This window comes from Pempheris klunzingeri, chromosome 15, assembly GCF_042242105.1.
Source record: "Pempheris klunzingeri isolate RE-2024b chromosome 15, fPemKlu1.hap1, whole genome shotgun sequence".
In the NCBI taxonomy this organism is placed as follows: domain Eukaryota; kingdom Metazoa; phylum Chordata; class Actinopteri; order Acropomatiformes; family Pempheridae; genus Pempheris; species Pempheris klunzingeri.
This window is the reverse complement of record NC_092026.1, coordinates 6,062,710-6,206,888: the sequence shown is the minus strand read 5'-3', so window position 1 is coordinate 6,206,888 and position 144,179 is coordinate 6,062,710. Positions and strand designations below refer to the sequence as shown.

General features: G+C 42.0%; 3 protein-coding genes across 4 annotated transcripts; 2 read left to right on the top strand and 1 right to left on the bottom strand.

Annotated features, from left to right (window-relative positions):
• Window positions 1–4,013: 4,013 nt before the first annotated feature.
• On the top strand, window positions 4,014–5,720 carry LOC139214608 (C-C motif chemokine 20-like). Its single transcript, XM_070845500.1, has 4 exons — window positions 4,014–4,121; window positions 4,248–4,365; window positions 5,069–5,146; window positions 5,289–5,720. Exons 1-4 carry the CDS (start codon window positions 4,040–4,042, stop codon window positions 5,434–5,436), a joined length of 426 nt encoding a protein of 141 aa, XP_070701601.1. The 5' UTR covers window positions 4,014–4,039; the 3' UTR covers window positions 5,437–5,720.
• Window positions 5,721–19,474: 13,754 nt separating this feature from the next.
• Window positions 19,475–21,136, bottom strand: LOC139214762 (eotaxin-like). The gene is made up of 3 exons (XM_070845685.1): window positions 20,871–21,136; window positions 20,649–20,763; window positions 19,475–19,963 (listed from the first exon to the last, which is right to left on the bottom strand). Exons 1-3 carry the CDS (start codon window positions 20,935–20,937, stop codon window positions 19,717–19,719), a joined length of 429 nt encoding a protein of 142 aa, XP_070701786.1. The 5' UTR covers window positions 20,938–21,136; the 3' UTR covers window positions 19,475–19,716.
• A 16,603-nt stretch (window positions 21,137–37,739) lies between these two features.
• On the top strand, window positions 37,740–116,563 carry epha4b (eph receptor A4b). Of its 2 annotated transcripts, XM_070845683.1 has the most exons (19): window positions 37,740–37,868; window positions 52,312–52,376; window positions 57,897–58,097; window positions 59,419–59,526; window positions 60,187–60,538; window positions 78,891–79,046; window positions 82,360–82,695; window positions 83,748–83,860; window positions 85,184–85,346; window positions 87,405–87,513; window positions 99,489–99,556; window positions 100,388–100,513; window positions 100,848–101,033; window positions 107,958–108,019; window positions 111,047–111,256; window positions 113,199–113,348; window positions 113,522–113,715; window positions 114,850–114,990; window positions 115,216–116,563. In XM_070845683.1, the coding sequence occupies exons 1-19, from the start codon at window positions 37,754–37,756 to the stop codon at window positions 115,313–115,315; spliced, it is 2,955 nt and encodes a 984-aa protein (XP_070701784.1). In that variant the 5' UTR covers window positions 37,740–37,753; the 3' UTR covers window positions 115,316–116,563. The 2 variants fall into 2 exon arrangements, with proteins under 2 accessions (XP_070701784.1, XP_070701785.1); XM_070845684.1 differs by lacking the exon at window positions 114,850–114,990.
• Window positions 116,564–144,179: the final 27,616 nt, after the last annotated feature.

The following is a 144,179-nucleotide window of genomic DNA, read 5'->3' as shown; positions in this document are numbered from 1 at the left end:
GTCTTCCTGTGGATGTGGTTACGAGTGTTTATGCGTGTCTTTGTGGACGCGTACGAGTGTGTGTTAGAGAGACGGAGAGAGATCTCATTGTTCTGTTCCTCCTTATCTGCTGTCTCGGTGGAGAGCCCGTGCTGTTTCTCCCCTCAGCGATGTGACCCGGCTGTGATACCACACGCCCTCGTCTTCGCAGATAACAGACCACCCTAAAAATACCCGTCTTTCTACCACTCTACCCTCTTCTCCTCTGTTCTCCTCACCTCTTCTGGCTCACTGTATCCTCCGGAGTCTCCCCGGCCAGGAGGAAGCTCTGCCAGACTAAAATACCTCTGGGCGCTTCCTAATGTCACAGAGGTCCTTTAATTCTATATTTTCCCCTCTTTCCGTCCTCTATAACTCACTCTGTTGGAGGCTGTGGATGTTACAGTGTTGGCTTGAACAGCAGAAGTGCAACTCTGACTGTTACATCACAAGTTTTCTTATAATTTTCCACAATAATTCCTCATCCCCCCCCGCAGACACTTCAGTCACCCACACTCTGGACACACAGGGCAGATGGGATGTAGGAGGAGACAGTGAGGACAGACTCTGCCGAGCTCACATAATTATACATCAAGTAATTTACCATAACTCCTCAAAATATTGAAAAGAGCATTGTTTTCCATGCCTCACGGGCTTGAGTCTGGAACAATGTTAATTATGATAAACTAGGCATATTTTTGAAGATCATGCCGCAGCCAAGTGCTTTGAGGGCTTTTTCATCTTCCCAATGCCTCCCTCGCTGCCTAAATTCTCCTCTGTTGTGAAGTGCTTTTAAGGATATTGACAATGACCCGTTCTGTAGTTTTGAGGAAGTTTCTTGCTAATTTAAAACGCTTTTATACCAAGCTCCTTTGCCACGTTTGACGTTTGGGGTTAGAAAGCTGTAGTGTTTGTTCTTTTTGTGTGTGCCTGTGTGCTTGTATGCTGGCCTTTCTTTTGGCCCAAACCCACGCAGGTGACCAGAGGGGGTCTTGTGTGGGTGGACAACTCAATGGTGACCCCCCCCTTCTCTTTACCCTCGCCCTCCCTCCTCTCCCCTTGCCCTCCCTCCTTTCTTGCCCTCCGTCCACCAGCATGAAAAAGAGGGAGGAGAGGGGAGGAGAGGGGGCTATGAGGAGAAAAAGTCTGTTTCACACCCACCCTCAAGCAATCACACTGGCCAAAATTCTGCAATCGCCAAAGCAATAACATAAAATGGTATTAAGATTGATGTTTTCCTTTGATCATGACGCAGCAGCTTCAGTGAAGATGAGAGACGAAGCATGACAGGAAGTTGTAAGGAGTTCCTTGTGAAGTAGAGCTGAGACAATTAGTTGATTAATGGATTAAGCAGAAAACAGAACATTTGCTATTTGCTAACAATAGCAATTTTGATAAGGGATTCACCGTTAGAGCTGCACTAATAATTAGATTTCGATTAACAATGGGTCAAATGACAAACAAACAGAGAATTATCCCTCAACTCTGCAGCTCCCCTCAGCTCATTGGCTAGATTTGTAATAGGCAAGTGTTTGCTAAGACGTTAACCAACTAAGTAGATACGGTGGTAATTTGTGTTTATAGCTTCTTACAAAGTTACTGCTTGAAGGCATTTATGACGTTAAAATGTTTAATATTTTCTGGATATGGCATCTCAGATCTTTCAAAACACTGTAAACTTAATATGTATATTTTATGATTAATACTTATTACTTTTAGATTAGCAAGATCTAGATTAGCTGATGCATTCGATAAACTAATTAACAAAGTAGACAGTAAATTAATTAGTAATGAGAATAACCATTTCAAGTAGGTTTGTAACCTCGCAGGAAATTGTGTGTGTGTGTGTGTGTGCGCGCCTTTCACTGAGGAAGACAGGGTGATGATAAGAGGCTGTGTTTTACGGAGGATTAGCAGGGATTAGGCTGTCAAAGCAGACGACTGCCCAGTTTATCATGTTACCTTTCCCTTTATCAGTAGTTGCAATAGGTCACTCAAAAATATGCACAAAAACATCAAAGACAACATACGAACGAGGATATAAACTGCCTGCCACACACGGTGTCTACTGAGGAGTACTTGAGGAGACTTCCACTTTTGTACTGTTAAGTTTACTGCTTTTCTGTTGGTGAATGAAATCAGTACATAACGTCTTATTCTAAAGTTTGAGAAATAAGAAGCTTGATTTGCATGTCACATAGGACTGACAATCACGATTGTTGTCATCACAGACTGTGGTCAGGTTTGTGGCATATTTACTTCACATCAGCTTACCATGTCTTGCTTGAGATCCACCAGTGGCCTGTACCAAAACTGCCCCCTACGGGTGAAGGTAGAAAAAAGCTGCTGTTGGACACCAATCAAACATGGCATGAGTTTGTGAGATGTGCTAAATTGAGATGTGTGGGCCTGACTGCCAAGTGGGAGGACAGAGGAGGTTTCAAGGAGGGCACAAATTGGGCAAGTAATAATGAGAACATAATGAGTCGTTATTTCAGAAACTGTCAGGAAATGACAAAGCTCAGAACAGTCGAAGCTAATTTAGGCTTACTAGATCAGACAAGGTGATGTCTCCACTGTAACAGACAAAAACAGTAGTGTAACTGTATGAGCTTAATATCCATGTACACTTGACAAAAACATTAAAATCTGACTACAATCAATGATACAGCTACTAGAGTGAGAGTTTTTTACATTTTAAACAATAGCAGGAATAAATTGTTAATTTAGCTCATTTATTTCCTGTCAAATAAATTCTAGTGGATTCATGTTTACTCAAAGTTGCATTCATCTCAAGGGGGAGAAGTTGCTATGAAGTTGACCATTAAGTGAAATGACTTTCTAGTAATGTCCAGGGGCACAAGATCAACTCATTTTGTGCGTATACACACGTTTTAATCATAGATACAGTTCACGGGGAGACCCATTCAACTGGCAGCAAGGCCTCCATGCTCTGACAGGAAGCATCTGAGTTTCTGAAGTGTCCTTGAGCAAGACACACCCATCCCCATCAGCTATAGTGGCAAGGGGGGTGAAAAGGGCAGTAAATAAGATTCTCCTTCAGGAATCAGTTGAGTAAAAGAAAATCTTGAAAAATCTTCAGTTTTAATGTTTATTTATTGCCATCACCTCTAAACGGGGTAACAGAAAACCCATGGTGACGATACAGCATTCATGAATTCATTCATAAACGCTTCTTTCATAGTATTCTACTGTGCAAGAGGTGTTTTTTTTTTTTACAACTAGGCATTTACAGCTTGTTCATGTTGCATTTTAGATGTACAGTACGCTATGGAGCATTTACAACTTGAAGATGTTTTGCCTATCTAGGTCAGCTGAGCTAGATTTGGAGTTGTCAGCTTTCTGCAAACTAAATAGGTCATGCTAACGAGAAGGGGGGTCTTGACAAGCCTTTCATACAGCATCAGCTCTCACCACAAAACAATCTCAAGATTGCTGATAATGTAAAACACCCTAACTCCAGCTTTAAGATATAATTTCAAATTATGAAGGTAGACATTAGAGTCATTTTTGTAAACACTAGAAAAAATATGAAGCAAGAGACGGGCAACATTTTGCGCAGTACATTCCATTTAAGCGTAACTGTGCATGCAAACACAGTGCGAGCTAAATATGCAGCAATATAATGTAGCTTTGGAGACGTCGAAATGGAGCGAAGAATGTTTGTGCTGTATATGAGGAACTTCACAGCATGATTATTAACCCAGAAAGCGTAAATATAGATGAGAGCCCAAGTAGACTTTATGAACCTAATGTACCAGTACACCAGTTCCTCTCACAGGCCCACATGGGCACATAAAGATATCTAGGTGTTGCATAACAGCACAGTGGATTGCTTTTGATCAGACGTTTTTGAGTCTGCAACTTTGGCTGCCATGATGCAACAGTGCACTTCCTGTCCTCAATTTAGGAGCCACAGGTTCCAAAAAGCATGAGTGGTACATAAGTACATAAACAAATGCGCAGAGGTTATGTGTTCACTAAGTCCTCTGCTGTTGACATGGCTCCCAGAGGTATGATCACCGTGACAACCATTCTCCTCTGCCTCATGCTGAGCCTGCTCACTCCAGCTCCAGCTGCCCGTAAGTTTACTTCATCACATTTGAGTGCTCGTCAACAAGATTAAAATATAGCAGATATTACATTAGGACTCTGAGTTGAACTGATCACTTAATAATGTGTGTTTTTTTGTGCGTGTGTGTGTGTAGGTTCTCATATAGGCAAAGCCTGTTGTACAAGACACAATAGGAAGCCAGTGCCCTTCCAGCGCATAAAGGGCTACAGAGAGCAAACCACCAAGGAAAACTGCCACATCGATGCAATCATGTAAGACTTTCTCCATCTAAGTCATCAAAACTCCAGCCCCGCCAGCCCCAATCTGAATTGCTGACTATGATTTTTGAATATCATGGTCATAGCTTGTCAAGCCTTTACTTGAGGGTTGGTGAGGACTAACTGACAGCATTAATTTGATCTATTCCAAAATATTCAAAAGACCTTTGTGGGAAGCAGTACTAGTGTTGTTTCTGCAGATACATTTCTTACCATAAAAATAAGCCATTTGATTTAGTCCACCACAAGACGTTGCTGTCAAAACTGTCAAGAATTTCATAACTCCAAACCGGCAGCTGTTTGGTCTACTCCATATCTCCATAAATTATGTTTGTAAATTATTTGTACACAAGCTGTCTAGTCTAAAAGATTGACAAAATCCAATTACACAATTAAATGTGGGTATCAAACCTCAATGTTTTTCGAGTGTCGACCAAAATGTGTCAAACAGTGTCAAGTACTGAAAACTGGTTCTGAATACTTAGTCTTAAGTACTTCTTTTTTGATCAGCTATTTCATAATATAAATCAAAAATGTAGACTGTACTTTATTGAACACTCCTGCAAAGCTACAAGTGTTACTGTAAGACAAAAATAAAATACTTTTGCTATGACATTTGACAAACTTGGCTTATTTTGTAAAAGAAAAAAACGTTTTTGTAGAAACTCTTGTGTAATGATGTGTCTCACTATTGTAGCTTCTACACGGTTAAGAAGAACGAGATATGCGCGACTCAGAAGGATGAGTGGGTGAGGAAAACTCTGGAATTACTCAGGTATGAGACTCCTTCTCACTTTTAAATACCAACTAGTTTCAGATAAGACAAGGCTCTTAAAATCAGGACAAGCTTTGTGTGTGAACAGATTCTTCCTTTGTTTTGGGCACCCTGTCAGTTAAATCTCTTCTCTTCTCTCCAGTTCCAAACTGAAGAGGATGTCCAAGGCTAGCTCTGCTGCAGGTGAAACGCAGATGAACAAAAGTGTAACCCCCCCATTTATTGACGGACGTGGATCTTTCTTCAGCACGACAGAAACCTTCCCAAACAGCACTGAAGGTTTCTATTAGCAAAAACCAGGTTGCAGCCTTTGAGATTTGTGTTAGAAAAAAATGCAAAATTGGAGGAATGTTTGAGACATTGAACATACTGTAATCCAGTCACGCTGGGGATAACATCTCAAAGTAATAAAGAAATTCTAATTACTTTCACCCGCCTAAACATGCACAGTGAAAAGAACAGCTTTGAGACTATAAAGGTAGATTATGTGCTCTCCTGCCTAGCAAATGTCTGAGAATATTTCTTGTCTTTAAAATTGTACTTTTTTGTGACATTTTTTGCCATTTCTGCTATGAATCTGCAGCTAAATCAAACTAGCGTGCTAAAATATGCCAATAGCAATTCTCATAAATACTTCATACTGTAATTCTCCAACATTGTTGTCCATGTTTTTTCATCATTCTACGGCACTGTTTCACTGAAGTGTGTCATGTACATTTAAATGAAGCCATTGCCAACTTGCTGTTAGAGATATTAGTGCTTTAAACCAATCTTCTAACATATTTTCAACCAAAAATGTGACTCTGGATGCCCCTTGCATTATTAAAAGTAGATTTTCCAAACATAAGGCCCACAACTTGTGCAAGCCGAGTAGACTGCTGCTCGTCATGCTTGCTATGTTTCAGAGGCGTGACATGTGTGCCGGGCGGGTGTACTTAGAAAAGGATGCTGCCAGCACATCTGTTGGAAGGTGCCTGAAAACTTTTCTGTGAGCTGTCCTGCCCCCAGAGCTCATGCAAATGCATGACATGAGTGACAGGAAGGCAGTCTCTTGTGCTATTTCAGATCAGCACCCCAAGGGGCTGGTGCTCCAGTCAGACAAGGTGACTCGCTCAATGACACGCTCTTCTCTACCAAACTGTCCTGAAGTCAGTTCACTTCCCCACTAGATGGCAGAGTTGATCTGTAAAAAACTGTGTCCCTTTCAGCTACATCATGAGGTCTTGATGGTCATTCGATGAAGCACAGCAACCTTTAATTTCCACAACTAAAAACAACGACACATGTGGATAGAGGACAAGAACATTTATTTTGTTTGAAGCAATTCTCAACCAACTCTAAGCTCTATTATTCTGTGCTGCAAATCAAGGACGCTTTTCCATCTTTTACCTTTGCTAAGCCTTACGGCAATTGAACACACAGACAGGAAATCATTACAAAAATGGAGCAACAAATAAATAGTGCTACAAATAAATAATAAATATTATACAATAACATCAAAAAGCATTTTAAATATTTTAAATTAATGCAAGACAATTGGCTATTGATATTCATGAAGGCGAGGAATGCTTTCTAAGAGCTGGAGACTGTAGTAGCAGGGGTAGTGTTCCTCTTTGCTTTACGGGCCTGCCTGTAAACCACACAAACAGAAATGAGGAATTAGTTAAAACAATAGTTTGTGCTGCATCTGAACAAACATCTGAGCATGATGTATCGAACAGCTAGCAAGAATGGTTGACGATGGTGACAGAGATGACGAAGGCCTACTCACTCTAGCTCCCTGATTTTGTCAAACACCCAATCCTGTTTCCAGTGGCTGCAGACTTCTCCTTCTGTGGTCTCAAATCTGGGTAGAAAAAAAAAAAAGAAAAGATCAATCATAATCTCAAAAGCAATTTTCAACAAGAGTGTGGTTTTTGCAACTATATGACATGTTTGATCATCACTATCTGTTTCATAAAATGAGGAGGCGATTCTTACATGACAGCACGGACACATGGGAGGTTCTTCCTCTGGATCCTGTAGCCAGTGATGGGAGCAGTGATGGCGTTGATGCCGATCTCAGTGCAGCACTTCACTATCTTTATTTCTGTTTTTGGGAAACAAACAAGGATTTGCTGTTATGAGTACCCAGCATCAAATCTGAATAAATAAACACTGTGTTGAACTAAATTTTTTCATCAACTGTTTCAACTGTGCATGACAGGGTACAGGTTCTTGCTCTCGCTGTCCTGGAGCAGGCTAGCAGTGTGTTATAGTGCAGGATCTGTGACGGGGGACTTACCAGAGGCCGTTGCTGCCATTGCAAGAACTCCGACGAGGAGAGCCAAGCACGCCAGTCTTCTGATGCACAGCTGCATGGTTACTGTGTGAGATTTTCCAGAGGTTCTTTGCAGAAGCTGATTGATCTGACAGAAGGAGAAGTCTGATCTGCTCTGACCAGACCTTGAGGTTTTATACCGTGAAAAGAGGAACAATGGCAAAATGACCTAAGGGATTATCTCTTTGGGCTTTCTACATTGTGTGTATGTATCGGGGTGGGGAAAGGACGCACTTGGGACAACACTGTAGTCAATCATTTCCTTTTTTTGTGATTTCATCATGACACTGGCTGAGCTGACTGAGAACTTTACTTATATTAAGGCTACAGTGCAGCCATTCTTAAGGAATCTCTTTTATTCGTTTTTCTATTACTATTTTTTAATGCTGTTAGTAATAAGTAACAAACAGTTACATTAATGTACAAATAACAGACCTGCTTTAATATGTAGCAATGTGAGCATCAATGTGTCTTTCTGTCCATAAATGCATAAATACATTAAATAGATAGACATTTATATTGTACTATTAACAGTAATGTTATTCATTAACCTGGCTAGTTAACTATAATCTCCAAGTAATGGTGTTTGTTTGTGCAAATGGTTGTATTTATGCTGATTTCAGCAAAAATATAAAGGCAACATCATGTGCTGGTCATTCTACTAATGTGTCATCACTCCATCCGTCCTCTTTCTCTGGTGCAGACTGCCGTGAAAAGGAGAAGGAAGTAGGTCCTTGGGGCTTACCACCACACATTTCCAGCATCCTCCACCCAAATTTGGTCAATCATCCTTTAGGTCACTAGTCTCAACTTGTCAAGATTTACCGCAAGCAGGGACGTTTTTTTCACAGTTTGTTCAAGAGACAGAGTCAGGTTTCTTGCTGCCAGTAAAACAAAGTTGCCAATTATGTCCCACAAGACATGATTTGGTTCAAAGAGGAGATTAATTTGCTCTGACTGGCTTTTATTTGCTTGAAATAATCATTCGTACATTTTGAATGTTTATATTAATGCTAACTGCAGTAATATATTTTGAAAATCACTTCATATGCCAGCTTCAGACTGCACAATCTCAGCCCATCAATAGCACACACAGGGCGTCAGGAACAAAAACAGGTACCGGGCACAACAATTAATCATTTTATACAGTCTTAGTGGATGACGACGTACGCCACATCTGACTAGTGTGTCCAAATTCTAATTCTACAACCTGGTCCAACATGTTGACCAATAGGAGCACAGAGGCCTCACAACTGTAAACATGACGAAGCAAAGAAAAATGGGGTTGTTTATGTTGTAAAACATCATAATTTTCTTCTTTCTTGTTTTTGGGCTTTTCTGAGCTCAAGACAGTCAGTATCATACATACCACTTCAAAAGATGACATTGTTTGTTAACAGTAAGGACGGCAGGGTGTGATTGGTCGGGGACCAATGTGTAGCCTGTCAAGTAGTCTCTAGTGTTCCAGCCAACTCATGGCAAGAATGTATCTCTCTTTCTCTTTCTTTCTGACATAAACTCTAAAATGGCAGAATTTGACACACTGACTGCCTTAACAGACATATCATCTGAAGTATAATATCGTCTGAACACAGCATTTATGTGCAGTAAGTCATCTGTGGCCTTGTAGACCTCTTTTCATTACCAGTATGAACTGCAGTACACAACTCATCCCCACCTACAAGAGTCTGGCACAGTGTTTACCTCCACAATCTACACAAATTAAAGAATAAAAAACTTTTAACTACTTTGCCACACAAACAGTATTTCAACCCCAAGACAGATGATAAAACCTAGTGGTCATTTCTCTGTGTTTCCAGTTAAGAACAAAAAAAGGCCTTAAAAATGCAGAACTTATGATCTCAGATTTCTCAAGAAAGCCAAATCCACACTCTATTGCATTCTTCGGACATTTCAGTATTTTGCTTAATTCTGCAGAAGTTTGCAGAGATGGAATAGGTGTGGACTATGCCAATGGATAAGATCCAGTAATAAAGGGAAAATAAAGAAAGAAAACACTGCATAGCTTAGTTCTACGGAACTTAAGGGCTGTCCACACCAAGAATAGGATAGCTACACCAACAATGTGAGCATCCACACTGATGAATGATAACGTTCTGTAAAAAGTGCCGCCAAGCATGCATTCTTTTCGTCAGATATTTAAAGCCACATGTATGCATGGTACCATTTGCATATCGATACCTGTGCCCGCTCCACACTCATTAGATCTGTCACTCAGAAGAAGTAAAACTTAGCTGACTGTGGCAAAACTTCACGTCTGTGGCAATTTATAGACCATATCTGACCACATAACTAATTCATCAAGTGTACTTGTAAACCAACATTGTGGTGATATCTCAGCCATCACTATACACATCACATTCATAATGCTCATATTGAAAATGACTTTTCATTCTTTTTTCCAGCTTCAGAATTTCAGATCAAAAAAGAAGATTATCAACAGGGAAAATAATCCTGAAAGTCATGATAAATAACTCATATTAAGTTTACAGATGTGTATTTTTAAAACGACATTTTATAGTCGTTCATGATAGTTACCTATCTTAGTGAGGACAGCCCTTAACCCAGTGAATTTTATATTTGGAGACACATAAGCTAGTTCTGTTAAGCAAAGACTGATTGTTAGAATAAAGCCTAGTTAAGAATACTGAAAAATACTTTTAGCATCCATAAATCTGAGCACCTAGTGAGGAAACCACTGCCACTGTTATCAATCCATGATCCTTATAAACCTCTCAAATAGGATTATGATCTTTAAACCAGAAAATTAGCACTAACTCCTGCTCTGCACTTCCTCACCTTCACAGTTTCTATTTCACTTTCTTTATATCTGATCAAACTGTCATTTCAAATGTTGGATTTGTCACAAAAAGACTATTTTTAGTTTCAGTGTTTGCAAGTAATGTGCTTGATGACAACCTCATCGCATTTGGGATATGACACACTGCAACATTTTCTTAAGAAAATTTTCTTTTAAAAACGTTTCTTTCTTCTTAATCAGTGACTTAATATCTATACGGTCTAATGATAACTGAATGAATGCATCCCAAAGCAAACCTTATACAGCAGACAGTTAGCAGCAGTGTCAGCTGAATTACACAGGCATGGCTTTACTGGATATTGTGGCGGATGTTAAAATTCCTTGTCAATGAAAAGCAGAAGTGATTACTGAAAATGTGGAAGGAAGCTTGAACAGTGTGGTTGGCCTCACTGAAATGATGATAAAATTGCACAACATGGTATGCACTTCTGATTATGAATGTCAAAGAAAATTCTGCGTTTTTATGCAACTCATTCACAAGTTTTTACCTCAAAAACTTGTTAAGTCCTTGTGTGTTCAACAATCCAGCCAGAGTGCCACACTGGGTCGTGACTTGTCTCATATTGTTATCTTTATGGGTTCCAACTTACTGCCAAATGATAGAACAATACAGTAACAACCTTAAAGTGAATCACCGCCCTGCAGACCTCAGCATGCTGCTGCATAACTAGGGGATCTATCAGTGATTCATTTAGGAGGGACAGGATCTTGCATTCCATTCATTCCATTATCTATACCGCTTATCCGCCAGGGTCGCAGGGGAGCTGGAGCCACTCCCAGCTGACTTTGGGCGAGAGGCAGGGTACAGGTACAATCACAGGGCCAACACACATAGACAAACAACCACTCACACCAACGGGCAATTTAGAGTCACAGGGAGAACATGCAAACTCCACACAGAACCTGGAAATTTCTTGCTGTGAGGCAACAGTGCTAACCACCGCACCACCCAAATAATCCATTTATTTTCTAACCATAAACATATCTGAAATATTACAATGTCATCCTTCTTGTGACAGTCTCAAGAAAATACCCTTATTGAAATCCCCCTTCACAGAATTAATTTAAGAAGACCTTAAAATGACCTGTAACTCTTTGAATTTGAGTTTCAAATAGTAGAAGACAAAATTGTCCAACCTTTAACTACGACAACAACCAAGGCAGTTTACATTATGTTGTGCTTTTCATTTAAGTCAGTACTTTTCACTTCACTTCACTACATAATCGCAGATCATTTTAGGGGCCACTTAAAGTTTTTCCAACTCACCTGGAGTCCAGCAGAAGGATCCATCCTGTCAAAGTCCACATCCTCAAATTGTCCCTGTGCTCCTCCATCATGCAGCGTTGGTCAGGCTCAGTTTGACAAAACAGCCTGCACACGACACAATATACAGTAAGAATTAAAAATTATTTTATCCACCCTGTAACACTCGAGCATAAAACACGGCTACAACTAAACTAACATTTTTGCTAGAACAATCACACCAATGTTTCTACTATTGTGTTTATCGCCCATTTCAGTCATGGAGCTTGGCCTGATGCTAACACTGTCGAGCTAGCTAACATTGAGGTAAGCTAACATTAGCATAGACAACAACACTCACCAGATCATCATCATTAACGGCACACAAACATTTGGATTCTCCTACAATCTTCTAGTGAGCTACATTATCCCAAAAACACACTAAACGTAGTCTTGGTTAACTTTGACGCCAAACGTCAAATAAAATGTCAACTTTTACTTTTTTAGCTAACTTAGAGTTCATCTAGAACTTCTCCTCTTCCTCTGCTAACAGACGTCTTTGAACGTACCATCGCCCCCTAGTGGGCATTTAGGGAAACTGCGACCAATAAAAACTATGGCTAAATATATAAATAGATATAAATAAATTCATAATGACTGTTCATTCAAGTCAGCCATTAATGATTTTGAGCACTGAGTGAATTAAGTCATTACTTTCATGTTTCACCTGGTTTTTTTTAGGACTGAGGATCCTCCTCCTTTCTAGTTGATGTTGTGTTGGGGATTCGAGAGACTCAGCTGTGTTTAGAGATTACTGCATTTACCTCATAAGCATACTCATGTTATGATAACTCTTATCTAACCGTTACTGTATCTCTTACATAGCTGAACTGCACGACTGCACAGATAGCCACGACCGAGCAACTGTGGACAAACCAAATCAAAACTTTTGAAAGAGGAAAGTATCTCTGCTGCCATGTTTTCCTCCTTCTTCTTCTCATGCATGAAAGAACAAGTGAGCACAAACCATGTGGGTTTCAGTGGAACAGAACAACATGGTTTGGTGTATCCGTGAATGAATGTGTGTGCCTTCAAATGCCAAGAGACCAGCATAGAGGAAATACATTTTCTCCCCTTACATGCACTGTGGTTGCAGAAATTACTATGCTAGAACCAGTAGCACAAAGAGACGCTCACCTCAAAAACCTAACTGGAGAAAGTGAGACTGATGACATACGGGCACTGTAAGGGTGAACCCTAATCTTCACAGTCACATAAAAGGTTACTGTTTTGTGTGTGTCTTGTTTTAAGAATGTGTACAGTTTACATAAAACCAACTAACTCTTCCTGTGTCATACATACAGTATTTAGTCAGCCACCAATTGTGCAAGTTCTCCCACTTAAAAAGATGAGAGAGGCCTGTAATTTTCCACATAGGTATACCTCAACTATGAGAGACAAAATGAGAAAAAAAAATCCAGAAAATCACATTGTCTGATTTTTAAAGAATTTATTTGCAAATTATGGTGGAAAATAAGTATTTGGTCAATAACAAAAGTTCATCTCAATACTTTGTTATATACCCTTTGTTGGCAATGACAGAGGTCAAATGTTTTCTGTAAGTCTTCACAAGGTTTTCACACACTGTTGCTGGTATTTTGGCCCATTCCTCCATGCAGATCTCCTCTAGAGCAGTGATGTTTTGGGGCTGTCGCTGGGCAACACGGACTTTCAACTCCCTCCAAAGATTTTCTATGGGGTTGAGATCTGGAGACTGGCTAGGCCACTCCAGGACCTTGAAATGCTTCTTACGAAGCCACTCCTTCGTTGCCCGGGCGGTGTGTTTGGGATCATTGTCATGCTGAAAGACCCAGCCATGTTTCATCTTCAGTGCCCTTGCTGATGGAAGGCTTTCACTCAAAATCTCACGATACATGGCCCCATTCATTCTTTCCTTTACACGGATCAGTCGTCCTGGTCCCTTTGCAGAAAAACAGCCCCAAAGCATGATGTTTCTACCCCCATGCTTCACAGTAGGTATGGTGTTCTTTGGATGCAACTCAGCATTCTTTCTCCTCCAAACACAACAAATTGAGTTTTTACCAAAAAGTTCTATTTTGGTTTCATCTGACCATATGACATTCTCCCAATCCTCTTCTGGATCATCCAAATGCTCTCTAGCAAACTTCAGACAGGCCTGGACATGTACTGGTTTAAGCAGGGGGACACGTCTGGCACTGCAGGATTTGAGTCCCTGGTGGCGTAGTATGTTACTGATGGTAGCCTTTTTACTTTGGTCCCAGCTCTCTGCAGGTCATTCACTAGGTCCCCCCGTGTGGTTCTGGGACTTTTGCGCACCGTTCTTGTGATCATTTTGACCCCACGGAGTGAGATCTTGCGTGGAGCCCCAGATCGAGGGAGATTATCAGTGGTCTTGTATGTCTTCCATTTTCTAATAATTGCTCCCACAGTTGATTTCTTCACACCCAGCTGCTTACCTATTGCAGATTCAGTCTTCCCAGCCTGGTGCAGGTCTACAATTTTGTTTCTGGTGTCCTTTGACAGCTCTTTGGTCTTTGGAGTTTGGAGTGTGACTGTTTGAGGTTGTGGACAGGTGTCTTTTATACTGATAACGAGTTCAAACAGGTGCCATTAATACAGGTAACGAGTGGAGGACAGAGGAGCCTCTTAAAGAAGAAGTTACAGGTCTGTGAGAGCCAGAAATCTTGCTTGTTTGTAGGTGACCAAATACTTATTTTACCGAGGAATTTACCAATTAATTCATTAAAAATCCTACAATGTGATTTCCTGGATTCTTTCCCCCCATTCTGTCTCTCACAGTTGAAGTGTACCTATGATGAAAATTACAGGCCTCTCTCATCTTTTTAAGTGGGAGAACTTGCACAATTGGTGGCTGACTAAATACTTTTTTGCTCCACTGTATCAGGTCAAGTGTTTCACTCACTGATATCATCATTTTCACTGACCACGATGATCAAGATCAAGTGTTGGATGTCATGGTATCACAGTTACGGATATTACAAGTATTTTCCATATAAAAGTGTCAGTTGTAAATATTACATTACTACATGCAAAGACCACATCCTTCTGCAGTGGAACATGTACTGACACCCTCAGACCACCAACGATGAGTGAGTTGAGGGGCGAGGACCGCACTGGTGAGCTGCTGTGGGAGGAAACATGTACTCTATTTTCCACTCATATGTGCATCTGTGGGTGCAGCGTGCTCCGCTTGCAAGTGGCAAAGAATTGTGTTGACTGTGCTGGTGGTTAAAAAGGGGCTTGCAGTGCAGACTACACATCAAATCTATTCAAGCTACAGACTCACAATGACAAGTCTCACATTTGTCTCTCTCCTCCTTGTAACTATCATGGCGTCCACAGCCTCAGCTCAAGGTAAGCGCGATATGAATAATAAATACATATTATTTTATCTATGACATGATGTAGTGTTTCAGGTCAGATTATGGGAAAGATTGCGATGATGATAGTAACAGTCTCTTGTGTCTTCATTCAAAGGTGGGCTTGGCAGTTGTTGTCGAAGAATTTCAGGCACTCATGTCCACCGAGACATGCTGAAAAATTACTACACACAGCATCAAACGTCATGCACTCTACATGCAGTAGTGTAAGTCATCCAGTCTGTTCAATGTCGGATTTATGCACATAGTTTCTCATAATGTGTTCTTTAACAGCTTAGTACATGTATACTGTGTTGTACTATGTTTCAGTAGTAGCCATATTTTTTTTAGTTTTGAATTACATATTTTTTTTAGTTTTGAATTATATATTTTTTTTAGTTTCGATCAATCGTCTTCTCTTACAAAATGTTGCAACTTGTTACTGACTTTGTGCTTTCTTTGCTGTGATTTTCAATAGATTCACCACACTGAAAGGCGTAAGAATCTGCTCTGACCCGCACAGTGTGTGGACACTGACCAGCATGGCCTATCTTGATGGAAAGAACTGGAAACTCCAACGTACCACCTTGTAGCTACGCCATCTCTCACTCAAGATCCATGCACCTTCACACAAATAGACAGCACTATTAAAACTGAAATTAAAAGCTCATCCTTCCTCTTTGACTGATTGACATCTGTCTTTTTATGTATACGTTTTTTTATATGATGTTTATTTGATATTCTGTATGAATGTAAATATTTAAATGATGTGATGCTTCAATTTTATAATGATACTGAAAGACATTAGGTAATAAAAATGGTCACAACAAAATAGTTTTGTTTCTCTGATTGTGAGTTGCAGTGTATGTGAGTGTATGGAGAAAAGCTACAGTCTGTATCTCAGCATCTAGAAGCTCAATCTGCTCTCACCTCTCCTCATCTCATCTCTTTATGTGTTTCATTTCCACCAAAAGACCACAAAGGATTCTCCATGGTAACATAGGCGAGCCTTTGAGCAGTGTCACCCTCAGTAGAGGGAAAGATGGGAGAGACTGTGGCGTCAGGGAGAGTCCATAGAATTTAAGTAGGACTGTGAATATTCAAAATATTACTGTAGTAAAAGTATGTGAGTATTGTCAGTAAAATCATAGTATAGTAATAGTAATCAAGTTGTATCAAGTAATCAAGTATTTAAAATAAAAGTACCCAAATGCCGAATATCATCCCAAATCATTAATGATGATGTATTTACGTGTGAGCAATTACCATGTGCTTATGTTAGTGTTACTGAGGTGCAGCTAATTTTGACAATTGCATGTTGTATTTGAAAGTTTAATTTAATGCATCATATTTTATAAGTCCATCATATGTTTTGTAAAATCATACCTGAAATGTTGTCAAATAAAAGTACAAAGTGGCATGAAATGGAAATGTGTTTAATATTTGTACTTTATGTGCTGTTCTTAAGATAGATGCATAGTAAAAAAAGAGAGGAGTTTGCTCTAGTGTAAGTGATGGCTCTTTATTTGCCCTACAGCTTTAATGTAATCCTGTTGGATGATATCAAAACAGAAACTATACTGAAAAGATATAGCTCAAGTATTCAAAAGAAATGTTAATGTAAAGACATAGTTGGTGTGTCAGTACACAAAGGTGGTGTACACTGTATAGTAAATGTTAGCTATATTTAAAATCTATGCATATTCAATTAACATGTAAGAAGGTCACCAGCTGTAAGGTCAAATCTTTGTCGCTCACTCACTGAGAGCTTTAAATAGCACTGTGATGAACAATACTTAAAACCACTAAATAAAATGTCAATCCCAACTTTCTCTAATCAAAAGTCTTCTCTAAGCTGTTACCCCAGACTGTGGGTGAGTCATTCATGGTGTACTCAGTTTAATCATTTTCTTATTGCGGTGGCTGCCATGTTCCACCGCCCCTACTGTGTGACATGGTGGGCCTCAAGATGACCAGGTGGAAGCTTTAGGGGCTTCCAGTTAACGGGTTTCCGTCATCTGGTGGTGCTAACACAATGATGTGTGACTTAAAAAAAGACATGAAACAAACTGTTGTTTATTCTGCGTGGGAAGAATGAGAAAGTACAGCTTGGTCTCAGTGTGCTGGGGGAGTGCAGAGGGGCTGACAGTGTAGAGCTTTGAGGTCGATGCAACATTTTCTTGCACAGTGCAATGGGTTTTCCCCACCCTTTACTTAAATTAATGGCTCACCATTGTTACTACTTGTATGCCTGAGCTGCTGAGCTTATTAACTTAATGGCAACTTCATAACTTACTGAATTAAATGTAAGTGTTACTATGAGTGTGAACATAGTGTAAGTGTGACTTAAACTAAAATAGGGTCAATTATACAGCACTGTATGCAGTTTATGCACATTGCTCTGTCTCATATCCTGTGCTTGTGAGAATGTAAACTGTAACACCTATTATTTTTTTGTAACTAGCAGTGTCTGTAAAGCATTGTGGATCTTCAACAGCTCTGCTTTAAGCTGTGTTTCTGCCACCTTCAGCTACTTTACATAGCTGCAATCACGACAGCTATGGATTATTATTCATATCTACACATGGGACTTGTGAGGTGGGAATATTCATATATGTTTTCTGTGTGTGTGTGTGTGTGTGTGTGAGTGTGCAGAGGTGGTAGGAAGATGACAATGAATATCTTCCAATGCCTCCGTGAGTTAGGTCTGATGTCGTGCAGAGCGGAGAGAAGTGGTGTGAGATTGCACTTTCCCCTTTATGAGTTGAGTTAACCACAAAACACCTCTCAACTGCACATACATGTGCAACACACACACACACACACACACACACATTTGACTTAGCAGTCAGTGACTATGATTGCTGCACATATCTGTGGTGTCCTGAGTAAACTATTGCCCATGTCTCCATGAAAGGTTTGTATGTTGTATAAACCTGCATACAGGTCAAGGAAGGGGACTGGGCCTGGGTTTACCTGCGCAGGAAGCCCTCTCAGTTATTTCCATGGATCAACTTTAATGCTGTATAATATTCCTTTAAATGAAATTAAATCCTTTAAAGACTCTGAATGTTCACAAGCTAGTCACCAACTTTTTTTGTTGTTGCAAGGAACAGCTGCCTGCAAATCCAAAACAATGACCTGGAAGATCCTAAATTGCTCCACTGAGCTGAGAAAAAGTGAGTCTGGTGATAATTCTCACATCACATCACTACAAGCAACACATTTCAGATTTTAAATAGTAATTTCATTAATCTCAAAATGTTGGTTTGTGCAGCTTTAAGTGTTCCTATATATTAAAGTCCCCTTGTTTGTTTTCATTCACAGTTAGGTATGTATGTGGCAGTTACACACATGTTCTGTGGTACATGACTGTTTTTGATGCTTTTTGTAAAATGAATTTATTAGATTCTGTTTAATTTTCTAAGAAGACAGGAAACAGTCTCACTAATACTTCTGCTGAATTAGGTGACCACAAACTTGAACTCACTTAGGCATACACACATGCTCAACTGAGCATTCAGGATGTGGTGGCTGTGGTGGCATGGCCACCCCTCAGTTTCAAGTAAAACCAACCCTGAAATAAAGAGGCTACAATATCACAAATATCATCGACATTTAGTCTCCAGATGCACACATACAAGTCTTTTCTTCTTCAATATATTTCCAAACTTAAATGTTTTACAAGTTTGCATCTTTAAGAATTTTGGCTGAAAAGTGAAAAAGAAATGCAAAATCGAAACGTGGCTGTTTTTATTGTAGAAGCTACTGTGGTACTTTTACTGCATTTAGCAAATGACCAATGACAAACATGATGTTTAACTTGTGTAGGTTTCCATTAGAACATATGGAGTAGAGTAAGAGTAGAAATCAATATCATGTAATAATACTTGCACTATTTCAGTGGCACAAGTAGCACAACCTGTCCCAACCAACTTCAGTGTTTTTTGTGCTGTGGTGGTCTTTACTTTCACATTCAAGGGGGTTTCTGTGTATTTTGTGTGCGTCAGAGGAGGGTAAGAAGATGTTGCAATATGTGGGGATAGCATAGAGAGTCTGCTTTAAATAGGTCACCGAACAAGACAAAGGCAGGCTGCAACGGACAGTCGGGACTTTAACGATCATGGATGCTGCTCTTCTCAGTTCCAGGACTTATACACAACCAAAGTCTGGAAACAGCCAAGGAAATTATTGGTGACCCCTGACACCAGAGTGATTTTTGACCACATGCCATGACATTCACAAACAGTGAGCCCTGTGGTATCCAGATGCAGTTTGCATATTGTATGCAGATATCACATATTTGTTTATCCAGCTGCTTGTTGTCCATAACAGACGTCTATGTTGGTTTCCTTCCTGTATGCTTGTTATTCTTTGTGTAAAAACAATGAGAGCTATTAGGAACCAGTCAGATTGTCCTATATGTGTCAGTATGCTACAACATCCCACTTCTGCTTTGGATTATGTCCCATTTGTTCATAACAAAAACCAAAACAGGACATTTGGTCAAAAAGACTTTATTGGCAAATAACAGGAAAAGGTCAAAATTTGTTCTCTGATGATTGATATGCACACATTTATGACAAAATATGTGGTCAAAATACATTGCAATATATATTGCATATTTAAGCATCAATGCAGCTTTATATAAATGTTTTTGTTTCAGGTTTGTTTGCTGTTTAATGAGATATAGCAGGACAAATGTTAAGAGCAATTGGTGACAGTGATTCGTCTTATGATTCCTCACACCCTTTTTCTCTGCCTCCTCCTCCCTCTCCTGGACTTCAGTCTCCTTCCATTTCTGCCTTTCTTGCGTGGTGCCCTTTTGAGCATGGTGGACACTGCTGGTGTGATGTCGCTTGTTGATCCACCTTGATTCTGTGTTTTCTCTAGCAACATCTTTGTCTCCTTGTCCACCTTCAGACAGGCTTTTTTTGCCCAGTTGCTGTCAGGGTCGGAGCAAATTCTCTTTCCAGACTTTGTCTTAAATCTGCAATTGATTGTGATCTGTTAATAGTATTACATTTCCAACCTGCAATGCTATTTTAACATTGCTTTTAACAAAGCTTTGATTAATCATTTCTTAAAGGGGTGTTTCAAGTTAGAACAAAAACACGTTTTCTCATTTAGCGTTAGTGGGATCCACACAGATAGTTTGGCCAGGTTGTGAAATATCCAGGCTCAATGCACTGAAAATTGATATTTAAAAAATTCAAAAGCAGCATCTCTTTTGCAGAAAGGGTCCGTGATACTCTGAATAATCCACAGTTCTTCCTGTGAACTGTTTTCAAAGGGACTATTTTCCAGCGGAAAGTTGTTCCAGTGAAAACTGTTGACAGGTTTTTGGATTATCCAGAATGACGGGGGGCACTTTCTGAAAAGATATGTAGCTGTTGCATTTTTTAAATATAATTTTCCAGTGCTCTGAACAGCAAAAATGAAATTCCATTCACCTCTACTGTATTGTTGTGGTGGCAGAAGTCTCACAGACAGATAGTGTATCTGGGAAGCTGGACAAATAGAACCAAAACTGTCTGTATGGCTACATACCACCAGAGGTAAGTGAGGAAATGTTGTTTTTATAATTAATCTGGACAGGGATTTGCATGTGAATATTTGCTCTAATTAGAGATCTGATTTAATTCCGTACAGTGTGAAATTGCAGGATGACTTACATTATGGCTCTGATTGGACAGACGCCTTCAGACTGAATGGTGTAATTCATGATTCGCCTAACTGGGACTATGTCGGTGGACCACATCAGACAGCAGTTTGGCACGGGTCCATGGGCTACAGAAGGCAGACATAGAGAAAGAAACATTAAGTTCACTTCATTTTACCATGATAAACACTCAGACCATACACACAAAAATCCAGAACTTTTTTGCCGTACTCACTCGCTTGGACCATGGTCATCCATGTGGTGACGCACAGAAGAGCGGCTAACATCAGGCTGAATCTCATCTTCAGAATTACACTTTGGCTTTGTCCTTCAGTGGCTGAGTGCAGTATCTCTCAATGCAAACTTGTATGATCTGAATCACTCATAGATTAGAATTTGCTATTTGTGTGAGTAGCTATCAGAGCTCTGAATCAAGCCTGTCTTGCTCACTCAGCAGGCAAGGTGTGGACTTGCACAGCTTTTTCAATTAGTTAAGTTCTCTGTGTCTCTTTAATCATCAACTTAGTTCTTATAAACGACATGCTCTTCCGCCTCTCCCCCATCACACCCCTAACTCGTCACAGTGGAGAATAGTCACTGTGGCCACACAGACAGTGGAGGAAATAATGAGTTCACCTTTCATAAGCCAAAGATGAGAAACACCCTTCGCCACAGTGCTGCCCACAACGCAACAAGTACAAACACTCATAGAAATGTGTACACACACAGATGTGCATCACTTTCCTCTACACTCAGCTGCTTCTACTTTAATAGTTACTGACAGTATGAAATGTTTTGTAGGTGAAAGGACCTTTGAATTTTAATAAATGTTAGATAAGGAAGTTTGGAAAATTAGGACATCTGTTGCGGTTAATCATCACTCTTCTCAGGTTTAATTCAAAATAATTCCTGAACGAAGAGTCAGTGAGCTGTGACCTGTACACCCATGATTCACCCACACAGGCGGCTGAAATATTTTTGGCTCTTTTTCTAAGACCAGAGGGGCGAATAGAGACAGTTTGAAAGCCATCTCCCTGACTGTTTTTTTGTTTCAAATCAGCATTGACAAATTTCTAACGGCAATGAATTTGTTTCAATAGAATGGCTTTGATTTGTGGATTTGCTGGCAGAGGCAAAGTGGCTCTGCAAGACATGCAACGTGCGAAATTGGGCCCCCTGACAGCTGTAAACCCTTTTGACAGTGGTGACCTTTGAGGAGGAAGTTATTGTATTAGCCATGATGCACCTTTCAGTGTTATATAATACAGAGTATAAACTGCTCCACAAAAGTTATAGCCAAGCTAACTGAGTGGGCTGAGTATGAAAATGCTACCAGCTGGCATGTTACTGTTTTGCTTGGCAGCCACGTTAACTCACCAAGCAGCCCTTCAATAAGTCACTAAGCTCCTGGCACCACCCATGTACATGAATTCATTTCTCTGGGCCACTTTATGGTTAATTTATGGATAAGTTTGTTTAACTTATCACAGATATATTGGAACTTCATATGCTGGCAAATATAGTAAAATTGCAGCCCAGAAATTCCAAAGAAGATTTGTTTCAAGTTAGTTTTCAGCTGTAAAATAAGTTGTTCTGTATATCTTGGGCACAATCATCTTTAATCACCAAACTTGGATCGAACATGTTTTCCTTTTTTAAAGTCACAAATATCAATATTGGTACTGATACCAAATTTCTACATAGGATGATAGCTCTGCCTAACTTTAACCTGAAGAGAAGGTCATTTTAGAGGCAAGCCAGTTGTATGTTTTTCTCAGTATAAAAAGTCTAAATGAACAGTGTATTTAGAAGAAGCCACGGACCAGTTCTCAACAGTTTTATCTATCCAACCATGAAGGCAGGTAAACTGACATTATAATGGACACAATTTAAAGCTTAAAATGAGAAAGAAAGTGACAATGGATTAAGTGGGAGACCGAAAAGGAGAACGTGAAAGAGATATATGGAGAAGGTGAGGGTGACGAAGAGGCAGAGAGATACTGCAACAACAATACAAAGAGAATCTATTGAAATCAATTGAAAAAGAGACACAACAGATGCAAGTCAGTGAAAAACTAAATATTAAACTGGAGGAGGAAACTGAAAACTATATGTATAAGAACCCTGTGATATATCTCAGCCTGCACATCATTATACCAGTTCAACAGTGACAGCAAAAGTAAACACTTGATTGGACATCCAGCTGCTGTCAGGATGGAAAGTAAATGTTAGCCTGTCCTTGACTCCTTCAGTCAACAGCAAAACCCAAGGCACACAAACGCTTGTCATCCCAAATGTCCAGTCATTAAAATCAATGATTTTAATGTGGCTGGTGTATGCTGTCACCAAACACAAAACACATACAAATACACACACTGGAGAACATACACAAACCAAAAGGTGTGCAAACACACATGCACGCAAACACACATATGGTGACCTGCCTGCACTGACATACTTGGCATTCATACACACACACACACAGACACACACACATTTCTCCACACCCAATATCCCAGCCTCATCATTATCATCCCTGTGGCAACCTGTTTGTCAGAGGAGAAATGCCTCGCTGGATTATTCGTTCCTCTCTTATTCATTAGTTGTCCTGGGCAGCAGCCTGGGCTGTTGGTTGGCCGACAGCGTGGCTGATAGGAATTAGTCTCCTGATAAAGCAAGAGAGTGGAACGCAGCGTCGCAGGAAATTACAATCAATACTGACTCTCAAATCCTCATCCGATATCGACCACAAATGGGAATGAGAAGCACATTGTCGGGCCCCTGTACATGGACACGAGAGCCTGCTTAAGAGCATATTTACATAAGGATGCATGTTAACATGTACACACACACAAACATATTTTAAGGCTGCATTAAATGTGGTTATTGCTCACACCACCTTTTCACTTTGCATACAAGTGAGAAAAGGGATACAGGAAACCAAGCTCCTCCGCCTTAAACCACAACTTTCTGATCACACGCAAACCCTCATGCCTGATTCTCACAACCTATATCGTCTGTCTACTCTTCTGTGCCAGACTATTACAGTAGATATAGGGCTTTTAGGATCAGGCTGAGGCAGAGACGAGCGTTTCCTTATTTGAAACACATCACTGGTTGGTACGCAGCTCAAAGCAAACACATGCACACCTGCAGGCAAAGACACAATGTGAGTGGCATGTCTGAAATGAGACCAGTAATTAAAGAAGTGTCTCATCAGAAGGATATATTTGACTGTGTCTGCTCTCTGTTTAATAAAGAATCAGCTCCAGACAGATCAAGCTTTAATTGTATCCTTTATCCAACACTAAGGAATTTTATTGATTCATTTTGGGAAGATGAAGATAGGGGATTCTGATCTCTGTCTTTCTTTTTTACAGAATTATAATGATCAGACAATCTGATTAACTCTCTCCCTCTCCTCTCTGTCTGTGTACACACATTGATAAGTTCATCTCCAGAAAGAAAAACAGCCAGAAAACTTCCATAAAGGCCAGGTATGCTTTAACAAAGAGCTATGTGTCTGGGTTAGAGTCTGAAAGACGCTGGTGCCTCGGTGTGACAGGCCGAACGGCTGTCTGGGGATGGACTGTTGTAAAGAGCAGTGCACTTCGGGTCATTTTAAGAGGCGGAGAAGTGTTGGGAAGAGCAGAGATGTTTTTGATATGTAACAGTGGAGCCATACATGCCGATCAATACAGCGACCTTTCTCGGACTGATTGCATGATGTTCTGCTTTGCCCTCAGCACCAGCACCCACCAGAGGTCCATCACCCATCAAGCATTGTTATTCTGTGTTTCAGCAGGCAGGTTTGGCCAGCTCTCGCCTTGTGACTTGCTCTTATATTTTACCTCAGGACTTTTATTGTGTTTTGCTCTTTTCATTTTATCTCTGTCTTCTCTTCACTCACACACACACACACACACACACACACACACACACACACACACACACACACACACACACTTTGTGCAAACATATAAGGGGGGACATAAACACCTAAATGAAACCAGTGAGAGGTTGATCCTCCTCAACAAATGCAGGTCTCTGGCTGACTCCCCAGGGCCAAATGGATCTTGAATATTTCTGCTCAATACCAGGGGATGAACAGAAATCCCACTTGGAGTTGAGAAATGTCATTTACTTTCCAATTAATATTTCAATTAACGAAGTCATTCTCAATTCATTCCCTGAAACCGGTGGCGTTGAAATGAAACTGACCTCCTGCCCCGGTATCAATCTGGTCGCTATTGACCCCATTCACACAAAGCCTCGATTGTGGATCAACCGTCCATTTAGGGAAAGCGTCAATAATCGACTTGAACCGGCAGCTATATTACCATAGACATTAGCATAGTGAGAGTGAGTGACCTGCCCTGCGCCTCCGGCTCACGGTCCAGAGGACGCAGGAGCGCGTAAAGTCTAATCAATAAGCGCTTTAATTATAGCGGCGCTCGGCCCGCAGTTCTTCACGGTTGGGAGGCGCGCAATGCCACAGCTGATCCAGCATGATCATTTCAGACGGAGTGGGTTTTCACCGCCTCAGTAACTTGTCTCTTTTAGCCAGTGCTATTATAGACAGCAAATTGTCCACTCCCCTCCTTAGATTTGGCCAAATGGGCCGATTAGGGCGGTGGTGGCCACTTTTTTCTCCTGGTCGCTGCTTTGTGCTGTTAGTGTGGAATGGGCTTAAACTTTCTTTTTTTTTTTTTAATTCATTCTTTTTTCGTTTGTTGCATTGATTTAATTTGTGTGGTGTAACAGAAGAGATTAAGGTTGTGCACAACTTTCTGTGGCAGAGATGTTATTGTTTATGATCATATAGGAGTGGTTTAACTCAAAAGACACTTAAATATGATGGAAGAGTTTTATATCCCAAATGCTGTGGTTTGATACAAGCTGGGCAAAACTATCCTACAGCCACAAATCACCAACAGCACCAAAATTCCCAGGTTCACAGCAAATTTTCAGTGTTGTTTTCTAGGTATAGAGTGCATCTGAGTTACCTCTGAATATATTAGACTACACTACAATCCTAATTAAAAATAATACACTTCTATGAGAAGTGCCATAGTAGCTTATACTTAATTACTTGAAGTGCTAAATGAAGCAGCTTCTTTCTTCTTTATTCCTCTTTTTTTTTTATCAGAGTTGATAAAATGCTAATGGGGGCATGCTGGTGAAGGAGAAATATGAAGATTGTAATTAATACATCCGTCTCTAATGAATGTGACAGAACCACTGGTGTAATATTATATACTTAAACATATCCGCTGATATATTCTTTCGCAGAGCTCACTCTAATTTTCTAATTCTTTTCAGGACTTTCTCTTGTAGACTTCATTATGGATTGTCATCAACACAGACTTCGTGCAGCTTCTCTGCTGAATCTGAATAGGACTAAAGATGTGCATGAGCCAGCGTGGTGAGTCCACAACGATAACCTCTGTACCTTTATTGAAACATCTCTCCTTCCCACTGAATGTCTGGTGCACACGATGATCTACCCCTCTGATCTGCCCCTCTTTTCAGTTTCTTTTGTGAGCCTTCACTCTGTTGCACTAGATGGCGTACTTCCCCTGCAGTGAGTGGAGGGGGAGCACGAGCTTGACAGGCTCGGAGAGAGTCATCCAAATTTAGCCCAGTGATCTAGAGTGGCAAAAATACAACTACTGCAACCCCTAGGCTATAGCTGACATTATTCTGCTCTTCATGGCAATACAGTACGTGGTGAGGCTGAGATAAAGTGTCAGCTAGACTTTCATTCTAGACACTACAATGCTATAATAGTAAATAATAAAGGCCGAGGCTTCTAGTCTGATATTGTGTAAGAACATGTTCAAAAACCTGTTGTGTGTCTTTTCACAGGCAGCTGATGAATCCACCGATTGATTTTTGTGTCTGGTTGTCAGTCATTTGTCTCCCTTTGGTGGTGGCATTTCAGATGAGGCTGTGCTTGAGAAATAATATTAGACGAGGATCAAAGAGCACGTGTCCCTTTTAGACCACCAAGCTCATTCATGACTCACTACAGCGAGGCCCCTCTCTTTCTCTCTCTTTATTTGTCTGCTTTGATCATACAGTCCATTCAGTCCATATCTCATCCTCTTGCTTCTTGTTTCTGTCATTTAGCTGGCATGCTAAAATGCTGCCTGCTCTCTGTCTGTCGAGCACATGTCCCGTGATTGCCCTATTCATCCCCACCACCACTGCCTTTTGTCTTTCTGCCCACGTAGACCCCCTACCCTTTGAAACTTTCTTCCTACAGCCCGCTCTTCCCCCTGTGTTACCCTGCCTCTGTTGGGTTAAGCAGGGTCATATCAAAGCCTTAATTCCTAAATGTGTGTGTATGCGCTTGTGTGTGTCCATTAGAAAGCATGGTCCCTCCTGCTTGAGCTAGATTATTCTAAGTTCCTGACCTCTGGGTGGTGAGAGGGGCCCATGTTTGGAAACACAGGCACTTGTCTTTGTCTCCCGAGCCCAGTGGGGGAGCTCAACCAGGGGCTGCACTCGGCCTGTCCTGGGGCTGCCGGTCTGATCCTCCACCACCTCCGTCTTAATATTAATATACCGTGAATAAGCAGACTGCTGGTTGGGCAGGCAAACACTCCCAGGACACACACACATATGCACAACAACAGGATGAGTTTGGCTTGCAAGCAAAAACATTGATCCTGAGTCCCCTCACTGTGAGTCAATCTGGCCCCAATAGCCATTCAAGTGTATCTGCTTGATCTGATGTTTCCCGATAAGAGAGATTCCTCCCAGGGTGTGTGTATGTGTGTGAGAGAGATATTGATTGTTGAGTGACATGGCACTATAGATCCCAAGCAGCTGCTAAGAGTTTAAATGAGGCCTGGAGAATATCATTAAATCTCTATGATAACGTCACAGGAAACACTGTTTAAGTGTTTTCCTTTTTTATCCTCATTATAAAGTGTGCGTGTGCGCATTTGCGTGTATTACAGGTTGCATTGTCTTCCTGCTCTGATACTGTAAATGCATTCATACAAAGGTTAGAGGCTGGTTGGCCAGAGGTCGGGAAGCCCTGCTGTAGCTCAGGATCATTAGATCGATCATCCTCTGTCTGATTGGGCTACAGTGGCCTCGACCTTATAGGTGAGGAGGCCCACCTCACTTTGAACTCCACATCAGTTTCTCAGTGTCCCACATTTAACCGAAGAGTAGCACACAGAATCAAGAAAAAAAGTCAAAGCTAGCTTTAAAATTTCTAGCTTGTATTGCATAAGAACAATATGGTCATCTTCCAACTTACTCTTTGCTTCTGAAGTTTATCCTCCAAGACAATTTTCTCAAAGGAACATGACAGAAAAACTGAAAACTGTGCACCTCTGCAAAGGTAGGATTTAGTATTTGGAGAGTATTTGGGGCCTGACCCACACTAGGGGACTATAAGTCAGGATGCCTCAGCCTCTGCTGATTCAGATTTGACTTTCCCTTTTCTTTTCCTTTTGTGTCTCTTTGAGTCACCCCACATTGTGAAAATGCAGTTCTAACTTAACCTACTTCTCCCTTTTCATCAGTTATTAACACTTTCATTTTCTTGTAGCATGAAGCCTTCTTTGAGTCTGCAGCCATGCTAGCAGCTCTGTGAGAATAGCTCAGCAGTGCTTTGAATTAAATGCTAACATGTTCATGGTGGCAATGTTGACATGCTGATTTTTAGCATGCAGTAAGTTGTTAATTAGCACTAAACACAAAGTACAGCTGAGGCTTTTGGGAATGTCATTAGTTTTACAGTTGATGAAATGTCACAATGATTTTTTGATTAAAAAAAGGTTAATATAATTAATTCAAAGGAAGACATACACATGTGCACCAACATTCATGGAAAACCATCCAGTAGTTGGTGAGATATTTCACTCAAAACCATAAACATCAGTCTCATGGTGGCACTACAGGAAAGATCAGGCGATCACTGAAGTGACAAGGATTCATCCTCTGGGGAGCATGAATGTGACCGACATTGCCATCCCCAGAGCCAAGCTACTAGCATGTCTAAAAACATGCAGTTTAGGTGACCCGGTGACTCAAAAGTGCTGGATGTTGTGAACATGTACCGCGTTTTTGTGCCCAAAGGATGGATTTTTTGTAGTCTTTAGAAAGGTCCTCAGAAAAAGTAAAGAGCTGAAGAGATGTACTCTGGTGGAGACATTAGGGTTAGATAATACAGACATTATAAAGACAAAGTGTTTCCAAAAATGACTTCTGAATAAATGGTGTGTTTGGGGTTTGAATAGTACCAACAATAATCTTAGCTGTATGCAGGTGATTACGTTTGAGTATTATGTGCTTAGGATTACTTTTTAACTGGGTGGTCTAGATATGTCCCGATTGATACAGCATGTCAGCACTGAGAAGCACCAACTTTCGTCTTCACACTATTTTATTTGACTGTAGCAATTCCAAAGAAAACAGTCAAGGTCAAGTTTTAGTGCTTCAGTTTCCATTCACTTTGACAATACAGGGCACATTTTCATAGATATTTGTATAGAGGAGCTTATGCACACACACACACACCTACAGATGGCGGAGGTGCTGTGGTTATGAGCAGTGTTACCACAGGTAATGCGATCACGGCGCAGACAGAATGATGTGTTTATATCATCAAGAGTGAGACAGGATAGAGGGAGGATGGAGGGTAGCAAAAGGGAGGGGAGGACAAACATGGCATTAAAAAGGGGTGGAAGGGTTGAAAAGGAGAACATAACAGAGGGTAAAAGGAACAGAGGAATGTATACAGCAGGAGGGAGGGATAATGAGAAAGAACGAAAGTGGATGATAAACGATGAGAAAGTGAGGAGAAGACAGGGAGGAGGAGGGAGTCTGCCTGTCAATCAGATTATGAACCAATCATATGACAGAGAATTGCTTTGACCTGAAACCTGGCGGATCACATTCGCTCCTACACACGTACACACATTGGCAGATGCACTCAGCATCGTTTCCACACAGTTGCATGGAGATAAATGTGTCTCACTCGCATCCAGTCTGGTGTTAAGTGCACGTATTAGGGCGTATCAGCATTCATGTATGTGCTCTGTGTGTGTGTGTATGTGTGTGTCTGAGTGTAAGTAAGTGAATGAGTAATGAGTGAGTGATGGATGGACGATAATGCACATTTAGCCTCTCTCACGAGGGCTCGAAGCGCTTAGATGTCTAGCCTGGCTCACACATACACACCCACACAGAATCGTGGTTGATAAGACGACCTCCCTCTCATTCATTGGATAACTTGCATAAATCTCTTCCCCGCTCCTCTGTCCTTTTTGTGTTTGCCTCTTACAACAGTCATCTCCCTCTATATCCTTTATTCTGGACCGTTGCTGTTCTCTCTATCTGTCTCTCTCACCATCGCTGTCTGTCTCTTAGTAATGGAGCTAATTTGTTTAGCACACAAAGAGTGTCTGTCCATTAGTGCAGGCCTGTCCGTGCCAAGAGAGATGGTGACAAATCACACCAACATGTGTGTCTGCTCCGTGTACATAATTGTGTTTGTGTGCGTGAAGGAAAGGTGAGAGAAGAATCCACATTGCCTTAAAAACTCATTATTCACAGTACAGCCGTGTTCTTTATTGGAACTTGTAATCAGATGTTATGTAATATAAATGTGTTTCTGCAGCTTGGGCTCGTTGTTTTGGTTGGCCAGACTCTGACAGATATTTGCCAATAGAGAGACTTTCTCTGCACCCGTACTTCACTTTATTGAATTAAGGGAGCACAGCAGGATATTTGGTTGAGTTTGTGCTACCTGTGAATGTAATTATTTTCTACTACTACTACTACTTTCTGCCCTTAAGCAGACAGAAGTAACTTAATGCAGCTTCGGTAAGACCACGGTCCTTGTTGCTCCTCACCAGTGACAAATTCTTTTGATCTTAAACCTTTAGCCTGTTTCCTAATCTCAGACTATATACTATTCATACTACTTTTACATCTGTTTGTATTATTTTCATTTAATTTTATATCTATTTTAGTTTATCAGTCTATGTGTTAGTGTCAGAGTGAGAGAGATAAGAGTATTATCATCAACGTGACCAACTTCCTCCTGATGCCAAACTGTTGAATCCAAAGAAAACAGAGAGACGTGGAGCTTTCACTGCTTATCAGCTGGACAGAAATCATGTGTTTAACTCCCACGTATCTTGTTATATGTATTTTACTTTCATATCAATGTTTGTTAATCATTTGTACATGCCTTCACTTACATTTGGACACTTTCTGAGAAAGCAGTTTTAGGCAACCAGTATCATTCTACATTTTTCACATCTTAAGTTTCCTGTGTACTTCTGTCTTCATGACATTAATAATACAGCATCAATTTTCTTAACCCTTTAACCTTCTGCTCAACCATATGGTAGAGCACATTTTGACTCACTATCTTATTGAAAACATGTTTTACTTACGACATCTCAACCGCTCAGGCCAATATTTCAAAAAATGTGGGGTCTGTTCATAAAAAAACATAGATTTTTGTAATTAGTGCCCCAAGGAAATAAAATATATAAAGAATAACTTTTTTCATTGCTTTTTTCTTGGTGAGGACGTTAAAGGGTTAAGCTGTGTCCAAAATAACTGGATCATTCACTTTCCATTTCCATTCCAATCACTTCTCCATTTAGACGCTGGGTAGAAGGCAGTAAATTGAGTTGTTGGACACTCGTGAACCATCAGGGCAGAAACTTACATCCCATTGTCTATCTTTCCCTTTTTCCTCCTTTCCTCCTCCTTTTCCTCCTTCTGATGCCATGTTTAGTTACTATTGTGGTCATGGAAATGCTCTGATTAGCTCTATATTGCCCCCTTTAGGACTGACATTTGTGTAAAAGAGCACGTTGAGTATGTTAACCAGGGAGGAGGGGTTGTGTGAGCTGGGCCAGACACTGTCATTTGCGTTTACATACTTGCGTGGACCATGTTTCTGTCCTATGTCATCACTCAGTGGTACGACAGTAGCTTTCAGAAGCACTGCATTGACATCAAGTGGTAAGATGCAGGACTTTTTTGGGGGGCCTTTACATACACAAAAAATAGCTCTTTAAAATGGCAGTACTTAACTATTTAAGTAAACCTGGAGTGGTTTTGGACACAGCCCCAGTGTTCATTTGTAAAAAAAAAATATGGACCTCTTTCACAGCAGACATTTTGACTTGTCACAGGTGTTGCTAATAACATTAATCTGTTCTATTCAAGTGTCCGTGTAAACCACAGCAGTATGAGAGTGAGCCAGCATGATCAAGACCAGGACTCTTAAACTAAAGCAGCTAAATGGAACATAGCCATCATTCATTTTACTATTGACATTTGTGCATTTCCCACTGTGACATGTCAAAATGTCCTCTGAAAAAGGCCTATTATGTATGAATATAAAATGCTCCCACTGAAGGACACAATGACCATTTAAGGCAGGATTTTCCCTCAGCGGCTGCCTCACTCCTCCATTCATGTCCCACATAGTCTGAGACACTATTGAACCAAGGATTAACTGTCACTGAGGCATCAGCAAATACAAATCCTAATAAGAGTGGATACCTGATGACAGCAGTGTGATCCATATGTATGACAGTGAAGCTCAAATCCCTATTCATATTCTCCTTGATCTCGATATCGATATAAGGCACTAAGCAAGCAGAAAATGATTGAGCTCTGACTTGGACATCACTCCCTCCTCTCTCTGCCAACAGACTGTCACTGTTTGGGCAAACTCCAATTCGTCATGATGACTCCATCCTTCCTTTTATCCATCCATCCCTCTCTCTTTTAACGCCTTTGATGTGATGTGACATTGGCTGAAGCAAATAACATAAACGTCCCGACGTGTTCCCATTTGTTTTTATCATATTCCAGACAATTCTGCGAGGGACATAAAGATAGATATTTTCCTATTTAATTGAATTATTTTGCAAATAACCTTGTTTTGATCCCAGACAATGTTAGAACTGTTGCTCACCTCAGCTCCCCCGGTGAATCTGCATGTTTTCTCATCATCGGCTAATAGGTCGGCTCCGGCAGGAATGTGATACAGGAAGGCAAGGTCAGTTTTCATTGATTGTTAAATCATTCCTCAGTTTGAGAAGGACACAATTGAGACGGTAAAACACTGACTGCTCTCCCCCAGCAGACTTACGGTAAATATCCTCCCTTTGGGCTCAGCTATATGCCAGACATTCACTTTGCCTTTGAGTCAGCAGTTAGTCTGCCGCGTGTGTGTGTGTGTGTGTGTGTGTGTGTGTGTGTACCCCCAACATTTGGTTGCTAGCAACCAGAGAAAATCAGTGGCACATACACTGCCCAGATGAGAAGACACTTGGAACAGTGTGAATAATACTCTTCTTTCAGTCTTTCAGTCTCTCTGTCTGTTTGTTTTTCTGCTCTGTCTGCACAGCTGGTGTCGTTCCCGTTCTCTTTTTGTCGGTAGAGTTGGCAGAGACCGGCAAAATTTCCTTCCTGAAAAGCTGTTTTTTATCTCTCTCTCCCTCCCTCCATCCGTCCGCCCGTCTCTTCGTCCTTCTATCTCTCTGGCTGAATGGCTGTCTGGACAGAGCTAAAGGGTTTTTTTGGGAGCCTCAGAGACCTGATGTTGAGATTTTGCGGGCACTATCTATGAACTCATAGGTTTTAGGATTGGTAGTCACAGTAAAAATCGTAACCTCAGTCCTGGCGGTGTTAGCGCCCTGAGCTGTAGATATACTGCACCACAAAATTAACAAGTAAGCTAGGGATATAGAAGTACAGGTTTAGAGGGAGATTGGTTGTGTTTTCGCAGATGGGGGCCTTGAAGACTACAGGGTGGGGGATGCTGAAGGGGCTCTCGGCCTGCGTATGCAATCGAGACAGGGGGACAGACGGGGGCAGGGAGGGCTTTGTGCACCAGCCCTTTCCCACACTCCCTTTCACCTTTTGTTGTATGGCAGCACCGGGGCTCTCTGACATGACGAATCGCTCTGCCTGCTTAACTGAGAAAGTGGCAGTAGGAAAGTAAGAGTGGAGTGAAGTGGAATGATGTCTGTGTATATAAGTGTGTGCGGTCTTGTCCTTTAATCTTCGTGCCTGAGACTAACTCTGCTTCCCGTCGCCTGTCCTGCAATTCTCTGCTCTCCTGTCACTGGTCTTGAGCAGAAAAGTCGAGGTCTCAATGCTTCCAGCTCTATATGGGCAGATTCCACAGCGGATGAGCCAGACGCAGACGCACACACACACACACACACACACACACACACACACACACACACACACACACACACACACTCACGCACATGCTCAAATACACACTAATGCCTCTGCCCAAATGCCAGCACCAAGCTGTTGCCCATAAAGCGTTCAGGCTGTCACAATAGAGACATTACCACATGAGTGAGTGGCTTTGAATAGGGCTAAGGGTGTGTGTGTATATAGAGTGTGGTGGCTACGGGGGGAGTTCCTGGCAAGGCAGACGACCCTGTCATCACCTCTGCCCCTTGTCAAACAAGCGATCGCCGTCAGTGGCGCATGCATGCAACACACACACTTGCACACACTCCTGCCGCGCTGCCTGTTGCGCTTATCCAAGTTTCATCTCTACTTTGTTACAGTCCTTTATTTTCTTGGACAGGAGCTCTGAGTGAAATGTGTGTGTGTTTGTGTGTGTGTGTGTGTGTGTGTGTGTGCGTGTTTAAGGGAAGGAGGGAGGGAAAGAAACAGAGTGGCTTGTTAGCTGACCAAGACAGATAAAGTGAATAGCTGACCCATGCTGGCCGAGCAGGGTGAGGGGTGAAAGTCTAGAGGTCGAAAAAGGAGGGAAAATGAATGGAGAAGAACTCTTTTCAAAATGACTGAAAGAGGAGATCCGTACATCCTTGTGGAAATAAACTCTGTAAGCTTTAGTCAAGAGAGTGAATGGTGCTAAGTGACTGAGGCAGATGCAGATAAGAGTTACGTGTATAAGGGCATAAGGAAGCACACGACATATTTCAAATGTTTGTTGTAGGTCGCTGTCGCTCAGCTCTGTCAGAGGAATCAATACGTGTGTGTGTGTGTGTGTGTGTGTGTGTGTGCGCAGCCTTGAAATGTCATTATGCAAAAGCGGTGCTTTACGAAGGCAAGATCACTCTTCCACAAGGAATGCAGGATGTGTGTGCGAGTGCGGTAGAGGGAGTGACAAGGGTTTAAGGGGCCGTGTCACGCCGTCACTGCTGGAATGCATGACAGCAATGTTTTGTCACAGGATGGATGAATGCAGCGTCATGGCAGCAGAAGAAGGAGGAGGAGAGGAAGAAGAAAAGAAAAGGGAGGAAGGAGTGAGTAGAAGGAGGAGAAGAAAAAAGGGCTAGTATTTTTTTTTCTCTTCTCCCCACACTCAATGAGGAAATTAGGTCATCCAAGTAAAGCCATTGCAGGGAACAAATCATCATCATAATTGGACCCTTAACAAATCTGTGGAGGTGGCTGCTTCACACACACACAAGGAAAAACACAAAAGCCGACACACATTTCTATAGCTACACATTGCCAAGAGGGGGTAAAACAGAATTTCAGCATAAATCAGGGTATGTTTGACAGTTTTATAGCTCTTTCAGGGGCCTCATTTGGGGCAGAAGCGTGATAGAAGAACGCTGCTCATGGTAAATATAATTGTGGTCATGATCTTTCCATAAATCATGGCATTGTTACGTCGCATTAGCCTGTAAGCTGCAGGAGGGAAAAATCCCAGAGCATCAGGTGACCTATGGGATCTCTTTACCTCGTTCTTTCAGCTTTCCTGAGCATTCACGAGAGAAATTTCAAATTAGGTATGAAAATCGGTATATTCACCCAATTCATATTCAAAACCACACACCATAACGAGCACCGAAATGGTAGAATTAAAGGAATATTTTATACATTTTGGGAAATACACTCATTCACTCTCTTACTTAGATGAGAAGATTCATAGCTAAGTTTAGCACAAAGACTGGAAAAAGGGGGAAACAGCTAACCTGGCTCTGTCCAAAGCCAACAAAATCTGCCTACCAGCACCTCAAAACCTCATTAACCAACACATGACACCTCACACACTATATGAAAGGCAACCAGTGGAGACTCTAGAAAGTGACTGCTCCTGGCCAGAGAATAATCTGGCACATAATTCCCCCCAAAAACGCAATTTGTTGTTTTTTACACTCTGGTTTTTGTACGAATGAAAGAAGATGTAAAGTGCTAAAAATTGAGCTTTATAGGTGCTGATAAGTGGATTTTGTTTCCTTTGGACAGTCCCAGGCTGTTTCTCCCCTGTTTCCAGTCTTTGCTGAGCTAAGCTAACCAGCTGCTGGTGGTAGCTTCATATTTACTGGGCACACATGAGAGTGGCATCAATCTTCTTATCTAACTCTCGGCAAGAATGAAAATCAGCACATTTCCCAAATACTGAACGATTCCATTAAGGATTTGTCCGGCACTGGATTCAGATCCAAACAGATTTAAAAGTAAAAAAAGTAAACAAAGTTTCGCTTCCATCTACTGTGCTAATAATGACTAATTGGTAGAAATGCATCATACGCCTAAACTCAATGTCAGCAAATTCACTTTTGTCGTGTACAGTATGTCTCAGTGAACTTTCGCTGGTCTCCAGAGTACTGCCATATTTTGTGTTGACATCAACATACAGGTGATAAAATTGGTTAAAACAGATGTAGAGGCTGATACCGGAGGGATGAGAAACACAATATTCTGTATATACACACAAACACACACGCACACACTCGAGCAGTTAAGCGAGAGAGGCAGCATGCCCCTCTTAAAGGCATCTCCTCCCGTCGGAGACAGGGGTCTCGCCACATGAGCTCCGTCAGCAGGCCGTGTAAAAGAATAGGAAGATTGAAAGGTTGACCTTGCACACACTCAGTTCTTCCTCGCACATGTCATATGACAGACTGCACACATTATTTATTCATGTTTAAAGACTGTCTGTGTGCAACATTCACACACAAACACACATTCCTGACGTCACAACTGCAGTCAAATACATGTAATATAGGCAGAATAAATCTCCACAAAGTGTTTGATTAGAATCTGTTGTGCCTGTCAGTGCTGGTAGCATATGCAGGAACCATATCAACAACTGGGCAAAGACAGAGAGAGGCAAGCCTGAGCTGACACTAATCCAGTAATTGCCATGTGCCCATGTCGCTTATCAAAATAATTGACAGTGTTTCCTATAGTGAGATGGAAGTGTTTATCCCAGTGCTACCCAGACTATTCTGTAGATCCCAACAACTCCACATCAGTAATGAGATAGCTGGCGTTGTCAAGGTTAGTTCTTGGTGAATCTCAACTCACTTTACTTGCATGGACATTTTCCTTTTATGTATGAGTCTCATCCAAATATTCTAAAGCACTCCAATTTCATGTTGGTGAATTATATCTAACACGAATATAACTTTTAGTTTACACAGGTGATTGTTTCTCTCATGGTCATAACTATGCAAAGGGCATGTTTAAATTTGCTTCTAATTTTCAACAACTGCTCCTTAAGGTGGATTGGATGCACAGCTGTCACTGTTTGGTCTCAAATGAGTTGACTATTCATTCCTTAGGAATACATCTGAACAATCTTTTCTTCCTTTCCAAAATAAATAGTTTATACAATGTCAGAGAATGTGTTCAGAACCCTCTAAAGAGAGGTTTTCTTTTGTTGTGATACATCCATTATGTGCGCCTTTTTAGGATCTCGGAAGAGATTACACAATTTTGACCATGTCCCTGAAGCACTGACAGTTGGATGTGCGGCTTTTTGTTTGGCAGTGGAAAAGTTTTTTTATCTTCATATCAATTTTTCAATCAATTTTTTTCAATCTGTTAGACAGTAATTATATTTCAACACAGATACAGATGGATCTTTTCTTTTATAGTGTAACCTTGTCTAAGGCTCCGTCTCCAAAGGCCTCTGTACCACCCGAGCGCCAGGCGGCTGATTGACAGGACTTGGCTGGCTGTGGACCCTCCTTCCCAGCGCCTCCTCCTCTCTCTCCTCTCCTGCCCTCTTCCCCGCTCTCTCTCCCTCTCTCCCCTCAATCGCAGGGCTGCGCTCACCGACTCGACACCGCCGACAGGGATGCAGCGAGGGCGCAGCGCAGCCTGAAAATGGCACCAGCACGCGTCCTGTGGATCTATCCATCCCTTTTCCTCCTGACCTCCCTGCTCCTTTTTCACGCGTTGTCGCCGTGCCGAGCCTTACGGAATTACCCGGAGAATGAAGGTGGGTGTCCTGGCGGGTCGTGTGAACCTGCGGTGGAGCGCGGTAGGTCACTTGGTTGTGCGCTGTGTTTGGCGGATGGGGAGCCCCGTCCAGCGGTTCCACTTGCCGGGGAAGGAGCGAAGCGGAGCGGCGGAGACTCCCGTTAAGTGCTCGGCTCCGTTATGAATCATGCATAAAGAAAAGCGGAGAGAGGGAGAGAGAGAGGAAAAAACTGTTCGTCACGTTTTTCTTTTCCGGGCATATTGGCATTAAATTTGTATGACATATACACACAGGCAACCCTGCCATGCTGGAGATAGAGGAGGCTGATGTACACATCCACTTTCTGACATTTATCAATCCGTGCAACTATTTTTCTTGCATTAAAGTAGCCTAACTTATAAAGATTATGTCAAAACAACATTGACATCTCTGCCAGAATCTGTCTTAATTATAGATAACGTTCATTACAACACACTGATAAATGTTTTTTCCTCTGCTGTGGACTATTGCCTACTGACTGTCTGCAAATGAGGAGCAGCAATTACATTAAATTTGTCACACGCTGCTGCTGAGCCTCTCTCAGTTATTGTATTAACATCGATGCTCGGCCTGAAATTAGCCAATGCATTCACTTACTAACTACTCCTGACTGCTTGGTGGGCTGCAGAGAAGAGCAGAGCAGTGCGCACAAGTTCAGTTCACAATAATTGGTTTATAAAGCAGGTTGAAGGTCGTTGGAACTAAAAATGGAAGCGTTTGTGCTCCTGTTTTTGCTGGCTGGCTGTCAGACAGCCTGACTGGAGACGGTTCAGCTGTGACTCGATTGTCACTCTGTGAATCATTTCATTCAGTGTTCCCCAAACCCCCAGTTGCTCCTGTTCTGTAGCTCAGCAAAGCTCTCCATCTCTGTTATGAGCTGGATGATTTGCCTTTCATTGACATTTTCTGTCTTTTCTCAATCACTCTCTGTCTCTCTCTCACACACACACACACACACACACACACAAACCAAAACTCCAGCATTACATGGGATAGATTGAACAGCTAAATGATTCACAGTGGCCACGCACACACACATAATGCCGGGCCAACAGCAAAGGTTTGAGGGGATCTCCTGTCTCTGGCTGACATTACAGTATAGGCAGCGTGTGTGTATACATCACACTGAATGTATGTCACAGCCCGGAGGAGTTCACACAGAACAAAGGCTCTGGAGGATAGATAGGGAGCAAGAGAGTGTGGAGGAGTATTTAGACAGCAGGAGCCAATACATGTGAGGGAGACACTAACACACTGTTGAAATATTCATTGAAATGAGCATAAATGATGAAACCAACTGGAAGCCAAAGGAAACTCCTGTTGATTTAGATAAACGCACAGGGACATCTGGGAGTTGGCGTAGGCCTATGCAGGTGTGTGTGTGTGTAAGTGTGTGTGTGTGAGTGGATCATATTCAGTTTGAGCATTTTGGAGTTGACTGACAAGTCAGAGGGTTTTTCATTACAAATACACACTTTTCAAATAATTTGCCAGGCAGTGTGTGTGTGTACCAACGTCTAAGTCTAGGTATGACTCACTTGATCTTTCATCCTCTGGTCATTTCTCTGTCCTGCTGTGTCAGACAATTGGCCTAATTGGCACCTTTAAGCCCATTGCCTGATCGTGTGTGTGTGTGTGTGTGTGGAAGGTGTGTGCACGTTCCCCACTGGGACCGTAATCCAATGAAGTCATTTTAGTCAGCCACTCTATGCTCTGCATTTACCTTTCGGCCTGCCAGTTTTCCTGCTGTGACTGCTCGCTTAACTGAGGGATTGCTCTTCTTTGTGCCAGTGTGTGTGTGTGTGTGTGTGTACCTTGTGTTTGTCTATGAGTGAGCAGATTCTCCACCCACGCACTACGGTAGTCGTGTTATTCCAGGAAATCCTCCCTCTGAGTATGTCTAGTAGCAGAAGCAAGGCTGTCATAAAAGGATAGATGCAGGTCTCCAGGCTCAATTAAGAGGACACTCCCTCTGATAGAGTTGATATTATTAGCAAGGAAATAGAGTTGAGCCGCCAACAAGCTCAGATTAATAACCAGTTATTGATCTGCTCAATTGTTGGCATTTACAAGAAACGCACTTGTCAGGGTGGACTGGCAGAAAGAGAATTGGTGGAAGTGCTTGAAACTGTAACTGCAAACTGGGGAGCATGACATGTAGTGGAAATGTGTTCATTCACAAGTTGTTTGGATGAAGAGCATCCTGTGAAGGTCTGTGTGTCAACAATTAAAAAGAGGAAGAAGATTGGCTGACTTTTTGTGCACCAGCAGAGGGAGCCCAACACATCATCTGTCTGAACCCTGAGGCCACGCTGATGTAACAGCTGGGTGGATGCTCACAGGTCTCCCATGGTCCCTTTTTGTCTTGCTGTCCTCCTCCCGTTGTTATTCTCTGTCTGTATCCCTTTCTGACACAGTGGGACAGCATGTGTCTTCCCTTTTTTTGTTGCTGTGTCTTTGCACCCACTCCTCCCTTTTGCTCCTTGTGCAGAACCCTGGCAGAGAAAGAAGCAGACTATCACTCCTCTCTATTTTAGTATCTTCCCTCTGACTCTAAATATACCTCCTCAATCCTAGAAAACATACTGTAGAAACATGACTGGAGCCCCGTGCTTCCCTCTACTGCAAGTGCATGTTGATCAGAGCATACAAATAGAGGTAGATGACTGATTTAACGTGAAATGCGTCCTGAAAACTGTGTGCAAATGGATATGTAATTGAATTAATAACCAAGAGTGGGCAAAGAGAGAGAAAACACAAAAAAACATGGGAGAAACGTGACTCAGTTGTGGTTTATGTTATAGTCTTGAGGTTTACTGTAATCCTTCATTAGCCTTGGAACCACAGTACACTTGAAGCCTTTCACTGGATTGGCCTCTGGGTGCTGGGAAGGGAAGGAGGGGGGGGGTGCTGTATTGCTTTGTAAGGTTAACATAGGGTGAGCAGTTAGTGCAGAGGCAAGCATATGTAAAGCATGCCCTCTTCTTAAACACACATACACACACTTCGTATGATTCACACAAGATCCCGACTGTGGTATAATGTTGGGTCAAAGGTCTCCTCTGGTTTAATTGCTTTAATCTATAATGGTTGCTTGTAGTTATCGGCAGAGCCATACCTCATTAAGCGTGTGTCTGTCTGTGTGTGTGTGTGTGTGTGTGTGTGTGTGTGAGGCCGAGAGATTGCCACGCTCCCATGTAACAGCCATGACCTTGGAAAGAAGAGGATATAGATCTCCGCTCTCATCAGAGAGCAGAACAGAGAGACAGCAAGCGCAAGCACCCTCCTGGTTTTCTTTTCTACCTCCTCCACTCCGATCTTCCTCTAATCCCCTTCTTTCATATGCCCTTCTCTATTTTCTATCAGCCTCCCTCTCTCTTCCCTTAGTTGTTTTTCCTTTTTTGTCTTTTTCCTCTCCTCTCTCTCGCTGTCTCTTCGCCTGACCTCCAGTAGCAGTGTAACAGTTGGACTGGAGCCGCGAGCCACTGAATGTTTCCTGTAATGAGACAGAGGTCCTATATCTGCTTAACACAGGGCCATACACAAGCACACCAATGCACGTGCGCATGCATGCACACACGCCCACATACACTCATCCTATCATAATGTATGGCTGGGGGGCAGTTTGGTGGTCTTGGTCCAGAGAATAGTGTCATGTATTCCCGGGGCTCGCTGATAGATAGGGTTATAAATACGGCTCAGTGACAGAGAATGATTCTGCTGTGAGGGCTTCACCTCAGAGGGGGAGGGAGAGGGAGAGGAAGAGGGAGAGGGAGGGAAAGAAATTATAAATTAATCCCAAAAAGACAAATCTACAAGAGAATCTGTGAGACGAAACAATTTGATGGTAGTCAATGGCTGCTAAATAAGGTTTTGAAATCAGCCCCCGGAGGACAGAAACAGGAGGGAGTAGCTTGCAGCTTTGTCCAAGGGTAAACAAAAAATCCTTCATGGAGTCTCGTTATCATTGCGAGGTTTCCAGGAAGTCAGTGTGCCCGGCCAAGAAGTAGTCCAGCACATAACCCCACAGTTAAACCATTAATAGTAATTTTTACAGTGCAGTATTTGTGTGCATTAAACAAACGAGATATAAAATGCTGATTAGTGAGCTTTACAGGTCCCAGGCTTGCCATTTCCTTCTGCTTCCAGCTTTTATACTAAACTAAGCTAACCATTTCCCGGCTGTACTTATTACCTGGCAATGCACAGGACGTATTTTAAAAAATCAATATCAGTCAGTGTGTTTTTTAATTTGTTTTATGCCTTCAACCAGTTGATGCACGAGACAGTCACAGACTTAAGTTATTTCAGCTCCCACCGTCAAAGTGAACATGTGTGTGTCTTAACCAGCAGTTTTTAGGCTTGAATGGTTTCCGTTGGATGCAGAGGTCATTAATGTCAAAAGAAGCCTTTCCTCAGTGTGTGATGTCTGATGGCTGTAGTGAAGTTTGGGTATAAGTGGGGCCCCACCACGTCTGCTGACCCCGTCCCCCTCGGAACAAGCCTTTAGCTGCTGGTCAAATCACTGATCACTGGGCCTTGACCACTCTCACACACTCCAATTCTTCTGTTCCTCTCATTGCCCCTCCTCGCTCACACACACACACACACACACACACACACACACACACACACACACACACACACAAATACACAAATACACACAAACCTCCCACCCATGCACCCCCTATCCTGACCTTTAATTTGGCAAAATTGAATTTGGTTGTTTCCTGAACTCTTTCTCTCTTTCTGTTTTTCTCTTGTTGTTTGCTCTGTGGGTTTGGCTCGTGCCGCAGCAATGAAAGGCTGCATTAGCCAGCTTTACAAACAAACAGCCGAGGATTTGGGTCAGTCGCAGATATTGGATGTTTGCTGACCAGTCTGTCAATCTTTTCTCTGCACATGAATGGCTGTGAAGGTATTACGAGAGCAAAATACCTGAGAACTTTGACGCTGGAATCTAACTCAGAATTCAAACAACTTCTTCTTCTTTTGAGTTGACAGAAAAGATGCTTAAATGTGAATGTTAGTATTTATTCAGTGCATGAAACTGGTCAAATGGATTCATATATCAAACTTTAGCTGTGAAGTGCAGTACCCTTATGCCTTTAACGGGTCTTTATCTCAGAAGCAACACCATCGGTTATTTGTTCACTTTAAACAACCTGTGCTGAAGTTATCCTGACAGGCAATGCCTTCTAGCTGTGAAAATGATGACTGTTTTTCTATAAAAGCACAGGCACAAGTACTCTGAGGCTGTAGCGCTGTAGTGGTGGATGGCTGGTTGTACAAAGTGTCCAACTTCGAAACTGGACACCGCTGTTCCATCCCAGTCCCTGCCAACAGTCAACTTTGGCGTCTTTGAACCATAACCAAGATCTTTCCCCAACCCTAACCAAAGTAGTTTTAGTTGCCTAACTTTAGCCAAATGTAAACCATAGTGCTGGCAGATCAGAAAACTACTGATATACTATACCTACTGATATACAACAGCTGTTTTTAACAGTTTTGGAAAGTTCTGTCTCAAAATGTTGTCCTGCCGTTGTCATGAAGGTCACCAGATAAGAAAACACTCATGTGGGTCATGAGAAATTAAGTTTTTAGTTTTTTTAGTTTTAAGACTTCTTGTTGTAATTGCAATTTCTTAGGTGCCTTTTTGCAGCTTCTCAGATGCTTTGCAATTACAAATAGTTATTTTTTTGTCCTTTCTTGATAATGTACATGTTTACAAGACACATGGAGAGCTTATGCTATCGATGCATGGATATTAGCTGCAACCATGAGTCCTTTAGCTGTTTGCCAGATAAAAACGAGCAGAGGCTAATGGGGCCACGCTGACAAACATTTCTATGTCAGTTTGGGGTGTTTCTAGCATAATTATCCTGCATCTGCCCCTTATTCCTTTCTAGCTTCAGCTTTGCTAGTTATGCTTCTCGTGCCTTTCTGTTTACTACTAGAAGAGGTCGACAGCAAATTGGTTTAGGTTTGACTTAACAGGCAGCAGGGCAACAGACAAGCTGCTAGACGGACAATTACTGTATGTGTGTGTGTGTGTGTGTGTTGTATATGTGTGTATCAACAGTAGCAACCTGTCTAAGCACACTTTTATCTGACATGTGATTCCCTTACCATCTCCACTGCTGTGGCTCACTCCCGAGAATCCAGGCCAATTTACCCTCCTGTGACCAACCACTGTGTGACAGCCGTGTGTGTGTGTGTGTGTGTGTGTGTGTGTGTGTGTGTGTGTGTGTGTGTGTGTGTGGCTTGTACCATCAGGAGGAAAGTCATACGAACTATAAGAGCACAAAAAAGGTCAAGAAAAAGGCCAAAAGGAGAAAAACACACACGAAGAAGGAGAATATAGAGAAAGACACTCAGCTGTCTTGTTTTGTTTTTTTTAAAAAGCTTTATGTCACTGCTCATTTACGCTGTTTACTCCTTGTGAGCTACGGTAATTCAGTCTTTTAAATGAATGGTGGCATCCGTCACATTTTGAGTCTGTGTGGAGGAGTATGTGTCTGTGGTTTGTACTGCTAAGTTGTTTCTCAATCCTCAAGGTCTCTGGTTTGTGTGCGTGTGGGTGTGTGTGTTGCTCTTTGCCTTTGATGAGTTGTTGGCATACTGGTGGAAGAAGCTTATTAAAAAAACAAGTGTCTGGATCTGACTGGGTGTCACAGTTCACCACTGTAAGCATTCAACCAGCACGTGCAGACAAACCCATACATGCACACACACACGCACGCACACGCACTCAAAAGCCTCTTCAAGCGACAAACTAGGGCAGTGCTCCTGTCATAGTCTGTCAGAATGGCATCTTTTCTGTGCTGCTAGTGCTGCCAGTGTATTTGAAATAGCAGAGTTGGCTAATGTATTTTCTGCCACAGCAGAGGGGGGAGGGAGGTCCAAAAATGCAAGCTCAACGAGGTACAGTTCATCACATACATGAATATTTTCTCAACATTTTTAGCTTTGCGCACCATCTGCCTTTTGGGTTGCCAGGGTTTTTTTTTTTCTTTTCCAAGGCCTTGGAGAATAAGGTTTTCAATAAACCATTATCCATCCCTTAAAAATCTCTTCACTAAAGCAGCTGGCTTGAAAAAGGGCTTCTTAATAATCATCTACTCTTTGACTACAGTATAGAGGGTATCTTATGGCTGTTATCTTGACTTGACTTGATCAGTGTGTTGACTAACCTGAAACTGGATGTTAGATGTCTTACATTTCTGCTGGCGTATTCAGGAAAACCCAACATCACAGTTTAGACTTACAGTGATAGCTTTTGAAAAATAACGTAGATGCATTTCCCCCATTTGTCTTGTTTCATTTTTCTACAGACTTTTTCCTTCCTCTTTGTATCAGCTTAACAGGGAGAGTACGGCACAAAACTACATGATACAAACAGTGACTTGACACCGTTTTACTTGTTTTGATCATGACATGAAGGATTTGATTAAAGCTGGCTTGATCTGATAAATGTCTTTATCATTCATCACAACTCTCTCTGGTATAAGTATTTATTATTTAACATCTGCACTGCATGGCCAATGTTTGAATTAAGCTACACCAAGTGACACTCATCAGAGTTTATTTTTATCTATTTTAGCACATTTGTTGTCAACCAGCTAATATTTTAAGTGTCCCAATTTACTGAGTAAAGATCTTGCGAAATATATTAACAAATGCACTGGTATAGTGGTTTTCTGATAACTGGGACAGAGAGAAAACTTCTCCATATTTATATCAATATCCAGTTTTGTAATGTCACATGATATTTATTTCTTGGTTTAACCCAGCCAGCATATTTGGGTTTCATAAAGACAATATAATGTGCTTATCTGAATAAACACATTGATGTGATACTCCAAAGTCCTGCTCGTGTGCACATAAGCAACAACTCATAGATTTGAATGATAAATCAAATTTGCTTATATAACATAGTTTATGCCAAAACACTTATTTAAGAGCTTATAATATTTAAGAGCAATTTAATCAATCCAGTCAAACTTTAACCAGCTTTGAATTGCAATTTATGGGCAAATGATATGTAGTTATCAGTGTGATTATACATTAATCCACTTTTCTATCAACTCATGATGCAGAAATGCAACTACCATTTAGCCATGCATGCAAAAGCTAATTGAATTTTATTGGTGTGTTTCACAGAATCAGCTTTTACCTTCAGCGATCTGTTCCTGTCTATCACTCATTAGTATAACTATGTTTAATCTAATTCAGTCCAACCAAAATTTAATTTTGTGTTTGTCGAAGTGTGGAGGATCAACATAACATTTCTCTGAACAGAATGGGACGTTACAGAGCGGGGGCAATTGAACTGAATCAAATAAGAATTAAGATTAGAATTTAATTTAAATGCCTTGAATTATTCATGGCCCCATTCAGACAGCTTGCAGACAGCTATCACACTCATAAAAGAATAACAGTTTTTCTCTGAAATCATACTAGATTCCACCATTTCCCGCCAGAAAACACCTACTGAAAAATGAATTTACAAAATTTGCAGATTGGGATATGTCTGCTTTAGGGGAATCACGTCCCACGCACACAAACGGCACATAATAGAGTCTGAAAATCTGAAGTGTGAGTGCAGATGCATGCAGTTTATTTAGCTTTAAAATCCTTTCTAAAGTTCCCTGAAAAGTGGTGACGATTTTGACTGCACCTTGATGTAAGTTTGTGCGAGTAACTGCACAGAACACCTGTAAAGGAATTCAAAATAAAGCTTCAAATTCAGGTTGTAAAAGGATTACAGTAAGACAGTTCACCTGATGCAAGGAATTACGGCATTTATTCCATATTTCCTCCATATAAAACTACATCCTAATGGAAGAAGTCTAATTAAAGTAAAGTCTTACAGAAAAGAGGCTTATGTATAACACAATAGCTGACAGCAAAAGTCACTGGAGGTAAAGAGAGGGTAGGATATAGAGTAACGCACTGCTTTGATAAAAATAGTATGAGCAAAGGAGGAGAGAGAGGAGAAAAGACTGATTGAGAGCCTCTGGTGGTTTGTGGATGAGTGGAGTGAGGACTGATGAAAAGACGGCCAGAGGGAAGGAGAAGGAGTCTTGGTACGACACCAGTTTGTTCCTAAAGTTCAGAGCTCAACTCTTCCCACTCCTTCATCCTGCTCTCTGTTGGCCCGTTTGTTGCCCTGACAACACTCTCAGTCGTTGAACTGCACTCTCAGTGGAGTGGAAGCAGGGAGAAGTCTGCGTGTGTGGCGGCACTAATACTGAGATATTGGGTGTGTGTGTGTACTTGTGTGTAGTCGTATAGCTGTTTTATTTATTGCATCTGGGTGTATTTGAGTGCACCAAGTTATCTCGGGCTGTGTTTTACTCGAGCATGTACTTGAATTGTATTGTATATTTTCTTTTCTGGTCTATTAACCTTCTTTTGTTCTCGTCTTAAAGAGGACATTTCTGCTGCATTTTCTTTCTTGTGAACTTAAAGGAGTTGCTGAACATTTTGGGAAATACATTTATTAGCTTTCCTCCTGAGAGTTAGATGAGAAGGTTGATACCACTCTCATGGCTGTGCGCTAAATATGAAGCTATTGTCAGGAGACGGTTATCTTAGCTTAGCGTAAACACTGGAAACAGCTAGCCTTATGTTAGAATGAAACAAACAAGAAATAATTCTGAACAACCTCTGTAATGATGAAAGAAGTGTGTTTGCATAATTTATGGATATGAATGCATACTGTGAATACAAGAAAATGACGTAATAAGAAATAAGAGTAGGGTAACTTATTATTTTGTGAAGTGAGTGAAAATCAGACTAAAAACTCTGAAATATTAATATATATGTAGAATGGGACTGTAAAAATACCATCTGCAACACATGAGCAGTACATCCTGTTTTTGATTATTTTTTACCAAATGGGAATGATCAGCATCTTATTTGCATTTTTTCCGCATTTTTCTCTTTACTTTCTATTACCGGAAGATTTTCTGCCACGGGAGGACCTTGATTTCTTTAAACCGTGGCTGTCAGCATTTTCTTGCAGCAGGAAACACAACAACTATTTGTGTGTGGGGACATAAAACCTGGGTGAAAATCTGTTTAAGCTGATCTGGTCCTTTTATAAAATCTGGGTCTCATATTTGAAGTCAGTGAAAAATGGAAACAATGAGGCAGATACACGTAGTATCAGCGTGTTGAATGTAGCGTCAGCAATTCATTATATATCACGGCCACAATTCCAATGAAATAAATTGTGTTCTGAGCCGAAAAGATCTTATGAACTCATTATGTTGACACATATTGTATTCTATATTGAATCTGTGTGGTGGTCTTATTGAGCACTCTTTCTCTATGTGGCACTGGCACCATCTTAAGGTGTGTGTGTGTGTGTGTGTGTGTGTAAGTGAGTGTGTGTAAGCATCCTGGTCTCTTTGTGTGCCAGTCTGGCTGTTGGCAACGCGTTTGATTCTTGGCAGGTGGATCACAGCTTCTTGCAGCCCAGCTGAAGCAGTGGATACCAACCAGAGGGAGAGAGAGTGGCAGGGAGACATAAACAAACAGAGAAGCAGCGAGAAAAAGAGAGGAAGACGGAGAGAGAAAGAGACACCCCAGAGGGAGGAAACAGGAGTGAGAAGAAAAGCAGACAGACACAGACGGAGATGAAGAGACAAAGAGAATTTGTAAATGTGTTGTCTGCACACAATTCTATAAGCACCCGAGTTTCGCTTTCAGTGTTTTACTGCGTTTGTACAGGAATTTCTGATCTACAAATTGTCACCTCCACCCCCACCTCTTCCTCATCTTTCACTCTCTGAATGTAAACCTCACAGTTTGGTGCTGAAAATCAATAAGACAGCATGTTTCTCTGTAACCGAACTACTCTCACAGTAATCAGGTCACATGTGCGCGTGTATGGATCTGTGCATTTATGCCCCGCGATGAAAGCTTGGGAATAATTAGATGTGTGTGTGCGTCGCTGAGTGGATTTGTTTGTGTGGATGTGATATTTTCAGGTAGAAAGGCTGGAGGAAGCCACGATAGAAAATAGAATTTTGTTTCTGTGTTTTCACTGAGGGCTCAGATTTGAAAAGTGCTCCGCTGTGGGTATGAAATGTCATGTTTAGCAGCTCATCACCCTGGAGATTGTGTGTTTGAATGTGTGTGTGTGTGTGTGTGTGTGTACGAGAGAGACTGGTCATTAGATCGAACATGAGCCTGGTGTGAGTGACTGAGTGATGAGCTTGGTGTTTTTATTCCGGGCCAAAGCAGGCCTGGCCCAGGCTTAGATTTCACACACACACACAATTTAGGCAATTCCCTGGTGAAAGAGAGGAGAGAGAGGGAGATGGGACGAGAGGGGGGCATTTAGAGATGGATAGATAGAGGTGTGGCTGCATTTTTGTTTTGTTTAATTTCTCTGTTTTCTCCTCATCTTCGACACACCGACACGTACAGGTGCACACACACATACATACATATATGCATGTTGGCTGTGTCAGCAAACAGGAAGCTATAGCTAATACATAATTGATGAGTCCAGTCATTGATTATAAGTGATAAGTGGTATTGGCAGGAGGTGTGAGGAGAAGAGAAAAAGTGTCGATGTGTAGGTTTATGTCTGTGTGCATTCTCCCAGTGGGCTGCAAAATGGTTTTAGAATATGTAATGGCCTCAGCAACACATTAGCTAACTAGACTGCACTTTAAAACAAAATTCTACATGATGTGTGGTCAAATATCTTAAAGGATCAGTTTTCCTATTTTTGAGACACGTATCTGAGATCGTCACACCCCAACAGTGATGGAATTTCATGGCGTTCACACATCTATGAAAGTTGCAATTAAAAGAATAACTAAGCATTCTCATTTGTTTTCTCTCAGAGTTAGGTGAGAAGATTGATACCATGATATGTTTTTTGATAATTTGGGTGAACCGACCCTTCTACTCTCTATGAAGTACATGAAAGGGAATTACAGTAAGCGAGGCACACAGAATATCATCCGCCTGAATGACTGCATGTGAAACAATTTTGCTAAAGTCCACGAACCTTGCTGATAGGTAGCTTTTATCTCTGAGCTGAATTATGAGTGTGTGTGTGTGAGAATGTGTGTATCTCCATTGGGTCCTGAAATCACATATTATTATACTATTATGTCCTATTTCTGCACACCACTCAAATGCCCATGGACTGTGGAAAGCAGTCTAAATGGTCTTTTGTCTCTGAATACACACATGGGCTGGAGGCTGCCTCTGACCTTTCGCTGCTTAGCACCTCTCCTCCACTGGCTCTGTCTCTTCCCCTCCATTTAATCTACCTCTCTCTCTCTCTCAACCAGGCTTTGCTGTGCAACCTTGCTCTCTGCTTCATTATACAATGTGCACTATTTTCTCTGTAGCTGTTTTCTTACACATCGGCCCACTGTTTGCGAGCGGGATGAACAGCGTGAGCGCTAGGGGAAGAGAAAGAGAGGGAAAGAGGAGGTTGGACCAATTTTACAGTCCCTTTTGTTATACCTACAGGCAGTATGGATGCACAGAGAGGCTTGTAAACAGGCACTTTCATTCCTCTTCAATTGAGTGATTAGTCTCATTTCCATTCAGGAGGGAAAACACTTCTTTTTAGTCTCAAATAGTTTTTCCAGGTCACTGCTTATCAAAATTGAAGGGAATATGAATGTCTGCTGCTATAAAGTGATGCCATTAGTTTAAATTGTGGCAGGTCAGTGGCTCACCTGTCCGATCTGGGATCTGTGGATTGGAAGTGTAGGTTCAAAGATTTCGATAGAGGGAGAATAACCTGAGAGAGCCACAATGTGTGTGATTGAGTGAGAGAAGAAAGAGAGAAGCAGCAGTCTCTGCAGATGGATACTGATTAAATATTGATGGTCAGCAGTGTTGAAGGCTTGATTAGGACGTGACTGAGCCAAGGCCTTAACAAGCACACGCACACACACACACGCACACACACACACACACACACACACACACACACACACACACACACGCACACGCACACGCACACACACACACACACACACGCACACACACGCACACACACACACACACACACACACACACACTTACAAGTGACACACGCAGGTGGAGAACCTCGCTCCAGAATCTGAGCAGGTTTTCATTATGCCTTCCCGCTGGTCAACCTGCCACCTTCCTCTCTTCACTTTTCATTCTCACCTTCCTACATCCTCCCACTACTTCCTCCTGTCACACAGAGATCACACACAGGAAACAACACATGCAATTCAGAGTCAAATGTGTCCTTGATGACCTTTTCCCATTAAAGTATTAAACCCTTTCAGGCTTGACAAAATGTTTATAGTTCGCTTGTTGAAAGGGTTGATAAAAACACATATTTTCTCTCTTACCTATAGTGTGATCCAGCCATAGCAATAGGTTCAGTTTTATGTGCTTGGGGGTTTGAGATATACACCACCAGAAACAATGTCTGGATAATCCACAGACAGTGCTGTTAACAGTTTTTATAGTCGTATGAGACAGACAGGCACGTTGGACAGAAGCTGCTGCGGAATTTGTTTCAGTGCATTTCCCCTTTTGATGGAAAGCTGTTATTGTGAGGAGCTTGGATTCTAAGTGTTTACCAAGGGTTTCAGTAGGGACTACATTTTGAAAAAAAAAGTGAAATGTTGACAGAAACATCTGAAATCTCTCCCGCTGTATAATTCAGTTCCAGCCAATGACTGAGCTTGGAAAAGCGGTTTAGACCATTATGACAGCTGGAGCTCTAATTTGTGCAAACCAACACATGTGCTTCCTCATGGGCTGACAGGATGATGAGTATTAAGACAAAAGCAGCGTATTTAGTCGTATGTTGGCCAACATGTGGCTGTTTGTAATACACTGAGCATACAGCATACAATGAAATCCATTGTAACCAGTTTGAATACAACTTGACCACAAGCTCAGTCCCCCTTTTAACAACATAAGCTTCAAATGTTCAACAGACATTTTTCAAGTCTGTAGGGTAAGTGGTTGATGCATAAAAGAGAAGTTTGTGGCAGAGTGTCACTTTTAAACTTTTAAAATGTAAATGTAACTGTAAAATATACTCTTGCCTCGTATATTGATGCTATTTCACTGCCTGACTTTGTGTCCCCTTGAACCGTAACAGCTGCTGCACAACCACAGTAATCTTAAGGTTGAAATTGTAGGTTTACTGTAGGCTTGTGATTCTACTGCTGTTGTAGTCCAACACAACAAAGAAGCCCTTGTATTAAACATGGAAACATCTTGGAGTTTTTATATGGAAGGTTGAGGTAAAATACATACACGTATTATATGATGAATATCCTGGGGTGCACTGTGTGCAGAAAACATTGTCATTCTCGTGAAATGAAAAGCAAGTCCCAGTTCTCAGTATGTGTGTTAACATGTTTGTTCTCTCTGTGTGTCCTTGCAGTTACGTTGCTGGACTCCATGTCAGCCTTGGCCGACCTGGGCTGGGAAGCTTACCCTAATGAGGGGGTGAGTATATTCAGCACAGCATGCACGCACACACAAACAAAAATCATCCTCTCTTTAAGCCGGAGCTGGCACCAACAGACTAAATCTGATCACCACCATCGGGTTGTGTTGACATGTTTTATTTTCAGGGGACGAGCAGGGACTCAGAGCTAGCAGCAGCAGCAGTGGAGTGTGTGTTTTAGAGAGCACTGGGTTCTTGAACGCTCCTTGCTAAATCGGGAGTCTGCAGGGGGAATTTACAAATTATTTCCGCTGCGCTGAAAAGGCTGTGGCACTGGAGCCTCCATTTATTACGGGTTGCGATTTTTGGGATGGAATGAAGGAATGGGGTGGAGGGGCAAATATTCTTACGTAAGAGGAGATGTTGTGTACATGATGGTATTATTTGCATGTGTGTGTATGAGGGGGGGGCTGGCTTGCGTAACCAGCCTTTTGCAGGTATAGGGGCCGAGGGAGTCTGGAGTGCAGCCACCATGCACCAGAAAATGACAACAGTGAAGTGAGAGGAGGGGAGGAAAGTGAGAGCGTAGACAGGAAGAACGACAAAGTGCATTGAATGAAGAAATAAGAGTGGGTTCTGTATGTCACTCGAGCGCAGGAGCTGTTGAATGGCGCTGAATTAATTCTATTTCCTCTTGAGTCACACTTCCTCTCCACTATTCAGCATCAGTGTGTCAAATTGCAGGATGCCACACGCGGTTTCATGGTTGTGCGCAGCAGAGAGGCAGCTGAAGTGAGCAGAGCTAAGCATGGTTGTTTTCTCAAGCATGCAAGGGTATCAAGTTCACCTTACTGAAATGTGCTGATTGTGTGGCCATTTTGTGGATGTTTGTGTATGTTTGCTCGTAGAAGAACACAATGTGTTCCATCTGCGCCTAAGCCAAAAGCTTCAACCTAATTTTGAAAACCAAAGAGTGCACAAGTTACTTTTATTGACAATATGGTTCAGTTTGGGGTGGCTTAATCACGGCCCCCAGAAGCACATGTGTTGCTGGTTTAGCCTCAAAGAAATGTGTTGGCTGGAAAGCAAAATATGTATAATAAACTCCATCCAGTATATCTTTTTTAATGTACTGTCAACACTGTTGGGATCTGGCATCTCCTTCCATGAGAGGAGACCAGTCTGTGAGCATCCACACAACTCCTCTGTCAAATAAGTACAACAATTACCTCTTTGATAACACAGTATCGACTGAGATAAAAGTGTTTTCTTTAGTTTGGAGTCAGGAACAAGCATTGTGTGACCAAGGAAATTATTAAATTGGTTAAAGCTGGTGAAGTCCTTGCTTTAATGGCTGTTCTTTTGTCCAGTGGTACATGAAAGGGATGCTATCTTCCCCTTAAATAAACTCGATCCTCTGCGCTGCTTTCAGTCTAGGTATTGTCAGTTACAAAGAGAAATGCATAAGGCTTAATCGTATAAAATAAATAGCTGCTTCTGCTTCCTAAAATAGGCATACAGTTTTCTTCAGTTTGCTATGACTTTGTCATAAAATAAAATGTGTCTCTCTTAAAGTGCTTGAAGGCAAACAGGAGTGAAGCAAAACAAAGCAAATGCATCTGAGGCACCGTAAACAAGCAAGAAAAGGTCAGCTGAGAGAAATGAAAAGAGATTCTGCTGTGTGTCCCCATTTTTAAAGATCACTATAACATTGCCAGTTTAATTGTGACAATTACTAGAGAAACTGATAGCAAGGAAATAGTATTATTTGAAGCCTCTGTCTCACATCAATGTTTTCCCTCAAAACAGACACCACACGTTCGACTACACGGAGGATAGTCACATGTGTTTATTGTTAAGCACGTAGAGGAAATTAAACGTATTTGTCACTGGAGTCAGTGGAGTTAAAACAGGTTCATGCATCCAGATGTAGACATACTCTGCACTATCTGCTCAGCACATCGGTTTGAAATATTGCAGGGAGAAAAAAGCAGAAACAGTGAGCTGTTGGATGAAGAGCTGAGGATGACAAGCTCTTACTGTGGTTTGTGGAAACCAGCACATCTCCAACACGTCATTAGGTTGAACAACTTCTTTTACTTTTCTGTGCTATGCTGAGAAAAACTACCGTACCAACAGAGTTTGGCACAAGATCCCAAACTGTGTTAAAAAAAAGAACACTCTAGGATTATTTATGCAAGACGCTCTGTGAAGCTTAATGCCTTTTGCCAAAGAGAGGATTCTTCTGCTTGCCTCTCCTGGACAGACAGCACTTCTTGTGTCATAATATAAAATGCCTGTAATTGTATTTCCTTTTCTGCCTTAAAACGACCCTGCAAATTCCTCCTGTGAATCCAACCTGCTGGTATCCACCACACAGACTAGCAGGAGGTTTCAACCATGTTCATACGTCTCAAAATTAATGTTGAGAGGCTCTGATGTAAAGGAGACTAAAAGGGATAAAGAGTGACAGTAGAGTGATGTACTGAGAGCAGAAAAGGTGCCGGGGCTGTGAGAAGGTCTTATGTTTCATATCAGGGGGATTATCTATTTGACCTTTCAACTTTAAACCTGAGGATTGGTCTCAGCGAGGGGCAATTCCCACCAATCTGAGACACTGTCTACCTGAATTAGTCCAAAACTACACTCGACCCCCGCAGGTCAAGCTTAATCCACGCCGTGCAGGGCCGGATGTGTCCGAGACTGCGTGGAGCGACCCACTTCTGTCACCAGCAGGGGTGTTCCTTGTGAGGGACACAAAACAGATACGTCTTAATGATGTTTAAAAATGGGGGGCCCCCACAGCATCTCCACTCCCCCAGAGGCTCCTCGGCCCTCGTTACTCGCCCTTCATCTTCCATCCCTGTTTTTCCCTCCCCTCTCTCCTCACTAAGCCAGAGCATGTTCCAGAGTTTGGAGGCCAATTATGTCCTCGTAGGTGTACCCATCAGATGATTGCAGAAGGAGGGATATTATGTTAAGCTGGTGAATGGTTGAACTTAAACCCTGATCTGACGTCTCTGCTTCACTTCAAAGCAATCAAGCGGGCTCCGTGCTGATTGGCTGAGGTGATTGAGGGTTCAAGGAGGAGGGTTTTGCCCTGAATGTTAATTTGTGCTTGAACTGAATCAACGCAGGCACCAGTCTTCACTTTATGTGTGTGTGTGTGTGTGTTTAGAGAGCAATAAAGAAAGGGAGCTTAAACTCTTCAGCCTATCCAAACATTTTCCCAGCCGTGTTTTCGTGAGATTTTTCTCTCAAGCGGCTGGTGTATCATTAGCAAATGTGGAGGCAAGCAGGTTGTTTTCACGTTCATAAGCACACCTGTGCTTTACACCAGGCAAAAGTGACAATGAACAGATTCACCAACTAGGGAAATAAGTCGCTCACCAGGAAGTGGCAGTAATCCAGCCACTCCAAACTCTGCCTACAAAGAAATAAACAAAGACATCATAAAGCCCTCTTTATCCCTCAATGACTATTCCCATAAATGCTTTAATCACCGCTCCCTGGGGACTCAGCTTTGTGTGTTTGTGTGTGTGAGTGTGTGTGTTTGTGTGGGTGGGTGTGTGCGACCGTCCTGTGATGTCCGACTGGTCTCAGCTCTGCACAGATGGGTCTATTTAGCTGCCAGGCGCGCCTGTAATTTACCAACATTCATTCCTCTCTCTCTGCTCTCTCTTTCTCCCTCCGCCTCGTGTTTTGTTCTTTTAATTGAATCGAGTGCGGTTGATCACAATGAGTCTCCGCTCTTGTGCGCATACAAAGTCGAGCAAGACTCCAGTGATACGTCCTTTATACATAAAACTCTGAACTGGCTGTCACTGCAACAGCTTAAACAACCCTCTGTCTACTCTTCTTTCTTCTCCCGTTTCTTTTACTTCCTCGTTTCCGTTTCTGTAGTTGAAGGATTGTTGGGCTGCGATCAAGAGAGAGCCGGTTTTGTTCGAGCTCCAGTTCATACACAGTAGACGTTTCGGCGCGGGCCGTGGAGATTAAAAGCATGAGTGTGCGAGAGAGCTGGAGGAAGTGTGTGAGTCTATGAGAGTCTATGTGAGAATGTGCCTTTTTTATGTGGATCTGTTTTAGTGCTCAGGATTCAGAGGTGAAATGCGTCAAGCTTTTGCCGGGTTGTTGGGCCATCACATCAGATTAACCTCAGGAATCCAACCTCAGCTTGGACTTCGCTTGACTGAAAGTTTCTCTTTTCCTATTTTGCTTTTTTCTTCCCTTTTTTATTGGCCTGTCTTCATTCTTTTCATCCACCACTCAACTTTCATTTGTATTCTAGGACACGTTAGGGATGACAGGTAGTTACTCCTTGGTGTGGCTGGGCAGGTGTGTGTGTCTACATGTGAGTGTGTGTATACAGGAGGCGCTCGTGCCTGTACACATGTATCAGTATCTGTGTTTACATGGTTGGGCTACTGTAAGGTGATATGCTCTCATCACTCTGGAGTTTACAGCTTCAGTCTTAAGATGATGACAGGAGCTAAGAACAAAGATGGTGGTCCTCTCATCCCTCACCACAAACTAGGACTCATCCAGTTTGTGTGTGTGTGTGTGTGTGTGTGTGTGTCTGAGAAAGCTTCCCCTCGAATGGATCAGATATCTTGAGACACTGAAACCACACTGGTTTATTTTCCTTTTCTTTAAGGAATAGAAATGTTCTTTCGGGTTCATGTGTGTGTGTGTGTGTGTGTGTGTGTGTGTGTGTGTGCAGTGGTGTATATGTGTGTGCATGTAGATAGAAATGTTTTCCTGCTCATGCGAGAAGTGTTCTCAATTACTGCCTTAGTCAGAAGTGGAAACAGATGGTAGCAGATGACGGGAGACAAAGTAGCTCTGTCCTACCTACTCCTTCTCTCTCTCTCTCTCTCTCTTTCTCTGTCTGTGTCTCTCTTGCACACACACACTCCTGCCTCTTAAGCGCTAAATCAGGCGTTCGCTTTAGGAAAACACGCTAACTCTGCGCACATGTGCAGTATAGACAAAAACAGTCCTTCAGTCATCTTGACGCAGATCGTCACTCATATTCACTCAGACATGAAAACAGAACATGCAGGCTTAGCGCTGGTTTGCACCAAACCAGAGTTCATTGAATTTGGGTCCCGTTTCCTATGAGCAGTCTTTGGACTAAGTTTTCCTTTGTCCATTCAGTAGCGATGAAATAAGATGAATTTACAGCTGAGTGGTGGTGTTGTCGAGCCGGCCCTGTGCTGCTGAATGTCACTCTACCCTGGTTGCACGTCCACTTAGTCTACATTTGAAATGTATGTTTTAGTTGAAAGGATTTCCTCGTCAACGCAAACACACCTCCGTGTCACCTCTCCTCTCCCATTTCTCCCCCTAAATTTCCCCCCGTATTTCGTTATTTTCTTTGCTCCTTCTTTCTTCTTCCCTTCCGCATCGTCTTACATCCTTCATCCATCTAAAAAATGTCATCCGCTAAATGTGGAACATCCTTAATCCAATCAGGAATTTCATGTTTAAGGTGGTAAAATAAACAGCCATTTTTTCCATCTACAGCAGTAGACCCTCTTTCCTGTCTCTCTAAACCTCCTCTTTCTCATCCTCAGTGGGAGGAGATCAGTGTGATGGATGAGAGGAACACCCCAATGAGGACCTACCAGGTGTGTAACGTCATGGAGGCCAACCAGAACAACTGGCTGAGGACGCGTCACATCAGCCGAGAAGGAGCGCAGCGCGTCTACATTGAGATCAAATTCACTCTGAGGGACTGTAACAGCCTGCCCGGAGTCCCTGGTACCTGCAAAGAGGTCTGTGCATCACCTCACACACACAGGACAGCACATATGCAAGCTTCTGTACACGCAAGCAGTATGGTGGCAGATAACAAATGTCCTTGCAACTGGTGTGTGTGTGTGTTTAATTCCCCCTGTTGCATTTGTGCTGTTTGTTTATTCATTCTTGGTGAGCAGGAGTTCAGCATTTCGTATATCTTTGACTTCTAAAATGTAGAACTAGCCTAATAGAGACATGTTATATTTGTTATGAAAATGGTAGATTAAGTACGAACACAGATTAGGCCATTTACAAATTGTACAAATTCACCCTAAAGCACACACAATCACCACTTTGTTTAGTGAGCTTAGCAAATCAACTAAATCAGCACATTACCTTTAATAACACTTCTCTGTCTTCTCAGTTCAACTAGCCGGATCTTCATATTGTCTCTGATACAATCGTTTTGTTTGTTTTTGCCGCAGCAGAAAATCTAGGATGGCAATAAACATTAATGCGTGAGAATCAAACAAGATTAAAGTGAAGTGAGACTTCACTTATCAAATGAACTCTAAATCAGTGAGGGGGAAGGATTTCTGTCTCCACATTTCACAGAATATTGGATGATTTCCCAGAGTATCACAGCATCCTGCCTATTGTAATATACATTCATGCTACCTAATATATTCATGTAAGCCTGTCAGAAGGTGGTAGTTTTTGATTGTATTCCAATTATTTCTTGGTATGAATCAATGCTTATTCTGCTCAATACACAATATGGCATTTTAAATAATCTTTTTTACTATTTCATTTCTTAGTCTTTTCCAGTCAGCACACACTCACACACACAGTGACGGAAGTTCACTTTGATGGCTGATGAATAGATAAATAGACAAGAGGCAGGAAAAGAATGACAAGAGAGAATGGATGCAGAATGAAACCGACGGCGCTTTAGAGGATTCTTTTGCGGCTCCTCGTATATTTTAACTTCTGATATATATATTTTTTTACTGTCCCCCATTCTCTCATATCAGCCTGATACTGCTGCTCCTCTGTATTCATTTCTCTCTACTTTGTCTGCCCTCTGCACCCTTTTCACTCTCATTACATCTCCAGAATGAGCAGTGGAGATAATATAAGACAGTGTAGAGCAGCACTTTTCATGAAACTGCAGACAGTGTTGCTGACTGGCCATCGAGACAGATGGACTGAGATTTGAAGAGAAGCAGCAGAGAGCTATGGGAGCCTCGATAAAATTTCACATTTATTTGTCTAGCTTTACTGTATGTTATTCTTTTGTCTGTAATAAGGTACATTTCTAGAGTTTAACATTGATGGGCTGTGCTTGTTTTTCAGACATTCAACATGTACTACTATGAGTCCAACAATGCCAACCTGTGGTTCATCAAGGAAAGCCAGTATGTCAAGATTGATACCATCGCAGCAGATGAGAGTTTTACACAGGTATGGACACACCAATACACACACACACATACACACACACACACACACACACACACACACACACACTCACACACACATGCATGCCATGGATGGTGTATACATATTATAAAATACATATTAATGCAAAAACATTAGTCAATATTTCCAAAAGACCTTATAACTATCACTTAATTGAACATGTCCAGCTCTTATATCTGCTATTTTTTTCCAATCAGGATTTTTACTCTCCGTCCACCTTGTAAAAGTTCAAAGTCCTTTCCATTGCAGCTATATGCTGCCTGTCTCATACTGTGTTTTTTACACTGATTACCGATATTAGCATTAAACTCTGTTTCTTTGTACATGGCCATTTAATTTTCAAATAGGAGATTTCAAATTAGACATTTCAAAATTAGATGTTCACCATTTTCCACCTACTCTTTGAAAATAAATCTGAATGTGGGTTACATTTAAACTTAGTTATCATATTCCATTTGCTTGCAAAATTGTCACGATTTCAAGGATATAATTATTTCTGTCTAGGTAATGCAGTCTCTGAATTTCAGGCAGCAACATTTAACCAAAATAGTTTTACAACTTTTTGGATTGAAAGAAAAAAATAATAATTTGAACGCTCCCATTAAAATGAACTAAAACATGTGGCATGTCCTTTGTCCATAGGTGGACGTTGGCGACCGGGTGATGAAGCTGAACACGGAGGTGCGCGACATCAGCAACCTGAGTAAAAAGGGTTTCTACTTGGCCTTCCAGGACCTGGGCGCCTGTATCGCTCTGGTCTCAGTCAGGGTCTTCTACAAGAAGTGTCCCCTCACTGTGCTTAACTTGGCCCAGTTCCCCGACACAATAACAGGCGGAGACACAGCGCTGGTGGAGGTCCACGGTTTGTGTGTTAATGCCTCTGAGGAGTTTGAGGCTCCCAAGATGTACTGCAGTGCAGACGGAGGCTGGCTGGTTCCCATCGGGAGATGTGTGTGCAAACCAGGCTTTGAGGAGAACAAGAACGTCTGCCAACGTGAGTAAAATTGGGGGGTGGGTGTGTGTGGGAATTATTTGGAAGTGTGTATGTGTGGGAATGTGTGTAAGAGAACGAGAGAAACTGAGGGACAAATTTAGAGAGCAAGAAATAGAAATGTGCAGAGTCCTGTTGTGCATTTGCATTAATGCTTGCATGTGTGTGGTAAGTGACTTTACTATCACACGATTTACAGCTCAGGACGTGCTCTACTGTGTGCACCAGCCAATGACAGAAAGCTGAGGGTCGAAGCACAACATGTGAGACTGCAGCTTACAAAAGTGTGCTGATAAACACATTACAGAAATCATATCCATTCTGCTCTCTACGACGTGAAGATGTGATATTTGGATATGCGTGGGCATCTGTGCACGGCTGTGTGCTGTGTGTATCCAGGAGCATTTTGGCTTTCTACTGTGAAAGTGAGGACGGCATGACAATGACTCAGTGTATTTAGGTTACTGATGCATTTTCTATGTACACGTGTGTGACTTGTGTGTGTCATAGTGGGTATTATCACTCAGAGTGACTTTTATACAACTCTCAACATAGCGAGGACAATTCTTGCATAGAAAAGGGGTAGGAGCTGTTTTGAGGCATCGCCTTCTTCGTTTTTTCTGAGTGTGTGTTTGTCAGAGCTGAATGTCTCATTTCCCCTGCTGAGTAGGAGAGCGCGCTATGAGTGTGTGTGAAAAAAATGCTTATTGATGTGTGTTTGTGCTGTAGGTATGCCTTAGGAAGCAGATTATTGAATCGTAAAACTCCACAGATGGTGTGTGCAGTATGTGTGTGTGTGTGTGTGTGTGTATGTATGTGTGTGTACATACTGTGTGCATGTATTTGAGTGCACAAGCTGTATTAGACTCACGCTGTCACCTGTCCCCACAGGCTCACTTCCTCCCCAGAAAAGAAAATGGAATCATAGATATTCATCACAGCAAACTTGGAAATTGGTGCACATAATGCAATTTCAGTTGTTTTGGAGAAGCAGAAGCCAAGACGCCCAGAAAACCTGGCAGTTGGGCCTTAGAGACAAGTGAATAAGAACAGAAGCTGTACTTTTTGTTTGCAGGCTGGTAATGTGCACAGATTGTTGCAGAACACTGGCTGCATCTCAATCGCGAAACGCAGACTGTTGAGCTACATGTCTGTCTTGTAAAATGACATGCTGTGGTTATTTGACAGCTTTCCAAATGATTTTACTCCCTATAGTGTAGGTGGGCCTGTGTCACATTCACTGTATTGAAACTTTTCAAGTCGGTCTGACGAAGCAAAGCGGTTGACCTCAGTGATCTCCATGACCTCATCAGTCTGCTCCCCCAGTGTTATCAGCCCGGAGAGACTAAATAGAGCAATGTAAGCACGTTTAACAAGCCAGTTTTAACTCACTAACAGTGTGCTTGTGTGTATGTGTGTTAGAGCATGTGTGCTGTCGTCGTGTGCAGAGGTAATGATGGAGTCTTATTGACAGTCTGAGGTCAGAGGTCAGGAAATATATGTGTCCCTCATCTAATCTAAGTTATAGTCAGTACAGATGTGGCCGCATGTACTCTCTCCTGTGTGTGTGTGTGTGTGTGTGTGTGTGTGTGTGTGTGTGTGTGTGTGTGTGTGTGTGTGTGTGTGTGTGTGTTTGTTTGTGTGTGTGTGTGGAGGCAAAACAGGTGTCCAGTGTCTGCAACACAGGAAGGAAAGCCAGGTTTTTGCTTTCAGTCAATTTCAAGGCGTATTTTCTGGTGTAGCAATTATTCTGGAAACAATCATCCAGCATTTTCCAAAAGATTTTAATTCCTTCGTGGTGAATTGAAGCTTCTCTGCCGCAGGGTTGTCTGCGCCACCTTCTCAGTATTAGCGAAAACATTTTTGTGGGATCTTGGGAAGGATTTGCATAGCAATGAAATTCCCTGCTCATACAGCAGGAGAATGTGCTGTCCCACGTATGTCAGTCTAACAATATCTCATGCTTGTTTATTGCCTGTGAAATAATGGCAAACGTACAGCCTGGAACCAGCTTTTTATTAAAATGACGCCGGTGCCTGGGCTGTTCTGTCGGCACGGGCCTCCATTCTGATATTGTTCCCTTCCCTCGTCAAAATTTCACTTAGCCAACTAATGTAACTGCATCTGTAATCAGCCTGCTTTTAACAAAGACATGAGAGGACACAGAGAAGTACAACAACCCAGTGCGTTGTGCTTTAATGTGTCCCTGAGAGAACAAGGGCCAGGCTTTTAAAGAGTCCTCTCAGCGCTCGGCGTCAGCTCCAAACAAAAGGTTCCTGCCCTGACACAGTCTGAAGGTCTTCCATAGGGAAAACACACTCTGCTAATGCATTTAAGTCACCCTCTCTCGTTTGCCGTCACACAAAGAGATGAAGGGGTGAGGTGGGGGAGAGAGAGCTGGGGAAAGGACTGGAGGGGCATTTGTAATTATCATCATCGTGCAGGTGAAGCCTTTTAATGGCCACCTTGAATTCCTTGTCTCTTGTTCTTTTTGTGTGTCATTGTTTTCTTTCTTTTTTTTTTTTACCATTTAGATGCTCTGATGCTCATTGTTTTCTTGTTCTGATGCGCTATGTGAATCCTCTCGTAGTGTTCCAGCCTCTCAAGCCTTCTCTTACTGTCTCTGTGTCACTCTCCCTCTCTCCCTCTGACTCTCATTCTTCCTCTCTCTCTCTCTCTCTCTCTGTGTGTGAGAGGCGCTAATGGAATCATTACTAGCCTCTCTGTGTTAGACAAACACCAGACACCTCCAATTACAGCCTTTTTTTCACAATCTCTCTCCCCTCCTCGCTGCTATTTTCTAACCATGCTCTGGTGTCTGCCTCCATAATGGGACTGTTCTCCATCTCTCTCTCTCTCTCTACAAGCCCCCTATTTTGCTCCTCACCCATCTTTTCTGATACTGTCTTCCTTTTTCACCTCACCATTTTTCTTTCTGTCTCCCTCCTCCTCCCCGTCTGCCTCGCAGCCCTCATCTCCTCTGTCTGCACTCGTTAAACATTTATAGATCACGGGTTCATCTTTCTCTTTTTATATTTTCCCACCCCGTGCTTAGCTCTTATTCCCTAAAGTGAGGTGCAAAGTGTGTTTAAATGTCTGTGTATGTGATGATGTTGTTAATGTTGGACACTGGATTAGATGAGATCTGGTGGATTGTTTTATGACAAAAAGGGATATTGCCACAGTACACAGAAAACCAAAGGCGACTGCAATAAAATCACATGCATAAAACAAAACAAATCAAATTTTCACGCAGAAGGATTGATCCCATTCACTCCTACTGAAAACACAAGTCTGAAAAAAAGTTTTGATACTAGTTATAGGAAAAGCAGAGACAATGTTCAAACATGGTGGACACTTTAACAAGTTTTGTAGAAGTTATATAGTTCTGTAGAGTTTATAGACAGTTGGTAATTTTTAGGAGCATTTCCTGTAAAAAAAAACAACTTCAGTCTTAACGGCTAGGAAAAAAATCCATGTAAACTTTTCTCCAGATTGAATTGTATAGCCTACTTGTCTATAATTTGCAGCTACACATAAAGACAAGTTTTATTTTTATGCATGTTCAGCTGACCTGCTTTGCAAAGACTACAATATTCTTGAGGTTACAGGTGGGAAATAAATGGAATAAACTAAACCAAGTATTTTCCTAAGCACTTTCCTAAGGCTTATCATTACTTATTGATTTGTTTGTAGGAAATCATGAGTAAACACTGGAACCTGTAAAAAATGAAGCAATTACAGTATAACAGAGTAATTTACTAAAATAGATGTGCACTGTAGTTCTTATGAAAATTATTCATGACCGCATTTGTTGGGGACTATTTTTAGCCGTGGATTAATAGACATTTGGTGTGCTAGTGGGTATTTGACGCTGCAGTACAGCATATGTGGTAATGACTTATGACTGTACCCATGTTTATTTATTGAGGAAAAATAGCAACCAGCGCGACGGTGTGACTCATTACTGCGTTCTTAGTGGTTTTTGGACAACAAAGGAACTCTATAAAACAGAGATATAAGCTGCGTCATACTTTAATACTTGTTGGCAGAATCAATTATTGCTCTTGGTTTCATCATTGTCGTCTTGTCATTTGTTGCCAGTAGGAAAATTAAAGAACATCACCAAGTCTATCATTTTATGTTTAATAATGCACGTTTTCTTTCTTTTGCATGTGCTTTTATTGCAGTCACCTTTGGTTTTCTGTGTACTGTGGCACGCACTAAGCACACTGCTGCTCCGGTGGCCGCGACTCCGCTGCTCAATCACATGAAATCATACTCATCTGCTTTGTCACCACTGGAGTTACATAATCTCTCTCTCTCACACACACACTCTTATTCAAACACATTCTCTCTCGCTTTCTCTCCATCTCTCCCCGCCGCTCTGTCACATACATTTGCACACCCTTGTCAGTTCTCCTCCATCTCTCTCTACCCCATGCAGAGGCCTCTGTCTGTGCAGCCGAAGTCCCCCCCCCGCCTCGTTCGCGCTCTTGCTTTCTTTCCTTTCTCCCTCTCTCTTTCTGTCTGCCACTGTTTCCTCTTCCCCCTCCATTTCCACCTCATACTCCCTTGCCCTCCCCTGCTGTCTCACAGCTGGTAGGGAATGTAGTGAATTCTCCTCTTAAACCTCTCCTACTTTAAGCCCTAGGGGTACATGCTGAAGGGCACTAGTGTGTGTGGGTGTGTGTGTGTGTGTGTTCCGTCCTTCTCTGTGTGTCTGACAGCACCAATTACTGCCTCAGATGCCTGAGAGATGGAGGAGACGAAGTGGAGAAGGACAGACACCTGTCACCTCAACACAAGTTCTCTTGCTCTCATCTCCTCTCTCTCTTTCTTAGCGGGCAAAAGTAATATAGGTCAGCATGACATGTCTGTCTGTCCATCGGCTATAGCTGTCTAATAGTCAGCTTCTTCCCTTTTCCTTTTAGTCATCTGTGTGTTTGATGCTGCCAATATGAAGCAAGAACTTGGTTGTGCGAGGAACTTTTCAAAGTCACACCACACTCATCATACTGACTCCACTTAGCTCTCCTGCTGTTCTTTTCACTTCTCAAATTGGACAGAAACCAAAGTGTGAATCACTGAGGAACAAGTCCAATATTCATCTGATCCGGTGTGAATTGTCTTGTCAACTGTGTGTTCATTTGGAAAGCCGTGGAGGCACACACAATGGGTTCCTGGACCGCTACATGACTTGAGTTTGTACTGTAAGAAATGTGCAGAATAGCATTGGTGCAGTCTGTGACATTGTGTTAAACTGAAGAATGTTTCCAGGTATTAAAAGTAAACAGAAATCATCCAATATGGATGCAACAGTGTGTGTGAGTGTGTCATGCAGAGCCCTGATGAGGTGGTAGAGGTTACCACGCACTTATTTAGCAAGACAAAATCGATATCACTCACGAGATGTTTTGTTAGCTTAGCTTAGCATAAAGAATAGAAATAGGGGAAAAGGGCTAGCCTGGATCTGTCCTCACGAATCAAATTCCACCTAGCAGTACTTCTATAGCTCACTAATCTTCTGTCTTCTCCTAATTTGTGCAAAAATCAACAACATGTTGCATTGTTACATGTGCTGGAATATTTCTTGGCCAGGCGCAGTAACTTCTTGAAGTCTTGTTGTCACAGTTTCATAGCCAGGTTTGGTATCAACTGAGCCTGTAATGAGATCGAAACCAAAATCTGTGCTGACCGGATGAATAAACTGTTCCCTACAAAGCAACACCTCCAGTGTTGAACTATTCCTTTAAGGCATAGCCATGTAACCCTTAAAGCCATGAAAACATCACACTGCTTTAGATCCTTACACACTCAAGCCCCCATTTGACCACAACTATGAGATCATAGCTTTATGGCAGGGATAGTGAAGTCCTATACAATGTCATTTTCAGGAGTAGAAAAAAAACAGTAGTTTGATATTTTTGGGAAACATTGCTCAACCTGTGAGGGGGAATTTGGTTTTCTGTCTGCCCTGTGACGAGTGGCGATCAAAGGCCCGCTGCTCAGCCGTTCAGTCGATCAGAGCTGGCGCTGACTGCAGCACAGCAGGAAAGGATTTACAGTAAAAGCCTTTGTTCGCCGCAAGAAAACTTTTTGCATTTTGCACAGATAAAGTGAAAGTTACATGATACATGTGCTGCAAGTGCTCCATCAAAATATGCTTATAATTAAAGGACTATGGCCGCGCATAAATATGCAGATGTAAAAAGCCCACAGGCATATGCACGCACACACACACACACACACACACGATAGACTTTTACACTTTCTATCTCATAAGAGGATTGCAGTCTCTGTTCATAATGAAAGGTCTGAGCAGGGAACAGATGTAGGAAATGGCTAATCTTTGCACCTGTGAAAGAGATTGAGCTCATTTACAGAGAACTGTACTGTGTGTGTGTGTGTGTGTGTGTGTGTGTGTGTGTGTGTGTGTGCGCGTGCGCAATGAAAGCTCAGTAGGGAACCTGTTTTTCTTTATTGCCTCTCCAACACAGAGCTCAATCTCTGCAACAGAGGTGTGTATGTGTGTGTGTGTGTGTGTGTGTGTGATATGGACAGTGAAGGCAGTTGGCTAAAGTGAGCATTTTTATGTTGATCACATACAGACTTTTGAAGGTCAAGGGCTCCCTTCTGCATCTAGTATGTTCACACACACACACACACACACACACCCACACACACACACACACACACACACACACACACACACACACACACACACACACACACACACACACACACACACACACACACACACACACACACACACACACACACACACTTCTGATTTCTTTGCTCTTCTCTTAGTGGCAGCTCTGGGAGCTTGAGAGCATGAAGGTGTGGGTAGAAGGGAGTGGGCGGCTAACAGAAGGATTTAGACAGCAAGTCAAAAGAATTCTGTACGTATACAGTCCACACAATGTGTGTATATATGTTTGTGTATATGTACACTGCTGCAGGCATTAGGGCATTAAACTGTTGAAGTGCCAGGCAGTAGGGTGTTATTACTTGCCAGATGTTCTGAAAGGACAACCGGATATATGGGCCGAGTAAAGGCTAGTCATCTGTCCTTCTACCTGTCTGTGGGAGTGTGTGTCTTTCTGCTACTCCAGTTGTCCGTCTGTCTGACCTCCCTTTTCATTTATCTGGATAATGGAAGCCACCTTTTCCTTCATTTTCCCTTTATTTGCCTTTATCTCTCTCTCACATGTTCCCCCTAAACTCCATCCCTTTTCCCTTCCCCTCTTTCTCATCTCTTCTCTTTTGTGTCTGAATAAATGACACACAAAATCACAAAGGCTTAGGCGCTCGCTATATCCTCCACACACCATAGTCCCCGTCTACATACCCACACAGCACTGACCCAGATAATGTCTATTCACACAGAGCCTCCCAGCACAGCTCCTCTCTTCTCATGGCGGATCGCTCTCCAGACATATGCTGAGATGCCAAAAGCCACCTTAGCACCAAGACGTGTTTGCACTGCTGAGCTTTTGGCCACAAGGAAACCTGAGGACATCAAGGTGGCTTTGGGGAGGCAGGACCTTGTGTTGCTCAGCCTAGTCTGGTGCACTGGGTTGAGCTGTGTGAACAAACCCTCAGAGAAAAGGAGGAAAAGCAGGCCAAGGACTGAGAAACTGTTAGCGCATGTTTCAACTCCTCACATCCTTATATAGTACTATTCCCTACAGACAGACGTAGAGAGAGAGAGGAGAGAGGTGTAGAGGGGACACTATGTCTCCTTGGGGTACAGTTGACATTAATTGGCTGTGTTCCATATGCTGTTGCGTTCCAAGTAGGGATAAACATGTGTGCACTCATGGGACAGTTAATAATTTTCACATTTCTATAGTGTTCAATTAGTGCTGAGTTTGCTCCACTTAAGATGTAAAGGTTTCAAGAAAGGTGCATGTGTGTGCTAGAGAAAATAGAGGGGAATGCAGGCAGCCAGTGGGTCTGCTGAACAGGAAATACAGGAACAGGAAGGCAGCCATTGACCCCATCCCCTCATCCCCTCCCTCCCTCTCTTTCTGGTTTATGGATGGCTTCCAGATGTACGGTCAGCCTGTCAGACTGATTGGGCCGGCATTGCACAGGCGTTATTGCTCAGCTCCAAACACGGCGTACAGATGTAGCCGCGGTCAAAGTCTAATTGGTTGTGCTTTAGGATGCAGTACAGCTGCACTATTGTTCTACAGCCAAGAAGAACCATTCAGAAAATTCAAATAAGACTTTTCAGCTTCGGTGTTGGCAAGAACAGTTACACAGAACCTGATGACAGATGTGACAGATTATGTTTCATTTTAAATACAGCCATTTAGACCAGCTGCTATATTACAGTTATAGATGTCAGATTTCTACAGAGGCTGCAGGCTTACACTGACACCTTGTACAGGTAGTTAAATACACCTGCAAACTAGACATGGTTACTGGTTTTCTCAAGGGAGACTCATGAGGCAAAGGTACTGCACGAGCTAGAAGGGACACGTGCACCCTGGTGTTCTGAAATTAACTGGAAGTAATTGTATTTTGGCCGCTTAACAATAAGTATTGTAATAATTAAATCATAGCTCTTTACACACATCTTTACATTTTGTGTGACTTTTCCAAGGTCTCATCATCTCCAGTATCTATTGAGAATAATCATCTGAAATCCTGGAGGAAAAAAAAAAACACTCCTTATAACTCCAGAACTTGCCTGAGAATCATTGTGTTTTTAATTGTTCCTCAGTAACAAACTATTCCAGTGACGCAGTAGTTATCTGTACAAAAATGGGCAAAGCTATTGCAAACAGCTCATAGCTAATTCAGCATATTTTTAACGGTGCCAATTTGCCTACAGGTAATGTAAAACAGCTATGATATGATAGGTTATAATGCATTGCTAGCCAGAACAAGAGGATAACTTCCTCTGTCAGTTGGAACTAAACAAATTGCAAAAATGCGCAGGTTTTACAAAATAAACTCACATTTAAAGCACCTCATGCAAACATTCCCCTCAGTTTTGATTATTTTACATGAAGCTGAAAATAGATGAGCTCAGTGTTTTGCAGATTTTATTACAGAGAGCACAAAGGGACACACAAATAGCAATTTTCCCACAATGGCAAAGAGGGGAGTCTTTTGTATGTGACACCCTTGACTTCTTGCATGGTGCTGAATGGGAGCTGCAGTGTCAAGGAGGTGTGTTAAGGTAATACATCATTCATAACAAGGTAATACTGTGTTTGTCAGGTCATACATACATACACACACACATAAATACATTAATTCACACAGATGTATATTCAGTAATGTGTACAACGTGCAGCAGCAATCACAAATGTTCCCTTTCTTAGCATGTGATTGGCTTTTGTGGTTGCTATTAGTTCATAAACCTCTGACCATGAAGTCTCTGTGATCTTCCCCCGTAAAGGAGAATAAAACATAAGAGTGCAGATTTTCCTGCTAGAGTCAATTTGCTGCCAGTTTGGCTGACAAAGTCGACCACTATCCACTCACAGATTAAAGATAGCAAGAATATGGACCCCACTTGACAGGTACATCTGTGTGTGTGTGTGTGTGTGTGTGTGTGTGTGTGTGTGTTTGTGACTGACACAGAGAAAAAGGCACAGGGCTCTCCTTTCCTCCTTCGCCTGAGAAAATGAATAATTGAGAGTGATGAACTGAAAATAACATGGGCGAAGAAAGGAGGTGCACTCCTCCTACACACACCCTGACGGTCACGGGGCCGGCTGATGTGGGCACGTTTACTGCCGTGGTGTATATGTGTCTTGAGTGTATCTGGGGAGATAAGATGTGTGTGTGTGTCTTTATAGTGTGCCGAAGCTCTGTGGGTTTGGTTTTATGGAAGATGTTTAAGCTACGTGTGTGCCTGGGGAGAAAGAATGTGTGTGGTTACAGCAGAAATCGATGTATATAATTTAAATCTGTGCATGTAGACTAAAGCTTTGTGTGCCTGTGTGTTTGTGTGTGTATGTGTGTGTGTGTGTGTGTGTGTGCCCTGGTCTGTTCGGCCATGTTTAAAAGGAGATGGTGAATCTTTGTGTCTCTCTGGCCTTTTATCTTGATAGCAAAACAGACAGACAGAGGAATAAGTTATTCAGACTGTGAACCAAACTCCCAACAGACTTCTTCTATAGGCCTGTCTCTCTCTCTCTCTCTCTCTCTCTCTCTCTCTCTCTGTTTCTGTCTCTGACTCTGTCCCTCGCCCATGACCCCGTTCACACAGAAACACACATGCACCTGGTATCTATTTAATCTGTTTTTAGACTGCAGGATAATCATCCTGGCTCAAAATTAGTGAGCCATCAGCTTGGGTTACCACTAGAAAAGTGTGTGTGTGGATGTGTGTTTGCTTTAATTGCACTGAAATTGAGCTTGCTCTCTTTCTCTCTCTCTTTTTTTTTTTTTTTTTGGAGGGGTTTGTGTATGTGTGTGTGTGTGGCTGTCACTGAGAGAGTAAATATTTGTGCAGGAGCTCTGGAGAAGGTCAGGGTCAACGTATGACAGACAGCCCACTGGGAAATAAGACACAAATACAAAGGCAGACACACATACACATATACACACATATACACACACACACACACACACACACACACACACACACACGGCAAATAAAGTAGAGATGGCCAGAAATGGGAGCTAGAAAGACAGAGAGGACAGAGACAGAAAAGTAGAAATAGACAGACAGGAGGGTAAACAGACAGAGAAAAGACAGAGATGGACAGAACGAGGAAGGAGGAAAGCTTCATTTCGTAGTTCCCCTTGGCCGCTCGCTGTAATTGGCTGGTAGTAGAGTAGATCAGAAAAAAAGCCTGAGTGTACTCATGTGCTTCATATACTGGACATCACAAACCATTTCATATCCGTTTTGACCGTGTGTGTGTGTGTGTGTGTGTTGTGGTGGAAGGGGGTTCGAAGAAGTAATAAGTTGCTGTAAACACAGTAAGGGTCTTCCTGAAGTGTCAATCACGGAGGTGTGTGTCCTTTCTGTCTGGACACGGTTCTGCAACAATGTGATCTTGTCTCGTCTTTCTCTAAAAAGTATTTGCTACTAAAACAATATACAATATAGTAGTTTTCAGGATATCACTCTATTTGTTGTTAATACTTCCATGTGATGATTTGTAGTGTTGAATTTGGAATAAAAAGGTGTCGATATTGTACGCTACTCATACTACTCAAAAGACTAACTACTATGTCTGTTCCCACAAGTTGATCGTCTCCAGACGCACAAAAAAAAATTCTAATATGATTTGTAAAGCAAACTCTTATGATTAGGTATGACGTGGGACAATTTAGTTTGAGCCAATTCAAAAAACACCTGTCCATACAAGGCCACACATACCACAGGATCTGACATTGGCCGACACTTGGAATTAAAGGGCTTCACTGATAATTAGTCTGGCAGGCACATAACACATGTTCTATGGTCAGACAGATTTTTCTCCCTAAAAAAACATCAAAATTATTATCTCTACAAATTTGAAATGTATATTCTAATGATGTATGCAATGTTTCTTAATTTAATATAATTTTGCATTTCAATGCCTGTAAATGGCTCTTTTTTTTCTGGCACCAGTATGTCCCACATGTTTCCTTTCTGCCAGTGATAAAATTCTGCTGGGGAAATATTACATTTCTGGCCTAAAACACAGTCAAACATGACAATATTTAGTCACAAACAGAGGGATCACTCGTGAAGTTAGTTCAGGTGGTTTTACCTTCCACTGAGTAAGCAAATATCCAAAGTGTTGATACTCTGTAGGAGTGAGCACCAGTCCAGTTCAAACACCAAACGTAGTGCCAATGTCCCCAGTAGATAGCCTTTATTAACTTTGCAAACCTGCATAGCGACACAACCGTAGAAAGCCTTTCTGTAGTAACTACGTTTACAGCTGAAAGTTTCGAGCCATGTTTGTTTCTTATGCACAAAGGTAAAGTATTTTATAGTTGTTCAAAATAACTGTTTTAATAAAGCTCTATCAAATTCTTCCAGATTTGGCCCATTATGTTTGAAGGCTAGAGCTCTCATTTTCTGACTACTGGGATGATAATGATAATGAATAGTGTTTCTAAAAAAAAAAAATCCATGCTTAAATGTTAGTCATGAGCGGTGGAGTAAATGATGTAACAGAGACCATTTTCTAGTGATTTTTAGATCCGCTTATGTGGGGAAATGAATGTTTTTGTGTATTTTGTTAATACTTTTGTGGATTGCTGTCATTAACACATTCTGCTGTGAGAGGTTTCAGCATCCCTGAGAGTTACTGTATATATGACTACAATGAACTTCTTTGTCTTTAGTGGTGATGCTGCCACTCATAGAAAACTGCCCCACACGACAAAAACAAAACATAAAAGCAGTGACATTTTGTAATGTATTGCAAAGTCGTTGTTCATACAGAGCAGAAAGAAAGAGCAAATGCAGTGCAAAAACAGGCAAACTGGCTTGCTCAGGAATTGTGCGTGTGTGCGTGTGTGTGTTCCACAGGATTAGTAGTAATGGTGAATATTATGGTGTTAAAGGTTGTTATGAGCTCCGATTAGGGATTAGAGGGTCTCAGCAGGGGGCTGGACTCTGATGCTGACATCTCTATTCCACACAAACCTCCTCATTACAGCACACACACACACACACACACATACCTGCACACACACTAACATACTTTGCTCTGCTCTCTACTCTGTAAATTGAAACTCACACAAAAACATACACACACACATATTACTTCCAGTTTTACTTCCATGACTACACTCACACACTCACACTCAGTTAATTAAGTCACGTGTCATGTTCTTGTGCAGCTTTTAAAAGATTCGCTTTGCTTTGCAAACACACCAATGTGCACAGAATCCATTGATTGAAATGACATGTTTACATTAACATTTGTAATATTATTAAGTATCAGTAAGTTTAACCTAATTGTTGTTGTTTTTTTCTCATTTAAGGTACTTTACATGTCACATGTTATTTTTGAACGTTTTCACCTTAAGTTTGTTTAGCATGAAAACATGTCAGTTCAATTGAAAGCGTGTTTCACGGGCATGTACATGCAAGCACAAACACACACAAACAGATGCGACCCCGGTGGCCGTAAAGGACGTCAGATTCAATCTTGTCAGATTTCTCCACTGACGCTTGATGTATCAATTTTTAAGTAGCTGGCCTCAACTAACGCCTGGGTAACCTACACACACACACACACACACACACACACACAGAGACACACACACACACACACAGGCTGCTCTGTGCTCCAGGAGTGCTCCTGTGGCACTCGAGGGGTACTAGAAGGGTTCCATCTTGAAAGCCTGTTGCCATGGTGACCATTATGGAGCTCATCTCCCGTGGGCCAGCAAGCTTTACACAACTTCCCTCTCAAAAGAACACACACATGCACACACACACACAGACACAGTTTTCTCCTCTTTCTGCCCTTTATGGTAAAGCTGGCAGGGAGCCAATGTTTGACTTGAAGCAAGTGCGACAGAAAGCAACAGAACAGAGCAATTAACGGTTCAACTAGCAAAAACATTTGAAAGGGAAGTGGAGGAGAGCAGAAGGCTCCCAACCAGGCAGAGGAAATGTTTGTTTCAGAAAAGTGCAGCTGATGTGATTCTGCTTACGCACAGAGCCGCCCGGTTGAATGTAATTAGAACGTAATGACTTTGCCGACGAGATATCGAGTTTGTGATTCTGTTTGCGAGTCTTTACAGGCTCTTTCCACATTAGCTGAATACGTTTCCCCAACTCTTCCGGTACAGTCAGCAGCTCCTGAGCCTGATTTGAGCATGATGTAACCATTCACACATAAATGCAGCCGAGGAAGTCTAAAGCTAAAGTCAGTCTCAAGTGTCTTTTGTTCAGGATCCTCCGTTCATTCTTTAACACTCAGCTCCATACTAATACAGGACCCCTGACGAGTATCATTTACATTAACTGTGTAATCTGCATGTGTAAAAGTATCTGATATCTGTGTGTGTGTGTGTGTGTGTGTGTGTGTGTGTGTGTGTGTGTGTGTGTGTGTGTAGAAACTTTGTAGCCCGCTCGGCGCACTTAATTTTGGCTTCCATCTCTGTGGAGGCTTCCTCTAATAGTTCACATTCATTTTCAGCGGTAGAATAAATTTGGACTGTTGGAAAGGAGGCAGAAGTGAGTGAGAACAAAAGTTCACATAATGAAAATTGTCAAACTGGGAAAGACAGTTATTTTGATGCTGGTTATTATTTAAAGGTATAATATGTAGTTTAACATTCATAAATGTGGTTAATAAACACATTTATACCTGAGCCATGTCAGATAGACAATGCTGGTAAAGACAACAACTCCCATGATCCCACGCTACGTCATGTCGTCATCAAACTACATCTTTTGTTATTGTTATGATAAAGAGACCCAGCACATTCAGGTACTTGCCCTTGCATCATGCCCTCTCCCTTTTTGGGTTAAATCAGCCCCTCTTCTTTGACCTCCAAGGTGTGTCTGTGCCCTCCCCCTGCTTGCTTTTCACCACTGTATGATCTCTGTCATCACACACGATTGGTCGCATGCTTGTACATACACATCAACGCAATGTTCAGTCAGTGCATGGAGTGCAGTGTGCTGAAAGAATGGACAACACAGGACACACACAGAGAAAGAGAAAAGGTAGAGCTGAGAGGGACGACATTGAGCGTAGAAAAGCAAACTCTTGAAACTGAGGACATTTAGCTGTTTAACTATTCTGGATGTTCATTTGAAGTAATAGTAAAACAGGCTATGTTACTGGTATAAACCGTAAACAGAACAAGTATTTCAGGACTGGACTGACTGGATTGGATTCACAGCCTGATTTATTATCCAAGTCTGCCCCGATACTTTAATAGTTTTATCATTGTTCATGTAATATTCATATGTTCCAGCATCCAAAATGTGGAGAATCAAAAGCAATATTAAGATTTTTCTTTTCTTTTTTTCCTTTTGGCAAAATAAGTTTTAAACCCAACATGTATTACTGTACCGTATCGCCCCCTTTAAAGTTAGTATGGCTAACGTGTTAGCAAACTCTTACCAGCTTACACATCCAGCCGACACTGAGCAGATTAGAATTGATTTTGAGCTGTGATTCTAGTCACCTGACGAATGTCAGTCAGTCATTTTGTTTTCTTTTACCTCTGGTTTTGTTCTCCTCCAACTGCTAAGGCAAATACTGTCAAACTTTGCAAACTTTGTCTGTTTATTGTTTGGTGCTGGGCAGGTGCACATTTGGTTTTATAAGCTCCTTTTAGCTGACAAAGCCTCCTGCAATGGCTGGAAACACAGTTGATGTGTGATGAGAGTGAAACTGTAAACCTCTGAGCCATAGACATAAACAGTAAGCTAAGAGACACTAAAACAGTCTGCAGGGCTGACAAAGTGATTTGATCCCTTGTTAATAAAATATGTTGATTAGTACACTTTTTTAAAAACATGCTCTTGTGGTTTGGGAAACTGTAAAAGACAACAATGTTTTGACATTTTAATTGATTAAAGAAAGTAGTTGCAGCCCTACAGAAAGCAGAAAAGAATCAGGTAGAAGCAAAATAGAGCAGAACTCAATCAGTTCATACTGTGCAGTGTTTTCCCGAAGGAAACAGCTGGGCTGTTCCCTTCTCAATCAGTGCGTGGTGACTGAGGGTGTGTCTTGAGTAGCAGTACTATATCATATCTAAGAGCTATCGATTGGCATAAATACACTAAGTCTCTGTGGTGACCGGATGAATATTTAATAAGACACTGGATCTGAGGCCAGTCTTTGTCTTTAGTCGAAACACACACACACACACACACACACACACACTCCCTACATACCGTAGAGCATTGTCAACTTTGAAGATGGTGCATTTTTTGGAGTTAGCTCATAGTTTGTACAACATAGTTTTTGTGACTAAACTTTTGTACTCCTGTGTGTCTACTGTGTATATGAGTGTATGTTTATGTGAGCACTGTCTTACTGCCTCAGCCTTCTTGTCCCTTTTTCATATCTATGGAAAATCATTAATCATAAGGGAACCAAGTCAAGTAACACATTTCCCATGGGGCAGACACAGGGAGTAGTTTGAGAAAAAAAAAAGGAGGCAAGAAAAGTGGGAGAGAGGGAAAAGGGGGGCTCTGAGAGAGAAAGAAAAATTGGAGTGAGGCTGAGGTAGAGAACAGCAGAACAGGAGAAGGAAGCTCCACTCAAAGCAGCCAAGCCGCCATTCTTGCAGAAAGTTTTTGATTAGGCAGTTGTTCGGACGCCAGGGCCTGGCATGGGGCGCCCTGTCTGTCCTCTAGCGCCGGGCTCCTTTGTGCCTCTGTGGCTGGCCAGCGCCCGGAGCCAGGACTCTCCGGATGAAACATCCCCAGAGAAAAGCTGCTTTTCCACCCTGCTCCTACAGCCCAGCCAAGAGGAACACACACACACACACACACACAGACAAACACACAGTCACTAGCAGAACACATAGGCACCCATTACCTTGGAAGCTGACAGGAAGGAGGAAGGAGAGCAGAAACCCTTTGAGAATTATCACTCTCTTTCCTTTCCTTTCTTTCTTTCTTTTCTTCGTTTTCTCTTTCTGTCTCTCTCTTTCACACCAACACATACACACACATACATTTTCCAGTGTTCTCTCAGGTCTTTTGGGGATTGTGCTAGTGGACTTTGCTCCCTTATGATGAATGATTTGCCTAAAAATACTGTCTGTATGCGAGCAAGCACAGCGTCCAGGTGGAAGAACTTACCTCCACAGTGAGAAATCACACTACTTTTAGGCCACTTTTCCATCCCTCTATCCGCAGGTTAACCACGGCACTGAACATATGTGAGTGCCTGTGAACGTGCGTGTGCGTGTGTGTGTGTGTGATAATTTACAGCCTTTCTGGGACGAGTGACGTGTAGCTTGATTAAATCCGTGACCTTCACCACCAGCACAAGCAATCAGCAAGCGAACACACACGCTCACACACTCTCGCTGCATACTTAACACCTTCTCGCACACAGGCACTCGGCACACGAACATGCAATCAGCACCTGGCGGATTCTATTGCATCATTGATCCAACCTACTCGCGCACACACACACACACACACACACACGCATACACACAACGCATCTACTGAATTGCATTTGAGACACCCTCATTTTCCTTGCATGGGGTTTTGTACACTGTGATACTATTTACCACCATGGCAGAAAAGGCTTGCGAGGAGAGGAATACCAGGCCTATGAATGTATAAATAAATACATGCGTAATCTATATTCAGATTACCAAAGGGAAAGTCAGGAATTCCATTTTACTGCCTGGGATGCAAAAGGGAAATCATTCAAGTCCCGAATCTATTTAAGCAGGCTGCTCCTGTTGATGCTGTTTTCTGTCCCCAGTTTTATGACTCTGCATAATGACTAATATGCAGCCACTGTAACAGCCATAGCAATAGTCATATTATGTTATTGTGATTATTGCTGCGACTACGGCTGGATATTTTTGTTCCCCAGGTTGCCTGAAGATCTAAAGCTTATATAACAGGAATGACAGTTGATCTGCTGCTGCATTGTGTTATTGTACTGTACGGCCCTGTGGTAATACAGGCCCTCAGCCTGAAGTAAAAGGATCTCACGGAGACCTAATGTCACAATATATTAAATCAAACTTTCTTTTCTCGTTTTGGCCATGGGTGCTGCACGGCACATCTCATGACCTATCAGTATCTATCTATAGAACATCTGTTGCAGCACTTTGTTTTATGTTTTTAAAGCATTTTCTACCTTTTTGAGTATCTGTTCTCCCTCATACTCTCCTGACGCTCTCCTGACGAGAGAATCCAACCAGTTGCACACAAGCCAACAAATTACTTAGATAATTCAATTTGCTTAATGCACCTGAAAGGCCTGTAAAAATCCATCATTGCACAGGAAAGGTGTGTGGTAGGTATGCTAGTTCCAGGCCGAAAACTGGCAGTTAGGGAAATAATTTCACCATTTATCTCCTCAAATTAAGTTTGGCTACTCTGGAGGTTTGTTTAAAACCTGTCTGATCATCTGACTCCACATAATTGTTGCCTCATGACTTCTTTTTTAGCAATGTTGCCGAACAAAATTTGTTGTAAACTGGAAGTATCCTATGTCACTTAGTATGTTACATACTTCCACTGTGCATGAAAGAACAAAATTGTCTTAAAGAGTCAAAACTCCAGCAACACTTAAATATGTGCTCTGGCTTGTGGCCTTCATCTTCATCACTTGTCTTTATAGTTAATATTCATTGAGTGAAATCTACACCATATGTAATTGTTTTGGCTCAGCCTCTAACCCTGTGTTTATCTGTGTCCTGACTCCAGCATGCAGACCTGGTACCTACAAAGCTTCAGCCACAGATGCCTACTGCACCAAATGCCCTCCTCACAGCTCGTCCCCGCAGGAACAAGCCGTCGAGTGTGTTTGCGAGAAAGGTTTCCACCGTGCTGAGTCTGACCCACGCTCCATGGCCTGCACACGTGAGTCATACACCGGCAAACACTGGCAAAAACTAAAACACATGCACATCTCATTAGCTACAAACAAAGTGATACAGCTGGAAGATAATTTCATACCATAATGTGTGTTCAGTGCAGTCGCTGTAGTCAAATATTTGCATTTGGCTGTTTATATTTGCATCTTATAAAGTGGCATTAAGTAACCATGATTGGATTATGTTTCATTTAATTAATTTGCAATGTATTCTGGTAAAAATGTACATTGCACGGCTGCTGTACATTTATTCATTTTTCTGTCTATAATCTCTCCATGCATTTTCCTCATCCTCAACACTAACAGTGGAGATATATAAAACACACACACACATCCATGTCTGTCAGCTGTGTGGTAACAACCCACTGATATCTCAGATCAAGAACACTGATATGGGTGATACTCAGAAATTTGATGATGTTTCTTGGTCTTTGCCTGCTTCTCATGCACACACACGCAGAGCCAGGAGGATCGAACCACATCCTCATGAACAGAGATGGAGGAGGGCAAAAAAAAAAAGAGAAGGGAAGATCGAGCAAGTGGGGGGGGGGGGCAGCGACATGTTGGGAAAGAGATTGGACTGGGGAAATATGGAGGAGCACACACACGAGCATGCACACACATACCCAAACCCATTATCAGGTTATGGTAGATTACGCTCATTAATCGTTGTAGCAGGTGAGATATGTAACAGTTGGTGTTGTCAGGTGAAAATGAGAAATGGTTCGTTCAAATATGTATGGCCGCACACACACACACACACACACACACACACACACACACACACACACACACACACACACACACACACACACACACACACACACACACACAGCCACAGCCACAGCCACACACACACTGGTGAAGAGTACTGAAGAGGATGGAGAGGGCAAAAATGAGAGGAGGAGGAGAAAAGGTGAAAGGATTACTTATGGAGAGAATGACACTTAAGACATAAGCAAAGAATAGAACAGCGGGGGAAATAGTAGACTGTCAGAGGCATATAATCTGCATATCATAAAAAGCCGATCAGTAGAAACGATGATGATGGACACTTAAGTGTGGCCTGGGGAAGTGAGGGGGCTGGAGAAAAGCAAAAGACAGAATTAGCAGGATCAGTCAGTATACCCTTTCAGGAGATTTATGACCGACAGCCTCAATTACCCCCAGCATGGCCTCCATCCCCCACGCCAAGCTTTCGTCCATCCCTCACGTATTTCAGAGAGGCTCGCTACTGGGAAGGCTAATCAGGAAAGTCCCAGGCTCTGCAGGCGGCCCCCTGGGGCTCACTGCTTGGCCAGGACGTAATGAGATATCAGACTGAATGGACATCTACTACCAAATTTCCATATGGTTGAGATACCTCCACCATGCTGCGCTGTGAGCAGTCATAATCAGTGGTTTCCACTACAGTGGTTCCCTACAACAGGAACAGCATGGTGAGGGCTTACCTGTTGGAGGTTTGTGGTTTGCTCCAACTGTCTCTCTTGACGATATTTAAAACCAGAGCAGGAAAAAGGCCCAAATTAGATACTTAATTGTTGAATATGGAATTGGAGGTTGGTTGCTAACTTTGGTGACAAAGCCAGAACTTCCTGTATCCTCCTCACAATAAGGTGGCGTTCAAACTATATCACTGTGTGTGACACAGCAGGTTTGCCAAAGGGAAACAGCAGAAACACAAGGTTTAAAATTGTATAAACGTTGAATCTGGCTCAACTTTTCCAGCAAGTCACTGCAGTGGCCAATTAAATACATGAAATAACACACCTCTACTTTTTATCTCACAATCAATGCGATAGAAGATAAAACGATTGCCGTAGAGATAACTTTAAAGAGGCGTACAAACCTTCTTTCTTGTATTACAAACTGCTGTGCGGTGTTTTGTGTCAGGGTAGGTGTAAAGGATCTGTTACTCAAACTGAATTTCGAAGATATTTGATCTTTCTCCGGTACCTGAAGCAACAAGCCCATACAAATGCAGCCCCTCGCATTTCTTAAATGCAGGGCAGATTTTGATCCCAATAAGCGCTCCACTGGTTTGATGGTGGAAAACTTTAACATGAAGCAAAAGTAGGAATTGTTCTGTCTGCAAGAACAGTAGCTTTAAGAAGCAAGAAACTTAATTAAAAATAGGAAAATACAGCAAAGCAGGGTGAATAAAAAACCATGAGACTGATGGCTGATTAGTCCTCCACAGCATAGACAGAGTATGGTATACCGAGCCAATGGAAAAGCAAGGGGTGTATGAGCACCATGTAAGTTAGGTGTTCACTGTCCAATACTAATGTTTTTGTGGCCCTAAACAGAATTTCATTGAATTGAAGCTCAATTATATGCCCCTAAGCTGTTCCTCAGGTCTGTTAGGCCTGGGTGTGCCTGGTCTTTTTGATACATGCTAGTGAGCAGGGAGTGTCAAATTTAATTTGTCTGGCATGTTTGACAGCTCATGTTTATTTAGAGATAAAATCCTGCTTACAGTCCTGTATGTGGCTACAGTAGTAACAAAAACTTTTAAAATATCATTCACGTATATAAACTCTAGACATGGTATGATAAAGAGCATTTTTGTGTCGCTGTCTCTGTGCTTCCTTGAGAATGATAACTAGCTCACTTTTTGGACTGACTGTGATGCACTAATCATTTCAGCTGAAGTTCAGAGTAATATTAACTGATCTAAATCATAAAATGTACCTGAGTCATGAAAAAATTACTCTGGGTGCTTCGTCCACTCACTATTTATTGTCTGCAGTGCAGCACACAAGAGTATCAGTTTACTACAAATGGTAAAAACCTCCCTGCGATCGATTGTCAACTATTTAACAGCATGTGATTTAAACTTTGGCAGTGTAATATATTCTCATACTGTCACGTTTACAATCAGCCAAGCTCTATTAATCACTGTCCATTCCATAGTTATTTATTAATTGAGTGCCAAGCGTCCACCCTCTGGCTGGAGTCAGCTCATTCATTTTTAATTTAATCAGTGTGAATTCTGTTCTTAATAGAAACAGCAATAAGTTTGGTAATGAACATAAAGACAATGTGCGTTTAGAGAATGTACATTTGGAGAAAAAATAATATTCATCAGTCAGTATTTCATGAGCTGGCAGTGATTAGGGTGGTATAGTAGCTCAGCAGTGGACGAACAGTAACTAGACTTGTTCAGGGTGCAGCCAGTGTATGCTTGGATAGCAGTGTCTGATAGTATCTCTTTTGTCTTACATCATTAAAGGTACCCTGACGAGTTTTTGAACACGAAGTTCACAGAAATAACTCTATGCCTCAATCATCCCGCAGGTCCTCCATCTGCTCCAGAGAACCCCATCTCCACGGTGAACGAGACCTGCGTCACCTTGGAGTGGTCGCCACCCAGAGACACAGGAGGCCGAGGAGACATCACCTACAGCCTCCACTGCAGGAAGTGTTCGGGTGATGGCAGGAAGTGCACACCATGTGGCAGCAGCGTCCATTTTGTTCCCAGACAGTTTGGTCTGTCGTCAGCCACCGTGCTGGTCACCGACCTGCAGCCGGACTCCAACTACAGTTTCACTATTGAGAGCCAGAATGGGGTGTCAGATTTAAGTCCCACACCCAGAGGAACAGTGGTCATGAATGTCACTACATCACAGACGGGTGAGCGTAAACACGTACTGGGGGTTTTGTCACTGCTAAAAAAAAACCTATAAATCCCCAAATTTACCCATAAATGTCAAAACATGGGTATTCGTTGCTAGAGAAGGCTCTTTCACAGTACAATTCTTACATGTGGCAGTGTTTTAGGATTTAAATTGCAGGAAACACTTGAGAAGGAAGGATTCTGCAGGATTTCACTGATATCCACTCATAAAGCCTGATAAGAAAACAAATCCTCCAGGGAGGAACATATTCATTAGCCTGAACTAGGAATTTGCAGGATAGTGAATTGAGTATTTTTCAAAATTGTCTCCTGATTGCAGTGTGCTCACAAATATTATCAGGATTTTGTATGACAGCTGTAAAATCACTGCTATGCTGTATCACTCTGATACCACAAAATGACACCTCTGCCTTCACATATATATTCATGTGCGTCTTTCACAGTGTGGGACTGTGGGAAATTTGTGTGTATGACAGGGTGGTGATGACTAATAGGCCTCGTACTACAGATGTGTGTGTAGTGATAGGAGGGGGTGAAAGGGGTGTAGGAGGTTGTTAACTTCATTAAGATCCCAACATGTCACACGTGTGACTACAGTATGTCTCTCACACTCACACACACTCTCACACACACCAGCACACATATATTTATACACACACAAGCACAAGCAAACACACACTTTCAACCTACACATGCATGTGCCCCAGTGTAGGATGGGCATAAGTCCCAGGGTTTTGGGTTTACACATTAATAACACAAGCAGATCACACACCACACACACGTCACACATCGCACATCGTATAAATCTGTAATCACACATGTAGAAAACACCTCGTAAACTTTCTCATTAGCAAAATTACATGACACGCACTTCAAACATGGGTCTTCTCATTATAGCACAGTAGGTATCCATGTGAAATCTCTGTCCTCGCTCCCACGGCCTGCTGTCTTTGCCTCTTTTCATGCTTTTTTCCCCCCCACATCTCGTTGAACTTCACTCTCTCTTTGTTGCTCACGGTTTCCCCTCTTGTTCTTTGTTTCCCTACAGTGAGTGTAGTGTTGAAGGAGAGGCGGAGCAAGGACAGTGTGACTTTGGCCTGGCAGGGTCCAGAGAGACCTAACGGAGCGATAGTGGAGTATGAGGTCATCTACTATGAGAAGGTGAGACAGACACACACTTTTTAAAGGGGCAATACACATATTTTGCGTAAGATCAGCTTATTTATTAAATATTTCACAACGTATAGTTTCTCATTTGGGGAGGTATTCACTGAGTTTGACAGGGAAATCGATGTTCCTCTCATGCCTGTGTGGCACATATGAAACTATTGCTGGCAGCTAGGTATCTCAGGTTAGGAACCAGGTGCCAAGCAGCTAGCTGAGACTCCAGAAAGTGACAGGTCCCAGCCAAGAAACACAGGAAACGGCGAATTGTTGATTTATTGCTGAATGTTACCTTTAGACAGAGCTATGCTAACTGTTCCCCCTTGTTTCCAGTCTTTATGCTAAGCTAAGCTAACCAACTGCTGGGTGTAGCTTCATATTTAGCGCACAGATATGAAAGTGGTATCAGTCTTCTCGTTTAACTCTCATCAAAAAAAGCAAATGATATGTCCAAACGTGTCAAATGATTCCTTTAAGTGCAATGCTAAATTTCTGGAGCAACCCTTTAATGGGTTTAATGCAACATGTTTCGTTCCTCTCATCTCGTTCTATCCATCTGCATCACGTCTGTCTCGTAAGATATGGGTTTAGCCTTAGGGCATGTCTGTAATGACTTGTTCACCACAAACCCCTCTCTCTTTCCCCCAATCTATGTCTCTATCTTCAGCGCCATATCCCTCACGTCTTCCCTACCGCTCACACCAAGCCAATTAACCACACATCTGTCGAACAAACCTCGTAAAACACGGCCAAGGTGATGAAATTAAGCCTGTGTGTGTGTTGGCAGGCATTAGCAGTAAAATAGCGTTAATCCGTGTTGTAGAGTGTCTTCCATTAGGTAGAGTATCAGCCTCTCTGCAGGGAATCAGCTTACTGACAAGCACACTTATTCTTTATTCATCCTCCTACACGCATTTTGTTTCACACACACACACACACCTACAAGGTAGTCAAGGAACTAAGCGAAGCGGGACTTGAGTAACCACATATTGCCCAAGTGAAAAGAGGAAAAGATTTGAAACTCGACAGATGCTCATGTATAAATGCGACCAAATGGTCCAGTGATGAACAAATGAAAACTTAGTGAGGTGTATTTGACCCCTGGAGAAATTTAAAGTAGACAATTTGAAGTTTCTATTATTTTCAGACTGTCCTGTTTTTTCTCCGTCTCTCGACACCACAGTCCATTTCTCTTCATAAAAGCCTTTAGAGAATGTGTATAATTTTAGCCCTTTTTATCCTCAATCACTTTATTTAACTTAATATTATCCACTCAACTTAGTATATAATTCTCTCCTCTTTTTCTTGCCTCTACTTCAGAATCAGCGGGAGCAGAACTACACAGTCTTGAAGACTCGCTCCAACATGATGACGGTGGACGGGCTAAAGCCTGGCACAACATATGTGTTCAGGGTCAGGGCTCGAACCGACGGGGGCTATGGGAGCTACGGTGGAGAGATCGAATTGGAAACCAGCCACGAAGGTAAAAGGATTAGAAATAAATATTTGTTTACTCATAATGAATTGGTATTTATATTGGTTTTTCTTCTCATTTTGTATAATGGGATTGCTAGTTTTCCATCTATTTCCCTCTTTTAAAAATTTCCCTGTGGTTTTTGGCTGAAAATTGGAATATCAGGCACTGAAAATAGTTAGATGCTGATCGGCAGTGTTAGCACAACGGATCCAAATTAGAGGTGAATCTTGCAAGTGAATAAGAAGCACAAACACTAAGTGCAGAGCAAAGAATACTGGCATATCATATCAGAGTCATCCTTCCTGCAGTTTAAGTCAATCCAGAGGATGGTTAGAAAATAGCTCACTTTTCATCCAAATGGCTCCTTCAGTTCTCTTGTCAGACAGAGAAACCTCAGCCGCAGCGCAGGTTATCATTTACGTATCTGAACCAGTGGTTTGAAAGTACCCTAGAATTCACATCAGGTAAAAAGGAGACAACCCAATTTCACAATGAAGGAAAAAAGAATCTGCCAACTTCCATTCCTGAATTGTGAGGTTTTGATTCACACCAAAGGACTGGAGCAAAATCCGAAGGGTGGAAAAATTGATAACAACCATGAATTCAAAAGGCAGAGAATGGCAGCAGCATCCTGAGGTATTTTGTAGCCGTCCAGTGAATAATTTTAAACTTGACTGGACGTCTTACCACCTGGATGAGTCCTATTTTCAGACTAGTTTCATTTGCCCCACCCGCAACTATACTGTAACATGAGTGATCTGCGTGAAGCAGGATTTGTTTTCCTTTTCTGTTTAAAGGATACTGAGCACTTACATTTACAAATGTATTCGATTATGAGACTTTTTTAAAACGAGACACAACAGAGAAATCAATGCTGGGTTCAGTCCAGTGGGCCCAGGCCTCACAAACAGCTCTTACCATACGGCTGTTCCTCTGCTATGATGTTTTCAAGCGTCCCGTCGCTCGTCCTTTTCTCCTTTGTTTGCTGTCACCCACTTTCATTATCACTTCATTATGTACTCGCACATTTTCTGCTTTAGAGGCCCCATAATGTGCTCTTCAAAGTGAACATTGATTCCCAGACAGGCAGGCAGAGGGGGGGGTGAATCAGTTAATGTATAGCACTGTGCTATAGATTGTCTGTGTAGCATACAACAGGCACACATTAGCCCACTAATCATTCAATAATCAATAAAAGTCATTCAAAGCTGGGTTTTTATTCCTGTCATGCAACAAATGTGTGGAATGTCACTCTGCTTGAATCTTATGGAGCTCAAGACTGTACGGTTGGGTGTCACTGGTACATAGAGCTGTTAGTGAAACTTCATATGGCAGGTTCATGTTCATGTTCAGTGATGTAAAATACCCAATCTGCCAGATTCGACTGACCCCGTAGCAATCATATCAAGGTTATCTAATCAGATCAATTCTATCGATTGTTAAAGATGAGTGTGTATGTGTGCGCCTGTAAATGTAATAGGAGATCAATGCTTATCTGTGCCTGCCCAGGGGCATTAATTTGCCTCACGCACACACTCATATATACATACACACAGAGACACACGTGTCCGCTCATGCTTAGCTAAGCCAGATAAATGGGGTATTTGTTTTGAGTAATGGCTCGATTGGTGTGGCGTAAAAATCGATGCATCTTTGCAGAAAGTTCTCGGCGGTAGCCTTGTTATGTGCAATGTTAACATATCCATTTGGACAGCGCAGCCGAATGGGAATGGCTTTCACGTCCACTCTCATACCCTCACAGGCGATGCAGAGGGAGAGCGCTTTTCATCAAGGACCTTGCTTACTATTCCATCCACCTCCCTCGCTCTCTTTTACTCGTTTGCTGCTATCTCTTTTTCCCTCTCCTTCAACCTCTGTCTTTTATCTCCTTTTCTATTGCGATCATATTTTATTCTCGCTCCCTCGCCGCACTCACCTTGCGGTCTTTTTTACTCATAGCCTCCCTTCGTCTTTCCTCCTGCAGAAAACATCCTCAGGTTATTTCCATCCTCCCTTATGCTTTTGTTTATTAATCCATGGTGTTCCCTTTTGTCTCCTATATAGATGTTTTTGCTATCGGAGACCCTAACCAGTCTACCATTCTGGCTGTGTCCATCGCTGGGGGAATCGTTCTTCTCATCTTCCTGGTGACATGTTTCGTTGTCAGCGGAAGGTAGGGTAAAAAATTATTCAAAAAGTAGAGGCCCTAAAGTCCCCTATACATGATCAGTATGAGCGGTATACACCACAAGATGGGTTAACACGCACATGCACACATCAGCAGAATTCCCCTCTTGGTCTCACTTCATATCTCTCTGCCTCTCCCTGAGGGATTACATGTGGGTGTGCCAAAGCCGGGCCTCGTAGCAATCACATCATATCCAACTTTGACATTTATACTGCTGCCAAAGCCCAACTAAAGGCTGTGTTATTCGGTGAGTGAGGAGCATGGACTCCCTATGATCAGTGTCTTTGAAGGTTAGGCTGTTGTTAATGCTCTGTCTCAAAGAAGGCCAAAGAGGAGAAGGAGATGAGAGGGAGAAAGGAAAATAAAAGAATGCTGATTGGTAAGAGGCGAGAAGATGAAAGGATCGGCGTTAGGAGAGGGCTCTTTGGACAAAGAAGAAAGGGACAACGGCAAGAGTGAAAGGGTGAGGAGAGGAGAGGAGAAGAGAAGAGAAAAAGGGATGAAAAAGGAATGACAGGCATCTGTGATTTACCATGCCTGTAACTAAACGTTTATCCTCTATGAGCTCCGACTAGATTAGCCACATGTTAAGAACTACACACACATGCATGCAAACATGCGCACTCTAATGTACACACACTAAAAACATTAGTATTGATTCAGGTGATTGCTTATCAGGCTGAGTGCTCTATTCACTATTGACTAGGAGGGATGTAATCAGTGGAGACTTTCCTGTGTGGTGTGTGTGCACACACAAACACACACACAGCATGGGAATGGGAACACATCAACATTTTTTTAATCAGAGAGGAATTATGAGGTTGTGCGTGTAAGAGGCAAAACAACCTGTTAAACATAGTGTGCCATGAACACACACTCACACTCAACTAATCAGGTTTCACAGGCTGGGGAGGTGTTAACTAGGTTTTACAGAAGGGTCGATGCACGGCCATCAATTTCAGGTCCCTCTCTTTTCCCGTCTCTCTCAGTCTGTCTCTATCTATCTTTCTTCCATTTAGAGGTGGGGACGCTTGGGAGGAAACAGTGTTGATTACTGCTTTCTATTAAACAGTGCCTGCACATCTGTCAAAATGTATGTGTACGTGTGCATAGGTGGAGAGTGTACCCTGTTTGTAACTGGGGAATGAGGCGAGGATCAAAGCTTCATCACTAGATAGAGAGAGAGCGAAAGAGAGAGCTCAAGGAGGAGAAGGATGGACAGAAGCAAGGTAAAGGAGACACACAAGTGGAGGATAAAATGAGAATGTGTTCGATAGGCAGTGGGAATGACAGACTGCAGCGAGGAGGGGTAGGATGAACATCTGAAATATGTTTGCGCCACTAGAGAGCCACATTTTGAGATGGTGTGAAAGATAGAGAGAAAGAGGAGGAGGCTTGAGAGAGATGGAGGGAAAAGGAGATTGATGGGAGGCTAAGAAGAGCCAACAGCACAACGGGAAGAAGAGAAAGGTGCGAGGAGCAAAAGATAAAAAGGTAGATTACAAGTGTGTTTGAGAGAGGAGGGAGAGAAAGAGAAGGGGAGATGATGGGTGGGCGATTGCACTGTTAGGTGCAATAGGAGTGTCATACTTCAGGTTTTGGAGGGACTGGGAGAAATCGAAAAAGAAGGATTGGTCTCTCTCTTCACTTGCTGTCCATAGCTCCCCCTTGTAATCTATCGAACCCTCCGTCTTATCTGTCAATCAGTCCATTTCTCTTTCACTCCCTGCTCTCATTTCAGTCCGTTCAGCCCTCTCCATGCTCCTGCTTTTCTCTTCATCTTGCCCTTCTTTGGCTCTCTGGCTTTCATTTCCTGTTCCGTTCTTGAAATTTACATTTGGATGAAACCCCTTCGTAATGTATCGAGAATCTGATGTATTTGCCGAGACCTGTTCACTGTGGACAGTGATTAAATTGGATTTGAAATTGACACTGAGAGTCAGCCAGGTTTGAAATGATTTCCCACCAGACATTCATACAGCCCTTTTTTCTCCCTAAATGCCAGCTGTTAAAATCATTTCCCAAATAATCACTAGACTGGATACAAGTGCGGGAAAGCTTTTTGTTCTTGTTATACACCTAGCTCACCTATTGAATCCACCATCCTGGGCACATTTTGAACATCTGATGGAAGCTTTTTTCTTTATGACTGAACTATAAAATAACTACTGTATGTATGCCCATACAGTCTCTCTGTCTTTCTCACTCACACACATACCCACACAGGCACATACACACTCCCTGCAGCCTTTTGCTGGCAGGGTAGTGAACAGCTATGCCTCATAAACGGGCTGATTTGCAGGCCATTCTGTTCTGTCCTGTTCTCGTTTAACAAAGTGCTGTTATGCTATTGTTACCGCAGGAGGGAAAACATGAAAAAATGTCGAAAGCTCCTCAGACGCAGCACGGCGCTGACAAATCACACCAGTTATTGCTGTGTGCGTGCCATTATTGCTCTGCGAGTATATTCGTGTGGGTGTTTGAAGTTGGTGCCTTTGTCCTCCTGAGGGTGCTTTGGCAGGCTGGCAGGTGCAAGAGATGGGAAGCTAGCAAGCGACTGGCATTGCCATGGACTTGGCAGATGGCCTTTCACTCAAAAAGCATTCTCCCCTTCGGTCCTCACTTTCTCTCACTCCTTGTTAAACATGTTACAGCTTCTGCCTCCCAGCATCTGTGTGTGTGCGTGTGTGTGTGTGAGAGATCCTTTGTTTTGTCTGCAGTCTAATGATTCTCCAGCCATACAACCATCTTGTTTTCTGAGTAGCTGCAGGCTTTGGTTATGCGCCAGATTCCCGTGTGTTTTCATCTATGTTCATGTTTTTAATGTGGGAGTTTTGGTGAGAAGTCAACGTGAAGTTATTCCATCAATGTGATGCCTGTTTTTTCTCCTTTTTTTTTTCTTTTTTTAAAGCCGTCTCATCTGCTATGCATACATCTGTTGTTAGAGCTGTAGACATTCAGCAGGGAGTCAAGGGCCGCAATCTGTTGAAGAAAATGTCTGAAAATCTTCTAATAATGACTAATTAAGTGGATGCTTGATGCAAAATAAGATGTGCTAATTTCTTGTTCTTTTTTGCACAAAGGTAAGATAAAACAGAAGCCTACTGATGATCATCTTGCCAGGTGGTTCAGTTTTAATCCATATCAAATAGAAGCGAAAACCTTCCAGAGGCCGTTCCTACAAATCTAGTTTCCTCCGAGAGAAAAACCACCTTTTCCCGAGGAGAGCTTTGAATAACAAAGAGTGAAAGGCCGAGAGAAAAAGCCATGCAGGATGGTGAGATGTCATTATAATGTGGGTGGTTCAAGCAGAAAGACTTCTCAGTCTCACTAATAGAGAGCGGTAACAGCTCTACCTTTTCAACACAATAGCATGTGCTATTCATGTTTGTTGATTGTGTAAGATCTCTTACCTCTGCAGCATCTGTTGTGCAGCCCAGGGTTACTCTTAAAAACTTAATGACACAAAACGGGAGAGGAAGGATGAAATAAAGGTAAGGGAAAAGGGAAGCATGCGCTGATGAAAACATGCTGTTGAGAGAGGAGAGAGCGTAGAGGTAGTTGAAGAACACTAATTGAGTGTAAAGCAACTCAAGTGTGCTTGTTTGGAATTCACTGGAGGTGGGAGAAATTGAAATAAAAAAAAAAACAATGGATAAATTGGTAAAGTTTTTTTAGTTGAGATGTGGGAAAGAATAAGAAAAAAAAAGAAGCTTGGTTTTGAACCACAAAATTACAAAATGAGGAAATGAGGAAAAACAGGAACAAAGGCACAAATAATAGAGCTATGTTTGCCAAATGGTACTTGAATTTGGTGCAGGTAGAAATAAGCCAGCAGATTCCCTCCCTTCTAGATGCTGTTGGTCTGTTTCAGTCCATTATAATAGCACTAATAATGGAAGCCACGAGATTCAGTAGACACCAATCTGAAACAAAAAACAGGCCAATTTGGGGAGGTGTGCGTGCATATATGCAATGTTGATGGTGTGTGCAATGTCATTAGACAGATTTGTATGTGTTGCTTGGATGATGGGGCTTTCAATTAACACAGTTAAGCTGTAGGGTGTAGCTGAATACAGCTTTGTCTGCAGAATGCCTAGAAAGTAGCTTACAAACAGTGCAATAATAGCAGCTAGTTGCCGCAGGTGCAAAACTATTTCACACAGGCATTATGCAAATGAGCAGATGTTGCAGTGGGATTGATCAAATGTCCTATAAACATCAGACAAATTCAAAACTGTTGTTGGTTGGGTTTTAAAAGTTTATAGCGCATTCAAATACATTTGTTGGATCCACACACACATGCACACACACACACACGATGATCATGACCTAATCAGGTTGTGTCAGTGTAGTAACATCATTAAGGGAATTAGTTTCACACTGATCTGTTAGAAAATAGATACACTTGACTTGATGATAACGATGACATGCTCGTCTGCCTCTACGCTGTCTTTTTCCATCCTCTCTCATTTGACCTTTTCACCAGGTTGTTAAAAATTCTGCTACATTACACCAATTAGAGCAGGGCAGCTCCAAACCTTGCTGCTTCTTCCCCACTCCTTTCCTTTCCTTTCCTTTCCTTCCCTTTCCTTTCATTAGCACTCTCTTTAATGAGCGTGAGCTAAATGAAATGTTTTCAAACAGGGTGTTAATGAAACATGGACAGATTTATTAGTCATAACTCTTCAGCTAATCATTTCCCCTTCCTAATAATTAGCTCGAGCTGAGTAAATCTTTTTACACTGTGGTCAGAAAGTGCTGAGCCGGTGCCAGAAAGAGCCAAGATGAAGAAAGAGAGAGAGAGAGAGGGCCAGAGAAAGAAATCTTACTCACTGGTGTTCCCGATCGCTCCGTTGCATCACCCAGACGTTTTGTCAGAGTTTGTTTTTTTGTCATGCTGTTTTGACTCTTAATTAATTATCCACAATCAGCTTTTATGAACCACATAGTTTATTAGCATCCAAGAAGTGAATGCATTTTGTTTTTCAGGTCGGCAGGCGAGGCTTGATTCTGCTGTGAAATAATGAGAGTGAATTTAATCCATTGATTTCATTCCCAGTAATTATTTTTTATTTAATAGCTTGATATTAAATGGAATCACCATTATCATGAGTAATGATGAGAGCAGATACCCACAGCAGGGTGTGTGTGTGTGTGTGGGTGTGGGTGTGGGTGTGAGGTGGGGTAGAAGGGGGCGGTGGAGAATTGGGGATAGATGTGTCATTTCATTGTGTCACGCCGGAGGGGTGACTAATGATTTACTGATTTCATTTTTCTAGTCATTCTGATTAGCAGTGGGAGAATAATGTGAAGAGACAGGAAATGAAAGAGGAGAGGACAGGAAAAAAAGAAAAGAAAAAAAAGAGTGTAAGTCAACGGAAATGACCAGAGAGTACGTTTCCGTATGAATGATCCTCTCTGACTCCTCCTTGTCTCTGAGCGTATCAATTTCTACTCCAATCTTGCAGCCAGCAGCCGGCCTCTAATCCTATAAAAGGTGGCCGGTCATATAAAACAGACCGGGTGATACCATATAGCTCTGAACTACACACGCTTTATTAGCTCTCTTCACATCTCAGGTTAACATTAGTCCAAGGTTATTCACTTGTGTGAAGGCAAACAGTCTCTCTCATATCTCTTGTCTCTGTTCTTTTGTCACCAACACACACACAACTTTGTTGTGTCCGTCTCTTTTGTCCAACTTTGTTTCAAGGTTATTCCACCATATTTCCATATTTACTCAGCTCTCTTCTCTTCAGCCTTTCTCTGACTTTAGTGCTTGATCAAGCTTTTTATTCTGTCCTGCCAAAGTTTCCCCTCGTTTGATCTCCTCTTTGCATCCTCTTCTTTTCTGTCACTATGTGTTTGCTGTTTTTCCCTTTTTCTTTTTTGCTTTAGTCATCCACACTCCCTCAATATCTCTGCTCCACACCCACCCACCTCTTTTTCTTCCTTTCTTCTTTTCCCCTCTGATTCTAATAGGGATGCTAGTGGCTCATCAGATCCAACTTTTTGCGAACTGCAGGCTGCTACAGCTTTATGCACCTTGTATCAGAGAAGCATTTCGTGTGAAATGATGACCCCATTTATATCATACAGGCGTTATTCTCTTAATTCCACGCTGCACTGTCTAGCTGAGGCAGTCGTAGCAAACTACAATGCCAGAAGAATCACTGAGTACTGGTTTTAATTATCAGAAGGAATACAAATCAGTGCAGTAGATGTTGTCTCTCGCTCTTCATAGCCTTGAGTTACACTGAGGGGAGAAATGGAAGCAGCAAGAGAGCTGGAGGCTCAGAGACTAATACATTAAGCCTTGGCATAATAGTGACAATGTGAGAAAAAGGAGGCGGCCTGCTTTGCCGCACAAGTTGTAAACCTTTAAGAAGATTATACAATCAGACTGATTCACAATTTCTTTGCACACACGACACGGCCCATCTGCATTTCAACTTGCCACTAGACAACTGTGTAGCATCTATCTGTAGGTCTCAAGAATTTTGATAAATTCAAAGGTTAACTGAGGTGCAAATGTGCGAATGCCAAGGATTCACAGGGAACGATGTGCTTGACAAGCATGATGTGCTGATGGCCTGAGGGAAAGGGGCCGTAGTCGACCAAGGAAATCTTTGTCGACAGAAATTCTACCTGCTACCAGAGACACACACACACATGGTTTCTTTCTCTGCTCTGTGTTCTTCTTCTAGCACAGTATGGTGGCATATTAAATACAAGAAAACAGCAGATTAACAAGACATTTTTCCTTATCAAAATAACACTAGCGACAAGAGCATACTGACCAACCACCAACCGGCCGTACAGGGAACATTCAGTCTGCCTAAAGTTCAGACAGTAATGATGATGTGTCAGTTGATGTATTCACTCTGAATTCAATATTTTCGAAGGTCAGACTAAAATGTTTGCACCACATTCATGGTCAGAGACAAAGACATGACTAAGTTCAGTTCTCACCCTGGTGCTCATGTGAGCTGACCCTCATGTGCTCTGGTTTCCTCCCAGACTGAAGTGGGCTGAATACTCTTGAAAAACTGCCTGTTTGAGTGTGTTTTTCTATCTCGTGTTAGCCTTGTGATGGACTCTAACATTTCAAGTTTATTTAAGGTTATTGGAACTCCTTCTTCACATTCATGCTTCATATGATTTACTAGCCTCTGTCACATTGCGGTTTAGTCCACTCTTTTTCTCTCTCGCTTTCTCAGAACACATCCTGCAGCCACACTGCAGACTGACGCTCTTCTCTTGATCATCTGCTCTTAATCTGTCACTTATTATTTCTCTTACTCTCCTTCACGGGGGGCCAATGTGCTGATAGTGTTGCACTTTGTAGTTGCACTGCCCTTCTTAATCCTTGATCCATGCAGCCAGTATTCGACGCTTATAGCCAGTGTCCCTGTTGTAAAGATTTTACCTCTCCCCCTCACTCCATTTCTATTTAGTTCTCTTTCTTCTTACAGCATGTCTTCTTTCTCTTTATCTTCATCTCTTGTTGTTGCAGCACACAACACTGCTCCACCCCTCTCCCTGTCTACTTCCCTTATGTTAACCTTCAAGTTTCTATTCCTATGGCTGCCTCCCCTTCTCTCCTCGCTCTTCCCCACCATCTGATTGCTTGTTAGTTGGTATGCAGGCTTGGACCCCCATTGTGCGTTCTTGCCTGTCAGCACTCTCTTTTTCCATCTCCCTCTCCACCCCTCTCTCTCTCTCTCTCTTTTTTTTCTCTTTCCAGCTCATGGTGTCCACTCTTTCTATCAAAAAACAGCACAAAGAAAAAAAGAGTGGTGGACGGGGCCTGTTGGGGGAGGATAAATGGATGGAAACAGGAGGAAGAAAAAGAGGATATGGGTTATTGGACAAGGGAATGTTTTCACTTAAAAGAAGAATTAAGAAAGAATATAACACCCTAGAGAGATAAAGGGCAGCAAGTGAGAGGAAGAGAGAGGAAAATGGGGGAGGGGCCACAGCGATGATAATATATGGATGGAGTTCTATGAAGGTGGAGGCTTGCTAGCAGAATGACAAATGGGTCTCGAATGACAGAGTATTATATTAAAAAGTAAATTGATATGCAAATGTGGAGTGTGTGGCTTTGGAGGACAGGGATAGCCTGTTGTCCTCACTGAAGTGGAACAGAGAGAGGCAGAGAGAAAGGTGAGGACCCGGGTCTGATAGTGATATCGCAGTCCATTAAAGTGTGTGTTTTTGCGTGATTGGTGCAGGTGTGCGTACTTTAACTCTGCATGAATATCCAACTGCGTGTGTCTGTGCGTGCGTGCGTGCGTGTGTGCGGGGTGTATTTAGTGCATGAAACAGCAGAGTATGGTGCAATTGGATGGCAGCTAAATGGAACAATGATTTCTCCCACAGTGACAGATAGTGCCAACTTCACACTGCAGTACAGCAGCATAAAGAAGCAGCTAGTGGCAATGCAGGGGAACAACTGTATCTCATTATAATACTGCTGTTCCAGCCCAAGGGTCTATAAATGCTCACATGTGCGACATCCACATCAATAGCAAACAACTAGCCACTCAACAATATGAGTGGCGACCTTAACCATGTTCTCTGCAGCTGTCATTTTGTGTAAATATAAATACTATCATAAAAACATGATGGAATAAAGGAATTCCACAAACGTATCTCCTACATATATACTGTATACGCTCATGTATACATGGCTAACTTCCTTTGCCATATACATATTGGAGGAAACATGCATGTAGTTGCCTGAATTACAAGCGCTGACTTCAATCCTAGAGACCGTGTCCGACATGTTGTCAGGTTTAGGCAAAGAAACTAGCCTAGAGCAAGTGCCAAAAAAATAGAATATTGAAAGATTCAAATGAAATTCATTGCGAACTTCAGCTCAATTAAATGTATGTAGTTTGGACAAAACACAAATCACATGTAGGCCTGGAGGGGAAAGAGGAGAGTGAGATAAGATGTAAGGCTCAAAGCTGTTCAGGTGTACCAATGTCTTCAGTCCCGTTCCCTACTCTACTTATTGGATCCTGAACCCCAACGCCAAACTACACACACACACACACACACACACACACACACACACACCAGTGGCAGGGAGAGGGAGGGACGTCACACTACTACAACATTTGGTTAAGGTTAGGGAAAGATCATGTTCTCGTTGAATGTCAACAGCAACTCAGGCTTGACTTTTTGAATATTTAACTAGGATTGCAATTCCTTTCTAACCTAAACCAAGAGCTTTGTGTGGCTAAACATATGCATTAAAATGTTAGTCATGCTTTAGATGTCAGGAGACAATATTGTAGGGACAGCAAACCCTCTGCAGACGCATTCAGAGTGAGCCTTTTGCACTGGCAGTGAACAATTTAAATGTAAATATCTCCCTATATGTTCATTAAAACATAATCCATACAGCATTGTTTCCCACTAAACATATTTGCTCATGCATAGTAGTTGTTAATGAATATTTTTCCACAACATGTGCTCTTCTTCAAGGTAACATTGAAGGGATTATACAAAGATGGGGGAAAGACATGATTAAAATATTGCTCTAGCCAGCAAGATGCTATAACAAGAAAGTGGAGTAAAGCTGATCCTCCATAGAAAGTTCAATGGCTGGATATTGATCAAGAAATCTACTAAATGAGAAAACTGAGCTTCCTTTTAAGAGTCAAAGACAAGATTTTTGACAGAAAGTTGGAAAAGTGAAGCATTTAGCATGGAACAAAATGCTGAACAAGCAGCCTAATTGATTAAACATGCAATCAGATCAGAATAATGCATTTAAATGCGTGATTATCCCATGGCAACTGTTTATCTGTTAAGTTGTTTTTGTGCTACTGCCAAACGTTATCAGCCTCAAATGTGAAAGCTCAGTGTGGCATCGTAAAATGGCTTCCACATTGTCCTCCTGAGTCCAGTTGCAGAGTCTTAAAACGATGAATTACAGGTCAGTTGCATTTAGTCAAAGGTATTAAATAAAATACTTATTTCAAACACAGACACACACAGGCACAGCTGTCGGGGGGGAAACAAAAGCCACAGCCACGTCAGGTTTTGTGCCATGTTTAAGACTGCAGCGCTAATGATTCATGACACTTCTAACTGAAGAGGAGAAATGAGTTGCTCTGTAATTACTATGGAAATGTGTTCATTTCCCATCAGACACACACACTCACATATGCAGCCATACACCCGTGGAGACACACACACACACACACAGATACACATCCAACAGTGATGGGGAAGGGTTTCAAACGTGGGTTTTGGTGTTTTGCTGTTCTACGTGTGTGTGTGTGTGTGTGTGTGTGTGCGTTTGTTGTGTGGGTGTGTACGCCCCCATGGGATTATCACAGTCGGAGCAGAGGTGTGACCCATGTCCCCATTCCCCATATGCTCTAAACACATGCCCCAAAGCGCTGTGTGTGTGAGAGAGTGTGTGTCAACGGGGTAATGATAGTCCCTTGGTGTTTGATTGGCTTGAGCCCAGCTGATAACCAGGTGGGGCCCAACTCCCTCTTCATAAGAACATTATGCCCCCCCCTCTCTATCCCCAAATACCAGCAACCAGTCTTTACCCTTATGTGTGTGTCTTTATATTCCCAAGACAGCCTATTGATGTCTGGGTTACACCATGCATTCAGCTGTGTAAAATCAACACAAGGATTAAACACCAAATGACTGAGATTTACTGAGCCTAGCGAGACCCCACCTTTCTCTCTCAGTCTTAGTCAGAACACTGTACTCTGTTTCTTTTCCACTCGGTACTCCTCTCCTTTATTATTCTTGTCTGTTTTGTCTTTATCTGACTTCTCCTCTCCCTTTTCTTTATTAAATCCTTCCTCGTCTCCTCTGTCCTCCCCCACTCAGCTTCCTTACATCACCCACAGTCTGTGCTGCTGATTCCCAGTTACTCTTGGCTCTGAGCCCAAATCAATTTATCTTCACGACGGACGGACATACTGACTGGTTGCTGCTTCACCTGTACAACAAGAGAGGACGATGGGAGAGGGAAAAGGGAGGAGGCCATGTAGTATTTATGTCGTGCTCTGCACCTCGTTATATGAAAGAGCTTTTACATTTTATGTTTTTTGCCCTAAAATGTTTGCCCTGAATTTAAAGGAGCAGTAAATCGCAGAGGCAGTGTTATGGGTGATTATGGCTGTTAAAAACTGTTTGAGGCTGAAGCTCAACATAGTGGAAAGAAAATACACTGACAAAAACATAACACTCTAACATCCCACAAAGAACACACACACTCACCAGCAGCAGCAGCAGCATCCCCCTGTGAGGTCTGTAAAACAGAATAAGTTTAACACTTGCTCACAGCTGGACGGCAGAAGTGAGTTGATCAATTTGTCAATATTCTGCCTTGATCGTTGGACTGACCCACGCCACGGGGTGCATTCATGTGTGCACAGGGGGAAAAGGGTGTAGATGTGTGTGTGTGTGTGTGAGAGACCCATGATAGTATTGAAGGCTGTGGTTAACAGCCAGGAGGTTCATAGATGGGTAACGAGAGGAGGGTTTTATGCATAGCTCAGTCTTGTCTAGGGACACCTGACACACACACACACACACACACACACACTCTCACACGCACTCACTCATTCACACAACCTCAGGCATAACAGCTTGAAGGGAAGCGTAGAATTGACAGGTAGAAGCAGAGAAAAAGAAGAATAGTTTGTTTTTTTTTTCCTCCAGGCTTGTCTTATACCTGGAGTGGGTGTGTAGGAACAAAAGAAAACATCACACAGAAGCATACACACAGCTATTGGCTGTACACAGCGTAGCAAACGATTTTCTAGGAGGTATCACAGATTTAATATATCAAACACGCTCAAAGGTATCTTCCATAGATGTGCTATAAAGCTGTATCTGTGTGCTGGATCTATACAGTGCATATAGGTTTATATGCAGTGTCATAAACCAGCTGTTTATTTCTTTTTCAGGCACTGTGGATATATCAAAGCCAAGCAGGACCCCGATGAAGAGAAGATGCAGTTCCAGCACGGCCGAGGTAAAAGACACGAAGGCATACACACACCCATTTACAAATGTCTGTATGTTTGTTGCTATGAAAAATGGGAACGTTTCAGGTGATGTACTGACATCCATCACTGTATTCAGTAACAGAGCATGATGCATATGTTGCATTTTGTATTTGTTTGAAGAATTCAGTGATTTATTTTTAAATCTTACGCCAGCCCACACACACACACACACACACACACACACAGCCATAACTTGTCCTCACACCCACCTGCAATAAATCACATCACTGCCTGTATTTATGGCTGTAAACAAGGAGGAATACCTTGAAAACAAATTCAAAGAGACGACTCCCTGAACATTACTACTTTTTCGTATACAACAGTCATATTTTGGTGCATACTTGCAAAAGTATCACACAATCTGAAAGAGTTGGAGCTACACAAGTCTCCAACTTTGTAGCATTCTCAGTCAAATAAACCACATTGTTTCACACTTTCCTGCACAAATGTTATCTGGCAAAGTGAAGCTCCTTATGGGTTCCTGTTAAAATGAGTCATTTTAACACCATTTCTAACAAAGTAGTTATGTGTTTAATTATGTAATAATTTGCAATGTCACTCAAACAGAGCACCCACGCTGAAGCTTCCATATTAACACTCATTTACACCGCTGAAATGTCAGGGTCAGGAAAACATTTCAGTAGAGTGATCAACACCCTTTTAATACTATAAACTTTTTAACTTTAAGTAGATGTAATACTATACACCTTGCAAAAGCTGGCTATATTTCAGTATATTTAGCAATTATCCTTTTCATTTATCCGTCCTCATTTCTCCACTTTTCCACTCATATGCAGTCAAGCTTCCAGGCAGCAGGACCTACATCCATCCTCACACCTACGAAGATCCCAACCAGGCTGTCAGGGACTTCGCCAAAGAGATCGATGCTTCCAATATTCGCATAGAGAGAGTCATTGGAGCTGGTGAGTTGGCAGTAAAACAGCAGCAGATGATATTAATAACTCAAAGCAAATTTAAAAATTTAACTTGACTGAATACAGATAACTTAAATTATGGCTGATATTTAGAGATTTCAGCAAGTCACGTTTGCTTGTATGGACAATTATCATTTTTCAGACTGTAGTACCTGTAAAAAATGTTGGTAATAGAAAAAAACGCAGTTTGGAGTCAATAATATGATAAAACTTCCAAAAATACAGAAAAGAGAGCTGATATTCATCTTATCTTTTTCCAGCAAGTTTCATACAGTTTTATCATGCTTTTTTTTTTCCTGTGTGTGTGTGTGTGTGTGTGTAGGAGAGTTTGGGGAGGTGTGCAGTGGTCGGCTGCGTGTTCAGGGAAAGAGGGAGATCTACGTGGCCATCAAGAGTCTGAAGGCGGGATATTCTGACAAACAGAGGAGGGACTTCCTGTCTGAGGCCTCCATCATGGGACAGTTTGACCATCCCAACATCATCAGGCTGGAGGGTGTCGTCACACGATGTGAGCATTTCATTCTTTTGTACTTCATCCTGCGTGTACGGCTGGATGATGTGCTTAGTTGTGTGTGCTCTGTGTGTGTGTGGTGTCTCTGTCACATACCGGTGTGACATAAAGCAGAGCTGTTGGTGATGTAAATAAGAGTTGACCATGGATCAGATAAAAGCTCCATTACCATGGTAACACATTGATGACGCATGGCGGTGTGGATGGGAACGGTGACTGTCTGCCTTTCAAACGGCCACTTGTTTACTTCACATGATTGTGTTAGGCAATTAGAGCGAGTGTGTGTGTTCATAGACACAGGCCTGGTTCAACAAGATGGCTGATTTGTTATCGCAGGTCCTCGGTCTCTCAATCACACTCTCTCTCTCTCTCTCTCTCTCTCTCTCTCTCTGTCCATGTATCCCTCTCTCTTCTCATATCCCTATCTCACGCTCCTGCTGTCTCTCCCAGTCCGTGTCCATCTAATCTCCTCATTCAATCGCTCCCCACTCCGTCTCCCGCAGTCAATCCCAATCTCCTCTGCTCTCCCACTTGTACTCTCTTTCTCTCTTTATCTCCCTCAGTCAAACTCACAGTACATCAACACTAAGCCAGGTACATTTGAAAACACATCTTTTTCTCTCACTTTTGTGTGACTTGGGGTTCAGTGACTTGCTCAAGGACACTTTGACACACAGACAGGAGGAGCTGAGGGCCGAATCGACAACCCCATGATTAAGCCTCAGTGGTGCATTTGGTGAAAACCTGCGTTATTCACACTGGACAAAAAGTTCTTCAGATACTATGATGCAAGGGTTGATCATGGGCTGTGTGGCTGTAAATGAAAGAGGAACCCTCTGTCACCTCCAACCCACTCTGTGACTTTATTTTAAATGTCACAGCAGTCGATCACTCAATGTAGGTCACGTTATTATAGCCGTATTTCTGTCGATTTTGCAGTGTAGCAGTGCCTGACTAACAGGTAGTGTTTATGATCCGTGATCAGATCTCTACTTGCTGCTCATTCGGATGGCAGACAACAGAAAGAGAAAAATATGTCAATGATATGTAAAAGCTCCGCTGTAGTAAAGTATGGGGAAATCACAGGAAGCAGGATTTGGCCTTTTTCCTTCTGTTTAAGTGTTTTCACGTGAAAACTTTTGCAAAACTTTCCTAAACATTCCACTAGTGTGGACTCGCATCCATGGTGTGTTCCTCCTCTGGTCTGACATCTTGTTATGCAGATGTTTGTTTGAGATCAACTGACAAGCAAAAGGAAGTGAGAGACAGTTGCTACAAAGAAACAGAATTGTAAACACGCATGCAGACAAATAAACCTCAGTTCCCCCCCAATCTCACTCCCCCCTCTCTCCCTCTGTCATGCACACACACAAAGATCTTCAGTCCATCACACACCGGCGCCCAGTGGCACTTAGGCCAACAATAAAAGAGCAAATGCATATGCATAGGCTTTTATCATGAATATTAATAATTCATAAAGTTAATTGGATGTGTTTTTTAGCCTCATGAATATTCAGCAGCATGCATATTAAGAATGAGACCCCACTGCATTTCTTATTCATTTCCTCTCTCTCATTGTCTAAACAACGCTAGATTTTAGCTGTGACCTTAGGTTAGCAGGACTGAGGCCATTTGTTGAAGTTCTACAGCAACAAGCTAAATCAAATGTGTTTTTTTTTTTTGTTGACAGGCAGACATGTAATTATGGCATTTCTTTGTCAGTGGCACACATGCTATTCTGATTTAAAATGCCAGAATAAATTCAAGAATTACTGCCAGATTCTTAAAATTTTGTGACAGAGGATAATAGGAGCATTGACAGTGGGAAGTAGCAGAATGTTGGCTTGACAAACAACTTACTTAAACATAATAAGGCGCTCTTTGATTTGCTGTGCGCTATCAACATAAATATATGTTGGAGCATTTTGTTTTTGTGGTTTGTGCATGTAATGAGCATCTACTTTTACAGGCTGTCTCTTTGTGTCTCTCTTCTCACCTGCCTTCACGGCACATTGAGAAGCTGATAGAGCCCCTCAGAAACAAATCTCACTAGCGAAGCAGTAATTTCACAGGTCACAGCCCAGGGTGCGTATGTGCGAGTGAAGGGGTGAGAGTTGAGATGGGTCAATAATTCCTTCAGGCCTTTTTCTCAAGCACCAGCTGGTCCCTTCACACCACCCTCAGTCTAATCAGGCAGACTGACCCTGACTGCTCTGGGCTCAGGTGTGTTGGATGGGTTTGTGTAGGTGTATGTAGTAGTAGAATCTGCCGTTACAGGAGCACCAGTGGTTGGCGTAGTACCACGAGTAATTGCTGTCACAGTTCTGCTGCGGTAGAGGTAGTAGAGGTAGCCAGCCGTGGTAATGACACTGTAGTAATAGTAAAACTTTTAGTGTGAGGACTAAATAAGGCTTATTTACCTTCTTGTTGATACGTAGATGAGAACAGCGCTCATATCTGTCAAAACTGGCAGACAAACAAACAAAAAGACTAACTTGGCTCAGTCCAAAGGTTGAAAGTATCTCCAGAAAAACTCCAGGAAGTCATTGTTTACAGCCCCTTCCAAAACCTAAAAATGGTGTTTTAACACTTCAGTTAAACTTCAGAAGTACTGAAGTACTTCAGAAGTAGTTTCTTTCCTGAGGGGAGCCATTTCTCCCGTTTCTAGTCTTTATGCTAAGCTAAGCTAAGAAAAGCTGCAAGTTCTCTCGTCTGAGAAGCTGGAACTGGAGAAAAAAGACTTGACCTGGACTAATCATTTCAGCTCTGTGGTGTAACAGTACAGGCAGAAAAAGTGCAAATGTAGACTTTGTTGTAGCAGTTTTAATCGACGATATATTCTCACAAATAACACCGTCAGCATAGTAGTACAACTACTGTTATTGGCCATTGATAAAACCTAGTATTAGTAGCAGTAGTGGGGTGTAGTGATGGTGGCAGCTGTGGTATTACTTTAATTTTGCAGTTGTATTTTAGTATGTGCATAAGTGCCTATTTTGGCTGTCTGCATTTTCCTTTTTCATTTGTGTGTGTGTGTGTGTTTTCTCTCCTCTTAAAACCCCATAAGCCTTCAGCCGCTGCCGTGTGCCACTCCAATAACCTACTCTGCTGTCTGTCACCTGATTGTTGCTATTGTCATGCTAATTAGAGTACCACATGCAGTGAAAGAGGAAAAAAATAGATTTTTCTTTTCTCTATCTGCCTCTCGACACATCAGAAAAGCGCAGCAATCTGCCCCCTCCGCTCCCCACCTCAATCTACTTATCTTCCCTTCATCTCCCCAGTCCCTCATTTTATCCTTCCGTCCTTTATGTGTTTTACAATCGCAGCAACAATCGGCTCATTTGGAAAACCCTCAATTACCGAGCTCCATCTCATCTGCCCACATCTCTCTCTCACACACACACACACACACACACACACACACACACACACACACACACACACACACACACACACACACACACACACACACACACACACACACACACACACACAAAAAGCTGCTCTCCAAAGGTGGTGTTAAAACCGGCAAAAACAGACATTTTTCACCGTCTCCTGTTTGAAGAAACTAGTGATTAGTTTTAAACTGTGTGTGTCTTTGTGTGCAGAACAATAAGTGTTTCAATGTTTCCTGTCACGGTGTTTGAAATTATTCACGTTTTGAATATGTATGCAGATCTGCAGATTGGACTGCAGCGACAAATGACGAAGAGGAGAAACAAGAAGGGAATGTTGAGAAAAGCTGACGATGGGTACGGGACGGAGGAGGGAAGAAAGGGGGGATGGATGGATGAGATAGGATGCAAGAGCGAGGAAATGAGAGGAGATGGGACTTGAGAACAAATGAGGGCAACAGGGGAAGATTTGCGAAGAGATTTTAGGAAAAGAGGGGCGGAGAGATGGGAGGAGAGATGGCAAGGAGACAAACGTGAGGAAATGAGAGGAGATGAGAAACGAAGAGAGGGGAGGAGGGGTGAAGAGAGGAGTGGAGATAAGGTTATTGAGTTGCTGTCTCTCTGTTTTTCTGCACCCCCGCATCCTCACATGGAGCTTCCCCAAGCAGAGATCTGTCCTGTGTTAAAAGCATTGTATCACTTAGTTCAGACCCTTTACATTAATCAATACAGCAGTTATTTCATTTTCTCGTTTGTACCTTGAGCCGTCTCATTCAATAACGCGGTAATGCGGCCCACTGGCGCACACACAGATAGCCACTCATAATGTAATTGTCCAGATGTATACAGACTCTTATCACTTTCATGTACACTCCCACCAACAGACAAAAACAGCCCCTCATAATGTAATTTACCAGATATACTGTATGTATGTTGTCTCTATCAATTTCATACACACACACACACACACACACACACACACGTGAGGCCTAAATGATTCCAGCTTTCTCCTGCGGAGAGCAGAGACGACACTTTCCACTTCCACATAATGAAGAGCTGCAAAAAAGAGCAAACTCCTCTCTGATCCATTCCATAACACACTCCACCTGGCAGAACATCAATACCCAATCTGCACACGTATACACCCATACACTGAGAGGTGTTTTTAGCTCTGCAAATGGCTGTGTTATTTCTGAGTGTGATGAAAGGCAATGCATTCAAATGAATATGAATGTGATTAGTTAATTATGCGCTTTCAGGAGGACATTGAGGAGCTCCACGACAAGTTGGAGAGGCTCTGTTCTGCCACTGTGTTTGTGTGAGAGTTTGAAAATTGGCTGGGATGTGATGAAGTCAGTCATGAATCACTGGATGTGTGCGTGTGTTTGTGTTGACACTTGAAAAAAAGAGCTAAAGTACGATGTGTGCACGTGTGGTCAGCTTTATTGGTAACCTGTGTTGTCTTGCAGCATTGCAGGAATTATTCTGTAAGGCAGGCGTCCAGATGATGACCAGTGATAGCAGTGTGCGTGTGTGTGTGTGTGTGTGTGTGTGTGTGTGTGTGTGTGTGCACGCCAGGCTCACATGGTCCTCTAAGCCAAGACAACAGGATGAATGAGTTTCATTGGGTTTCTCTCTTGACCGCTTCTAACACTGTGAGCCTGAAGGTAGTATTCTCATTCCCTAGAAACATACATGGGCTTACAGTATGCATAAACAAACTCACACACACTCACACATATAATTGGTTTTCAGATGTATGTTTTTGTAGCTCTTTTCCATTTCATGGCTGTCTACTTTGTAGACTTGAAGTCTGGATGTGCATATGCCTGTTCTGTATGGATACACAGTGTGTAACATACATGTATTCCAGTGTTCAGACCTCCTTTCGGTCAGAATCACTCCCATCAACTGTTTTATCTGCCGCTGTGAAAAACACACACACACACCAAAGCACACATATGTTCTCCGACTCTGATCAGGGCTCAAATCAGGCGGTCATCAGTGCCGTCCCTGCCCACTTACCAAGCACTGAAACCAGCTCTCCCTCTCTCTCTCTCACACACACACACACACACACACACACAGACACAGAGCGACACACCACACACAAGACAGGCCCCGTGTGGAGATAAATGTGACCAGCAGTCCTCACCCCCAGCAGAAGAAAATCCAATTCTCTTTCACTTTTATCCCTGAGACTAATGTTACTGTCAAAGAAGACACCACCACCAGAGACCAGGCGACTCTGTTTGTGTGTGTGTGTGTGTCCATGTTTGTGTGTATGTGTGTGTTTGCTGCAGTGAGATAGTGAATTCATTTAAGGTGATGTATTGCTGTCTTTACCTACAATCTCACTGTAGGCCTTGGTGGTGTTGTTCCTGCCTTTCCATGACGAGCTTTTGACCCCTCCTTTTATTCTTTCCTTTCCTCTCCTCATCTCCATCCCTCCGCACTTCCCCTTCCCTCCTTCAATCCATCTCTCTTTCCCCTCTTTTGTCTTTTAACCCTTTGCTTCTTTTGTCCAATTTATGTTTTCCTTTACACTTTACCATCTTTAACATCTTGTTTTCTATTTCTTTCCCTGTTTGGCTTTTTCTGTCAGTTCATTTTCAATTTCAAATTTTAATTCAAATGAGCTTTTGATTAAAAAAGATGTCAAAGCATATGAAGAATATAAAGATTTCATTTCTACTTTTTTCCTATTTTCACTTCTTACAGGAAGCATCTATAGGAAAACTCTGTGTCTCCACTCCTTCAGTTTCTCTCCCCCTCTGTCTGTCTTTATCTCTCCCCCAGGTTTTTTCCCAGCATCTCTGAGGTCTGATTGGGGAAATGTGACCTATTCATCACAACTGACATAGTCTGTGTGTTTACAAGCCATGCACACACATATACACGCACACACACACAAGATTTGTACTGCACACTGGGTGTTTGTTTCTGATTGGCAAAGCTTGGCTATAGGGGGTGGTACCTAGGGAGAACCCTGTAAAACAGGGACAACTGCTGTTTTGGGTTGTGCAAGTGAGTGAGAGTGTGTTTGTGTGTGATTGCAGGTACTTTGTTAATCATTTGTAAGCCCCACCAGATGCCATGCAAGGGACCATAGAGCGTGGGGTCTGTCAGTCAACCACCCCTTCATCGCACAAACACACACTCATGCAGGTGCATAGCGATCCAACCACAACCCCCTTCCCCTTGAGGCTGATTAGTATTCATGGGATCCCAGGAGGCCCCCTTACACACACACACACACACACACACACACACACACATATTCTTGTGGATTGGTCCATTCTAATTATCTCCTGGCGTTTATGGAGAGGGCTGATTAGAAGCTGTCAGTGTGACTGATGACGACATGCCATGTTATCCCCTAGAGAGAGGCAGAGAGACAGAGAGGAAGGCTGGTCACAGCTGCGGACTCCACCACCTCTCTGTCCTCATCTCTTTATAGTTGTTGAATTTCTTTCTTGTAATTCTGCTCCACTAACAGCTGGCTTGTTATGTGTGTCTGTAGGTAAGCCAGTGATGATCATAACGGAGTTCATGGAAAACGGATCTCTGGACACTTTCCTCAAGGTGAGTCACAGCTCAGCTGGAAGGAACACAGCGCTCGAATTTTGTCCAAGGTCTGACAAGGACCACAACTCTTTATAAAGGCCATGTGGGAAATGATGTCCCAGCTGTGGAGTGTTCAAAATTGTAGAGTTTACCTCCCCAAATTGCTGTACTTGAGGACACATTCTTTTATAAATATATAAAGGTGCCAGACTGAAATTGTCTTTCATCTCTCAAAGCTGGAGAATTCAACGCATAAAAGTTTGACCAAGGACTTAAGTTTAGTCGATCAATGACTAGGTTAACAAAGTTAACAAATATCCTTGAAAATCAGTTAATTTTAACTTCTAACCACATTTCATACGTAGACAACACAGTAAGAGTATAAAAGATACAGTTGAACTGTTGAAAATCACTGTTATTTATGTTACGCTAGCAACAAGACATGGGACCATTTTCAATATAAAAAGGCAACACATCTTCACTATATTCATAGTGGACGTAGGAGAATAATTGTCAGCTACAGTTAAACATTGTCCATCTTTTATGGGGTCAAATGCTGAGTTTAAGAGGTTGAACAAATGGTGAAAAGAGTGAAAATCACTATTGACATTCCATCAATACACAGTACATACGTGTAGGCAGTGATAGTAGTCATGATATATTTAGCACACGTACACAGACAGGACTTTTAAAGTATGGACAGTAAAGTGGATGAGAACAGAAAAGTTCAGATGGACGCATGGCCTGCCCTCACTTTGATCACATGATGCTTGATACTGGGTTTATGAAATGCACTTAGTGTCCATATCCCAGGGCAGAAAACAGCAGCAGACTGCTGACAAATCAGCAGTAAAACAATGAAAGCCTATTGCTTAGAGTGCAACATTTGCTCTGTCAGGGGGTACAAAAATCATTTCAAATGTAATGTAATACCACTAAAGTCATATGGTTAAGAGTTTAGATGACAGCTGAGAAAGACATTGAGAGTCAGAGAATGAGAGATTTAAAAGAAATCAGCTGACAGATAAGTACAGCAAGAGAAACGGAGCTAAAATATGTGCCAAAACTTAACAAAATGAAGTCCTGAAAAGTAGATTTTACTCAAGGTTATCACTGAACTTCTTATCAGTGAACATTCAGAAATCAAAGGAAGGCTGTGGAGGTATTGCTTTGTTATTGAAGTCAACATTAAGACAGCAGCTAGAGGAGCCTGTCACTCAAAACATCACCACATGAATTGATCTTTTCAAAGAATGAGTCCTTCAAACCATCCTCTGAAACATATCACAAACCTGCACACATATTACATTTATCTAGAAGTAAATCTAGATTTATTGTCTAAAAATTAACAAAGGATTTTGAAGCATTTCTTAAAATGTCAATTATATACACAATAGCATGTTTTAAATTAATGGCAGATACAGGAAACACATAAAAGCATATAATGTTGTACATTTTGAAATTTTAAACGTGTGATTCGTGATTCCTGTTCTTACAAACTATGTGCCTGAAGTAGCAAATGTGCGCTATTGATTTAGCTGAGGAGCCCTGAATTGGGTTATACACCCAGATGAATAGCTTGTTGCAGTCCTGGTGTGCCTCACATTTAAAATCCCTCTGATTCATATTCAGACTTGTTTGTCAGACAGTAAAATCTCCGCAGTGCTCCAAAGCCATTAAGCCTGTGATGATAGGCCCATCGCTAAATAGACACCAATCCCATCAGCAACACTGACGCAAAATGAAATGAAATCTGACAGATAAAAAAAGGCGAAGACATAATGTCCTGAAACACACACACACACAATCACACACAATCACACAATTACACACATGTTGTGTGTTACAGTATGTATTGTAATGAGGGTCATAAAGGGTGTCTGCAGTGGCTTAATATAATTATGAAATCAATTTTATGGGTTTTACAGCTCATCCGTGCTCCTGGCATCCATATGTGTCTTTAATTAAGCTGACCATTTATTAAGCAGCCATCCCTTAGAAATAACAAACCTCCTTCTCCTCCTTCTACTTACAGCCTTTCTATCCTTTACTATGTGTCCCTTTTAGTTAATACACCAGAATTTGCCAAAAAGTCCCATTTTCCATCTTCACCTTTTGCATCTGTCTCTTTCATCTCCTTGTCTAACCTCTCTGCCCTGCATTTGTCTCTTCTCTCTTTCCCTGCCCTGCCCACCCTCCCTCCTCCTTCCTGGCAATGCAATGTGGTGGGCAGATTGATAGAGGAAGTCTGTAGGTTTGTTAGACAGTCCAATCAATCAGCATCTCACAAAACCACCGGCTAATTAACTTACTCCACAGCTGCCGAGGGAGAGAGAGAGTGGGAGAGAGTGAGAGAGAACGACGAGGGGAGGGGGGGGGGCACAGATGCAGAAAGATGAAGGAAGATAGATAGATAGATGGACACGGAGAAAGTAATACAGAGTTCTCTCTCTCTGGGACAGAGACTGAGGAGAGACAGAGATGGATTGAGAGAACAAAGAGATAGAGGGAAGGAGAGATGATATAAGGGAGAGAGCGTGACTGATAACATGGATGGCTTTTTAACGGGGACCGTTGGCCCGGGGCAGAAATAATTGGCAGAGGAAGGTGAGCTGGACCGTCATTGATCAACAGGCTCTACTCTCTGCCAAAGACAGCTCAAATCTGAAATCCAGTGAGCTCTGCTTGAGCATGCGGTCTGTGTTACAGAGGAAAGTTTTGTCTTCTGTCAGATTCAATCCTCTGCAAGAGGGATTATTTCGTGATCCTGCATTGATTCCTGGGAGGGCAAATCCATCTTTTGGTTGCCCCCCACCAGAGAGAGGTCAAAGCGCAGGGTTAGCATGCGTTTGAGAGGGATTCAGAGTCTTGCTCAGGGACACTTCAGAAGAGTGGATTGCTGCCATTACAGATGCTTGAATCCTGGCTTGAACCTTCACTTCCTGCTGAGGTTGTTGGAGGACCCCGCCCTACTCACTGTGCCACCCTGCTGCAGCTTATTGTGAGCGTTTACACTCTGTGTTGTCTCCTTGTCTCTCCCTCTAGAAACACGACGGCCAGTTCACAGTGATCCAGCTGGTCGGCATGCTGCGTGGCATCGCCTCAGGTATGAAGTACCTGTCAGACATGAGCTACGTTCACAGAGACCTGGCAGCTCGAAACATCCTGGTCAACAGCAACCTGGTGTGCAAGGTGTCTGACTTTGGCCTGAGTCGAGTTCTGGAGGACGATCCAGAGGCTGCCTACACTACAAGGGTAGGACACATTTTCACAGACTGCAGCTATTTTAAATAAATTCTATCTTTAATTACAGTTCATCCACCTATTGACCCATACATTGTTTAATTCAATCAAAATCCAAACCTGACATGTACGAAATAATTTTCAAGAAAGAGACTGAGGACAGTCAGAACTGATCCAAAACATGTTCGACCCAAACAGACCCACATATTGAGAGAACACCAACACATACCCAGACATAACCCAGACATAACATGCTGCTATTAATTGTGAAATGAGCCTCTGGAAGCATTCCGTTGCTGCCCCTGTGATTCAAAACTCAAAAATTGGCCGAAAGGTGCGACATGGAGTGGTTGAGAGTGTTTATGCAAATTCCCTCTGACATGGGGGAGCGAAAACCCTGAGTGAACCAATCACGCTTATTTTGATTCCCTCAGGAAATAGAGCAATGTTGAAGCACTTCAAACAAATGTGGGAAAAACTTGATCATTACGGCTTCCTAACTTAATATGATTTAACTTTAACAAGCCACTGGGACTTGAAAATGATGCATGAGAACACATCGCTCAGCAAAGACTACTTCAGTGTTTTCTAGAATAGCAATGGGAGAAAATAATTGCCCACATGCGTCAACAGGGCGTCAGGTAGACATGCAGACACACAGACCAGACACTCATTGCAATAGAGGGGGACCCTAACCCGATAACTCAGGTCCCAAACATTTTAATTTTGTACGAGATCATGATGCACCACTGAAGACATAAACGTACATTATTCACAAAATTAAATGTGCACACAGGAAGACTGCATAAACACAAACTCCTCCCCTTGATGTTTTTTGTTCCTATATAAAGTCAAATCAAAGAGGCCTTCGGTAACATCACCATCCCCTCACAGAGCACAGAGAGAATGAAGAAACTCAAACGTCAGTGAGTTAAACCACTGCAGAGTAACTCATCTAAAATGCCCACAAGGAGATGGCATTATTCATATTCATAGGAAGTGTTGGGGATGTTATTTTTAATATGGCATTAGCATTGCCCTGGGAGGAGTGTATCAGCCGCTGACTGCTCTATTGCAATCACACACACACTCCCACTGATGTCAGGAGACCTAGATGGAGAGCTGCAGGCATGGAGAGGGAGGGAGAAAGGGAGAAAGGGAGAGGCCGAGGCGGAGATGCTGAAGAGACACAGAGAGGAGTGGATATCAAATAAGACTGAGATCGAGGAAGGCTGAGCGAGAGAGAGAGAAAATAAGGGAAGGCAGGGGAAGGATCCAGTGAGAGCAGTTTAGAGAAAAAACCATGGATGGGGTAGGGGTGGACAGGGGGCGGTGGAAACAAAAGTATAGTGCCGAGCGACTTGGCAGCTTTGTCTTTTATTTGACTTTGACCAAGCAGAGATGGGGAATGCTAGGTGGTGCGGAGACAGCTGCCGCATGTTAAAAAGCTGAGCGGAGCCCTATAGAGGTGCGGTGTGTGTGTGTGTGTGTGTGTGTGTGTTACACGGAGTGAGAGAGGGCGGAGGTACCTTACTGCCTATTGCGTCTATACAGTGGGCTTTATGGAATCCTTTTGATCTGAGCATCAACAACAAAGACAGGAGCAGCATGAAAGAAGAAAATAGAAATGGCAAAACAAAGTCAAGTGCAAGAATAAACAGTGGAGGGAAGTAACCTCACTGTATGTTGTGAGCGTATTAGAGACTTGGTTTGTCAAATCTGCGTACAGTCTCACCTGCTTTGTTCTTAAAGGCAGCGCTGCACCGAACCTCTCTGCAGGCACCATCTAATTCGTTTTGTCAGCCCCACTCTTGATTTATTACAGTGCTGAGCCGCAGACATATTTAAATTCCTTTAAATATTTACACCATTAAAGACATGGTAAAACATTAAGTTCAGGGTGACATATTGAGTGCGCCAAGAATGTGTTGACTGTGTTGTGAACCATCTCCAGGGAGGGAAGATCCCCATCAGATGGACGGCTCCAGAGGCCATAGCCTACAGGAAGTTCACCTCAGCCAGTGATGTGTGGAGTTACGGTATCGTCATGTGGGAGGTGATTTCATATGGAGAGAGACCCTACTGGGAGATGTCCAACCAGGACGTGAGTCACAAACACACACATCATGTCTCATTTAGTGATTACGGCTTGAGATGTATTTTTTCCCTCAATCTTCAGCTCAGTACTTAACTATGTAACTGCATTAAGCTGGACATTTTGATTTCCCTCTCTTGTATTGATCACAGATTGTGGTATTTTAACCTCTCTCCCTGTAGGTGATCAAAGCAATAGATGAGGGCTACCGTCTTCCCGCTCCGATGGACTGTCCTGTGGTGTTGCACCAGCTCATGTTGGACTGCTGGGAGAAGGGACGCAGCGACAGGCCAAAGTTTGGACAGATTGTCACAATCCTGGACAAGCTCATCAGAAACCCGGCCAGCCTCAGGGAGCTGGCCAACAGCTCAGTATGGTCAGTGGGAGAACGCTGTAGATTAAAGTTGTGAATTCAACACTTTTACTGACGCACCCATGTCATTTAGATACATGGATGCGATTACAGAACGGCACATGCATTTAGGACATAATCACTGTCTTAGATCTACATTGTGAATCTGCTTTATCGGTTTTGAAAATTGTGCAAAGCAGGAAATGTCATTTTTTTCATTTAAACCGCATTCTTATCTTTTCTCAGCAATGTATTATTTGTCAGTGAAAAGGTAGGAATATAAGGTTATGGGATTGCCGTGTTCACAGTCTCACATTCAGTTTAGACGTTGAGATGTGTGTAAGTACTATTGCACAAATCCATAGAATATCATTATTTCGACATTTACATTTTACACTCCAGGCATTAAGCATATGTTTAAAACCAGGCCAGCATACAGAATGTGCAGCAGAATATGTTTCAGTCCCTTTCAAAGCAGACAGAGGACAAAATAAAACCCCCAAATCCCAGCACAAGTGAAAAGACAACAGAGGCTGAAAAACACCACTAACGAGAGCCTACACTGTACTGCAGAAAACATGACCAAAGGATCAGTCTTACATACGTTGAATATAGCATATGCAGTACAACACTGTATGACGGTACATATTGTATGGAAGTGCAGGTGTAATTAGGCATGCAAATGCTAGGGATTTACTAAGCTGGAGCTTGCAAATGAATAGATACAAAGATCTTATAAGAATTCATAACAACAGGAAGCAAGCAAACAAGTCAAATGGTTCCACAAGTAAAGCTGTGTGTGCTTGTACTGTGGGGTGGAACGGGGGGGGGGCAATCATTAATCATACTTACCCACTAATAGCAAGGTTCAAAGTTTAGGGTTTATATTTTCTTTTCACAGTGGATTTGAGTCTGTCATGGTGTGGTTATTGCAAAATGGAAGCTATTCTGTCCAAAGACAGATCCAGCACCATGAATAAGCATTAAGCGGCTCTTCAAGTGTGCTGCTGACAGCATTTATTATCATGAATGCCCTAAGAAGAGTTAGATTCAATACCTGTTCCAAGGACAAATAATTGACCTCAGCAAGAGTCAGAAACTGTTAATAGCCACTCAACAGGGCATTTTATTGAATTGTGAGTGTGCTTTGTATTCCAGCAGGGAGGATCCGTCCACCCCAGAGTTCAGTGTGAGCACAGTGGATGAGTGGTTGGAGGCCATCAAGATGGGCCAGTATAAGGAGAACTTTTCCAGTGCTGGATATGTCAGCTTGGACTCAGTCCTCTACATCAGTGTCAGGTACAGACAGCTGGCGACTTATCCCAGTTAAATAAAACACTCAAAAGGTCAACATTGTCAGTTAAAGATATATTACATTCCACTAGAGAGTCGACTGAATGTAAGAAGGGGATTTACACAAGTATCATGGACATGAAACCTCAGCAGCTGCTTAGCATTTCAGGGACAATGTAGATTCCTTCTCTAAAATTGCCATTTTATCTTATTTTTCTGCTTTCCTTATAGTGAATTGGCTAAGATGGGTGTGACTCTGGCCGGCCACCAGAAGAAGATTTTGTCTGGCGCGCAGAACCTGCAGACCCAGGGGACGCACGTCCAAGTATAACAGTTTCCACATAAACACACAGTGAGACAGAGCCAAAATGGATGCTCCTGTGAAGAGTTTCCCCTCTGAAATGGAGTTGTAATGGATACTCGGTGCTCGGGCCTCCATTGATTTTGAGACACACTGAGATGGAGACAACATGGACGCTTGACTCCTTCACCTTCTCGCAGTTTCACCATTCTTCCCATCCTCGATGGGCACTTCCGGCTTTAGCACCCAGAGTCCCTCCAACACAACCACCATTATGGAGCAACAGAGAGACACATGTCCAACAACAAGGCCACATCTAGAGCATCGCAGACCATTTCACATCATATCAGCTCAACAAAAGAGGAAAAAAAAAGATTTTTAACAAAAGAAATGACAAAAAAAACAAATTAGAATATAATTATCATCACTGTCTGTGAGGTGTACAGTGGGTTTTTACTGTAATTTTGTTTCTGTTTTGAGTTTTCACCTTGAAGAGTTTAAAAGGGGTCAGATGATATGTATATGTGTAGATATATGTTTATATGGGCTGTGTGTCCCACAACCGTAGAGATGGACCTAACGTTTGTATTGGTGGTGAGGTTTATATCGCTCGACCTTAATAGGCATTATTACCTAGTACGTATATGGCCTCTTTCATTGCTTTCTGTACACAGAAAGCCAGTGAATGAGCCGAGATTACGAATGACATGAATGTGTGGGATGAGGGGAACAGAAAAACTGGACCTTTAGAGATAGAGGGGGATGTAGATTTATGTAGGATGGAAATATGGTTAATTTAAATAGTGTATTTGACCAGGACAAGGGCCTCCCTAGCGACTGCAATTAGACACACTTCCATAGCAACTAGGCCCATTGCACGTTTGCTAGTCTTCTTGCATTCATGACTTAACTGAGTGCAAACAAACAGCAGAAACTGCTTAAGGTGCAGTCAGCACAGACACATTTTTACTCTTCCAGTCCTGACTGTCTATTCCAAACAACATTGTCTGTTCAGCTGTGACAGTATGATGACGTTAGGAATATTTCAGTCCGTTAATTTACCTTCCCACGTGTCAGATGTGGTTAAGAAAGTTATAGTGTTGTGTGTAGAGCAAAAGCAATGCCAAGGTCATGATAGAGTCGACACTGTTAAGAACATGTAACTTCTTTTTTCAGTGTTGTGCCATGTACAGTAGCCTTGAAATGTTCATCTGGGTAACATATCACCATTCTTACTATGCGCTTTCCTTTAATCAGTGCTCATGGCTGGATGGTGACACGAGGCCAGTCACAATAATTACAGTGTTTTGTCCAAATAGTGTTCTTGATGAAATGAAGCATTGGAAAGGAGCCTTTTTTGGGCAAGAATAAATATATACAGTGTTGATTTTCAGCTGTGCCACCAAGAGAGGGTATATTTCACTTAAAAAAAAAGATAATTTGTGTGTCCTTTACTGTCTCACTTTCTTGTTATCAGTCATGCCAACCTATTTCGAACTAGTATCCATGAGGTGAAAACAACGTTTTCAGCAAAAAGAAGATATTGTACTACTATTGTACTGGCTTTTCCTGATCAGAAGTAAACTGCTGATTGTCACATTAATTAGAAGGATAGATATGATGGGACCCTCTTTTTGTGCACTGCATTGATGGCACTGACCCTGCTTTAGTGTATTCCCAAACCAAGTTCTAACATATGTGGTACTCTATATGACCAACAGTGGCATAAAGTACAGTATATATGATTGTATCATAGTGTAAAATATGTACAGTGTTGATTTCCAATGTTAGAATGTTTGTAATGATAACGATGATGATGATGATGACGATGATGATGACTATGATGTACTTTTATTGTGAAAAAGAGATTTCTGAAGTACTCGTTCAGGGGCGGGTCATAAAAGTGAAGGGAGGTGATTCGTTGGTCTGAACAAAGGAATGTAGCATGGTGCAAAGCTTCAGCTTTGATTGACAGGTGACAATGACTGCAGTCTACCATAGTGTTAGAATGAGTAGAATGGACTTTCCTTATTGAGACACGTGCTTAATTTGCATATCTCCCCTAAACAGTAATTACATGCACTTTTTAAGCTTATGTCCGCCTTCAACACAACTTGTAAAAATGCTTGTTTGGGTGAGGAAGGGGCAGAAGGAGGGAGGTTGCAATAGAGCAGTAATTGTCCAATCTTAGCTTAGCATCTGTAATTAGGCACGCCAGAACTGTCAAGCTTTGCATTTCTCCATGTTAAAGTTGAATCACATGTTGTAACAGCAATACTCGGCATTTTCAGAGTTTGGAAGGTGGTGACGTTTTTCCAAAATACAAAACAGTGGGTTTGTCTGTTATAATGTTAGCTGCTATTATTAGCATGTCAGGCAAACTAGCTAACCGCTTACAGTCGTAACTGAGCATTCCTTCTAAGGCCAAGGTGCACGCCATTAGTTAACTAGCTCACATTTATTTGTGGAGTTACAGGCTTACAAAAATGTGCCCATTCACAACTAGCTAATCCGCTCTGTTGTATTTCCCTCGTCAGTTTGAGCTGTTTTGGATGCTATAAGAGTTTAGGCGACCTTTAGCTGGTCTGTCTCGCACTTACACCAACCCCAGCCAACAAATTAACGTTATGTTTGCCAAACACTATAACAAGTTAGTTAAGCTGTAACAGTTCCATCATACCTACACTAGGACTAATACTATACTGAAATACAAGAACAACTTACTTCTTCATTTCCACGTCTTCTACATGGACCATCAGCTGGTGAGGATGCTGACTTTTTGCCTTTTAGCGCCATATGATGTAGCCATCACATTAAGATGCTTTTTTCATTTTAAAACAAATGAGCTGGAAACACTGTTATTATCCAACTCCTGGAGCTAATGTTAGCTTAACTAGCTTAGCTACCTGGCTACAGCTAAAATTGATGTTTAGTGGTTAGAAATGATGAAGTCTGATTGTGTCTACCTCTGTCTGAAATCAAGGACCATGGTTTAAAAACGGTAAAGCTCCCAATATTATCATAAACTACATGTGCCATTCTCATAGAGTGTATTTGAGAAGTGGACATAGCTACCATGACATCACCCATTGCCACTGGTTTGTGTACTACCTTCATGAAGCCTTGAGTTTGGCATTTGGGTCATAGCAAATCTTATTTTTTTGGCGTCAGAAGTGATGCTTGTTTTTTGTTTTTTTTCCCATGTGCATTCTGCAAAGACCCATCTCTGACTTGTTTTGTTGTTGTTGACCCGCCTCTGATTGGTTAGTCATAAAATAGCCCTAAACCATCCTTTGCTTTATCGTCTATTTTACTCTACACAGGGGCCATAATTTACGAAAATGAACATTATGCTGTATCAAAGAAGACATGAAACTACTGATTGAGACAATTAACCTGTTGGGAAAATGTCCACTAAGGATAGTAAATCAAGTGAGAAGTAGGGTGATTTCCTCAGACCTCAGACCTCTGTACAATCAGACAACTTTTTGGAGCCAGTGGAGTTGCCCCATGCTGGCTTTTAAAAAGAAACCAGGTTTAAGTCACTTCACTTTTTAGACTCGGAATCTTCGACCACCTCTTTTAAACAGTCTATGGCCATTCTAGAATGCAAAGCTTGACAGGCGTAGCAACAGTAACTAAGAGGGGCGGGGCTTAATGAACTGTCACTTGGGCCATGGTGGGCAGCAGAGTGAACATTTTGACAATGCTTGGTAGAACAATAAGGCTTTTTAATTGTGTTTCTTTCTGCACCATTGTTTGGTAAAAATAATGGCCTGGAAAATGTGTTAGAATACAGACATGCAAATACACATGTCAAACCACTGCTGTTTTGTCAAATATGCCACACAGAAAAAAACAAAAGTACATTCTACTCTTGCTAACTCTATGATTTCACTCTAGCGGACTACCCTTGACCGCTGGCCTTTTAGATGCCTTATTTACTGAGCTATTGTTCTTTTCTGTTGCCCTATAGAGGCGATATTAAGAGTAACGTGTATGTACAGGTAGTATTTATCTGTGTTCTTAAGATGACCTCACATCAACACCCTTGTTTTGTAACTTCCCAGAGACCTCCTCCAACAGCACCTTCACTCTGATTCCTCTGAGCAGAACAGAGTCATTTTGTTCTGAAAATATAATAAATCTTAAAGCTGATAACCTGTAAAAGCTGAAATTGACAGAATTGTTCTTATTTATTTGAATCACAGGATATTCATCACTCAAACAGAAATGCAGATTATGGATGTGGTGTGCTTGCAACATTAGGGTCTACATTTGATTGCGACATTATTTTCCTACGCAAAAATTCCTCATGCAATGTCAGGATTAGGAAAGAACAATTTTAAGTACCCCCCCCCCCAAAAAAAAATGACTACATTGCAATGATGTCCTCCCTTTTTACAAGCTTATTCAACACTTCCACTTTTGAAACTGTAAGAATACAGGAGTCATACCCACACTTTGGATTCAACTCTCAAAATCCCAGGCTTTTGTCACTATTCACCCTATAAAGGTTAGCTATGTGGGTTGGTTTGCTTGATCTCAAATACAGTGTTTGTCCTCCATTCCCAACCAGGTCTGTATTGTAAATGTTCAAGAGTGATTCTCATTCGAGACTTTCAGCTCTTTGTCTCTTTCTCTCTCCTCTCTCTCTCCTCTCTCTCTCTCTCTCTCTCTCTGACCACCGTACAATGCTTATTTGTCCCCATGCCAGTTTCCTCTGTCTTGCTTGTTGTAAAGGGTGTAGGCATTCTAATGTCTTTCATGTTGCTGTAATAAATATGCTAATATTTCTAATTTCTCACCTGAAGCCTGCAGTGTCTTTTTCTTTCACACATTCTCTACCTTTTTCCTTTCTGTCTCTCTGTCTCTCTCCCAGGCGCACACACACACACACACACACACACACACACACACACACACACACACACACACACACACACACACACACACACACACACACACACACACACACACACACACACACACACACACACACACACACACACACACACAAACGCCAGAAATATGCTTATTCACTTGCACAATTCCACAGTGGAATCACAATGGGAACTGTAGAATACGACAGCAGAAAATTCAAAGTGCCTTTACATGAAAGTGTTATGAAGCCCTCGGTTAATTATTTTTTTGCTGTGTAACAAAGCCTGAAGGTATCAAATTTTGTTGACCAGTCTTGCAGAAAATCAGTGCATGACTGGGAAATTCAAGGGTAGTCTCATTTGTCCCGAGCTCTGCTCTAATGGTGATAGCGGTGGTGAAATTCCCATCATAACATTCTTGAATAGCAAAATATGGCCGTCCTGCAACCACATCTTCATTATCAGTGTGTGTGTGAGTATGGGTGTAGTGTGTGTGTTCCTTACTGAGAGATAATTCTGTCTCGGGGGAGGGGCAAGGTCAGCGACTCCTGGCCTTGGTTAACCCCTTAATGCACTGGCCCAGTTGCTGTCACTCTATGTTACCGCCATTACACCTCATTTAGCCCATCATATTAGGCTCCATATTCCCCTATCGCTCGCTCCCTCCGTCTCTTTCGCACACACACACACGCACACACACGGCTAGACATACAAAATATTCAGGGCCTGTTCTCCATTTCCTCAGTATCTATCTCCTCCTACTGCCCTCCTCTTAATCTTTCTGCTGGCCTTGTGCATCCCCATTTTTCTCCCCTTTCCTATCCATCCTGTGCAGACAGACAGAAAAGGTTGTGGCTAGTTCTCTGACCTCGACTACCCCATTATCTCTTCCCTCCTTGCTTTTTTCCTCTTCTCATAGCTTTCTAATTTCCCCAACCTCCATCAATCTATCCATCCAAAAGTTTTCTCCACATGCAGCCCTCTCTTTGAGGTCCATTGCTCCTTTCTGTCTCACTGCTATCACTACTGGATTTCATTTCACCATTAAAGGCCAATCCATAACTTTGGGCTTTTGTCTCCAGGTGTCTCAACAAGGAGAATGTCATCTCATGTATTTACTTTGGATAACATGGAAGTTGCTCGGAGCCAAAGGCTAAGAGGATTGATTCATCATGCAGCTGCTATTGGCATCATGTGAAAAGGTCAGGAGTCCCTATGAAGAACACTTTAAAAGGCCACTGGTGACTGATGAGCCTGTCATGTTTGTATCACATACATGCACAAGCACTCTGTCTCTGCCTTTCTATCTGTTCCTCTTCTGTGCGCTCTCTCTATGACATACACACACACACACACAAACGTGCGTACGCTCTCTCTCCCATGGGAATGGTAATTGGGCCCCTCTGTCATGCTGTCGGGTGTGGGTTTGAGTGTCCCCTCATGTGCAACAGCAGACATTAAAATAACACAAGAGACCAAACAGCTATGGATCCATCATGACCTCTGTAGGGTCAGCCATATGTGTACATGTCTGTGTGTATGTCCATAGATGTGGGAATGTTACATCTGTGTTCAAAATGCTTGTGAGACAAAAAAAAAACAAACCTGATGGTCATGTGTGAGCGAGTAGGCGCTGTGAGAATCAAAAAGGGGGACGAAAAGAAAGAAGTAGATAAAATCTGAACAAGAGGAAAGATTTCATCAGTCATTGGTTAAATTTGCTGAAGTTCCTGCTTTGTCGCTCTTGATTGCATTGCGTGTGTCCTCTCTAATCAAATATGGCCGAGTTCAGACGGGCTCAGTGTTTCGCCGTCCACGCACACACTCAAGCTCACACATGCACACGTCAGTGCTCTTCTGTCTCATGAGGTTTTAGTTTGCTATCAAAGCGATTTCCTGTCTCAAATTTTCATCAGTAATCAAAGTTCCTGATTGAATTTGAAAAGTGAGCCCAGCTCTATAAATCACATTACATGCCTCACTCCCATCATGCCTGCTCTCATCAGCCACAGGAATGAGACGCCACCCTGGGTGTACGTCCACGTCATGTTCTCTGTGTATGTGTGTGTTCTTGTGCATAAAGCGGAACACAAAAATGGATGTTGACAGAGCTGTGATTTGATCCATGCAATTTTAAGTTGGGACAGTTAATACAAAAAGGGGAGAAGAACAGGGAAAAGACAAAAATTACACACCTGGGTCTGGTCGCATGTGGAAACTATTGTTTGAAACGGGCCTACCAGGCATAGGCCCTAGGACCCAAGGGACCACGGCATCCCATCTGATATCTGTTTCTCTTTATATTTCAGTAAAATTAGTCATGTAATTAAAGTTTGACTGCAAAATAGCTCCGCTATAAGAAAATAGAACCTGCATTTCTGGCTTTCTTTAATGCTGTCCTGTGATATTTTGTATAATTCCCTGTGGTATTCAGTAGAATATCTGTGCAGAGCAAAGTCTCTGTGATTCTGCTGTAGCAGAAAGTGTTGGACAGGAGTCAGATAGTCTCTTCATCTCCAATGTGAACTAAATACTGAAGTTCAGGAGCAGTTTCTAATCCAAAAGCATCATCTTAAAAGTCCCAGTTCACCTGCAAAATTGCATGGAAACCAATGCAAAGCAACAACAAAAAGAAACAAAATGACTACAAAGAGACACAAAACATAAAAAAACTTATAATCCCCTCATGGCTGTTGGCTTCAAATAAGCTAAAAACTATTTCCAAATACTGTTTGACCCAAGTCAAACAGGTAACCAGAAGAAGAAAATCAGCAAGAAATATTGCCTGTATTGGATGGCTGTCACCACATATAATTGGTAACAGATTTCGAAATGGAGCAGGAGCAGATAGAGCTCTATCTGCAGAGAATAAGAGAGGAGGAGAATAAATAGTGTTTGAGTTTGAAAAAAAGTGAAGAAAAAACTTGGAGGGGTTTGGAGAGACTGAGATAATATTGACCACATAATCCCTTACAGATGTGGGAATTTCTGCTTAATGCCTGGCAGACATGACACGCTGAACTGCTATTGGATGACTCAAGAGGGACTCTGACCAAAGACAAACTCGCTCTCGCTCAAATTGTTCTCTCTATCGATGGAGAAAAGATGATGACGATCTAAATTTAGAGCGAACGTCGCAAGACCACATCTGTTGGTCTATAAATTACACAAACAGATACACACAGGCTGTTTATCTTTCCAGGACTCAGAAACTCATTTTGGGAGTGAGTGTGTATAGAGGACTTATTTATTTACGTAAAAACATACCGCTAATGTCTTCCTACTCAGAAATATGCAGGCCTAGTTCTGCCCTTCTGTGAAAGCCCATTATGAACCCTGTGTGTGACAGCTGATTGCACTGTGTTGCATGATTTCCTGTGCTGCTGCTGTGTGTACATGTATGTGTGGAGGAGAGACATGAGTGTTCTTCTGTGCACACCACGTGTTTACGTGTGTTTCCTTTCCTGTATAATCAAGCGTTGCTCTTCAAGTGCTATCAATCAAGCTTTGATGTTGCAGGGACAAGCCCAGAAACCACAGCAACCCCCTCTATGCGCTGACGTTGAGCTGGGGGAAGCTGTTTTAGTGTTGGTGGATCCAAATGGAGGTGTAGAGGCTCAGGGGCTTGCAGCTAACTATCCACATTATGTAGCCCATCAGAAATGTGCTTATTACAGGGTACTCTGTAGTGTCTTGGCTGGAGAAAATTTAGTTCTCTGTGGTTTACATCTGCACAGTTTTCTGCAACATCAAAGCATCAAAACAATATGGTTCTAGTCTGAGCATCCGTCTGCATACAACTTTCATCATCCCTTTCTTTCTCTTCATCTGCTGCGTTTCCCTCACTTTGTTTCTCATTTGCAGAGGATATGATGCACTGACGTTGGATTCACAAAAGCTTCTGCAGTAGCACAACTGCTGTAGACATAAATGCACATCTAATATATACAATAACTGTTAGATAGCAGGATAAATGTGCCACCGTTAGAGGTAAAACATTTTGTAGGTATTAAAAATACTATTAATAATAAATCCTAATTGGAATCCATTTATACATTGCTTTACAATATGCCCCCCACAGCATGAAAGGCGCTGGCCCAACCACCAGCTGAAACAGTGTCTTGCTCAAGGACACATCAACATGTGCACAGGAAGAGTTGGGAATCAAACCCCCAACCCTCCGAGTGATGGACGACCTGCTCTACCCACCCAGCCACAGCTAATATCTAAGGTGTCTATGCAGAGTTTAAGGGTTGTCTGTGTTAAATGAAGGAGAAACTGAAGATTTATTTTTGGTCAAACCACTATTTCAAGAATTGAATTGAAGAAACTTGAATTTTGAAATACGCAATGCATTTGTACTGTATGTTTAAAGTTTAAATAAGATCATACTCCCAAAATTATCTTTGGGAGAAAGCCCCGTTTTTATTTTATTTTTATCACAGCTGGTACACCTCCAAGCACGTTTTTTTCTGCCACTATATCAAGATATTCCAAATATATGGGGTGGTCTCCTAATTCTTTCCAGAGCTGTGAATGGAAAACCCAGAACATTTTAGTGGTGGGTTGGAATGACTTTAAACAGAAGACCTCTCTAGAACGCCATTACACAAAGAAGTACTCCATCTCCATGTTGTGGTATTATTCTGGAGCATGAAAAAACAAAACAGTACATACGGTCATCTCCTGGTCTCCTTTTTACTATTTTAAGACCACCTTTTCTTTACTATGCTGCCTCCCCTCCTACAGCTACTTCCCCTCCTCCTACAGCCTGTTTGTCATCTACATAATGGCTGCCATTGACAAGTGGGCATGTCTACTTGGCATTGATTGGTGCACCCACTGGGGATTTGACTAGCGACATGAGAGACACAGAGCATGGGTGGGTGGTGCTGCTGGTTGTGTATCTGTGTGTGGGTGTTTTGGGGAAATTACAGGGTACAAGTTAGGAAGGTTCACATTGTGCGTAGAAATGGAAAGAATTCAGGGTGCATCAAAATGATGTTACAGTGGACTTGTGTCGTAAAACCTTGTTGTGTCATATATAACAAGTATCCAATACTGAAAAACAAAAGAATTACAGACAAGACAAAATTAGGTATCGACCAGTGTGTCTGACAGGCTGGTCAATGAGTTGAAGTTGATGAGAGGGATTTTGTTGGTCAATAATCGAACACACAAGACATTTGGCTCTTGAGATGTATTTCTATTGGACCATCTGAGTGCTTTAAATGTTCATTCTGATTTCAGCAATAATCTATATCTATTGATGATTTTCATTCCAAAATTTTACTGAAAAATGTACCTGCTGCTAGTATCAAACTGATGCACATAATCCATTTTGGTCACCTCAGAACCTCAAATGTTGGTTCAGGGAGACGACAAACATTATTTCAACATGACAAGTTGACAACCATGCATTTTTGTTGTTTCTCTAGTGGGTTTTTGAAAGCTTTTCATACTGTAATGGCTGTAAAATTATAAGTTGGCCTGTCAGTCTGTCCACCACTTTGGGCCAGCCTGTAGTATGTAGTATCCGCATGATTTTTCCTCTAAATTTCAATTAGTCCAATACTTCAGTTCATGACCAAATATCAGTAAAAACCAATAACATTCCCATCTGTCCCAACTGTACCTTTTGCTCAGTGCTAATGACCAAGTATTAGCATATTAACACACACAAAAAAAAGATGAAGATTGTAAACATTATGCTTGCTAATTATTAGCACATAAGCCTCATTTTGAGCATGTTAGTGTGTTGACTTTGGCATGTAGTACTAGTATCTGTGCGTATGTCCTCACAGAGCTGCTAGCATGGCTGTAGTCTTTTTTCATACAGTATACAACTGTACTGCACACAGGACCAAGGACCAGGTACAGGACCATTATAACTAAAGTTATAATAACGTAGCGGTATAGATAATGAATGAATGAATGAATATGATCATTTACAGTTTTTAACATACAGATTAGCTGAATAAAGTAGTTCCACCTGACAGTTTTAGAAACATTGACATCTTATTTTTAGGTGACTTTCAAACTTTATACAGATCGTTTTGGACTTCAAAAAAATCAAACCTGTCATTTACAAACTAAATGCATAAACGGAGTAGTTCAATTTGCTTAAGGAAAAGTGAAGAAAATAAACATTGGAAGTATATGGAGAAAATCAACAGGACAGCCAAATTACAAGTTTAGGAGAAAAACCAGTTGGTGGGTTTTTATGTGTAAAACCACAATCACATGGTTTGTAAAATGTCACGGAAAACTAACAGCAGCTTTGGATGCATACCAACATATGCCTACACACAAACACACACACACACACACACACACTATCCATAGCCACATGTGGTAAGCACAGATACTGTGATGGCTGATGTTTGACCACACAGGACGGGTTACTAAAACAGTGCTGACTCAAGCTCCACTTGTGGTCTGCTCACAACAAAAGACACTCAAGTCTTTCCCACAGTTTATATCTCATACTGTGTGATATGAATTAATGTTTATTGTTTGTGCCATTACAGCAGAGCATTTCTTTGTGTGTGTGTGTGTGTGTGTGTGTGTGTGTGTGTGTGTGTGTGTGTGTGTGTGTGTGTGTGGTTACGTGCACACACATATAAAGCACAAATACAGAGGTAAGAGAAGGCAGTTGAGGCTCTAAATCAGCCATGTGCTTACTAACAGAGGTTTGACCCAAATAACAGTGTAATTTATGAAGGCTTTTAGGCTCGCAGGCACCCATGGAAATAGAACAGAGAATAATGTGAGTCTGACCGTAGCTACATCACTTCAGTTTATGTCCTAGTCTTTTACTAGGACACATGTCTGCGGTTCTTAATGATACAGAGACAGTAAACACAATGTTAATGGACACTGGGTTTACAAAGATGTGCTCTGCTGCAATTGCACAGCCGTGCGCACAATTATTGACATGCTCACAAGCAGGAATACTAAACAGGTGAAGGTACTGACAGGCACGATTATAAACAGAGATGGAATCAAAAGGAGAGACAGCGCAGTAAATGAGAGATATATAGTAATAGGAGCGGTGAGAAACATGTGAGAGATGGATGGATGGAGAAGGAGGGACAGACTGAAGCAGAGAGATCATTAGTACTCCACTGTAAGGCTCTGGCCCCAGGCAGGGTTAGAGGCTGAAATGGATTGTTAGCAGCTGCTGAAGGAGATGACATCTCAGGCAGACCCAAAGGACGAGTTAAGACATCCCAAGCACTCATATAGCTGTGTGTGTAAGTGTGTGTGTGTCTGGATGCATATAATCCTGTGTGCTACCCTCCCGTGCTGTAGCGGGTCATTTGCCTCAGCGTTTGAAGTGGATATGCAGCTCTAAGGACCAGGCTCCTGTCACGGCTCCACAGATCAGAGCACAGAGCGACAGGATGCCATGAGAGAGGAGGAGAGGGCAAAGACAGACAAATGAGATGGCATGAGACCTTTCCCACGCAAGCCTCTTTTTCTTTTCTTTCTTGTTTGCTCTCACAGTCTCTAAACTATATCTGAAAACCCGGTTCTTGTGTGAAAATGCATCTACTCAAGCATTTTCAGGTGTTTTTGCTAATGATCTCCTAAACAAAGATCACCAATGGATACCTAAACAATAGGAAAATGGCTAAACCCTTTTTGTATTGGGCAAAGCACTGTTTGTTACAGGTACTCCTGATATGCCCCATAACTTACACAATGTCTCAAAGGAGCCAAACTCACTATCTAGTTGTGTTCTTTTATGTACTTTTCTTGTCTGTTTTTGCTCTCAGACAACTTAACAAGCCTAAAATGATTTGATTGATGTCTCAGTGCAGCAGCACATGTATTACAGTAATGGCTAAAAGGTAGCTTTTGTGAGCTTCGACCAAAACACAGTTTAAGCTTGTTCAGTTATTTGGAGTTTGGCTTCAATAAACTATTTCATAATCGCAAACTTATCTTACAAAATATATGAATGCAGATTATATTGACATTTAAGATCAGGCTCACGCCGTTGCCTTGTAAAAGCTCCCTTTTCCTCGTCAACACTACATGGAAATGAAAGGCCACTGATTTCACATTCAGGCAGTTCAGTCTGAATGCCAAAAAGAAACAGAAAGAATTGTGTACTCTGTACACCCAGAGGCAAACCAGCGCAAAAGGGTTTTTCCTTTATGGAGTCAGATCAGTCTCGATAATAATGAATGCCCACCATAGACTGGATGAATGAAGCGGACGTAGCCACCGTGACATCACCCGTTGGTTTGTGGCCAGTTTTGAAGCCGCGAGTTTGGCTTTAGGGGCGTCGCCATCTTGGTTTCATGGACGTCACCACCTTGGTCTTTTGGAACCAGAAGTGAAGTTCGTTCCACGAAGACCGTCCCTGAATGGTTAGTCACATCATTCTCACTTGATTTATTAAATCAAGTGAGAATCAATAAATACTTTTTTTAGGGGCATTTTATCATAGACTTCCATACATCGGGCGACTATTGCAACCAGCATAGTCGCCCCCTGCTGGCCATTTGAAAGAATGCAGGTTTAAGGCACTTCCACATAGGCTTCACTTTACAGACCTGGAAGCCACGTCCACTTCTATGTACACCATGATGCACACAGAAGGTCTGACAAATGCATTTTGGGATTTATATATAAATATATTTATATATTTATATAAATTATTCTCTCATAAACATACATATCTTTAAATACACACACAAAGAGCACATACAAAGAGTTAGTACACTAATGGATGCCCTACGTATGTAACGCCATAGAGATGTATAGGCTACAGTTTACACAGTATACACCGCATGATCACACTGAACAATACCCTTGAATCTACACTTATCAACGCCCCTGAAACAGAGGAACCGTTTGATTTTTTCCTGTGGAAAATATGCATTTGAGAATCGCAGCACATTAAAGGAGTCTCAGCAAAACCACAAACAAATGCAATGAAGTTTACACACGACAAGCAGTTTGTAAATGCAGGTTCAACAGTTTGTATATAAAAGCAACAACATGCAAATATGTCTAAATACATATATTTGTGAATTACTACTAGATTTATTTCAAACAGGAAATGTGTGTATGCATCAGAGCAACATTTCTGAACCTTGTTTTTTATGTGTGATTTTTTCATTGATAACTCTTTATGTGCGCATTGAAAAATATTTAAGTGGAGAGAGTCATAAAAATCCTGAAATACATTTGCGAATCCTTCTGTGTGCATTCATTACAACTGAGAGTCAACTGATATTCCTTTGGCTTTCTCACACACTCAGAAAACCAAGAGTCTATTGATAGAGAGCCGTGAGAGTCAGGGAAACAAGCAGTATGTCAGTAATGACATTACACTTTTTGATACACAGTCAGATGATTTACTTAATGCCATCAGTGGACTCATGACAGACAGAGAGTTGAAGAAGAAAGGAGAGCAAAAGGGGAAGAAGCAGACTGAGAGAGAGAGAGAGAGAGGAGAGCCAATTTGTGCGTTCACATGTATTTCTCAGACTTATCATTACACAAATTAGGCCCTGCTTTCTGCTGATAAGGTCAGCTGTCAGTCTAGACTTGTTTAAAGTAGGGTATATGTGCAAACAGGCACATACGCTGCTGTACGCACAAACTGATTTTTAAGCTGACTTTGCATCATTAGGACACTTACAGAACATACACAAATATAAAGACACATTCGTGTGTGTCTTACACAGAATTTGATTTAATTTAACATGTTGACAGCATACTTCCACTCTCTGCAAAACCCTGCATTGAAAAAAAAAAACTTCACAAGACACACTGCCTGCCCTTCTTTGGGTTTAATTTCATAGTCATGTATTCTAAAAGCCCCCCTCTTGTAATCTTCAAGTCAAAAGCTCATGAGTCATAAACTGTTCTCAATTGCATTTTGCTATCCATCCCAATGGAATCCCCCGTTTCAGTTGTGCAGCATAACAATGACACTAACCGTCAAGTGTCTTCAGTGGAGAAATAGTCCCGTATGCGGCTGCCAGGCCCTGTCACTCTGACATATTCATTCTGACTGTGGCAAAGAGGGTGCATAAAAGGTATTGCCAAAAGCTGAGTGTTTGTTAAATGAAGATGAATGGGATGGTTTGGATTGAAGGTGATATTTTATTTAGGATCAGATGCTCTCTGTTTGGTAATGCAACAGCCACTCTCGCAACAACATGACAGCCCCGGGAAATGGATATTGATTAGAAAATGTTGATGCTTTTTTTTTTTTACCCTCCTTTTTTTTCCCTTACACTCCCTATTCCTCTCCCCTCGCTCTCCCTCCCCCTTTAGCTGTCTCACAATTTCCCTCCTTCTCTCCATCTTTCTGTCTGTTGTCAAGCCGTAACGCGTGATGTGCTATAAAGCATGATGGATGGTTAGAGCTGATTTTAGGGCCCCGCAGCTGAAGTCGGGGGTTTGAGGACACCTGATCAAATTTCAGTCATCTATGTGCTATTTTGTGTGGATGTATGCGTGTGTGTGTGTGTGTGTGTGTGTGTGCGTGTGTTACTGAGCCCAGAAAAGCAGAGCGAACAGACAGACAAATTTGTCTGTATATATTTGAGAGTTTGCAACACCGGAGCTTAAAGATTAAATGGTTCTCAAGACAATTAACTCAACAAAATGACAGAACTGTATGAATATCAGGATCAACCTATGGATTATCTAACAGCTTAAACTACAAAAATGCGGGTAACGTTAAACACAAAGGAGGGTATTATGTCATTTTTGTGCCTACAATCGCAAGAGGCGGCTTTGTACATTAAGCTGTGTCAATCCATAACTAACAGCAAGTGAAAAAGAAAATCAGGCTGTGTACATGTTTCTCTCTCGCTCTTTCTCTCTGTGTATGCTGTAATGTGTGTCTATGTGATCAATATAACCCTCCGCTGATGCCATGGGCTCACACAGTCAACAATCCACTTTTATACAGTATTGCTCTACTGTACACACTCATACAGGAACACATACGTTTTTGACAGTCGGGACATTGCAGTGACTTGTCTCCATGCCCCTGGAGTCTCCCTTAATGTTGACCATAAATGTCACAAACATAACACAAACCTTTTCCGTAACCAGAAAACGCCATCCCTCACCGTATTGCTGCTCAATGTGACTGCGGAAACAGATTTTTGTCCCTAAAAGGTGATGAATACAAATGAACACACACACACACACACACACACAGATAAGAAAACAGAGTAAGTGTGAAGAGGATATATTGCATTTGTGTGCTCCACAGTAGGTTGTGATATCATTAAAATTCCCCACACACACAGACTACCTCCACACCACATGTGCACACATATAGAAAACATATCAGTCTTTCCCTCTCTCACACACACACACACACACACACACACACACACACTTCTCTGGCATTATCTCATGTGCCCATACACCCTCATTACCATTCAGCTCTGACCCCTGACGATAACCTCTCCTGGGCAGACGCAGCCACAAGGTGGCCAGGATTATGTCTTTTGACAAGTCCAATTAATACAGACCTAACGAGAGCGATCGATAACATTGATTAAACATGGCAGGGAAATTCATAATTGCCTGGAGGTGAAAGGTTAATACGCCATTAAACACACCTAGAGCTCACTCTTTTGTCGTTCTTTCTTCATGTTCAACGTTCAAGGGATAATTGACCCCAACACACCTGCAATTATTGCATTCTTTCTTTTTATCCTTTTATAGTTGAGGGCAACAGATTCGCACATATTTATCACTGCTATTGATGACATTATTTGGATGTACTTGTCATAGATAACACCAGCAACTGACTACAATGACCAAGAACATAATACAGAGACTATAAAAAGGAACACTATTGACAAGTTATTGTAAGCTAATCAATGTATCCCTCTGAATGGAATCAATAACCTTAGTGGTCATGTTTATGCCCACTTTATTTTTTTTTACTTATTCCACACTCAGTTCAGCTCAGGTGGAGGATTCCCTATGAAACGGCTCAGTCAAGATTTGTTATTTTCATTTTATAAATAAAGATTTCTCTGTTATGAAGGACAGTGCTGGTGGTGGCAGTGAAAGCGAAGACTAAGTGAAGACTAAGTGAAGACTAAGTGAAGACATGCCGATTGCCCATAACAGGAACACAAATCAAACATTCTCTAATTGTATCGATGCTTTTGACTATTGTGGGGAAGCTGTAATCACAACACATTATCACCTTATATAGTTGTACAGCAAAGAGCCTGTCATAGACACAGAGCAGTGTTAGTGTCCGTTTGATCAATCTAAGCTCAATATTTATTTACCTTCCTTTTAACTCCCATTTGGTCCTAATCTACTCCTGAGGGAAATATCTGGCTCTATTAAATGCTCTGGTCATGTTCACCAGCTAGTCACTTGGTAATGCACAGTGGGTTTATCACAGTGTTTCCTCTGAAGTGAGCTCAGGTTTATGAGAGCAGTCAGATTGAACCAAAACATTAAAGCTGCAGGCCTTAAAAAAAACAACACAATGAGCTGAAAAGATACAAAAAAGCTCTGTAAAGCTAATACGTCAAATTATTTGTGCGTTCATCACTACGAAGGTCTCCTTTCACAATACACGTTGTTGTTTGAACCATCATTAATATACAAATATTGATTAGTGCAGCTTTAAGAAAATAAGGGTATCTGTTATTTTTAAATGCCCCGTGTTATGGGAATATTACGCTTTCTACTGTTCACTCGGATCATAAAATCTCTCCTGAGTCAACCAACTAGAGGCTGACACATAATCACATGCTAGGAAGAATCTTGGTTAAACTGCTGTGGTCAACACACAAATTAAATGCTTTGTTTACCATTTACCTTCGATACAAAAGCACTGAGCTGTTAACAGACATTAACAAATGGAGTTTTAAAAGAGGCCTCCTGCTCCTCCACCTAAGCACCTCGAAGAATACAGAATGAATCCCTCTGATCATTTCTTCTCTCGATGAACTCCTCAACAGCTGATATCTCTCTTCACTCCAGCTGAACTGCACTCTGCTGCTGCTCTAAACGCTCTAAGCAAGCCCCCCCCCCTAGCTCTCTTGTCTTCTGTACTCTGCTCTGAGCAGCTGCTTCTCTGCCAAGATGAACAAGATGGAAGGCAAGAGCCAGACTACTGTGAGAGCATGGTGCCCAGCAGCCAGGCTTTGATCACGTCTCTGAGTCAAATGCACTTAACTCCCCTCAGCAACCAGTGGGGGTCGGCCCAGGTGTGTATCCTCCTGCTCCCTGCTTACTCTGAGCAGCAAAAGGCTGCTGCTACGAACAATGCAAACAGGAAAATACCATGATAAAATAATAATGCATCATGTTTATTGCAGTGGATTGTAATGGTGATGAAATTACTTGTTGAGATGTGATTTTAACCACTTTTATCTATTTAATACTTGTGTAAACAGTTTTTTTTTAATATATTGACCAGACATTCATATATTCTTTAGCATTTCTTCTTCACCTTAGTGAATGCGTCAAAACCTCAGCCTCACATTAAGAATAGTTCTCTCTTCTTTCTTTCTCGCCTCCACACAAACATGAGAGAGCAGAGGCTATTTCCGACTGAAGTTGTCGTGGGAGTTATTTTTTCCTTCTTGTCATTGCCAGCCTTACATCAGCAGAGCCATTTCCATTTACTGTTATCAGACTGTGGGCATTGTAGTAAAGCTCTTGGAGCCTGGAAGTGTAGTAAAGGGCTACACAAATATACTTGACATTCAAAGAAAGCACAGTATAGTGAATAAAGGTAACTGCGTCTGCAATTTCCTACAGTATAACACACATACTACTGGTTCTTCCCATTGTACCTTCAGGGTTGTGCTCCTCATTACTCAACCTTCCTTCAGTTTGTTTTCCTCCATTTCTTCCTTTCTTCCTCAACTTAATTACTCAGATCCTTCAGCTGAAAACTCATCGTCTTTAATTAATGATGCAAGTATCATAGTCTGAAAAAATTCTTTCAACCCTGCGTTTTCTTGTGTGTCCAGAAAAAGCTAATAGCATGACCATTATGGCAACTGTAACATCAGCATGTGTTTAATTTCTTTTTTTTTTTATCTAAAGAGTATCCATCCCCGCACAGTACTTTTCGAGCTAAAATGCATTTAACGATTAGCATGCAAAATGCAAATGGTTCGCTCTACATTGTTCAAGAGTGGTGGCGTGGAGAGCATCTACTGTAAATCACATTGCAAGGCTATACGGTGTAACTAATGGAGCTACTGTAGCTGCTCCTCTGGGGATGCCAGTGCATCTGTAAGGATAGGAGGCAGCATCTGTGTGAATAGCAGCAGTGTTTCATACTGAATCATGTGCTTGTTCAGGTCAACAGTGTCAATAACTAACTAATACGTAACTGTGCTCAAAGAGAGTTTAAATTGAAGACTGCCCAACACTGTCTTTGCATCATTATTATTATTACTATACCACCGTCATTATCACACAGTAAGGAATGCACACTGCATTTGAACAGTGATTAAACAGAATAGGCTACATCTTATAATAATAGATGTGTATGTCTCTGTCTGTGTTTCTTTTGTGTTTGTGTGTGCCTGTTTGTTCCACATTGCAATCCAATGTGCAAATGAGTGTGTGTGTGTGTGTCTGTGTGTGTGTGTGTGTGTGTGTGTGTGTGTGTGTGTGTGTGTGTGTGTGCGTGTGAGTGTGATCACCGGGGTTCCTTGTCAGAGAAAGGGCACGGAGGGTCCCAGGGGTGTCAGAGGGGACAGCAGGGAGCAGACAGAGGTGACACAGGGAGAGCACTCTGGTGACATTTGCGCAGCGGGAGCCGACCATCACAGCGTAATGATGAACAAGGTCCGCTTTTACTAATGAGAAAAACAAGGGAGGAGGATGTGAGGATGTGAGGATGTGGACGATAGCCTGACATCCACATGCTCACAGTCAGCAAAACATCCCCAAACTCAAACACACACACTTCTTTGTCCATGAAATACAGTTGGGATCTCTATCTGATTTCCATTTGACTAATAAAATGACAATCAATGCACTGTTTCTTGGATAGGCTATACAGCAGGCAGTTCACACACACACACACACACACACACACACACCTGTGTTTATGCAATTGAGCACAAACACACATCAGGCTAAATTCAAAAGACCTCTGGTCAAACTAAGCTCTAATGCAGTATTCTCAGAGTATTGACACACACTAGACCAGAGACTGCTGTGAAGCGGTGGAGCACGGCCTCAGTTTAGACCGACCACTGGCATCTCTCTGCGTCTCCATAACAGAAGTCCCACGGCTGTCGAGGACTCACAGTAGTTGGTCAGGAATTAATGAAGCGTGTTTTTGATGGCGTGTGTCTAAACATAAATGAACTAGTGTGAGCGTACTCAAGTGTTATTCGGTATATAGTTAATTTTATTCTGCCTGCATTACCTGTTCATAATCTATATTTTTGGGACTTTTCCAAGAGGTCGTTTGGCAATCAGATATTGTCCTTAGCACAGTGATGTCTTTTCTCTTGAATTCTCTTTTCATAAAGCACAAAGTACAAATAGTTCAACATTTTGGCAAATACATTTGTTTGCTTAGTTTAGAGTTTAATAAGAAGATTGATACCATTCTTAAGTCTGTGTGAACAGCTAGGAGGCACTTAGCTCATCTGATCTGACATAGCAGCTAGCCTGGCTCTCTTCAAAGGTCATACATCTGCCTGCCAACCTCTAAAATTACTAATCAACACTTATTTATTCATTCTTCACACGAATAGAAATGTAAAAAAAGGACTATTTGTGGTTTAAGGGAGAGTTACATGTTGTAACTATTTCTTGGCAAAGAATGTTTGTGCTAAGTTAACTAACAACCTTTTGACAACAAGCTTAGCATTGACAGGTTGATTGATCAAACTCTTACAAAGCAAATAAGCTTTTATTCCCAAAATGTTGAGCTATTTCTTTTAAATGTTCCTTAAGTTAACTGATATTTTCGTTGGATTCAGCTCAATGTTTCTGTTAGAAATATAAAAATAACTGGCCAAAGAAATCTTCCAGAAAAAAAATCCTAGCCAGTACCAGATGTTCAAAACAGCAAATGTAATACATTTCTTAAATTGAGTATAAGCTGAATCCCAATGTGTATTGGTATTGTTTTATCAAATCGCAAATAGAGAGTAGCAGAACTGGCATCTACTTTAATGGAAATGAAAATATAAAAGATTGTTGCATGGCAGTGATTTGGAGGATTGGGAAATGGGATAAACAAGCAGTTATCCAGCAATGGTGGTGTAGATGTTGAGGGAACCAGGGACTGCAGGGGTGAAAACAGGCTGTTTGAGTGGGTTTCAAGTACTGTGGACAGAGACAGACAGACACACAGACAGTGGTATACAAGGGGAGCCACTGTCTGTAGGCTGGACAGGACACCGGCCAGAGAGACGAGCTGGGTATTGATCTGTAGAGTTTCAGTTTCTTTGTGAAACAGGATCAGAAGCGAGAGTCTTATTTAAAAGTCTGCTTATTCACATCCATATCTATTGATCCATGCACACTTTCATCCAGCTTTAAGTAAGTCTCTGGTTGCCTCCTTTCTTTTACTGCGTCTCCACTTCTCATTCTGTATTTTCTCATCAGTCTGCTGTGGCTGTCCAGGCTTTAAGTATCCCTTATTTTCTTTCTCTCACTCTCACATTTCCATCTTTTTCCATCTCCCTTGGCCCCCTTTTAGGACGTGGTGAACTTTTAAGAGCGTGGTATGTATTTCCTGATCACGTTTCCATGCAATTCTTGTCTGAGTGATTGAAACGGGTTCTTTTATGGTTGTTTGTTTTTCTAATGTGTTTCCCATAAAAGTCTATCTCACTATCCTCAGAAACCCTTATCTCTGACAGCAATAAATTGAGCAGATCAACTCAATGTAGCACAATCGCATTTAGCGATGACAGGCAGTTTTCTACACACACACGCACAGTGGAGATAACAACTTTGTTCTGTGGTAGATTTGATTGGCTGCGGATGCTGTTGTCAGACTGCAGGAGTAAAATATGGCTGTCGTTATTGTGTGCTGTCATAACTTGGCCTGTAAATCTCTCCCTGAGTGGAAGAGGAGAGGAGGGAGGAGAGAATTGATTCTCTTGTTGTACTTCATCTTTAGCCTCTCTGCTCTTGGTGCGGAGCCAAAGGCCTTGGACACCATCTTCATTATGTGGCCATCTACAGTAGGAGACTATGTTAGTGGCCTCTCCGTCTGATGTCATTTTAATTACTCTGCATGCCATAGCTCTACTTCCTTTTCTTTTTCATTCCTTACCTTATTTCCCTGCCTTCCGTTCTTCATGTTTTAACCTTTGCAGATTCCATTTTCCATTTTTTTTCTACTTCCATCAATTTACTCCTTGCCCAATCTTCTCGGGCCCCTCCCTCCCCTCTCGTCTCCAGTCTGACTCCTACCCGGCAGCACCTCTGTGCAGACCTCCACCGTTAAGCGGGGTACAACTGATAACGTCAACCATGCTGTCTGTGACTGACAGCTGAGTAAAATGGCTGTGGCAGCACACAGAGGCATGGAGAATCCGTTTTCAGGCTGCACCAGAGTCAGTCCCGGCGCCCGTCTGTCAGCCGAAAACCTGAGCATGGACTATCAGTCACAGCTGACCCCCAGTCAGCCACGCGAGGGACTAGTTGGGAGGGGAGAGGCTGAAAGCAACACAAATAAGCATGAAGATCAACAGATGGCTCTCTGTCAATCACGGTCTCTTTCTTTCTTTCTTTTTAATCTCACAACGCGTCTGTCTGTTCTCCATCTTCGTTTACTCACTCTTATCTTATCCTGACAATATTAAAATACTATCTTTCCTGCTAAATCTCCCTTTTTTTGCCTTGTATTCCTCTATCTCTCCATTTGTCCCCAGGTGGTACAGCAGCAAATGTGACATGAGCTCAGTCAGGTGTTCCTCTCCTCTCCCCCACACGGCTTAGATTGCTGTCATTACAGTCACTCTGTGCTATTTCACTCCCACTGTAATTGGAGGTGCTGTGAATGAAAGCAGGGTCCTTGATTTCATACTTTGAAGATACTGATAGCCAGCAGTGTGCTTACCAAGTGGAATCTGTAATATTACAGTAGTCGTCGTCGTAGTAGTAGTAGTAGCACAATAGTGTTACAGAAAAAGATGCTGAAGATAGGCAGACGTGCAGATTTAAGGGCTGCAGACCTTCGGATAATTACACCAAAAATGTATTCACAGCGATACTCCCTGCTTTGTTTTAGTGAGCTACAGTGAGGATGTGGCAAAGGTTCACTGCATGGCCTCTCTTTTCATGGCTCCTTATTGTAGAGCATAGAGTATAATGTATAACACCTTGTTAATGATCAGCAAGAACCCCAGAGACATGACTGGATACCAGGACTGCAGGAGGCTATCGTCTCTTTTATGCTCACAGATAAATTCATTTACATGTAAAACCATAATTCTGCTGAAAAGGGACAAAAATGTACTTTTAGCAAGAAGAAAAAAAATCAATGTGGCAATTTAATTTAGTGTAGAGTGAACACTTTTACATATTACTGTACAAGATGCAAATGAGATTTCTCCCCTTGAATAATCATCCGTCTAAAAGGCTGAACCTCACTGGGAGGTAATTACACTGCTCTGATCATTAAATAACCCCTGTTCTCTCTCACATACACTTTCTCTAGCACGCCTCCATCTCTCTCTGCAAACCGCCAACACTTTTCTATTATGCACACTGAAAATTTGCCACCGGTTCGCAAACAAGTTTGCTCACACAAGCTCAAGCCCACACAGATTCACACACCTCCACACCTTCTGAAAAATTTAACGGACTTGGTATCAGCCACACTTCTTTTTATAATGTAATTTTTTCGACACACTCTCTCCCACCTTGTGTATCACCACCTTCCCATTGCTAATAATGAGTTGTGGTGAGCCAGTGAGGCTCTGTATGCAGCAACAACTACAATGTAAGATACAACATTCCTCATTCATTTTAGGGTTAAAGAAATTGTAGTTAGGAAAAACTCCATGTAACCACATAAAATACAAGACTATAGTTCATTTTTGATTCATGGACTTCTTAACATTACTGAGTACTTTTACAGGATGAGGTGTAGAAATTTGTTTAATTTCATAAACAGAAAGCAGCAATAAAAAATAGCTGAGACAAATAACAGAACATTCACAGCAGGCCAGCGCGGATGTTGTTGTGGACCATAAACTTAAGTCTGCAGAATTGTATTGCATTGCACAACAAGAGCAAAGGCAATGCAATGCTTAGAAGACATGAAATTAAAAATGTAAATTTCACTAATGAAATCTAGAATAAGATGTCTAAAGCTCTTTCTCTGTTGACTTAAACTATCAGTAATCAACTGACTAAGATGTGACCAAAATTAACAAACACTTTCTGAAAACTAATCATTTTAATGGCTGTAAGTTACTAAGATGTTTTACACAGGGTTAGGTACGGCTTTTTAAAATAATGCATTACACTACTAACCCAAAAAGGTTATCTCTCACAGTGTCCTCTTTGGTACTCATACTGAAGGCCCTGATTATGGTGGCTATATTTAAGGGAAGGTTTACACACACGGCATATTTACAGATACTATTTCATACTTTTTCCACACAAGATAGAGAAGGTAGTGTGACTTTGTGGCATCATTCCAACTGTCTCTGTCTGGCTTTATCTGTTTCACAGTCGTAACACTACCGAACACTTCAACCTGGCACAGCTGACAGTTTGCTTCACTCACATCAAAGAAATGCCAAACTGCAGGCATTTCCCCTCTCTGGAAATGTGTTGTATTGTGTCAAAGCACAGCTGTTTAGTAGAAGTACAGGTGGTTTCGGAATGAGTTGCAGAAAAACTTTATTTACCGCACCCTTCACAACTTGTGTGACATGTGGATTGATGCCGATTCTGATGTAATAAATAGATAAGAGCGAGGTGGGGCATATTACTTTGTTCATCTGAATGCTCCACTGTGCCAAAAAGAACCTCTCTCGTCTACGATTTGAGAATATGGTAGACTGAGAAGTTTCTGATTTCTGACTCCGGAACTGTTGCTGGTTGAAATCCCAGCCACAGATGTATAGATATCAAAGAACAGCGACTGCTTTCATTCATCGTGGACGTTATTCTAAAACTGGAGAAGGTCAGCTCTATGACACGGAGCTCCAAGCACCCGGGAGGAATTTAGCATGGATCACCTTCTGCAACATGCAGAGCTCAATTCCAGCTGTCATCAGGTTGGAGGAGGCAGAAATGCATTACCAGCCAGGATAATATGGTTTATTATATAGCTTATATGCCAGCTCAAGCTGCCTCAGGCAATGAGAGGAGCAATTACAAGGACAAGGATATCTACAGTGTGTGTGTGTGTGTGTGTGTGTGTGTGTGTGTGTGTGAACCTGCACAAAACACACCTGCCAGCATTTAACTCTCAAAGCCAATAAAGTCCTAATATGTTATTTTCAAAGTCGCATCAATGTTTAAAATGTTATCAGCCTCCGGACATGCACCACTGCTTACTGATGATCTCCAGTACAAGGACATGATCCTTATCCAGCCAGTGTAACACAAACACTGTCACACACACACACACACACACACACACAGCTATGCATTCCTATTAAAATTGCACAGTGGTTGTCATTTGTCATCTTATTTAGTGAATTTCTGAGTATCACATTGACACGAGTGATTTGAAGTGTGAAGCTCGAGCAGCAATCTGGTAGTTTAGAAGATTCAGCATTAAGTGACTCAAACACCAAAAAGGATTTCTTTCATTCAAAAGGGAACAAAAGCACTAACTGATATCTCTGTTAGATGAAATGCAATTTTACCGTGATACCACCAGTCGAGCCTCTCCTGTGGCACAGTAACACTGAGAATTGCCGGCTTTTATATTCCATCTAACAATAATCCCTTGGGACCGCACTGAACCCCAGCCCTGCATGTTCTTAACACACCAATATAAGAGCATTATGTGTTGTCAGATAAGAAAACATCACAAAACCCTGAATCAAATATTCATCCTGTGTTGCCCGTTGATCAGTAATCTCCTGTTTTCATTTTGGCGCCGTCGCTGTCTCCATCCCGTATTCCCCTGCTCTCTTGCTCCCCAGTTTCATCTGCACGCTCTTTCCGATGTAATCTTTTTGTGGATATGGAACGAAACAGAAAGAGAAATGATGATACCTTTAAAACCATACAAAGCTATTTTCTGTACTGCTAGAGTTACTGATGATGTTCATCTTCCAATGTTTGCGGGTGAATGTGTGTGTGTGTGTGTGTGTGTGCTTGTATATCCATGTGCAGGTGCGTGCAAGAGTGAGCAGCTATATCTACTGTATGTGTATGTGCCTCGAATGAGCATTGTCACTTTGCAAGAAACATTTAATCAATTCTCTCCATTATCTATTATCATCTCCGATTTGAATGTTGTGCTGCAGGATGAAAAGGACAAACAAAGAAATAACAATGACCATAAACGATTTTCCAAAGGCTGCGGCTCTGCTGAGAGCTCATACTTGTTAGCACTGATAACCGTGAAGCATGGCTATGGATGTCTGGCCTCTGCTCTCACACTGCCTGGGCTGCTCCTCTGTTAACAGCACAACAACCAATGGGAGAGACTGCAGATCTTTAAATTGACGTGTGCCGACTCAAACATCTGGGGCACTAACAGAATGACAGGCTGCCTCTGCAACGTATGGCCCCTTTAAACCACAAAAAGACACACCGATTCATAAACCCTTTTACTATGTAAAAGAAATACACACTTAGAAAAAACAATACAACCAAGGTGAAAATAAGTTCCTTTTTATATCTTTTACGGTGCAACCACTAATCATTTATTTAGTGTTTGGTTTTCAATTGTTTTTTACTTGGAGTGACCCTGGTAATTGGCCTTTTCTCAGCTGTTTTCTGTTCATTTTTAAAATGAGAAAGACTGGAGGACCTTGTTATCTGTGAACTATGGTCAGTGTGTTCTTTCTGGAGGACACACAACAGATAATAATTAAAATGTCATAAAATCTGGAGAAAAGTCTGTTTAAACCCATCTGCTCTTATTCAGATTGAGAGAATTTGTCAGTGCCAAAGCAATGGCACCATTTGCTCAAGGTCTGCTCACATATCATTGTTTATTATATCTGTCAATTTTGTATTTTTCTCCCCGTCTATCACTTTCTCTCCCTCCCCCCCCTCTCTTTCTGTCTATCCTTCTCTCCCTTCATCACTGCCAAAGGTCTCAGAGGTAATTACAAGGAGTTTCAGACAGTGGTTCTGGAGACCTGGGACTCTCAACCAACCATTATTCTCCAGATCAATTGCTGTGGACTAAACTGAACACACACTCTCAGAAGCACAGAACAATTAAAAGTCAACACAGGGGAAAATTCTGCACACACTAACATGGACAAGCGTATGCATGTGCATGTCCATGTACACATACACCTGAAACAACCAAGGCACACAGACTTGAGTGCACAAAAATGTAGATTAGACAAATGAACATTTTCAGCAAAGACGCATGCACACACACACACACACACGAATGCAAGGGGACGTTCAAGGAGAAAGACTGAGACAACACATTCCCACATGCGACCACAAAACCTACGTACACAACAAAGTGGGACATGATTCAACAGAGCTTAAAGCCAATCTGGTGCTAAAGGAAAGCAGCAGATGAGAAATCTTATTTGATAACTGTATCAAAACAGACTACTACTGCGAGGGCCCCATGGAGCCAAGTCGAGCGACAGCACCAAACAAACCTTTGCTCCAAGCACAACAAACGTTTTCATGTTTTCTCTTCAAAGGATCACACACTAATACACTCCACACTGTGCTTTATCAACTTTTCAACTGTGTGTGTGTGTGTGTGTGTGCATCTGAATGTCTCAGTATATGCATAGTGCCATACTTGTGTGTGCATTTATGTGTTTATAAGTCTGTTCTGCCCCCTGAGCACCACATACATACACACACATTCTTGTGTGTGTATGCAATTAGCATCTACAGTGTTCCCAATGTGGGAACACTGTAGATGCTAATTGGTTTGAACACAGCAAACTAGAAACACTTGATGTTTCACACACTTTACAAAGAAAATGTTTGACCAACTCGCAACATCAAATGAAGAACATTTTGTGAACCACACGTAACTTAAATGTCACTAGAAATAAAGAAGCTGAGCAGATCAATACAATGAGAAAATGAAAGCCCAGCAAAGGCTTGTTGAAAAGCTGCTGTCCTGTACTATATGTGGACGAGACTGAATGTCCTCACAGGCACACATAAACAGCGCCACAAAGCTGTATAGTCTGCGATTGAACGTCTAAGAGAATCTAATGTATTGCTGAGCCTTGTGTATGCACAGTTGGATGCTGGGAACAGTCTCTTATATGGATCTAAATATAGAGGCCCTCCTCTTGCTGTGTGTGGACTCTCACTTAGTCTCTCTCTTTCTGTCTCACTGACTTGAGCACACACACACACACATCTCAATAAACACTCAGGGTTATCACAACTTTTGTCTCACACACACACAGACACACACACATACACACAAACGTGTACATCTGTGTGTGTGTGTGTGTGTGTCTCGTGAGGGCGCTGGTGAAGTAGGGCAGGCTGGAGGAAAGTGGGGCGACAGGGGGGCGGGAAGCGAGCCCAGTCAGAATATCAATAATAGATAAACATGTTGCCATCAGGAGGGACTGAAGGAGAGGGAGATGTGGAGAGAGAGAGACAGAGAGAGAGGGATTACCTGGGAGAAAGGGTAAAGAGTGAGGACAAAGGACAACAGGAGAGAGAGAAGCTAGTGGAAAGAAAAAGATGGTAACAGTGAGAGACAGAAGAACGAGTGGAAATGCACATTGAGTCAAGGGCAACAGCCTTTAAAGAATCAGTTTAGTCAAATTATTTATATCTATCTATTGTAAGTGGGATCCGCCCATACAAAGTTCTGTGTTTTTTGCTAAGGAGATATCCATCTCTGA

What these genes read in the sequence shown, in the direction of transcription:
- epha4b (XM_070845683.1), top strand. Translation starts at nt 37,754, where the DNA reads ATGGCACCAGCACGCGTCCTGTGGATCTATCCATCCCTTTTCCTCCTG. An exon ending in GCAGTTCCAGCACGGCCGAG is followed by an intron (nt 99,557 to 100,387) that starts GTAAAAGACACG and finishes ACTCATATGCAG; the next exon opens with TCAAGCTTCCAGGCAGCAGG. An exon ending in AGAGAGAGTCATTGGAGCTG is followed by an intron (nt 100,514 to 100,847) that starts GTGAGTTGGCAG and finishes GTGTGTGTGTAG; the next exon opens with GAGAGTTTGGGGAGGTGTGC.
- LOC139214762 (XM_070845685.1), bottom strand. Translation starts at nt 20,937, where the DNA reads ATGAGATTCAGCCTGATGTTAGCCGCTCTTCTGTGCGTCACCACATGG. An exon ending in GATGACCATGGTCCAAGCGA is followed by an intron (nt 20,764 to 20,870) that starts GTGAGTACGGCA and finishes TGCCTTCTGTAG; the next exon opens with CCCATGGACCCGTGCCAAAC. An exon ending in TGTCCAATCAGAGCCATAAT is followed by an intron (nt 19,964 to 20,648) that starts GTAAGTCATCCT and finishes AATCAATTGCAG; the next exon opens with ATTTAAGACAAAGTCTGGAA.
- LOC139214608 (XM_070845500.1), top strand. Translation starts at nt 4,040, where the DNA reads ATGGCTCCCAGAGGTATGATCACCGTGACAACCATTCTCCTCTGCCTC. An exon ending in CACTCCAGCTCCAGCTGCCC is followed by an intron (nt 4,122 to 4,247) that starts GTAAGTTTACTT and finishes GTGTGTGTGTAG; the next exon opens with GTTCTCATATAGGCAAAGCC. An exon ending in AAAACTCTGGAATTACTCAG is followed by an intron (nt 5,147 to 5,288) that starts GTATGAGACTCC and finishes TCTTCTCTCCAG; the next exon opens with TTCCAAACTGAAGAGGATGT.